The following is a 144,179-nucleotide window of genomic DNA, read 5'->3' as shown; positions in this document are numbered from 1 at the left end:
AGCGATCCGTGCTATAAAAATGCATTGATTACTGTATAAATGTGACAGGCAGTGAAGGGGTTAACAATAGGTGGTGATCGAGGGGTTAACTGTGTTGCTAGGGAGTGATTCTAACTGTAGGGGGCGGGGACTCACTAGGGGAGGAGACCGATCTGTGTTCCGCTGTACTGGGAACACATCATCGGTCTCCTCTCCTCTGACAGGACCGTGGATCTGTGTGTTTACACACACAGATCCATGGTCCTGCTGTGTTACCGTTAATCGCGGGTGCCCCGCGGACATCGCGGCCGCCGGGCACGCGCACCGGGTGCCTAGTGACACGGCGGGCGCGTGCGATCGCCGGCGGCGGCGCGCGCGCGCCCCCTGGTGGCCTAGGAAAGCGAGGACGTCATATGACGTCCGCCCGCAACGAGAGCTGCGCCGCCTGGCCGTCAATTGACGGCCGGCGGTCGGCAAGCAGTTAAAAAGTGTTGCAGTTGGGCTTTAATTTGTTGTTCAAGTCCAACTAAATCTGCTAGTACATCTAACACTACCTTTTGTTCAGGATGACAATGCTGCTATCCTAGGGTGTCTCTGTTGCTCCTCCATCCAGAATGTAGACACTTTAAGACAGGAAAGTGTGTTACTGGCTAGATCAGGGATCTCCAAACTTTCTAAACAAAGGTCCATTTTACTGTCCTTTAGACTTTAGGGGGGCCAGACTGTGGCCAGTGGGAGTAGAACTAGTCGTGGCGTCAGTGGAAGTAAACAATGCATCTTTGTTATCAGGGGAAGAAATAGTGTCCCGTCTTTGGTGTCAGTGGGAGGAATGATGCCTCATCCTTGGTATCAATGGGAGGAATAAGACCCCTGTCATTGATGTCAATGGAAGGAATAGTGCTCCATCATTAGTATCAGTGGGAGGAAAAGTGCCCCAGTGTTGGCATCATTGGTGACAGTGGGTGGAATAGTACAAAACAGATTACAGCGCACACATACAAAAATTACATTTATCCTGCAAGGCTAGTTAAGAACACCTGAACATATTCAAAAATACGGGGGTTTGGTCACACTATATGGTCAAATAGTGCTAAGCCCACTTACTGCGACAAAGTACCCTGAATTAGTGGGTCCTACCCTAGTAATAGAATGAAAGTACCTGTGTCTCAACCATGGGAGATAAACTCCTCTGTGGGAGAACTGAAGGGATTCCTCCTATGCAATGGTGGCCACTAATAAGAGATTATGAAGAGGGGGAGGGGTGCTCCAGCCAGGGCCGGACTGGCCTACCGGGATACCGGGAAATATCCCGGTAGGCTGGCTGTACAAAGTACCGCTGGGGCCGCTCACAGTGCCTGTGTCAGCATCAGCAATCTAAAGAGCAGCAGCGGTGGCCGCCGCTGCTGCACTATGCCATGGCTGCCTGTGTCACTCACTGTCTCCTCCGGCGCGCCGCCCACCACACTCATCATGCCTCGCTCTGTCTGTGTGCCTGTGGGGGAGGAGCAGGAGAACGCCGTGCTGCTCCATTTTGCCTCGTCCCGTGCGGTGCTACAGCACAACAAGAATTAAGGTATTAAAAATCAATCTCTCTCTCTCTCTCTCTCTCTCTCTCTCTCTCTCTCTCTCTCTCTCTCTCGTTTTGTTCAAGTGCCAGATTATCTTTGAAAAGCTGTATACCATCAAACGCTAACACTGTGCCCTGCCCATCAAACACAGCCACTGTACCCATAAATTGCCACCACTGTGCCCATTAAACGCTGCCACTGTACCATCAAACGCAGCCACTGTACCCATCAATTGCAGCCACTGTGCCCATCAAACGCAGCCACTGTAGCATCAAACGCAGCCACTGTGCCCATTAAACGCTGCCACTGTACCATCAAACGCAGCCACTGTACCATCAAACGCAGCCACTGTACCCATAAATTGCCACCACTGTGCCCATTAAACGCTGCCACTGTACCATCAAACGCAGCCACTGTACCATCAAACGCAGCCACTGTACCCATAGATTGCCAACACTGTGCCCTGCCCATCAAACGCAGCCACTGTGCCCATTAAACGCAGCCACTGTACCCATCAATTGCAGCCACTGTACCATCAAACGCAGCCACTGTACCCATAAATTGCCACCACTGTGCCCATTAAACGCTGCCACTGTACCATCAAACGCAGCCACTGTACCATCAAACGCAGCCACTGTACCCATCAATTGCAACCACTGTGCCCATCAAACGCAGCCACTGTACCATCAAACGCAGCCACTGTACCCATAAATTGCCACCACTGTGCCCATTAAACGCTGCCACTGTACCATCAAACGCAGCCACTGTACCATCAAACGCAGCCACTGTACCCATCAATTGCAGCCACTGTGCCCATCAAACGCATCCACTGTACCATCAAACGCAGCCACTGTACCCATCAATTGCAGCCACTGTGCCCATCAAACGCAGCCACTGTACCATCAAACGCAGCCACTGTACCCATAAATTGCCACCACTGTGCCCATTAAACGCTGCCACTGTACCATCAAACGCAGCCACTGTACCATCAAACGCAGCCACTGTACCCATCAATTGCAGCCACTGTGCCCATCAAACGCATCCACTGTACCATCAAACGCAGCCACTGTACCCATAAATTGCCACCACTGTGCCCATTAAACACAGCCACTGTACCATCAAACGCAGCCACTGTACCATCAAACGCAGCCACTGTACCCATAAATTGCCACCACTGTGCCCATTAAACGCTGCCACTGTACCATCAAACGCAGCCACTGTACCATCAAATGCAGCCACTGTACCCATCAATTGCAGCCACTGTGCCCATTAAACGCTGCCACTGTACCATCAAACGCAGCCACTGTACCATCAAACGCAGCCACTGTACCCATAAATTGCCACCACTGTGCCCATTAAACACAGCCACTGTGCCCATCAAACGCAGCCACTGTACCATCAAACGCAGCCACTGTACCCATAAATTGCCACCATTGTGCCCATTAAACGCTGCCACTGTGCCCATCAACTGCAGCCACTGTACCATCAAACGCAGCCACTGTACCATCAAACGCAGCCACTGTACCCATAAATTGCCACCACTGTGCCCATTAAACACAGTCACTGTGCCCATCAAACGCTGCCACTGTACCCATAAATTGCTGCCACTGTGCCCCATCAAACGCAGCCACTGTACCCATTAATTGCAGCCACTGTGCCCATTAAACGCTGCCACTGTACCATCAAACGCAGCCACTGTACCATCAAACGCAGCCACTGTACCATCAAACGCAGCCACTGCACCTAAATTGCCACCACTGTGCCCATTAAATGCTGCCACTGTGCCCATCAAACGCAGCCACTGTACCATCAAACGCAGCCACTGTACCCATAAATTGCCACCACTGTGCCCATTAAACACAGCCATTGTGCCCATCAAACGTAGCCACTGTACCCATAAATTGCCGCCACTGTGCCCATCAAACGCAGCCACTGTGCCCATCAAACGCAGCCACTGTAACCATCAATTGCCGCCAGTTTGCCCCATCAATTGCCACCAGTTTGCCCAATAAATCCTGCCAGTGTCCCCCCCGCCCGGCACTTACCTGTCTCGGGTCAGTGCGTTGCTCCACGCTCCCTCCGATAGGCATCCAATCACAGCGCCTGTCGCTTCAGCCAATCAGGTGACAGGTAACCAGACCCAGTGCACCTGATTGGCTGAGAGGCGGGTCAGTGTTAGGGAAGCGATTTATTTGATTTCCTAACACAGCATTGTGTAAGCAGTGAACGCACAGCAGTGTGCCCGCTGTTTACCAATTTGGAAGCCTATTAGAGCTGATGGCTCTAATCAGGCACTTCTAAAAACACCCCCGCCGCTGTAATTCACATGCCTGATGCCCAACAAGGGTGCCGGACACCTGAATAGGGGGCGGCAGCAGCGACAATAGATAGATTCATGCAATGCATGAATCTGTCTATTGAAGATTGATGGGTGCAATGGACGCACCGCCACTGCCCAGTTGTATTTCCCCTGGGTGGGGAAATCCCACCATGTTTTACATTATACATTCCTATACACTGTGTGCCCTATAAAAAGGAGGTGGGCATTAAGGGACAGAGTGGTGTGCAGGCAATTTGTTTTATTTTTTGTGTGCATTACTGGGCACTTTCACCCCCTTCCTTCCCAGGCCAATTTTCAGCTTTCAGCGCTGTCACACTTTCAATGACAATTGCGCGGTCATACAACGCTGTTCACACAAATAGAGCTTTCTTTTGGTGGTATTTATTCACGACTCAGTTTTTTATTTTTTGCGATATAAGCGGAAAAAAAGAGCGGAAATTTGGAAAAAAAAACAATATTTTCTTCTTTCTATTTTAAAAGAAATCCAATAAAATCTAATTTTGTCATGAATGTAAGCCAAAATGTATTCTGCTACATGTCTTTGGTAAAAAAATCATGTTAAGTGTATAATAGTTGGTTTGTGTGATCACAGACATATGTACACAGATGATCATGCACAGATGTGCACAGGTGATCACGGACATGTGTGCAGATGATCATTGGGACATATGATTTTACTGTTACATATGTGGGAGACAGGTTTTTTTACTGTGTGGGGACATGTGTGTGGGGACAGTGTTTTGGGGACTTTGTGTGTTTACGTTGTTTTGGGACATGTGTGGGGACAGTAGGCTGGTGATCAATGTGTAAAAAGCTGTAAAAAACAGCTCATACTCACTGATCACTGGCCGGCTGCAGAGATCCGCTCTCCTCTCTGACAACTTCCGTGTGAGGAGAGGAGAGCCAATTGCCTAGAAAACGGCTCTCTATTTACATCACATGATGGCTGTGATTCCACACAGCCGTCATGTGATCAGGAGGGCCAATCACAGAGCCCTATGTGCTTTTATATGTGTCTTATCTATATATAATGCACTCTTTAAATGTGCTTTAAAATGCATGGTTTTCCATTTTATGAACAAGAAAATAATGACGTTATGCTGTTGGGCTGGTATAATAATGCTATGGGGCTGGTATGACATTTTTTCCAGGGCTGGTTTTCATTCCCAGTCCGGCCCTGGCTCCAGCCCAAGAGACCTGGTCAGGGTCCATACAATATACAAAAACATACTTGGGGGGCACACCCTAAAATGCTTTATATTCAAGATGGTGCTGCTATAAGACCAAAAAACAGTACAAAACAGATTACAGCGCGCACATACAAAAATGACATTTATCCTGCAAGGCTAGTTAAAAACACCTGAACATATTCAAAAATACGGAGGTTTGGTCACACTATATGGTCATATAGTGCTAAGCCCACTTACTGCGACAAAGTACCCCGAATTAGTGTGTCCTACCCTAGTAATAGAATGAAAGTACCTGTGTCTCAACCATGGGAGATAAACTACTCTATGTGGGAGAAACGAAGGGATTCCTCCTATGCAATGGTGGCCACTAATAAGAGATAATGAAAAGGGGGAAGGGTTAAAAACACCTGAACATAATCAAAAGCACTATATGACCATGTAGTGTGACCAAACCCCAGTATTTTTGAATATGTTCAGGTGTTTTAACTAGCCTTGCAGGATAAATGTAATTTTTGTGTGTGTGCGCTGTAATCTGTTTTGTACTGTTTTTGTTCTTATAGCAGCACCATCTTGAATGTAAAGCATTTTAGGGTGTGCCCCCCAAGTATGTTTTTGTATATTGTATGGACCCTGACCAGGTCTCTTGGGCGGGAGCATCCCTCCCCCCCAAGTATGTTTTTGTAGTGGGTGGAATAGATCCCCATCGTTGATGTCAGTTTGAGGAATAGTTCCCGATCATTAGTGTCAATGGGAGAAATAGTGCCCTGTTATTGATGTCACCTCCAGGAATTAGGCCACATTGTTGGTTTCAGTGGAAGGAATATGAATATGAATGATACTATTAGAATCAATGTATTTCTATTTTTTTATTTAGTATGTCCTAGTAATTAAAAACTGAAACAGGTTTATTTCTCCTTAAAGTAGAGGCATGAGCTATAAGTTTCGACCAAGGTAACTGACCTCCGCATGCAGAGGAGAAAATATTATACTTTTGAGGAGGAATTACATTATGTTCCCCCATGATGCCAGCTTGAAAAATTACAAAGCCTTCAAGGTTTGTCACCCCAAATGACTATGGCATTGGTAGGTGCTGAGAGCAACTTGATCAGGCTTGCTCTGCCACTCTTCACCTGGGAGGTCTTCAAAATGTTGCCTGGAACTTTGGGTCTGGACAGCCAACACAAACAAAAGCATGCCAAGATGATTGGGCAGCACCAGAAGTCCCATGAATACAGTGCTATTTTATTTTTGTTAAACCTTTTGCCTAGCAACTGCAATCACTGTTCATTGCAGTAAGAAGAAGAGATAAAACTAGGGAAATAATTATCTCTTTATATTCCCAGTATGACTAGCTATCATTATTAAAGGAAAAATATAATGTGTTTCTGTGTATGCAGTAGTTGCAGAAATACTCTACATATAATATCCTCTATGGTTTAAATGGTTGATCTGGCAACCCTGCAGGAATAATTGATTTTTACTAAAGTGAACAGCTATATTAGAACTACCAGTGACTACTGAATTTTTACTAAATGAATATCAAAAATAAAAGGCGACATCTAGACTGATTATGTAAACCAGTTGCAGCTAGAGGCGAAAACACGCAAGGCCAGAGAAAGCACAAGATTTTTATTCTCCGAAAAAACGAGATGTGGCTGTAAAGCAATTCCTTTAATAATTAAGCAGGCTAGCCAGGGCCAGATGTCAGATCTTATATAAAAAGCCTGCGCAAAGACTGCATATGCAGCACTTAAAACAAAAATGCTCTCATATTAAAACATTGGATTTCTAAAATCATAAAAACTTTATCATAGTTATGAAAAAGCAAATTTTCTAACACTAAAGAATTAGACCCATCTTCATACAGTAATGAAACAAAGATTTCTGTGCCACGTGCCAGTTATTGTGTTTATTTTACCCTGCTACAAGTCACTAAGGTCACGGAGTCACATACCAGAGTCACCCTTTGACACAGGGCAACATTTACTGAATTTAAATGAGTTATTTTCACGTTTCCCCTCCCCTTTCCTGTAAATATAGACAAGGGCAGAGTGAGGGACAGAATGGATAATGTACTAAGGAGAGTAGGGTGTCCACATACTGTGCTCAATAATTTGGCCTGCAGCAAGCACTCAACAAAGGGCACTGCTGTCATCTAAAAATTTGTGTACATGTCTTTGGCTGGCTGTAGTAACCAGTGTACCGTTGTGACTCCTCCAACAGTTAATTACCTATGGCTGCTTCAGCACCTTGATATATTGTATGCACAAGATATAACTGACTATTTAAATTAGAGTTCATTTGACAGCTTTAAACTTCCCCATTTTGTTTGTCTGTTTACTTATGTTGTAGGTGCAATTGGCAATAGGAGTAGCAATGCTCACGCCCATGCAAAATTTATTGATGGGAAAATTGAGGAAAGGCAGTGAACATTTCATGTCATAGCTTCTGTTATTTTCTTGAATAAAAATGATGTACAGTTGACAGGACTGCTGTGGTGATAAAGAAGGAGGTGGAATGGGAGGACTAAAGGAGAAGTATAGCCATACTTTTTGACTGCGTGACGTTGAAGTCGACCAAAGCACAACTTCGACACGACTTGCATGCGACTTCTTTAACAGACGTCAATGAAAATCTTACCAAAGTCATACCAAAAGTAGTGCAGGAACCTTTTTTTAAGTTGGAGCGACTCAAGTCTCACTGATTAGAATGGTTCCATCGTACAGAATGGGGTCCGACTTCTGATGCGACAAGTTCTCAAAAGTTGGATCAGTGTGAACCGGGATAAAATCAAACACATATTAATTACACAGGATCGGTAGCTGATTAAGGTCACTCAGTGCCTTTTTAAATTAGCCTCAGAGCCTGTGTAATTCATATGTGTACAGATTTAAAGGGATGAGGTGCCAACCCTAGGTGGAATGGTTCTACCAGTAAGCAGAGTGGGAAGGCCCATCTGATCAAACCAAGCCCTGAGAAGAGTGTAGCCTTGGAAGGTTGTAAATAGTTACCTCTAGGCTGTTGTTTACAACATCATGTCACACGCAAGCGCAACCTACATATGACGCCACGATGGAAAGTCTGCCCTCAGCTGGGTGTAACTTATGGCTATCCAAGTCAATAGACATCCAGATTATGGGACGCAATGTGCAAGTGGCTAGTGGCGCTAACTCCCCCACACAGGGGAGATTCCCCCCATAGGGTTAGCAGAGAAGACGCCCTGGGCATCTGTATGATCACCTATCTCCATTTCAATGTACTTAAGGGATTTTCATCAGGGATTTTCATCTGCCCTGCTGGAGGGTGTCTTCTAGGGGAGCTAATCAGGGAGATGGCTGCCTGAATGGAGCTTTTTTTAAAGAATCTTCAGTACTGAGGAGTGTCTCAGGAAGGCTGTGTGGAAGCTGCTACTGGACACTGCAAGCAGGATTCTCTTCCAGTTGATCCAATTGAGGTACTTGTGGCTGCAATTAAGCAGTCACATTGATTAGTACTGCTAAGCATGCAATTTATTTATTTTTTAATAAGGATTTTCTCTTTATTTTATTGATGGCCACAGATAACATTCCTCCACTATTTTATTGCAAATTTGCTTTTATTACTAGTGACATTCAGGAAGTTTATAATACCAGTTTTTTCACACAGGACCATACACACTGGGGGAATGTGCATGTATTGAGGAGATATGCTGAATGTTTTGTTTTTTTGTTCATTCGCGCATTTTTGCTATCACTAAGCTGTTGCTGTTTCCAGAGCAGAGCACAGTGTGTCTTAAAGCAGTAATAAACCCTCCAAAAAAGTGCAACATATCCTGCTGAATGTTGATATTATTGTTAAAACATAATTGATGAAAAAAAAATCTATTTCAAACCTTTATTCTCATTACCTTGAACTGGCAGATCGATCTTAGCACATCACAAATTTTCTGACCATCAGAGCCCAGGGGGTGGGGATCTGAGCTTTTAAATATTTTAATTCACGTCCTGCCTCTCTGAGCTACCTGTGCATGTCGGTGCACAGTGTGGCATGATACAACAGTGTGGTCCTGGGCGGTAGGGGGAGGAAATACACTGAGGTTGCTCTGTAGGTCATACTGTAGGTACCTGGTTACTGGCTAGTAACAGGAGCCACTACAGATATAGAAGTCAACTGTAAAGAAAACAACAGCATCTTGGCTTGAGGAAATAGAGTGGACACATAATGGATATGGACACATAGTGGACACATAATGAACTTCTATTGACAATTGAACTGCATTTCCCAGAGGGAGATTGCCAGGAGGAGGGAAAGAACTTTATTTTCTCAGGCTGTAAAGGACAGGACGGCTTCCTCTTGCCACAAGGAAGCACAGAGAGTGCACATAGTGGTCCAGTGTGCACCACAACTGCTGCATACCAGCAGCCTGAGCAGGATCCAAAGTACTGAGTCCAACAGCCAGAGTCACCTGGGTGCAGAGCAGATGCATTCTCATCAAAGTAAAGTGCAGTCCTGGCATTCCACATGGCTCTGTGGGTCCCTTCACTGTTCTGGATAGCTGGAAAGGATTGAGAAGCTGGTTCAATCCTTTCCAGCTATACAGAACAGCGGTGGGACCCACAGAGCCATGTGGAATGCCAGGACTGCACTTTACTTTGACGAGCATGCATCTTCTATCATCTTGTAAGTGTTTTTAATCTTATCCTATTAAAGTCATCATTTTAATACTACACTCAGGTCTGTTTTTTCCTTACATGTCTTGCAGAGTTCTGGACAAACTCTGAAGGATGGCTGCCTTTCTTTTTAACCCTTAATACCCCTTTCTATGGATACATCACCATCCAGCTATTACTGCCACAGACTATACCCCTAAGGTTTACTCCATCTGGAGCTCCAGATAAACACTGACTATACTACTGGGTGCAAAGCAGAGGGTGGGCTAATCACTGTGTGTTGTTGGTGAGCTACAATATCGCTGGCACTGGTTAGCTGCTGCTGTGAGGATTTACTCTCTGCTGCTAGAGAGACTGAGCACTTTAGGAACTGAGCATATAGCCATCTAGTAGCCTTATTGCTGCCTGCAGGCTTTATTGTGACTATTCTCATGTTCCTCAACACTAGCCGGCTGAAGAGTTAGACTGTCCCTTTACAGCTGCTACACAAAGATCTTCACTTATTGCTTATGGTAGGAGTTACCTCTTACCTCTTAATCTGTTGGCATACGGTTGGTGGCACAGGAGAGGAGTTATGTACTTTTATTATTATTATTATTATTATTATACAGTATTTATATAGCGCCAACAGTTTACGTAGCGCTTTACAACTTGAGGGTAGACAGTACAAATACAATACAATTTGATACAGTAGGAATCAGAGGGCCCTGCTCCTTAGAGCTTACAATCTAAGAGGGAAGGTCAAGAGATACAAGAGGTAATAACTGTGGGTGATGTGCTGATTGAGAAGATAAATGTACAGTTGTTAGGTGGGGGCCAGATAGGCTTCTCTGAAGAGATGAGTTTTCAGGGATCGTCTGAAAGTGGATAAAGTAGGAGAAAATCGGACGGATTGGGGTAGAGCATTCCAGAGGATGGGGGAGGCTCTGGAGAAGTCCTGGAGGCGAGCATGGGATGAGGTGACAAGGGAGTTTGAGAGCAGGAGGTCTTGGGAGGAGCGAAGAGAACGATTAGGTTGGTATTTTGTGACTAGGTTAGAGATGTAGCTAGGGGCCAGGTTGTGGATGGCTTTGTAAGTTATAGTTAGTATCTTGAATTTAATTCGGTGACTGAGTGGCAGCCAATGGAGGGATTGGCAGAGGGGTGTAGCAGACGCTGAGCGGTTTGTGTGGTGGATGAGCCTGGCCGCAGCGTTCATGATGGACTGAAGTGGGGATAGCCTATTTAGAGGTAAACCAATGAGGAGGGAGTTGCAGTAGTCAAGGCGGGAGATGACCAGGGAGTGGATTAGAAGCTTTTATTAGTAGACCTGTGCAGAATGGAAAAATGTGTTTCGTTTAGTTTCATCAAGTTATGAATTTTGTTTATTAATTTTCTAACCAATTCCAAATTTTCAGAATGATTCGAATTTGGATCAGTTGAAAAACGATAGACCGGTTAGAATTCTGTGTGAAGAAAAGCTGGTTGTTAAGGAACGGGCTGGGAAGCCGGTCGCTGGCTCCTTAACAACCAGTGACTCATTAGCTGTCAGCGGGCTTCCCTGCTGACAGCTAAATGTAAACAGAATTGCTGGCAAATAAAAATTCAGAAAAAAAACAGCTTGGGGTCCCCCCCAACCCATATCAGGCCCTTATATGAGCATGCAGTCTGACATGCCAGGAAAGGGGGGGGACAAGCGAGCGCCACCCCCTCCTGAACCATACCAGGCTACATGCCCTCAATATGGGGGGTGCTTTAGGGCAGGAGGGCTCTTCCCCCCAAAGCACCTTGTCCCTATGTTGATGGGGGACAAGGGCCTCTTCCCCACAACCCTGGCCCGGTGCTTGTGGGGGTGACTTATCTGAATCTGGAAGCCCCCTTTAACAAGGGAGCCCCCAGATCCTGGCCCTTCATGTGAATACATAGTACCCCTACTCAGTCACCAAAAAAAAGGTCAAAGTTATTAAAAACATAAAAACACTGGCCCGAACAAGACACAGGGATGCAGCCGAATGACAGGTAAACATAGAGGTGGGGATTACCTGGTGTCATAACTGGGTGACCCCACCCCTATGCCTACCTCTCATTGGGCAAGTGTCATTTTGGTGTGGGATCACCGGGTAACCCCACCCCCATGTTTATCTGTCTTTTGGGAATAACCCTTGCCCAATGAGAGGCAGGCAAGGGGACAGGGTCACCCGGTTACATCACTGGGTAACCACACCCCTATATTCACCTGTCATTCGGCTGTGTCACTGGATGGGTTTGGAGAGGGGCATTTTTTTCTGTTCGTGTCGGAGTTTGTATATTTTTTTGAAATATGGGACTTGGCAAAAACTGGTGTTGTGTTTTTATTAACCCTTTGAGCACTTTTTGGTTAATGAGTTGGGGTGCTCATTCACATGGGGGGGGGGCAGGATCTGGGGGGCCCCTTGTTAAAGGTGCTTCCATATTCCAATAATCCCTCCGCCCGCAGACCCCCACAACCACCGGGCCAGGGTTGTGGGGTTAAGACCCTTATTCCCATCAGCATGGGGACAAGTTGCTTTGGGGGAGGGAAGCACCTATGCCCCAAAACATTCTCCCATGTTGAGGGCATGTGGTTCAGTATGGTTCAGGGGAGTGAATGCTTGGACAAGGGTCTGGTATAGATTTTGGGGGGACCCCATGCCATTTTTTTTAATCCATACCAGACCTGAAGGGCCTGGTATGGATAGGGAAAAGACCCCCATGCTGTTTTATTTTTCTGAATTTTTATATGCCAGTAAATCTGTTTACATTCAGCTGTCAGCGGGGAAGGCCTCTGACAGCTGATAAGTCATCGATTGTTAAGGACATGGCAGCCAGCTTTCCAGCCCTCTCCTTAACAACCAGCTATTCTTCACACAGAATTCGAATCAGTCGATCATTTTTTGACCGATACAAATTCGAATCGTTCTAAAAGTTTGGAATTTGTTAGAAAACAAATAAACGAAATGAAACAAAATGAATTTCAATGAAATTCGTTACTATTGTGCATCCGAATCTCTGAATAACCAAAAATACGTCCAAATTTAAATCTGGACCAAATTTAATTGCACGTGTCTATTTATGAGCTTCTCTCTCTTGACAGGGTGAAGTCCTTCCAATTTTTTCAAGAACACTGCCATTTACTGGCTTCCAAATTCTTTCAATACATCCACGTTCATTATTATGTCTGTAGCTTACTTCGATGCCATGAGGGGCCACCCAAATGTTTAACCTAGTTTGAGAATTGCTGCCGCCATTTGAAGGTCTGGGTTTCAGACCTGTGCACTTCCTTAACTGATTTGATAGGCTCTGGTCTTCTCGACTATATGGCAAAATGAGCAGCTGATTTAAAGGGGTTGTAAACCCTCATGGTTTTTCACCTTAATGCATCCTATGAGCCAGAGTCACCTGAGTGCAGAGCAAATGCATGCTCGTCAAAGTAAAGTGCAGTCCTGGCATTCCACATGGCTCTGTGGGTCCCCCCACTGTTCTGGATAGCTGGAAAGGATTGAGAAGCTGGCTCAATCCTTTCCAGCTATACAGAACAGCGGTGGGACCCACAGAGCCATGTGGAATGCCAGGACTGCACTTTACTTTGACGAGCATGCATCATCTATCATCTTGTAAGTGTTTTTAATCTTATCCTATTAAAGTCATCATTTTAATACTACACTCAGGTCGGCGTCTCCCCCTCCCTGTTTTTTTCCTTACATGTCTTGCAGAGATCTGGACACACTCTGAAGGATGGCTGCCTTTCTTTTGCTGTGACCAATCTTTAGTTAACTATTCAACAAAAGGCAGTGTGCAACTTCAGGAATCACCAAGTGTCAGGATTAAAACCCCTTGTGACAATCGTGGGGTTATATTAAAGTGGATGTAAACCCATCAAAACTCAATGAAGTCTATGATGGGCAAATCTTAATACTAAACCCTGGCAATTTTCAAGGCCAACAGGAAAGCTATTGTCAAAAAATGACAATGAAAAACACCATTACTGAAAAAATGGCATGCTTAGGGGATGCCCTTAAGCTTTTCAGATGCCCCCCCTTGCATCTGGATTGTTCAACCAGTTTCAGGACCTACAGGGGCCTCTCGCTTAACTTTGTAGTGACGATGTGCCAAAGTACTACCTTGTCCTGCTGATATCCACTACAGTTTCTTGATGGTTCTCTGGCAGGCCCAAGGCCTGGATAGGAGAAATTCCCACTTCAAAGCTGAGACCTCATAAACGAAGGTGGTTCAGGTACTAATAACAGATGGTCGCTTACACAGCTGGAGCCATGAGACACAGGTGCCCAGGTGTTCTATGAGTTACACCAAGAAACCTAAGTGAACACCATTCCAAAGAGCCCCGGTACTCCATGACCCCCATTCCTATCCTGAAACCAGTTGCTAATGTTTTTTCTTTAAGGTAGACTGTAAGTAGGCTTAAACTATATTCAGCTATATCTCTTTAGGTCATGTCAAACATGCAGTGCACTCCACCATCTGCATGTTTTCTCCTTTCCAACTACTGATGTTGGGAGGTATGTTTTGGAGAGTCTTTTTAGCAAAAACATGTACTGTATCTAAGCAACATCATTTTAGGTAAACTGGGAACTTTATTATTTCTTTTTACAATTTAATATAAAAGAAAAAGGCAATCTGTGGAATAAAGTAAATCCTTTCTTGTGCCCAGGAGCTAAGCTGTATACAAGGCTCATCAAGCCTATTTATTATTCATCATAGCATGAGTTAGCGCTTCTGCAGTGTGCTGCACACATCTTTTTTCCAGTTAATAAGTAGATGTAAATCATTCATAATTACAGATATTGGTTGTATTATGTGCTTTAAAGTGGGTCAAGGACTCTTACAGCTCTCAGTTTTCTGATCAGGTAGATGTTTTTGTGCCTTTGTTGTGTAGTTGTCTTGTTCAGTGGAATAACAAGATGTGAACCTGGCTGTGTACAATGAAGGGGACTGCTTGGAAAACAACCTCACATGCCGAGGTGTACGTTTCCTCCAGTACATTACAATTCCCTGCAGGTTTCTCCGGCACTGAATAGGTTAAGGTAATTGCTGCAGGCATGGTTAGTTCAATAAACGGAAAGCATCTCTAGGGGAGGCTGTCATAACCCAGTGAAGCACAGCATACAAATTGTTCAAGGCAGCCAATCACAAGCACATTGGATAAGGCTGGAGTTTATCCCAGCACTCTGCCAACCATAAAGCAGACATGACATCAACCAGTGCTGGTTGTTTTGGCTGGTTGGTAAACACTTGCTAAGGATACATACTGCCATGCACCTGTTTCACTGATATCCTGTTTATCCAAAACTTACGGTTCATAGTAAACATTTTGGAGTAAATGTATATGCTGGCAATACATCATGACCTGCAAAAATCAAGTATGACCGATCCAGGTATCAATTGTAGTGATCAGCCTTTATTGAAGTTAGCTAGAGCAAGATAGTTGGAGATAATTCTCCAAGAGTGATAGCTGATAAGCAAGAAAAGGGAGTGAACCTTTAACTGCATGTGTGCTGAACTCGGAGAGAAGATTGCAGTGAATGCCTTGTTTCAACTATAGATGGCATCTATAACCAACCTCATAAGTAGATGTAATCTCAATGACATTTAGTTTCCTAAAACAGAGTGGATCGTAAACAACTGCCATATTATTCAGATTAAATACTTGCTTTCACCTTTTTCATCCTTCGTTAGAGCTTAATGCTGCTGATTTCCTGCAGCCTGTTTGAAGCCATTTCTTGTCAATATGTATGCACTTCAGCGATGGCTGCATGTCATTTCTCAGGGCAGGTTTCCTCAGGATGACAACAATGTACTAGGGTTGCCACCTCATCCCTTTAAACCTGGACACATATTAATTACACAGGTTCTGTGGCTGATGAAGATTGTGATTAAACTCACTTGGTGCCTTACCTGCAATAAATTAGCCTCAGAACCTGTGTAATTCATATGTGTCCAGGTTTAAAGAGATGAGGTGGCAACCCTATAATGTACAAGCCCTGTGAAATGTGTGTTAATACCGCCAATTTCTTTGCAGGTTGACAACACATTAGCACAATTGGGAGACAAGTAGAGCATATTTTCACCCTATAATAGGAAGTTTTTGAACATGTGTGTCAATTTCACAGTACATGTAGCTACAGAGGTCAGTGAGGGCTTGTTTTAAAGAATATGTAAACCCAACATTTCATATTCCTGATATGTCTGGTGTACCATGTACTTGTAATAAAAAGTATCCTGTTTTTTTTGTATTGCTTTGTTTGTGTGAAATCCCTGGTGTACCTGCCAGTCCCTCTGCCTTCCTATTAAAAACTGACCACACTAAACACACCATGGTCAGTTCTCTATCTATGCTGGGAACTCCTCCAATTATCAGACTTGTCCTGATGACCCCCAACCCGAACAACCATTCAGCCACTCACAGGGCTGTCTTTAATACTGATTAGACACTGGGAAACATTTTCTTGTGATTTTTTTGCCAGGGGTTACAGCATATCATTATGGCTCACTGATTGGGGGGGTGGGGGGATTGGATGGGATCAGTGGTAGTGCTTAGGGTGGATGTGATCACTGGTAGTGCTTGGGGTGGATGTGATCAGTGACACTAACTTGCTGTCACCTGATAGTCAGTGTCCACTCAGTTCCCCCTGTATGCATGCTAAGGGGGGGATAGATAGAGGGGTGTGCGAGACAGAGAGAGAGAGAGGTGACAAAGAGAGGAGGATGAGAGAGAAAGTGGGCAATAGAGAGGGGTGAGAGGGGGTGAGAGAGAGGGGGGTGTGAGAGAGAGAGGGGTGTGAGAGAGGGAGGTTGTTAGAGAGAGAGAGAGAGAGAGAGAGAGAGAGAGAGAGAGAGAGAGAGAAACAGAGAGAGGGGTGTGAGAGTGAGGGGGCATGAGAGAGAGGGGGTAGGTGAAAGAGAGAGGGGGTGGGTTAAAAAGAAAGAGGGCATGAGAGAGAGAGAGTGAGGTGTGTGAGAGAAAGGGGGTGAGAGAGAGGGAGTGAGAGAGGGGGGTGAGAGAGGGAGGGAGGGTGAGACAGAGGGGGATGCGAAAGAGAGAAGGGGGTGAGAGAGAGAGGAGTGAGGGGGTGAGTGAAAGAGGGGTGTGAGAGAGAGAGGGGTGTGAGAGAGGGAGGTTGTGAGAGAGGGAGGTTGTGAGAGAGAGAGGGGTGTGAGAGTGAGGGGGTATGAGAGAGAGGGGATAGGTGAAAGAGGGAGGGGGTGGGTTAAAGAGAGAGAGGGGGTCAGAGAGAGAGAAGGAGGTGAGAGAGAGAGAGTGAGGTGTGAGAGAAGGTGAAAGAGAGGGGTGAGAGAGAGAGTGGGTAAGAGAGAGGGGTGAGAGAGAGAGAGTGGGTAAGAGAGAGGGGTGAAAGAGAGGTGGGTGAGAGAGGGAGGGGGGGATGAGAGAGGGACTCCTAGCACTGTCTGCATTCCCTCCTGTGCCTCCCATCCCAGTTCCTGTCTGCGGATAGGTGTGTGTAATGCCTGGTACCTTCCTTAGGTTCATGATGGCCAGCAAAGGCCAGGGCTTGTTCTTCTTCTGGGTGAGGATGGGGGTGCTCTGCTGATAGATATACAGACTGTCCAAGGTGAGTGAGTGAGGGGTGAGAGAGAGAAAGGGGTGTGGGGGGTGAGAGAGAGAGCGGATGAGAGAAAGAGAGAGGGGTGAGTGAGAGGGGGTGAGAGAGAGAGGGGGAGAGGTGTGTGTAATGCCTGGTACCTTCAAACAGTTCATAATGGCCAGCAGCGGGCAGGGCCCATTTTCCTTCAGGGCGAGGATGGGGGTGCTCTGCTGATAGACAGACTGTCCTGGGTAGCGGTTCCTGGCTGCCTGCTCTCCCTCCTGTCCTTGTCCTCTGGGCCCCTGATCAACCTGTCCTCCGGGCAGCTGTCGCTGCCGGGAACAGAGAGGAGGTTGGAGAAATTCAGGCTCTGGGAGGCGCTGCCATGTCAGGGATGCTGCTGCTCATCTCTTTAACCTGGACTCCTGGGTTCTAGCCGCCCTCGCTGCTTGCCTTCTAACTGCTCTCACCACCACTGGACTGGAACTCCCCATGACAAGGGGCTCAAGGCTGCCCCTTTTTGCCCTGCGTTAAAGACACAGCTCAGTGTGCTGCAGCTTCTCCTCTCCTTCTCTTATGCAGCTGAGAACATAGGGAATGTGATCACTTATAAAAAAGGGAAAAAGGGTATTTATAATTTTTTTTAAATCTATACACAGATGTTTTGCCTTTTATTTCTATTTTAAACTAAATGGATTGTTTACAATACCTTTAAGGAAGAAATTTAATTTAAAAAATGTTTAAATAATCTTCTTTTATTCCTCTAGTAGACCAGGTGCATGGAGCATCTGGTCTTATTCAAATCTGCTTAAACCCATTTCACGCTGGAGGCATTTTTCAGTCGCTAAAGGGCTAAAAATAGCGCCTGTAAAGCGCCTGCAAAATGCCTCTCCTGCAGCCCCATTGTGATAGCCTGAGTGCTTTCACACTGGAGCGGTGCACTTGCAGGACCTTAGAAAAATTTCTACAAGCAGCATTTTGGAACGGTTTAGGAGCAGTGTATACACGGTGAAATGAAATGAATGCCTGCAAAGCGATTCATCACCGGCGCTTTTCGAGTGCATTTAACTCTTTCTTCGGCCGCTAGCGGGGGTTACATGTGCCCCGCTAGTAACTGAAAAGTGGCACTAAAATGACCGTAAGGCTACTTTCACACTGGGGCGTTGGGGCGTCGGCGGTAAAGCGCCGCTATTTTTAGCGGTGCTTTACAGTCTTTTTTGCGGCACTTTTCGGCCACTAGCAGGTTAAGAGCGCCCACAAAGCGCCGCTGCCCATTGAGCTCCTCAAAGATGCGGCTTGCAGGACTTTTTTGGCATCCTGCCAGCGCACCGCTCCAGTGCGCCGCTTTACTGCTGACGCAGCCGCGCTGTGAGTGTGAAAGGGGTCTTAGTCTCTGGCAGCAGGAGTCATTCACAAAGATCCCACAGCCTGCGGAGCTGTGTGTCTATCAGTGGTGGCTTTTACACATACACAGCTCTGGCTGATGGATCACACAGTGCTGCAGTGCTGATGATCTATTACTAATATGAATGAACCATCAGCGCCACCCGCCCATATATAATAGAAACAGATCACTCAGAACTGGAGCTCTGTGTGCTCTCTCTGTGGCTGCTTTACAGAGCATCACAGATACTTTATGCAGAGCCGCAGTGCTAAGTGATCTGACACTATTATGAAAGAACAATCAGCACTGCCTGTTCTTTCATATTAGTAAGAGATCACTCAGAGCTGTGGATGTGGGTGATCTATTTGGAGCTGCATTTACACACACAGCCGCAGCTCTGAATGATTTTTTTTACTAATATGAGTAAGCAGCACTGATCTTTCATAATACTGACTGGGGAGGGGATGGGGGCTGTGTTGGCTGTACCTCCCCTCATGCCCAAAATGATGGCTTCGAAAAGAGTGTGGAGCTATAACCAGCTTAAAGATAGAGTTACATACATCTTTAATGCTCTTTTACTATTTGTTTAAAAAGTAGCAAAAAAATCCAATAGTTTTTTCCCATAAGCCAGAGATGTCTTCTGGTACCTAAAAATATCATTGCATTTCTGTGTATGTGTATTGATAACCATGATACCTGGAGTTTACATTTATATAGGATTAAGGCTGTACCGTAGACAAGTATAAAGTCAATACATCATTAAAACTGAAAATTTATTATCAAATACTTACCGTAATTTTTATTTCCTGATGGACTCCATGACAGCCTACGTGTGGGTTAACCCCGCCTCCTCTCCAATGCTATAGGACCCCACTCCCATAAATTTGAGCTCACCGCTAGAGACTGCGTTCTGTAATTAGCCAACTCTTGACCAATGGGTGGGACCTCCGTCTGCCATGGAGTCCATCAGGAAAGGACTTTGATAATAAATTTTCCGTTTTCCTGACAGACTCCATGGCAGTCTACATGTGGGAAATAACTAGCCAGTCCACATGGGTGGGTATGCTGATTAAAGAAAATGTAATTTAACCCGTCACCGACAGGATTCTTAAACCAAAGTTCAAAGAAGATAGAGAAGCAGGCTCTATGCAATAATGTGACATAAAGGTATTAATGGAGGCCCATGAGGCCACTTTGCAGATGACATCTGGAGCCACATGCTGGGCTGCTGCCCACGAAGCCGCCATACCCCTGGTGGAATGTACTGTCACCACCTCTGGAGGAGCCAAGCCCTTAGCCCTATAAGCCTGCTGAATGGACTGGACGATCCAGGCCGCAAGCATTCTGGTTGAAGCTCTCTTCCCTTTGTTATTGCCAGAATGCAAGATAAACAGGTAGTCAGAGCGTCTAAAGGACAGGTATTCCCTCAGTAATTCACCTACATCCAGAGGATGAGCTTCAGTGGACCCCGGGGGCTCTAAATGTAGGTAGGACAATTTCTCGGTTTTCATGGAACAATGAAGTCACTTTTGGGTTTGAGCCGAGCATAGGGATAAGAACCACCCGGTCTGGGAAGAAAGTCGGAAATGGTTCTTCATGACCCAAGGACCCAATCTCAGAAACTCTTTTGGCCAAAGTGATGGCAGCTAGGAAGGCAACTTTTGCAGAAAGGTCCTTGACAGAAAGCAGAGTGGATCCTAAGGTACTGGAGTCAGACAGTGAGTCAAGAACAGGGGGAAGATCCCATTTGGGGAATCTTGGTCTTCTTTTGGGCCTAAGTCTTATCGGCCCATGGAAGAATTGCCGGATTAGAGGATGAGCGGCCCATGACGTTTCGGAGAAGGCCAACAAGGCCGAGACTTGGACCATTAGGGAGCTGATGGACAGAGACAGATCTAGGCTGGATTGGAAGAAACTCAGGATATCCTGAACTCCTGAATCTCTGAACGATCTGCCCGTAGAGGATGAGAATCCAATGAACTTGGCCCATATTCTCTCATAAACCTTATTGGTGCTCGCCTTTCTCGAGCTCATGAGGGTGGAAATCACTCTTGAAGCGCACCCGAGAGATTCCAGCCTTTCCCTCTCAAGAACCGGACCATTAGTCTCAATAATGCCAGACAAGGGTACAGGTCTGCCCCCTGCGAGAGAAGGCCCAGCCTGGGAAGGAGAGGCACTGGGTCCCAGAAGCTGAGCTGGATCAGGAGGGGAAACCATGGCCTGTTTGGACAGTAAGGTGCTATCACAACCACTTTGACCGCTTCCGCTTGGAGTCTCCGAAGAAGCTTGATAGGGAGCGGGGAAAAGTCGCATGCCCTGTTGAAGTTCCACTGATCTGACAGAGCATCCACTCCGAAGACCTGGCTGCAATAGCCCTGAGTGTAATACTTCTTGATGTTGAAGTTGCAAGGGGATGCAAATAGATCCACTTGGGGATTGACTCCCAAGGACAGAATCCATTCGAACGTCTGCACATGACACTCGTTGTTGTCTAACTGTGTGTGAGACAGGAAGTCCGCTTGGACGTTCTGAACTCCGGGGACGAAGACCACTGAAATATTAGCCAGGTTTTTCTGAGCCCAGGACATGATGGGCTCGACTTCCTGGAGCAGGGTGGGGCTCCGGGTGCCCCCTTGCCTCTTCACATAGGAGACCACTGTGGTGTTGTCCATTTTCAGTAGAACCGACTCCCCTTTGAAGATATGAGTGAAAGATTGAAGGACACACCAGGCTGCCCGTAGTTCCAGGACGTTTGAGCCCAGTTTGTGAAGAGGGGCATCCCACTTGCCTTGAGCAAGATCTGACCTGCAAAGGGCTCCCCAACCAGCACCGCTGGCATCAGTCGTGACCGTGACCCATGAGACCGGGGCAATGGAGTGACAGGTGAGCAGATTTCTGTGCTGGAGCCACCAGAAGTGGCTGTTCCTCATCACTAAGGATATGTGAATGGACTAGTTGACGTCCCCTGAATTCCATTGTTGAAGGAACCCTGTTTGAAAAGGGCGTATCCTCCACAGAGACCATGGGGGGTCGTAGAGACCATCATGCCGATAATTCTTAGGCACTGTGAGGCCTTTAGGCTTGAGGAACTCAGAGCATGTGAGATTCTCCCTTGGATGATTGGAATCTTCTCCAGTGGGAGAGAGATGGTGCTTTCCACAGTGTCGAACTGGGCCCCTAAGTATACCTGGTGCTGGGCTGGTTCCAGATGGCTTTTCCTAAGTTTAGGAGCCACCCGAATTTGGACAGTGTGGAGATAACCTGCTCCCTGTGGATCAACAGCCGCTCCTTGTCCCGGGACAGTAACAGGAGGTCGTCGAGATAGTGGTACAAGCGTATACCTTTTATTCTGATGAGGGTCACCACGGCCAGAAGAACTTTCGAAAAGACTTGGGGTGAGGTTGTCAGCCCGAAAGGGAGGCAGATGAACTGTAGATGTTCTTGCCCGACTCTGAACTGGAGGTATTTGTGGAATACTTTTGCCACAGGCACATGAAAATAGGCATCTTTCAAATCGATTGAGATTAGCCAATCGCCTGACTGCACTGCTTGTTGGATGGTAGACAAAGTCTCCATTTTGAATCTTTTGAATATTTTAAACTTGTTTAGGTAAGTTAGGTCTATCACGGGGCCCCATGATATCTTTCAATTCAGAAAGGAGCGGAAAATTGGAACGTTCCTTTCCCAGGTGTTTAAAGAACTTCCTCTGCTTAGCCAGAGGAGTGGAAGGATCTTCCCACTTAAGGGCCTCCTTGACTACCTTAATTAGTGGGGAAACCAGAGTGAAGTCGAAGGCACAGACAAATTCATCTCCCTCCAATTCACTGTCTGAAGAGCCGGGGGAGGCATTGTAAGACTGGAATGGGCCCGGATCCTCCTGGGCCTTGTCAGCCAGGGAGCCAGATAGAGTGGTGGACTGGCTCCGCGTGCGGGTTATACCCCACTACTTTAGGGATTGCTGCACCACACGCTTAACAAGAGACTCCATCTGTTGGTTTTCCGTCTCTTTCTCCCCAACCGTCAGGGCATAACATGGATCACACAGTGATTCGCCCTCTGGGACTCGCGTCCCACATCCCCAGCAGGCTCTGCGATCAGAGCGGCTGTCATGGTGGTGGGTGAGGTGTCTGGAGGAGGAATGGGAACATCTCATGTTGATGGGTTCTAGACGGAGAGTCATGTCTGGACCTAGATGAGGAAGGTTGACGTTGTGGCCTAGGAAGGTCCCTGTTGTCTTGGACAATAAACTGGTGATCCTACCTGGAAGGGCTAAAAAGGAGAAGGGCAGAAAACACATCACATTAGGGGATATGTTCATACCAACGTGGACCTGGCCCCCTCCCCTCTCACACACTCCACGTACCTAGAGCGTGAGGGCTGGCTGCACAGAGGCGGTGACTTGTCCATGGCAACCTGGCGGATGATAAGTGACGATCCTGCAGCCTTGTAGGAACACATGCACATCCTGGAGAAGGAGAATAAATAGCATGCAGCTTGCCCTTTAAGAGCCATCTCCGCCCCCCCCCCTCACCCTGCACCATCACCCCAGGCTGGAGCTCACCTGAACCTGGGAAACCTGGTGCATGGAGGAGCTATCGCAAGGTGCCCACAGTGATCCCCAGTATGACAGGAGCTCACAGGGAATTAAATATCCCCGCCGTAATGACGTCACCTCCATGATATCGCGCCTGTGCGGCCACCAAGACCCCGGCCGTAACGCGCATGTGTGAAACAAAGCCTCGGTTTCGTCCAAAGTATGCGCATGCGCAGAAGCACGCCGGAGCCGGGACCTGAAAGAGGGAGCCATGTCCTGGAACGCACCTGCGTTCCAGGTGCTATAAAGGGGTGAGAAGGGGAGACACACACACAGGAATACAACAAAAACTTGCTGCCATAGAAGAATCTTCAGACTTGCCAGCCGATCCGCGCCTGGGCATAAAGAGGCTGTCCCCACCACCGGACACAGAGACCTGGAGCCACACACCCGCCCATGGCTGGGCCCTGGGCTATCTTGACACCGTTAGAAGGTATGCCCAGCATTAACCTCGATCGATTGGACGTCCGTAAACGTAAGTGTACTGTTTGTAGGTCCGATGAGGAGGACAAAAAAGGAACGCAGTCTATAGCGGTGAGCTCAATTTTATGGGAGTGGGGTCCTATAGAATTGGAGAGGAGGCGGGGTTAACCCACACGTAGGCTGCCATGGAGTCTGTCAGGAAATTTATTTTTTTTGTCTTACATGCCAACAGTTTAGGGACCTGAATTTGACTTGGTAGCAGTACAGCAGAGCTCAGAGCGGGGAGAGGGGGGCTCGGGTTATGTAGTATACCCTAACATATCATACATTGGGGTTGATTTACTGAAGGAAAAAAGACAGAGCTTAGTAAATGAGGTAACGCTTCACTTTGCAAAGAATACCCAATCAGGAGTCAGCAGTGAGCAGTCAGCAGAGCTTCGGCACATTTACTAAGCTCAGGAGCAACTGCACAGCCTTTTTGCCTAGGAGTTTTTTTTTTATTCAACCCACTGGGTTGAATGTAAAAAAACTGTCAGCTCCAGTGAACTCCCCTGATAAGCTGTTGTGTTCTGATAGAGGGATGCATTTCCCCCGCCAGAACATTCTGATAAGCGCTTGTAGGTGGGGGTAGAGTGTAGCATTTTCACAGAGGGAATTGCACGTACTGACTTTCTAAACCAGGCAAAGTTTATTATCAGAGAGACGGTAGTAAAAAGAGTTTTTACAGCAGTAATGCAAGTAGTTTCACTTCAAGCATGGAGGCACAGATACTCAGCACCAGTCACTTCTGATGTAAGCGGTAATTGTATTCGTCAGCACTATAGGCACTTTCCACTGACTAACACAGTATAAACCCAAGCACATAATGTATATCGGTAGAGGCTGCTATTCACACACATTACCCGGTACAACGGTATCATAGTTGCCAACATTGCAAAAAAAAATGCGGGACACTTTTTTGCATGTAGGCGGAGCCTTGCTATAATTAGGGGGCGTGGCATTCTTTTGTAGGCAGGGCATACCGTAATAGAACAATGCGGCGTGCAAAAAAATGAGCGTGGTTTGTGCGGAATAGTGGGCGTGTCTTAAATGGGCATGGCTCAGAAGGGGTGTGTTATGAGATGATGGAGTCACAGCAGGCCCAGATCCTACACAACAGTAGAAATATGTGTATTCCAGAAAGTTTAACAATCAGCAGATAAAGATACTCCAAACACCTGGTGTTGGCGCTTCAATCATCCCGACACCATGGTTGTTATGGTGTCAGGATGATTGAAGTGCATTATTTCTATTATTACATTGTAATATAGAATGAAATTACTTAACTCACCATAATGCTGAATCAGTGGAAGCCCTCAGCGTGTCACCTGCCACATCGCCTGCCACCAGATGCCATCAGGTGTCCCCAGCGGAGTCCCCCCTTACATCAGGCATTGCCAGCAGAGTCCCCCCTTACATCAGATATTGCCAGCGAAGTCCTCCCTTACATCAGACATTGCCAGCGGAGTCCTCCCTTACATCAGACATTGCCAGCGGAGTCCCCCCTTACATCAGACATTGCCAGCGGAGTCCCCCCTTACATCAGACATTGCCAGCGGAGTCCCCCCTTACATCAGACATTGCCAGCGGAGTCCCCCCTTACATCAGACATTGCTAGCGGAGTCCCCCCTTACATCAGACATTGCCAGCAGAGTCCCCCCTTACATTAGGCATTGCAGCGGAGTCCCCCCTTACATCAGACATTGCAGCGGAGTCCCCCCTTACATCAGACATTGCCAGCCGAGTCCTCCCTTACATCAGACATTGCCAGCGGAGTCCCCCCTTACATCAGACATTGCCAGCGGAGTCCCCCCTTACATCAGACATTGCCAGTGGAGTCCTCCCTTACATCAGACATTGCCAGCGGTGTCCCCCCTTACATCAGACATTGCCAGCGGAGTCCTCCCTTACATCAGACATTGCCAGCGGAGTCCCCCCTTACAACAGACATTGCCAGCGGAGTCCCCCCTTACATCAGACATTGCCAGCGGAGTCCTCCCTTACATCAGACATTGCCAGCGGAGTCCCCCCTTACATCAGACATTGGCAGCGGAATCCTCCCTTACATCAGACATTGCCAGCGGAGTCCCCCCTTACATCAGACATTGCCAGCGGGGTCCCCCCTTACATTAGGCATTGCAGCGGAGTCCCCCCTTACATCAGACATTGCAGCAGAGTCCCCCCTTACATCAGGCATTGCAGCGGAGTCCCCCCTTAAATCAGTCATTGCCAGCAGAGTTCTGTCCTTACACCAGGCATCCCCCAAAAGAGTCCCCATTTCCTTACATCCCCAGCAGTGGAGCCTCTCTCCGCCGCCATTACTAAATATAATGGGACAAAATAGTTGGGTGGCTGCCAATAGCAATTGAGCTGCGGCGCCACCCACCCCCACCCCTTCCCACATCAGATTACAGACAGACGGCAGCAGGGCGGGAGGTGGGCGGTGCCATAGCTCAAATTCTATTGGCAGCCACCCGGCCACTGCTAAACAGCAATTTGGTCTTCAGGAAAATGGACATTGTCTCCGTCGGCCACAGACCTCTAGTGGCGGTGGCAGCGGCGAAAAAAAAAAAATCAGTAAAATAAAAATTTCCCGGGACATTTCCCAGGAATGGCTAAATCCGGGAAAAGGGTCTAAATCCAGGGAATGTCCAGGAAATTCGTGACAGTTGGTAAGTATGCGGTATTCCTTCACCAGGTGGATATAGGTATCTGATGCACTTGTCCCTCCCTCACAGCGAGGACACCGGATTTATTATCCGCAATGGGAAGTCTTTCATCCAACCATGATTGCTGATACAGGACTCTGAAGGAACACTGAGCTATCCCTCACAGGCCGGAACACTCTCCCTATCTTCTCCTAACTCTCCCTGACAAGCGGGTTCTCTCACCCTGTCTATGCACACACTTGAACTGAACTAAACGTGGCTGGGCTTTCTTATATAAAGTATCCACCCAAAATTGGCCGACCAAATCTCCCGGGATTTGCTTGTCCTATCAGGACACCAGGCTTCTCCAAAATGGTGCTGGAGACAATTATAGAGGCCAAACAGCTCTGAACACATGTACACATAAACATATCAAATAGGCTGGAAAGTGAGAATAAACACTTGCTAACCCACTACCTCTTGCAGCCAACTAGGCTGCCCAGTCATTGGCTGAGAGCACTGATCGGGAGCCGGTCGACTGCTGGTTTTCCAGCATGCTCATCCGATAGAAGCTGACCAAACGGCTGGCATACACACAGGTCAAATGTCAGCCGGCATAAGGCTTAAGTGTTGATGGGGGAATCCCTCCCACGGTGCCATTGTGCTCTTCCAGCAGGGAGTACAGGGAGCCTTCCCCGCTGGCAGAACACAATGATTAGTGTGGCTGACTAGAGCTGACAGCACTAATCATTCGGGAAAAATCCAACAGGCTGTTTGTACAGAAGTCGATTGATAGAACAACTTCTGCATAACCAAAGTGCCCATACTAGCTGAATTTTGTTCAATGTAGGGCCAGCTTAATACTAGAAGGAGGAACAAAACAATATAATTCACATTGGAAGTCTGAAATGGTTGCAGTGTGTGGATGTGTACACCTTTGTAAATACAAATAATATTATCATCTGTGATTGCATGCATTATCATTATATTTTTCTAGTAATAATAACACAGCTCATATGTGTAAAATATGATGAGGAGACCATGAATCATTACACCATTCTTTCTGTTCATAATAATCCGTGGGTATTCTTTGAAATTGTTTGTTTCTTTCACACTAATTATGCATTAGGATTAAGGAACTGCAGGGGCATTGCAAAAAAAAAAAAAATGGATTTTGTGCATTAGCCAGGCTTGAGCTTGCTAAAATTCTAGAAACACTTCAATGTATCCCTTAGGAGTGTTCTGCAGAGACTGCAGAGAAGAAGCAAGCCATGTGATGTGCTAGTGCAACTGTAATGAGCAGCAAGCCTCTAAACTCACATCACACCACATTTTATTCCAGCAGATCTGAGCTGGTTACTTCACATCTGACAGAACAATGCCCTACTAAATGACTGCAGTAAAATGTGCAGTATAGACAGCAGGGTCCATTGTACATTGTGAAATACATGGACGGCCCCTGATGATATAGCAGCACACAATCATTTGCCATTCTTGTGATTTGGCTGCTGATGAGATTGCAGTGTAATGTAGATATTGCTGTCTTGGATAATGTTTAATATTTGGAATTTGGAAGTGACATTAAAGACTGCCTTTTTGTTCTTAAAGCTGAACTTCAGGCAAACAGTATATACATTTTGAAAAACATACCTAAGCTGTTTTATCTGCCAAAGGATTTGTAATTCTGTCCAAAGGATTGGTAATTCTGTTACTTTTGTGATTTTTACACCTGTCAGACATTACAGCCTTGAGGGTGACACCACTTACTGTATTCGAGTTTATGCATACAGAGATGCCACCTCTGCAGCCTGCTGATGGGACAATGGAAGGACAGCAACATGATGAAAATTCATCATTTCTGTGTACTCTGTTTTCATCTCCTGTCAGCATGTCGCCTGTCAGCACACATGTAAATGAGCCCTATTGGTTACTGGTGCAGCCCCTCCCTTCCAAACCCTGATTGTTGCTATGCAAGGGACGATAGAATTCTGATATTAGGAGTGATGTAGGTGTTTTTGCTAGTTTGATGTAAAAATACATGAACATTCATTTATTTTTGAAGGAATGCATAAGTGAGTTAAATCATGCATAGAATAAAGTTCCCCTAATTAAATATAATTTAAAAAAACACCCTAAACTCTGTGTAGAAGGCATCTTCTGATGCCTTTAGTAACATTACTTACTCCTTTTGTCTCCTCTGATCTCTGCAAAGATATTTTGTAAGTAATATCTATACTCTGTCATGGTATTTGCACTCAGCCAGGCATGTCCACCCCTCCCATGAAAGTAGATTATTATTATTATTATTATCCAGAATTTATTTAGCGCCAAAGGTTTACGCAGTGCTTTACATTATGAAGGGGGACAGTGCAATTACAATGCAGTTCAATACAGAAGGGATAGGAGGGCCCTGCTTATGGAGCTTAAAATCTAAAGGGAGGACAGGGATGCCAACCTCCTGCAGCATTTTTACTGACAAAACATGGGAAATTTACTGGAGGAGCACATTTTTTACTGACAACCTGCGAAATTACAGAACTCCTATTGAAAACTTACACAGTGAATATTTGAACAGTATAAACATGATATGGAAACACTGACAATGCCTATAACAAACTAATTTGCTTGATTTACACTTAAAAAGTCAACATGGCATTAGATTATCAGCCCCTGATATTTACTGGCAGTTGTAAAAAAAATCCAGATTTGTACAAACTGTCAGTAAATTTACTGCTGTTTGGCAACCCTGAGGGAGAAGTGGTACAAAAAGTAATAGCTCCAGGGGATGATCTGATGGAGGTGACTCAAGTACAGTTTTTAGGTGGAGGTGGGGTAGGCTTCCCTTGTTAAATGAGTTTTCAAGAATTGCCTAAAGGCGGACATGAATGAATGAATCAATGAATGATTTGTAAAGCAATGCAAATGCGAACTGAATCGCCTCAAGGCGCTAATGCGTTTTGTGCTGTCATCCTCTTAGAAGAGGAAGGTCTTGACATGTTAGAAGCTGACCTGACATACAGGGTAGGGAGTTCCAGAGGATGAGAGAGGTTCTGGAAACGTCCTGTAAGTGAGCATGGGAGGAGGTAACAATGGCGCTAGAGAGCAAGATGTCTTGGGAGGACGATTTGGGTGATATCTGCAGATGTATTTGCTCATGGCATGTTGTGGATGATTTAGTACATTGCCAATCCCCTCATCCCCCCACATCTTTTTTTAATCAGTGTTTACATACTTTAAATGTTATTGTCTTCAGTCTGATTGTATAACATCATGAGTCCTCCTCTACCGGTGGTGAGCACCACATAATGAGGTAGCACTGTTCTCTACATCATTCTCCTCTGTGTTTATGGCAACCTGATGATGTGCCTCCAGGGAAGAAACCTTGAAGACCTGGACTCACAGGTAGTGGGATGAATGACATTGGGCATTATTCAACTCACCGCATAATAATGGCTCTGCAGGGCACAACGCTGGAGAAGAGGTGAATATAGAAGCATGAGCTGCTTTTTTAAACAGCAGCTGGGAAATCTACAATGTATTTTTTTAAATTAGTCATTCTGAGTTGGGAATTTCACTGGAATAGCACTGGAATTTCCATAGGGGCTGCAGTGTGGTTGGAGAGATGTGCTGATTACACTAGATTTTTAATTTTGCCTATGTTCTTCCTATTGATACTGACCAGGTAGAATAGTTGCCTATCTAAATAATATGGTAAAGTAAACCATTTGAGAGTTTCTCTAGCTGCCAAATGCCACTGCTGTATACAATACTAAATATGTGTAGACCTCTTTTGGAGAGATATTGCGCTAAACCTGTAGGTAAATAAGAGAGCCAGGACCTTTGCTAGGTGGAAGAGTGGGTTTCATAATAAGTTTGACATTGCCTTTATTAAAGGTTTGTTTCCTAGGAAATTAACCAGTAATCTAATCAAAATAATTAACCACTTCCCGCCCGCCATATAGCAAAATGAAGACACTGCATCTCTGATCGAGGTAAAAAGCATATGACGTAGGCTCTTTACCACGTGATCAGCTGTGCCCAATCACAGTTGATCGCAGTGTAAACAGGAAAAGCTATGTATCGGCTTCTCTACTTCCACTGATAGGCGCGTGTAGAGGAGAGCCAATCAACTCCTCTCCTGACAGATGGGGGGCTGCGCTGATTATCAGTGCAGCCCCCCCGAGGGTGTCCACCAGGGATGCCCACCCATGGCCACCAGGGATGCCCACCCATGACCACCAAGTAAGCCCACTAGAGTCCACCAGGGATGCCAATCAGTGCCTATTAGGGATGGCACTCTGTGCCCATCCGTGATACCCGCCAGTGTCTCCTGGTCAGTGCTGCCTATCAGTGCCATCTATCATTGCCGCCCATCAGTGCCCTCCAGTGCCTCCTATAAGTGCCCTCCAGTGCCACATATGAGTGCCCATCAGTGCCATCTATGAGTGTTCATCAGTGCCACCTATCAATTCCCAATCAGTGCCGCCTATGAGTGCCCATCAGTCCTGCCTATGAGTGCCCATCAGTCCCGCCTATGAGTGCCCATCAGTGCCACCTATTAGTGGCCATCAGTGCTGTATATCAGTGCCTCCTATCAGTGCCGCTTATCAGTGCCGCCTATCAATGCTGCATATAACTGCCTCATCATCAGTGCCAATCAGTACTGCCTCATCAGTGCCCGTCCGTGCAGCCTCATTAGTGCCCATCAGTGAAGGAGAAAACTTACTTATTTTCAAAGTTTTGTTACAGAAACAAAGAAAAACTTGTTTTTTTCAAAATTTTTAGTTTTTTTAATTTGTAGCGCAAAAAATAAAAATCCCAGTGGTGATCAAATACCACTAATGCCACGTACACACGAGTAGAATTTCCGTCGAAAAAATCTTGGATGGTATTTCCGATGGAATTCCGCTCAAGCTTGGCTTGCATACACACGGTCACACAAAATTTCGCTAAACTTTCGACCGTCAAGAACGCGGTGACGTACAACACTACGACGACCCGAAAAAATGAAGTTCAATGCTTCCGAGCATGTGTCGAATTGTTTCTGAGCATGCGTAGGAATTTTGCGCATCGGAATTGGTACAGAGGATCGGAATATCCGATCAGATCTTTTTCCGACCGAAAAATTGAGAATATGCTCTCAATATTTTGCTGGCTGGAAATCCACCAGCAAAAGTCCGATAGAGCATACACACGGTCGCATTTTCGGACCAAAAGCTCTCATCGGACTTTTGCTGGCAGAATTTCCACTCGTGTGTACGGGGCATTAAAGAAAGCTCTGTTAGTGGGAAAAAATGATAAAAATGTTGTATAGGTACAGCATCGCATGACCGCGCAATTGTCATTCAAAATGTGATAGCCCTGAAAGCTGAAATTTGGTCTCAGCAGGAAGGTGTATAAGTGACATGTATTGAAGTGGTTAAGAGAAGAGGAACTACAGTAGCCAGCATATAACATTAACATTATAATATTGATGCACACCAGTATAGAAGCAATACGCATTTTATATAGAAAACTTTTATCAATAGTGCATACATTTAACGTAAAAACAGGCATTATAAGCAAAGGGTCCACCAAGAGTCCTGGTGAAATAATGCACATCTATCTGGGTATATATAGTGTAGTTTTTAAGAGACACCTCTAGATGAATGTTGCCCCAAAGTCAAGTTGCAGGGGCCCCTTTGGATGATCGTGACGCAGGATTCGTCTTGGTATCAGAGACCTGAAGACAAGATCTACTGTAATGGGGAGACCCTCCAGTCTTTTTCCAGCCAGCTTGGAATGCAGTTTCTCGCACGACAGAAACATTGTTGTGGCACTGGAATTTAGAGTCAGGCTACCTACTCTGCTCTTAAGTCCCTAGTGATTTCTAATCTGCCATGCAATCATACCTCTAACTACTAAATGTGACCACTGTATGCCAAACGCGGTTCTAGCCTAAGTTGTCTTTTTTAGGCCTAAGTTAAAACTAGCTATAATATCCCAGACCAGGGGAAGGGGGCAGGGTTAACTAAAATAACAGGAACTGCATATAAACTCTATTGTAAAAAACAGGTTCACCTATACTAATAAACTTGAAGGTGGCCACTACACAAATACAATAGCAGACCTAGCTATCTGGCATTGTATATGTGAGATAATAATAATAGCACAGAGATAAATCTGTCACAATGATTGATATACACATTCAAAAAGCTATGGGCAGCTGAAAGTAAACTATTAGACTATATGGACATATGTTATATAAACGTTAGAACATAGAACTTCTCTAATAGTCTCTGCTTCTGGTGTGATTGAAAATACAGCAGCAGTAGCATCCCCTGTGTGTATAAAGTCATGTGGCTAATTTCTCTGTCTCTCTCTCTCTCTCTCTACTTCCTCCTTCTGGGGTTTGTGACCCAGACACACAGAGACAGGAGGTGATGCACATAAATAATCTGTGTGAACATTAAGCAGCAGAGCCACTTACAAACAGTAGAAGGGAATAGATCCCTACATATGTTTTATTATAGAGCTATCATAATGAAAAATGATGCATAGGGAAAAGAATATCTGTACTGAGAAAGTATTATATTTCCTAGTCTTTAAATGGTGAGATGTAGATACCCTGATTTAAATAAAACATGTTTAAATCAAAATAAAGACACCCTATAAAAAAATGAATTTATTCAGGAAATACAAGGTATATACAAAGTATATAGGATAGCAAGGTTTATCTCTTGAACTCATTGCTGAAAAATATTGTCCTGAACAGGGTCATATCTTGACTGACTAGAGTCAGTACAGTCTCTGACACATAGCCCCTGATTCGGAGTCTATGTATTTTCAGCTGAATAAGCCTGTTAAATAATGAAATAAGCTTTTAGAGACTCACAGGATCCAAAATTCATGATCAGAATATGTATTTATACCCCTTTGTTAGCATCAACGTTGTGGTAGGAAAAGGGAATCATTTAAAGAAAGCATGTCTCATGCTGGAAAGTTAAAATGGTTCTAAAGCCTCAAAGTTTGTTTTTTTCACCTTAATAAATTCTATGCATTAAAGTAAAAAAACCTTTTCTGCTGCAGGATCCCTCCAGCCTCCCCCTTATTCTTACCTGAGCCCAATTTGATCCAGCAACATGCATAAGAGCTGCGGCTCTTGTCGGTGTATCCCTTTTCATTGGGCAGATTGATAGCAATGGGTGCCATTGGCTCTCGCTCCTGTCAATCAACTCCAGTGATGAGGGAGCAGGGGAGTCCCGCTGTCTGTGTCAATGCAAGCAGCAACAGGCTCGGTAGCGAGCACACACGAGTGCCCCCATGGGAAGCGGCTTCCCATGGGGGCACTGAAGAGATAGGAGGAGCCAGGAGCGCTGGCAGGGTAGAGGTGTGTACTAGGCATTGACTCCCACTGCTGTCAATCAAATCCAGTGACATGAGAGCGGGGGACGGGGCAGAGTCCTGCTCTCTGTGTAAATGGACCCAGCAGCGGGATTTGGGAGCGTGCCCGCACAGGCGCCCCAATGGAAAGCGAATCTCCGTGGGGGCACTCGATTAAGGGGAGGAGCCAGGAGCACCAGTGGGGCACCCCAGAAGAAGAGGATCGGGGCTGCTCTGTGAAAAACCCTTGCACAGAGCAGGTAAGTATGACATGTTTGTTATTTATATTTTAAAAAATGTGAACCTTTACAACCCATTTAACATATGGGTAAGAGCAAACACTATTCTACGTGCAGAAATCTAATTAGGAAAGGAAGCCAAAGTGCACTTTCAGTAGGGATTAATGTTATTTCAGATTATTTTTTAATGCATATATTGTTGATTATACAGAAACTTTACTGGTCACAATTTATTGCACCAGAAAATGATGTAAGCAGGCTAATAAGACTATAATAAAACATACAATATGTTCTTAATATAAAAGCAAATTTGAATAACTTCCAGTTGTACTGTATACAGGTTGATCACTATTGTGCTTTATCCGGATTAAAGCTCTCAAACTAACAAAATCAATCATCCCAATTATTTCTACAACTTCTTGCTACAAGTCCTGAGTCCAGTGTATTTGACCTACTAGAACAGTAGTAATTTTGGGGGGGCAAACAAGTTTATTTCTGTAGTACGAACATATTCTATTCTATTTATATGGATTTTTAGACCATTCTTTTCACAAAAATGTACAACCTTTTGATTGTCATGTTTATTCAAACACATTAACCACTTGCCTACTGGGCACTTTCACACCCTTTCTGCCCAGGTCAATTTTCAGTTTTCAGCGCTGTCACACTTTGAATGACAATTGCACGGTCATGCAACACTGTACCCATATAAAATGTATATCATTTTTTTTCACACAAACAGAGCTTTATTTTGGTGGTATTTAGTCACCACTGGGTTTTTATTTTTTTGCTTAACAAATGAAAAAAAAAAAACATTTTGGAATAAAACAAAACTTTATTTTAGTTTCTGTTATAAAATGTTGCAAATAAGTAATTTTTCTTCTTCACTGGTGTATGCTGATGAGGCTGCACTGATGGGCGCTGATGAGGCGGCACTAATGAGGAGGCATTATTGAGGCTGTACTGATATATGGCAATGATAGGCAACACTGATGGCCACTGATGGGGCTGGCCCGATAATCAGGGCATTGATTATCTGAATACATGTTCCCTGTGACACTGGTTGGTTACCTACTCTGCTTTTCTCACGCTGTGACAGTGCATGAGGAAAGTACTACCGATAACTGGCAAGTCTGTTTACATTGTGATCAGCTGTGATTGGACACAGCTGATCACATGGTAAAAGGCCGCTTTACCCCGATCTGTGGTCCTCTGTTTCAGAAGGACACAGCGATCACGGATGTGTGCCCCTAGGGGTGCTGTGGGGGGGGCGTGGTTCTGGGAGGACCCCCTTCATGAACAACAGTGCCCCACCGTAGCCGCCTTTCAGCTATAGCGAAGTAATGAAGTGGTCAAACAGACAGTTTATAGTTACTCTTAGAGTTACTAATTTAGGCAGATAGTGCCTTGACCAGATTGTAAAGCAGAATCTTAGGACTAGAAGGGAGTAAAACTACAGGATGTACAAGGTAGTGGAAGAAACAAAAGCATGCAGAAGGGGAACAAGGTATTTGACCTCAGGCAGAAAATCTATAGTGGCTGAGGAGAAGCAAAGTGCTGGAGAAAACATGGGTGGCCTGAAAGATGGTGACAGGGTCACTGTAACATTCATCTGAGACCTTAAAAAAGAACTCCAGCTTTTTCTCCCCAAAACAGCAGATGCATTGTTCATGTAAATGAATTACAAACCCTGCAGTCAGTTTGTGTGTAACTTACCTCCTTTAGCCGTATACAGCAGGTTTCTGTGTCTCTGATGTCACTCCTCCCCCTGGCTGAATTTCAAAGTTCTTTGACGTCCTGTTTCCTTCCTTTTCCAGTCCTGATACTACATGTCCAATGATCTTTTGAGCCTATGTAGTTTCATAGAGGGCTATGGGAGTCACTTGTACCAGTTCTGGGAGTTGATGTGGGTGGGTGCTAGGATTACTGTAGGTGTTTCTGGGCCTTCATGTGGGTGGTGAAAGGTGTATATGTGTCATATCTCCTGTGTCATTCTTATCTGCAGCATGCCAAAGAATGGCTTACTGCAAGACTACAGAGGAAGGGCTATTGTGATCCATTCAATCCTGCCCAGCAGCAGCACAGCTGGCTTTCAGAACAGGCTGTGTATGATGGGGTTTTCTTCTTGAAAAAAGCTTTAATCTGTGAGGACTTGCAAGGTTTAGACTCTTCCTGTAGGTGTGACTGGGCGGGATTGAATGCTAATTAGGTTGTATTCAATCCCACCCACCATCAAAGCTGTGAAGGAAGTTACATCATTTGCAGACTACAAAGGGGAGTGTTACAGACTCTTGCTGCTGCAGAAAGTGGCAGTGGAAGGGACAGAGTCTATCAGCACGATATACAGAGTGTCACATGATTCAAAGCCACAACTAAACCCAGAATATCAGGGGATCTGCAGACAGCAGAGCAACTTGGTACAGAGGTAAATTCTGGGAATGATCATTCCATTGAGTTCTAAGAAAAAGAAAGTTGGAGTTCAGCTTAAATGAAAAGGGTGCAGATGTGCTGGGATGGCCAAAAAGTTAGAAGGGTTTTTAAACTAGACAACAGGGGGGAAGGTCTAGAGGTAGGAATAGTCAGCGCGGAACATAGTCCAGAGGGTAGTATTGGGGGCATTTAGTGGTAGGTTGACTAAATCACATAAACCCAAGGTAAGTATAGTAACAAGTCCTACTTTCAATATCAGAACACCCAATAAAAGGAGAGTATGCAACCGGTCTAAACTACATGGCATGTTCACGAATGCCAGGAGCCTGGCGGACAAGATGGGTGAACTAGAGATACTGTTGTACGAGATTTGGATTTTGTGGGTATTTCAGAGACTTGGTTCAACAGCTCTCATGATTGGCTGGCAACCATTCAAGGGTATACCCTTTATCGCAGGATTAGAGAGGGTAAAAAAGGGTGATTGGTATGCCTGTATATCATGAATAATGTACAAATTAATGTAAAAGAGATGACATCACTAAGGGAGCTAGGGAGGAGGTGGAATCCTTATGGGTAGAGCTCCAAAGGGATGAAGCTAAAGGGAAAATAATACTGGGAGTATGCTATAGGCCCCCTAACCTGAGGGAAGAGGGGGAGGCGGACCTCCTATCATAATTTGGATTAGCAGCAAGGATGGGAAGTGTTATCATAATGGGGAATTTTAATTATCCAGACATAGACTGGGCGGAGAGAACCACGCATTCGTCTAAGGCTCGCCAGTTCCTAAATGTCTTGCAGGACAATTTCTTGGATCAGATTGTAGATGCCCAAACAGAAATAAAGCATTACTAGATCTACTGATTACCAACAATACAGACCTGATCACGGATGTGGAAAAAAGAGGAAATTTAAGAAGCAACGATCACAGGTCAATTGGCTTCAGTATAAATCACACAAATAGGAAACAAAGGTAAAGACACTGAATGTCAAAAGAGTCAACTTCCCTAAACTACGAACCTTGCTAGAAGATATAAATTGGGATAAAATCTTACAAACAAAGAACACGGAGGAGAGATGGGTTCGCTTTAAGAGCATATTAAATAAAGGCATTAGCCAGTGCATCTCATTGGGTAATACATTTAAAAGAGCGAACAAAAGTACTGGCTGGCTTAACGCCAATGTAAAAATGCATATGAAAGGCCTTCAATAAATACAAGGTTGAGGGATCATCATCAGCATTCAAACTTTATAAAGAATGCAACAAAAAATGTAAGGGTGCAATTAGGGTGGCTAAGATAGAACATGAAAGACACATAGTGGAGGAGAGCCAAAAAAAAAAAAAAATCACAAGAAATTCTTTAAGTATGTAATCAGTAAAAAAGGGAGGACAGACCATATTGGCCCCATAAAGAACGAGGAAGAACATCTGGTTATAAAGGATGGGGCGATGGCAAAGGTATTGAATTTATTCTTCTCCTCCTCAGTCTTCACGAGGGAATCGAGGGGCTTCAGTTACCAAAACTGCAGTGTTTATCTTCGTGCCACATCACAGGAAGCACCCTCATGGCTAACAGAGGACAGAATTAGAATTAGACTTGGGAAACTTAACATTAATAAATCACCGGGACCGGATGGCTTGCACCCGAGGACACTTAGGGAACTCAGTCAAGTAATTGTAAAAAGAAAAACCGCGCTTGATAAATAGTGTGATAACAGTTATTGATTAAAAAGAAAAGAAAAGAAAAAAGAGTCCAAAGAGCAGCAGCTTATTGCGAGATACACAAAAACAGAATATGGAGAAGAGAAGCTGCGCTGTTTAAAGGTTCAGTCCACTAATAGCTTGTAGGTGTCAGGATGTTAGATTAGCGACAGTTCAAACGAATCCAAACAAACTCCCAAGTGAGCCTGTTGAGCGAATAGGTGCCACCACCTTATACAAAACTTGCTTACCAGATGGTAAGCAAAACCAAGCAGATGGCTATAGCCCAGCCAAGGCCTACTTGTGTGAGAAAATTGTCTGGACATGTGTTGGTTAGATTGGTTTCCTGTATTCTCCAAACACCCTGATGCTGTGGGACTCCGATGGACCTCAGTATCATCAGAAAATTTTCTGACGACAGAATTCAACGTCAGAAGTCACATCTGACGTTGAATTCTGTTGTCAGAAAATTATAAACTATAATAATTATAAACTATAATAAAGTTAAGAAAATTATAAACTATAATAAACTTGTAGGTGTCAACAATAGAAGCCAATCAGGTGTGCTGAAGAGAAATATGCTGGCAGTAGAAAAGAAAAAATGAGAAGAGGGATGAGCTACTTCTCCTTCATTGTCCAGGTAGAAAGATGGCTTAGTTTTATGACCTAGCGGCAGTAGAGGAAAGGCTGTGCAAATGTTAGAAATACATGGAGAGAAATACAAATATTTGTATATTTTATGGGGTTATTAGCTGATGTTCTGAAGTTCTGCTCTAAAGAGAAGAGAGACACTTGAATACTTTTTTTTTATTTACTTTGCTTTTTATTTTATTTATAAACCTTACATGGTTCATAGGAATTCAACATTTCCAGGAGGGTCAAATCCTTCTGATATTGCATGCACTGGATATAAGAAAGGGGGAAATGTATAACCAATACACTGGGACTTTAAATGAGGTGCATAAGGGGAGATGCACCCCTATCCCTAATCTAGATAAAAAATAAAAGGTTTGGGACTTCAAATGAGGCAATTAATAACACAATTGCAAAAGTAATTGACACGTTTATTAACATGGGCAATGAAGACCGATAACAACAATTGGGTACATAGAGAATAAAATCCTGAACATGCAGAACACAGCAAATTAGCAAGATGAAATATAAATACATAAAAAATAGGACCATATAGGACAGTATATACCATGTCAAAAAACACATATGCAACATAGGTAGGTATGGTAGGGTAACCATAGTAGATGGAAATGAAATATGGTAGTGCCGTGTATAAGGTGGAGGCTGCATCCTGTAAAGCTCGACGCGTTTCGTCGATAAAAATCGACTCATCAAGAGCGGATGCTGCATAGTCTATAAAGAAAATATATATATATATATGATAAAAGTGAAAAAGGTATCTGTAATGGTCTAGATGGAAAAACATGTTGTAAAAAATATAGGAAAATTAATAGTCTACTTCAAAAGACTTACATCCCATTATAGGTTCAACCAGAGTGGTACTGGTGTGGGAGGGTGACCATATGTGCATCTTCTGGGAGCTGAGGTATTGGGATCTGCAGGAACACCGGGCCACACACGAGAATCCCCAGCAAACACTAAAGGTCATTGTGATATAATAAAAATTGTGACAATAATTGGCTACAATGGGGCCTGTGAAGTAAGTAGAAAAATTATTATTATATGTGGCCAATCAGGTGACACTGCTAATAGAGGTATAGGCAAACCAATATCCAATGGGGGTAAATGAAAACCCAGAGAGTAGGGTGATTAGACATAATAAAATATATTGAATATGGTATGGTGAAGTAAAGAGTGGAACATGTGCATTGAAGACATGCAAGGTGATGACAGTGAAAACCTAAATAAATTGGAAATGGAAAGGAGAAAGTGGAGAACAGGGTGGGTGTGCAACCATATCTCAAGGTTAGCTTGTAATAGAAGATCCAAGAGTAGGGTGCAATGTGACCAAGCAGTGCAACCCGATCACCTAGATGTTTTAAATGGGGATGCCCGGATGGGCCCGCTAATATACCAACAGATCCCCACGCTGGTGTGACGGGGAGAGGGAGGCATCTGCCCCCCCCCCCACAATCATCAGCCAAGATGGAAAAACTGCAACCACTGAGCGGCGCCCAATGAGGATGTCACATGTGCGGTAAGGGCGTGGTGTTGATGCGTAGGAGGCTATCCGCCCGTCCAATCCCCCACGCCCAGAGAGAGGACGCCGGAGGGATGGGGGGCCGTGCCTGGGCATCGCAGCTCCCAGAAGATAAACCAAGGGGCATGCAGTGAAGCTGATGGTGGGGGCCATATACAGATAGTTTGCTGGAATAAAAGTTATTTGTCTCAACTACCACTTTATGCACTCACATACCGCCATAGATTCTGCTCTGTCCAGATAGTATAGCCACTTGCTGAATCAGCAGAATCCACAGCTTAACTCTCCAATAAGACACAGAAGTTAAATCTAAATTTACTTCACAAAATAAATTATAGAGAATGTCTTTCCAGTCCTTTGAAGTGAATGAAGACACTTACCTTCCTAAGCCCTGTGTCTGTGAGTTACAGTAGCTATACACCACTACAGTATATGAACAACACAATATAAACCTTGGTTTAACACATAGTTATGTGGGGAACAACAAAAGTCCTGTCATCATGCTGCCCTCATACCTCCTGACAGACTCTGTCTAGAGCTGTTTGGGCTACATTATTAAAAAAAAAAAACATTTATTGCAGCAAACTATCTGCAGCAGCAGGAGACAGTGGAAAACTTTGACAGGAGCTGCAACCCCTACCACATATGAGACAACTCTCGAGTCTAACTGAAGTTGTGTGCTCTTGCTTGTAGACCCAGTTCTGCATTGGTCTGAAAGCTTCTACATATATTTGTGAATATTGTTAATAACTTCTTTGAACAGGAATGCTTGTGTTTTCTAGTTAATCACACTTCTAGCAAAAATAGTTTTGAAAAACGTCTTTAATCTTGCATTGAGAATGTCAGAATCTGTGTGTAATATGTTTCTAAGATGTGGAGAATACTATTATGTTATTGTGTTTGATATGTACTGTTTGTAATTTTCACAGTAAAGTATTCAAGGAAAATAATGTCAGTGTTCACATGACATTTAACTTTCTGTCCCATTAAGCACTTGTATTAGATGTAAATGGTACATTTGTTCTGAAAAGGTATACTATGAATTTGAGGAGGTGTCACAAAAGTAACATGAATAGAGACATAAATGAGTGGCTGTAGGAGGTTAAGTATACTGCTACAAAGTCACATTACATGGCGCCTTTTACATCAATTTGCTTCAAATTGTGTATTTTTCTCTCTCTTTAAAAATCAAATACATAAATGTGCACAGTTATTCAGATGTTTAAAATGTCTTTAGTTGTTAATGTTACCAACCAATCATATTTATCCTGGTCATCTCACAATTACATTTTACATTAAGGTGTATGTAAATCCTAACAATAAATTTTTCTTCTTTTGCTGTATTTTGGTCTGTTAAATATATTATTAAAAGTATTTTGCTATATGTATTGAAAAGATGCAAAACATGCCCAGGTAGTACCCTGAAAAATTTACTTTCGGTCTGGAATTCCTCTGAGAAATAGTAGTGCACTTCCTGGTGCCTAGGCACTTCTATGGCTACAGCATCATAGCTGTACATCTGTAATTTATTTATTTATTTCAGGTACTTATATAGCGCCGTCAATTTGCGCAGCACTTTACATATACATAGTACATTCACATCAGTCCCTACCCTCAAGGAGCTTACAATCTAAGGTCCCTAACTCACATTCATACATACTAGGGACAATTTAGACAAGATCCAATTAGCCTACCAGCATGTCTTTGGAGTGTGGGAGGAAACTGGATTACCCGGAGGAAACCCACGCAGACACAGGGAGAACATGCAAACTCCAGGCAGGTAGTGTCGTGGTTGAGATTCGAACCAGCGACCCTTCTTACTGCTAGGCGAAAGTGCTATCCACTACACCACTGTGCCGCCCTGTAAGATCCAAAGGACTGCTGTCATTGACTGCTAGTCTCACACATAGGCAAATCACCCACAAGAAGACTTAGGCACATGCCTTGGGCATGGTGGGTGTTTAAGGGCTCAGGTTTTAGAACTCAGTGACTAGCTAAATGTTCACATCACTATGAGTATGCATTTCTGAGACAGGGAACAATAGTTGTTGGAGGAGGAATAAGGAAGTCAGGTTCAACTCTTTCTCTGATGATCACATATGCAGTGCGAAGTTTGCTGGTACATAGCCAGAGAAGGGAAAGGAGTGGAAGTTGGGCAGCTTAGTAAAAATGCAGATGTGGAGCACAGAAAAGAGAGGGACAGGAACAATGCTGGGTAGAGTTAAGAGCCTTGCCAGGTTCGGGTTCAAGGTGTGAAAATAGCTATAATTAACAGTTCCTGTTTGGCATTTAGTAAAGATGTTTTCTCCGAACAAGGGAATGCAAGGTCAAATGCCGTATACACACGAGCAGAATGTCCGACAGAAAAAGTCCGACGGGAGCTTTTCATCGTATATTCCGATCGTGTGTATGCCCCATCAGACTTTTTATGTCAAAAATTCTGACGGACCTAGAAAGAGAACATGTTCTAAATTTTTCTGACAGAACCAATTCCTATCGGGAAACCCGCTCGTCTGTATGCTGTTCCAATGTACCAAAAACGACGCATGCTCTGAAGCAAGTATGAGACGGAAGCTATTGGCTACTGGCTATTGAACTTCCATTTTCTAGTCCCATCCTACGTGTTGTATGTCACCGCGTTCTGGATGGTCAGAATTTGGTGTGATCGTGTGTATGCAAGACAGCTTGAGTGGAATTCCGTTGGAACTCCGTCAGAAAAACCTTCAGAGTTTATTCCGACGGGAAAACTGGTCGTGTGTACAGGGCATCAGTGTTCACAGAAATCTCTCCCCCCACCCACCTTATGTTCCAGCAATGTACATTTTCAATTTACAATAGATACATTCCAAGGAATAATCTAAACTTCTTGCGCCATTAAAATGGTGCATGAAACTGTCAGAAGTGGCATGCCCCATATTAACTAAGCAGATAGACCTGTTTCAGGTCTATTTGTGCCAACCACACCAGTTTCAATTTCAAAGCGAAATAGAAACTAGCAGAGATGATACAAAACAAAAACCACCTGCGCATGAGTGTGGTATGGTAATAAAGCTCCAGAACCTGTGACACTTTGATTCTTGACTTGGGGTATGAATGCACCACACCTTGCTGCCCTCTCAGGACTGGGGGTGTCCTAATAGTACACTACAAAACACAAGAAAGAGAGGGCACACCAGCCTAGTGCATTATCTAAGTGACATTTATTAAAAAGGAACTAAATGTATTTACTCACAAACAAAAAATGTCAAAGGCACCTCAAAACGTAGCAATGTTGCAGTTCACTCCACATGCTCTTAGCCTCTTGGAGAACCATGCCTGGATCCAACTGGCTGATGCGTTTTGAGGGTAAACCCTGTTTTTCAGAGCCAAACATTTGGCACTGAAGAAGAGGGTTTACCCTTGAAACGCATCAGCCAGTTGCATCTAGGTGTTGTCCTCCAAGGGACTAGGAGCATGTGGAGGAGACTGCAACATTGCTACATTTTAATGTGTCTTTGACAGTTTTTGTTTGTGAGTAGATACATTTACTTCCTCTTTCAATAAATTTCAGTGGGGTAATGTGCTAGGCTGGTGCGCCCTCCCTTTCTTGTGTTTTGTAGAAAGTAACGCAGGTCTTCCCCTATTTAATAGAGGGAAATCAACAGTTTTCCATATAGAAAACTGCCACAGATTCTCGCCAGGTGTGATCTTGTACTACAGGATGAGAACTGTCAGCAGACAGCTCCCATCTCCCTCTCTTCCCATGCAGTGATCACAGTACATGAGCAGAACTTTCAGGGTTAACAACCTTTCTTCTCCCTCCCACTCTGAGCATAGTGGGTGGGCTGAGTTGGCAGAGAGCTCTTATGTCAGGGACAACAAAGGGAGATACAAAGTGAACATAACAAGTGCTGTAGCACCACACTGCTACTAGATGACAGTAGACCACACAACATAATGACATTCAGTGCAATTCAGAAAATAACATTGTAGTTGGGACACAAAAGTTGTCCCTGTATATTTTTTTGGTTATATTACCTGTCCAGTTCCTTATACAATTTCTTGTTTTTTTTTTTTGTTTTTTTTTTTATATTTATGAAGGTTGTAACGACTTGCCAAAGTACTACCAACCAGGGTAAATTTAGTGCTCCCAGATCTCATCTCATTTCGGCAGGCAACAACATATGGTGGAGCCCCCTAATGCTTCCTTCCTTGGACTTCAAAAAGGCATTCAATTCTCCCAACTGAAATTACCTGCAGTTTGCACTATGTTTGGCCTGGATCAGGGTTCTACATGACTCCCGGCAGGCCCACATTAGATATTTTGGTTTTTGACCTGACAAGTTGTCTGTTCGCAGATCAGTTGCCCGCTATCCCACTTCTGCTTGTTCTTGCAATAGAATCCCTGGCACAGACTATCCATCAACACAGGGACATGCATGGGATCGAAGTGGCAGGCCCCCTCCATAAAATGTGCTTATTTGCCAAAGATGCCCCTCTTAATTTAGCCAACCCCCTGATCTTTCTCAATTATTTTGCATCCTCCTGGACCCCTTCCTCCTTGCCCTATCTAGGTATTAATCTCTCTTGCTCATATCTTTGTCACACTCTCCATCAAGCCAACTATCTCAAACTGTTCACCTGTCTAAATTCTTTATTGACTTCCTGGGAAATACACAACATATCCTTGTTAGGTAGGATGACAGCAGTGAATATAACATTGTTACCCAAATTTCTCTATCATGTCCGAATATTGCCTTTGCCTATTTAGCTCTACCAACGTTAAGTAATGCAGAAGCAAATCCTAAAATGTGTGTGGAATGGTATCTTCCCTCAAATGGCTAAATCAATCCACAAAGACCCAAACTCCAAGGAGGCCTAGACTTCCCCCTTCTTCATATTGAACAACATTTCTTGCAATCATAAAACTGCGAGAAAACGGTCCTATCTTCCCATATGCCCTTTGAAGTAGCCTACTTAAACAAGACAGGAGGCCAGGGCCTCATTACCCTGGTATATTCCAGTCTTCTTACGTTTTCAAATGGGAGAGAGACTTAAATGGAAATACAGTGGAAGTGGATTGGAACTGGATGTTCCTGGAAGTTTTGTCCAGGTAATGGTGATGGAGACAAGTTAGAAGCTACTTCGCTGGAACCTAGTATCTTCGAGAATCTCCCATGTAATCCCGACTCATTCCCTCTTATGTTTCAGAGATTGCCAAACAGAGGGCTCATTTGGTGGGAATGCCCGAAAGTGAAAAGGTTAGTATGTGGCTTGTGCATGGCTAGCTCAAGAAATCTACAACCCTTCCCACTCTGTGCCAGACACCCTCTGAGGCTCCATGCACACTGAAGCTCATAAATGGCCATTTTTGGGAGTTTGGGTTTTTTTTTTAATAGCCCATAAACTCCCCTCTACGTTAACCTATGTGTCCATGCACACATAGACGTTTTTTGGACGTTTATCAGCAGTGGAGTTTATGGGCTTTTCTGAATGGCCAAAAATCGCGTTCAGGAGCTGTTTTTATATAAGATGTCTATATTTGCATTCTCATGAAAACAAAAAGGCTTAGTCATAGCAGATTTGTTTATGTATGAAATTGATTGAATCTGATAATGATCTAACAGAAAAAAAATAATTACAAATGTACAGTATATATCAATGACATTATTCACAGAACCAGCTAATAAATCACAGAGATTCCAAAAAGGTTTTTTTTCAATATATTTCATTTACAATAATCATATAAAAATATTTTCAGTGTAAACTGAAAACTACTATCATATTATTCAAAGTTTTACATAAGCCTTTTTTTGTTGCCACACCAACATAATCAATATAATAATAACTAGCCTGGAAATGTGACTTGTAAAGTAAGATATAGTATGAAATACATAGAACTCCTTTTCACCAAAACAGTCATGAAATCTTATCTAAAAGACATTTTAACAAAAGAGGCTTATTTTGAAGATGTACAGTTTTTTTAATGACAAAAGCTCAGGATATCACTAGGTAGTGTTTGTCAAAGTATGAAGGTTAGCAATTCCAGAGTGCTAAATGCTTGACTCTACAGATAAGAAACCTCTAAGCTTGTTATGTTTTTGTATAGCATGTACTGTATAGAGTGAATACCTTGAAAGACATTTATCAAGAAACCCAACAACATTAGAAAATTTTATTCCGATCAACTTCAAAGTATAAGAGTAAGAAATTTCATAATGCTAAATGCTTCACAGTACAGAAAAAGCACAAATAAAGCTTATTATATGTTATGCATGTTGTATTTGTGGTGAATACCATGAGGGGCATTTAACAACAACATTAAACAATTAGATTCAGATCTTTTGCATATCAGGCTACCTTCTTATTTGGCAGAGTTCTTGCAAATTCCCCGCATTAAAGCTGAATTGCAGTCAGAGAAGAAGCGTTTTGGTGCCCCCCCCCCGTATTGTAAAGGGTAATATGATTGTTTGGTCTTGGGGGACATAACAGAGAGGACAGAGAGGAACACTTAGTTTATCCCTAGCTTCTTTGGGGTTCCTCCCCACCTTTTTTGTATTCGTAACTGGTTTCACAAAACCACTCCTCTTCTCCAATCGTGGGGTTGCCCCTTGCTGGATATTATCATGTAGGACCAATTAAATGGAAAAGAACATTGGTTGATGGGGCAGTAATAAGGCAAGTCTCTATTATATCCCCCTACCAAACTGTATTAATTTTCACCCAATACAGTCTTGCAAACCAAAGTCTGAATTCTCCAGATTGCCATTAATGAATTCCAGAGATAAATTTGTCTATAGCTAGCTAAAGCCTAAAGTAAACTGTGGACTAATTACACTACCTGAGTTGACCCCAGGTCAAGAGCTGGTACCTACTCCCATTTTCTGATTATCTTCATAGTTTCTGAGTATCCTAAAAAACAAGCATTATATAATACAAATATTTATCACATTCAATAGAGTACATGGGGGAGGGGAGTCAAGCCAGATATCAACCATTGAAATTGAGCCCAATATTGGCATAAAAGAGTGCCCAGGTTCTGGGAATACTCTATGCAGTAGAAAGACCTTTGGGACATGCAAGCAGGCACCTGGATGTGGGAAATCCTGGACCTTCGGCCATTGAATAATGTAAGTTAACCGACAGGCTTAGTTTAGGATGTCATTAGCAGTGGGGCAAAGGCTGGTGGATCTCTCAGCTACAAGGTAAGCCAACTAACCATGATAGGCACAAATGGCAGTCTGCTTAAACTGCTTCAACATTTTTTAAACCTTTATTGTATAAGGATACTGTTTAACACATTGTATGTTTATGCCTTCTTGAATTTAAATGGGATAATAAAGTGCAAACTTAAAAAGGTACAACAATATTTACAAAATTTATACATTTACATTGTTTAGCATTCAAATAATAATGCATTGTTCAGTCAAGTCCACATTTTACCCCAGCATCCTCTGAATGATCACAGTTGTGGACATTCCATCGGATGTAAGAGCATTGAAGTAAGGAACTTTCATTGCCATGACATTTAACATTGTCAAGGAGGATAACACCAGTTCCCTGTCCATACCATGCTTCTCCCCAGGCTTTAAAAGGTGCTCCACAGCCCAAGGATCGACACACCACCTTTGCAGCTTTCATGTCCCATGCATCATCACAAACCGTTCCCCACTGCAATAGGAAAAATATTTCCACACGACCTTCACACCGGTGGCTTCCATTCACTAAACGGATAGACCCTGGCAAAATAAAACTTTTTATTCATAATTTTACTCTGGAATATCCATTTTTAAATTATATTAGGTTATTACTACAAAATGACCACATATTGTCTTTCATAAACCGTTTCAGAAGTCATTGATGTCAAATCGCAAAAACTGCTGTGACTTTTTAATTACAAGCTGTTAAATGTGCAGAAAAGTAAAAATATATATACAGCTTTTAACGCCTGCTAGCGGCCGAAGAAAGGGCTAAAACTGCCTTGTTGATTTACAGGCACTTCGGAAGCGCTGCCCGATTATTCAAATGAGCAGGGCCCCTACACCGCCCCATTGATGCTGCTTGCAGGACTTTTTTCCATGTCCTGCAAGCGCACCGCCCCAGTGTGAAAGCACTCGGGGTTTCACACTGGGGAGGCATGAGAGGCAGTTTTTAGGTGCTTTACAGGCGCTATGTTTAGCGCTAAAACTCCTGAAAACTGCCACAGTGTGAAAGGGGTCTAAAGAATGGACTCCAATCCAAACTTTTCTTAGTTTTGGACAAAGTGATGAAGGGTTAGAACCACTGCCAGATTTTTTGCAGAAAGTAACAAAAGAGAAGAACTCTCCCCAAAAGTGGAAATTCTACTTTTGACATCTGCTCCCATTAAAAAAAGGAGAGTGAATCTCCCTGATAGAGACACAGATAGTAATAAAAGAATCTGACAGAAATTCTTTTCCCTTTCCCATGCTAACCAAAAATAAAACAAAATTGTTTTGACTGTAGTTTAATACATTTTCTGATTTATACGAGGGGAGGCCAATAGGTTCTTAACCTCACCATGATCTAGATGTGCTAGGGATCTAAAATTTTGCAGGTGAATATCTTAGTAATATACAGTATCTCACAAAAGTGAGTACACCCCTCACATTTTTGTACATATTTTATTATATATTTTCATGTGACAATATTGAAGGAATGACACTTTGCTACAATGTAAAGTAGTGAGTGTACAGCTTGTATAACAGTGTATATTTGCTGTCCCCTCAAAATAACTCAACACACAGCTATCAATGTCTAAACCACTGGCAACAAAAGTGAGTACACCCCTAAGTGAAAATATTCACATTGGGCGCAACTAGCCATTTTGCCTTTCCGGTGTCATGTAACTTGTTAGTGTTACAAGGTCTCAGATGTGAATGGGCAGCAGGTGCGTTCAATTTGGTGTTATCGCTCTCACTCTCTCATACTGGTCACTGGAAGTTCAACATGGCACCTCATGGCAAAAAACTCTCTGAGGATCTGAAAAAAAGAAGAATTGTTGCTCTTTATAAAGATGGCCTAGGCTATAAGAAGATTGCCAAGACCCTGAAACTGAGCTGCAGCATGGTGGCCAAGACCATACAGCGGTTTAACAAGACAGGTTCCACTCAGGACAGGCCTTGCCATGGTCGACCAAAGAAGTTGAGTGCATATGCTCAGCATCATATCCAGAGGTTGTCTTTGGGAAACAGATGTATAGGTGCTGCCAGCATTGCTGAAGAGGTTGAAGGGGTGGGGGGTCAGCCTGTGAGTGCTCAGACCATAAGCTGCACACTGCATCAAATTGGTCTACATGGCTGTCATCCCAGAAGGAAGCCTCTTCTAAAGATGATGCACAAGAAAGCCTGCAAACAGTTTGCTGAAGGCAAGCAGACTAAGGACATGGATTACTGGAACCATGTCCTTTGGTCTGATGAAACCAAGATAAACTTATTTGGTTCAGATGGTGTCAAGCATGTGTGGCGGCAACCAGGTGAGGAGTACAAAGACAAGTGTGTCTTACCTACCGTCAAGCATGGTGGTGGGAGTGTTATGGTCTGGGGCTGCATGAGTGCTGCAGGCAATGGGGAGCTACAGTTCATTGAGGGAACCATGAATGCCAACATGTACTGTGACATACTGGAGCAGAGCATGATTTCCTCCCTTCGGAGAATGGGCCGCAGGGTAGTATTCCAACATGATACCGACCCCAAACACACCTCCAAGGCAACCACTTCCTTGCTAAAGAAGCTAGGGGTGAAGGTGATGGACTGGCCAAGCATGTCACCAGATCCAAACCCTATTGGGCATCTGTGGGGCATCCTCAAATGAAAGGGGGAGGAGCGCAAGGTCTCTAACATCCACCAGCTCCGTGATGTCATCATGGAGGAGTGGAAGAGGGCTCCAGTGGCACCTGTGAAGCTCTGGTGAACTCCATGCCCAAGAGGGTTAAGGCAGTGCTGGAAAATAATGGTGGCCACACTAAATATTGACACTTTTTGCCCAATTTGGACATTTTCACTTAGGGGTGTACTCACTTTTGTTGCCAGTGGTTTAGACATTAATGGCTGTATGTTGAGTTATTTTGAAGGGAAAGCAAATTACCACTGTTATACAAGCTGTACACTCACTACTTTACATTGTAGAAAAGTGCCATTTCTTCAGTGTTGTCACATGAAAAGATATAATAAAACATTTACAAAAATGTGAGGGGTGTACTCACTTTTGTGAGATACTGCACATGCCAATTTTTGTTTTTGTAGGTCGTGATGAATTATAGTTACAGCCAAGAGAAATGGAGTAGGTGTCATACCGGACAAAGTTGAATACCGAGCCGTGATTAGGTTCCTCCGTCTTCAAGGGAAATCTGCCCAAATAATCCATGAAGAGATGTCAAATGTGTATGGAGAGGATTGTCCATCATGTGAGACTGTCAAACGATGGAAGAGAGAATTCAAGTGTGGTCGCACAAATATACAGGATGACCCAAGGGAGGGTCATCCGTCAACTGCCACAGAACCAAGTGTGGTGGAGAAAGTTGAGCAGCTAGTGCTCGAAGATAGACCTGTGACTATTAATTTCTTAGCTAGGGAGGTGAACATTAGTAGGGGGTCAGTTTACAACATATTACATAACATCTTACAAATAAGCAAAGAGGCTGCACGTTGGGTTCTCAAGTTACTGACACCTTTCCAAAAACAGCAACGAGTAGAATGTGCACAAAGCATTTTGGACCTGTACCAACTGTCACTTTTGTTCGCGATTGTGGCTCTAAATCTCTGCCTCATCCACCTTTCTCACCTGACCCGGCACCTTTGGACTTTCCAAATTTGAAGAGACATTTATGGGGAAGATGTTTCCCCAATGATGAGGCAGTCATTACTGAAGTTGATAGCTGGTTTTCCTCCAAATCTGCACACTTCTATTCAGATGGTATCAAAGGTCTGTTCCACCGATGTGAGAAATGTGTAACCAAAGGAGGTGGATATGTAAAGAAGGAAGAGTCAGTGGACAACATTTCAGATCCCTAGCACATCTGGATCTTAGTGAGGGTGAGAACTTATTGGCCTCCCCTCGTATGATATGAATGTGCATGATCTTTTATTAATTTAGGTTTAGAAGCATACATAGAAAAACCCTAACATACAGTATGTCTGCAATGTGACAGAATTGCTGTAACCATTTCTCATACTTTGATGCACCTTATGAACTTGAACAATTTTACATTTCCACTTTAAGCTGTTTATTTGAGAATTGCTTTGTTATTACTTAAGATAACAAAATAATACATACATTGCTTTAAGGGACAAATCTTATTTTCCTAATTTTGACCGGTGTTAGCTTTAAAGTAAGTAGTGTTACTGTAAATAAAAGTATATATTTTATACTATAACTTATCCAATTTAAAATTACACTAAATTCATGTTTGTTGTACAAAACATGGCAAAGTTATATACAAATGAAAAATGTGCTTTTTCCATATGTTTGTTATGTGATACTAAAAAAAAAAAAAAAAAAAAAAAAAAAAAAAGTAATGGAAAATGAAAAAGTTTAAATAATAAGAATAAAGAAAAAAGCTAGCAAAGAGAAGAAAGGGAGGAAGGTGGTAATCAGCTGATTAAGGTTAACTAGAGGAATTTTGTTTTACTTATAAGGTTTCTTTAATCATTTCCTCAGGCAGATCAAAAGGTCACACCTTTCATCTACATATGAACAAATTAGTAAATACAATGTAACAATGCAATTGTTACACTGTAATACTCAATGACACTTGCAGACTATCTGCAAGTGTCATTTTACACATGTGCAATTGAGTTTTGACAGACTCTCTCTTGACTACTCCTATGTAATGCATAAAAATTGTCAGCTGTCATTTTGACAGCTGGTAAGCACACTAAGGCCCCTTTCACACTGGGGCGGTTTGCAGGCGTTATTGCGCTAAAAATACCACCTGCAAACCACCCCTAAACAGCCTCCGCTGTTTATTCAGTGTGAAAGCCCGGGGGCTTTCACACTGAAGCGGTGCGCTGGCAGGACAGTAAAAAAAGTCCTGTTAGCCGCATCTTTGGAGCGGTGAAGGAGCGGTGTGTTCACCGCTCCTTCACCGCTCCTGCCCATTGAAATCAATGGGACAGCGCGGCTATACCACGGCAATACAGCGGCTATAGCCACGCTGTACGAGCGGTTTTAAACCTTTTTCGGCCGCCAGCGGGGGTTAAAACTGCACCGCTAGTGGCCGAATACCGCCGCAAAAACGACGGTAAAACAGCGCTAAAAATAGCGCTGTTTTACCGCCGATGCCCCCACCGCCCCAGTGTGAAAGGGGCCTAATAGTAGTGAGAGAGCAGTGGGAGAGTAGCACAGTGTAGGAGATACTTTGTTAAAGTTTTTTAGGACATATCTCCTATGCCTAAGGTCACCATGTGGTGAAAGACTGGTGTAGCTTTACTTACTGACCTACCATTAGCTAATATAATTCTTTGCATCTTGTCTTCTTGTGGGCAGGACCAAATTTAAATGTATAAACTATCATTTACTTAACCACTTAAGGACCAGCCTCGTTTTGGATTTTAGGTGTTTACATGTTTAAAACAGGTTTTTTTGCTAGAAAATTACTTAGAACCCCCAAACATTATATATGGTTTTTTTTTAACACCCTAGAGAATAAAATGGCGGTCGTTGCAATACTTTTTTTTGCACCAGTCTGATAAGCGCACTTTTTTTGGAAAAAATTCACTTTTTTTAATAAAAAAATAAGACAACAGTAAAGTTAGCCCATTTTTTTTTATATTGTGAAATATAATGTTACGCCAAGTAAATTGATACCCAACATGTCACGCTTCAAAATTGCGCCTGCTCGTGGAATGGCGTCAAACTTTTACCCTCAAAAATCTCCATAGGCGACGTTTAAAAAATTCTACAGCTTGCATGTTTTGCGTTACAGAGGAGGTCTAGGGCTAGAATTATTGCTCTTGCGCTACCGGTCATGGCAATACCTCACATGTTTGGTTTGACCACCGTTTTAATTTGTGGGAGCTACTCGCGTATGCGTTCGCTTCTGTGCAAGAGCTCGTCGGGACGGGGGGTTTTTCAAAAAAATTTTTTTAATTTTTATTATTTAGTTTACATTATTTTTTTTTTTTACACTGTTTAAAAAAAAAAAATTGTGTCACTTTTATTCCTATTACAAGGAATGTAAACATCCCTTGTAATAGAAAAAAGCATGACAGGACCTCTTAAATATGAGATCTGGGGTCAAAAAGACCTCAGATCTCATATTTACACTAAAATGCAATAAAAAAAAAAGTCATTTAAAAAAATGACATTTAAAAAAATATGCCTTTAAGAGGCGTGGGCAGAAGTGACGTTTTGACGTCGCTTCCGCCCAGCAGTGTCATGGAGACAAATGGGCGCCATCTTAGCCTCACTTGTCTCCAGGCACAGGACGGAGACGGATACGATCACCTCTGCCGCTACCGACGGCTCCAGTAAGCGGTAGAGGGCACCGGATCGTGGCGGGAGGGGGGCCCTCTCCCGCCACCGATAAAAGTGATCTCGCAGCGAATCCGCCGCAGGGACCACTTTTATCAGAAAGCCAGCCGCCGCACGAAAACGGGGATACCGGTAGCTAGCTGCTGCCATAACAACGGTATCCCCCTTCAAAGTTTGGATGTACATCGTCGTGCGGCGGTCCAGAAGTGGTTAAGTGGGGTACCTGAGAAAATCGGAAGAATTATGTATGAGGATCGATCTTTCGATTTACGCACAGTGTGTACACAACTTTCGACATCCTATTCAGACTCTCCAAACAAAAATTTCCAAGGGGCCAAACACAAAAATCTCTCGTACGTGAACAGAACTAACGCTTTTCATTTAATGTGTACTGTTTTCGTATAGATTTCGTACAAGAAAAAACAGATACAAAAGACTGCACATTGTCAGAAACGGTAAACAACAATTCAAAACAACAAGTCAAACAAAAAAAGAAAACCTTTGGCATTTGAGAATTTCCGTACAATTAGTAATATCCTCAGTTTCGACCTGCTGTGAAACATCTAGGAAAACTGGACGATCGTTTGTCCAATTTTCTTGTAGTGTTTACTGGGCTCTAGTCTAAAATTCAGCAACACTGCCAGAAGAGCTGTGCTGTATAATTTCAAGTCTAATAAGTTAAGATTGTTGGTATGTTACCTGAGTGCTGACATGTACACTTTGTGTGGTGCAGTAATGTGCACTAAAAAAGGGTTTCTCCATGCATTACAATAACACACTAAATACTGTGGTAGTTTTGAATGCAATGCACACATGTGAACCATCTTTTATATTGTGGCACCCTGGAAAAAATTACTTGCACCTTACGATGGGGAGTATTGGCAATCTGTTCAAAAAGAATAGGCTGCCTTACCGCAATGAACATTAACGTGTGACAAAAAGCAAAATTCCCCTTGGAAATGGACTTTAAAGGCACTTAAACTCATGTAGTGAACGTTAATTCAAATAGAAAAATAATTTATTGTACACATAATTAAAAATGGTAACATGGAATATACATAGCAATGAGCGACTGAAAATACACCAACTATGACATAATTGATGGTACAGAAGAGCTATCCTTTATTCAATGCGTTTCAGGGTCTGTTTTATCTCCTTCCCCAGGGGTAGGGAGGATATCAATTCTAGTCACTTCAGTTGTGCATAAGCACACATTCTATGTGGATTAAAAGCAAAATACGCTGCCCCAGGGAACTGCTGCCTCCTTCATCTCCATTGAGCGTCAGGTGTGTTGCATTGTAGTTTAGAGTAAAACCAAAAAAACGCTAGATGGAAAATGGACCTGCTCCTGATAAGTGGTATTGCCGGGGTACACCCAATCCAACGATGGTGTATTTTCAGTCACACGTTGCTATGTACATTCCATGTTATCATTTTTAATTATGTGTACAATATATTATTTTTCTATTTGTATTTACGTTCACTATATGAGTTCAAGTGCCTTTAACCTCCCTAGCGGTATTCCCAAGTGTGGCTCGGGGTGAATTTTCATTACCAAAAGTGGTAACCCCGAGCCACACATCGCATCGCAGGATCCATGTACAGCTTACTTACCTTGTCCCCTGGATACTGTGATGTCTCCCCGCAGTGTGGGCTGTGTCCTCCGCTCAAACTTTCACAGTGCTTAGCTCTGTTCCCTGCAAGCGTCGCGACGTATGGGAACGGAGCCCGGCGCCAAATTCAAAAAGTGAAAAACACACAACACATACAGTAAACTGTAATCTTACAGATTACATTACTGTATCAAATAATTTCACATCCCTTTTGTCCCCAGTGCTTTGTCCAATGCCCTGCATGCACTTTTATATTATAAATACTGTTCTTTCTGCCTGGAAACTGGAGATTGTCCATAGCAACCAAAAAGTGTCCCTTTACGTCAAAAGTGCTTTCAGACCAGCTAGAAAACAACGATAATAAATTAGAATCACTTGCAGAATTGAGCGATAGTGATTTGTGGGGATATTAGTCATCAAACACTGAAAGTGACGACAGCGACAATTCTGCAACTGAGAAAATGTCAGTGTTTTTGATTTGATTGCATTATTGAATAAATGTTATTATTATTATATTATTATTTGTTATAATTATTTATAGTTTATTATATTATAATTTATGATTTCACGTTTCAAACTTTTTTTCAAACTTTATCATACTAGACTCTTGTTTGGACAGATTTAAGTGATTTATTCCTAAGAATTACAGGCCTACAATATAAAAACGCCAAATTTCCATGCAAAACAATTGTACCGCATTCAGCATCAAAAATCTGACATAATCATACTGCTAGGGAGGTTCAAGTCTATTTCCAAGGGGAATTTTGCTTTTTGTTTCTAGTCTAGGATGTGGCACTATATGAAGTAATCACTGATACCCTCTATTAACATGTGACAGAACACCCATCAATGCAGCGGATCTCACAGGTCTAAATCTAGCCTGGAGGGTTTTAGGGCCATACATTACTAACAGTACATTCAGGATCACAATATCCTTTGAAAGGTTTGGAAGTACTAGAAGAGCCCATGTTTTCACTTTGAAAGTAAAACAAACTGGGATTTTACACCAAAAAAATTATACTCTATTTATTGTAGAGGTGGAGCCTGAAGGGCAGAATAACCCCTGACCTCCTATGGGTCATACTGCAACAGCGAGATCTTCCTAAATTCCAGCAGTCAGGACCACTCTTCACTCGCATTGGTTTTCAGCAAGAATGTAACCTTCTCAATGATTATGCCCATCGGTTGGAGGATTTTGGTGGGGACCATGTTCTGTTTTTGGTACAATAAAGTTGCATTGAGATGCTGGAGATCCTGGTGTATGTATTTTAAGTAAAAACAAAACAGAGATTGCCCTACCATAATGTCAGACTCTGTCCCTGTCAGCATGGAAATCTAGAGCTTTCTGGTCAACCTTTGTGCGTGCCAGCTTTTCCTAGTGCATTTTCCATAATTAAAAATGAATAACATACATCAGAATGAGTCAGATTCAAATAGAACAGCCACAGTGGCTGTGCAGGCCCAGAAAATCAAACACAAAGAACTCTTCAATACAGTCTCAAAGAAATATAAGAAATTGTCATGTGATGTAACTCTTCAGCATCTACCAGCAATGGAATCAGCAGATTTTATAAACACTTTAATAGTAGATCCCGGCACATTATATAATAATGTCATAAAGTTTTATACTAAGCACTGGTGTAAGTGTTCCTTTTTTTAGAGACGTGGATCAATAACTTCAGTATGACTATGCACTACTGAATGCAAGATCTGGAAGCACATACCATCTTTAGGGGGTGTTACAGATTCAGTTGTCACATCAAAGCTGCTCCCTTTTGAAAACAGTTCAGATTCCTTTAAACCTATGAAATAAATATGTATTTATACAACTAATATTATTGAGAATATGCGAAAAACAGTGTTATCCCCTTTAATGTTAATCATGATGTCCATTTAGAATAGCCTTTTTTTGTTTTCTGTACATTTTTGAAATATTTGTAAAATACTGTAAATAGTAGCAAATAAAACAAACAACAAAAGTATATTATTTTTGTTTCTGTATTCAAAAAGGGGGAAATTAAGGCATGTCAGTTTTGCTTTAAATAAAATCTTGCAACCAGGAATGCTAAAGTGAAAACAAAATGCCAGTTTTTATGAACAGTGCCTTGTTTGCATAGGTGTGCCCGCCCTTGTATAAGTTTTTACACCCTTTATAAACAAGGCTGTAGCTCTGTTCAGATTTAAAAAGAAACCAGAATCTTTAGTTACATACATGTTAAATGCATCAGTTAATATAAGAAAAAAAGTAAAAATGTTAATGTTTGTATGTACAGGTTGTTTGTGTATCCTGTATACAATATACAGTATATATTAGAAAATATGGTACAACAAACTAAATATAAAAGTGAACGTTTTTGCCTGATGTGTGGGTATCAAAACACACGTGAACGCTTGTCATAACGCATCAACAGACATCAATGCATGTCAACTTGCTTTAATGCACACTGATGTAAATTGACTCGACATGCATTATGATGTGAATTGACATGCAATGTAGAGTGCAACGCAATTCGTTTTAAATGCACAGCAATGCACGTCGATGCTTGTATACTTGTGTGAGTCTGACATACCGCATCTCTGATCTGGGTAAAGAGCCTAGGACGTAGGCTCTTTATCATGTGATCAGCTGTTTCCAATCACAGCTCATCACACGGTAACCTTGAAGTGCCGTTTATCAGCTGTTCCTCTATTCGTGCTGACAGGCATGAGTAGAGGTGAGCCGATCGGCTGTTCTACTGACGGGGGGGGAATCTGCATTGATAATCAGCGCATTGATTATCAGTGCAGACCCATTGAGGATGCCCACTGGAGACCACAGGGATGCCCACTGGAAACCACCAGGGATGCCCATGGCAGACCACCAGGAGTGCCCACTAGAGTCCACCAGGGATGCCAATCAGTGCCCATCAGTGATGCCTGCCAGTGCCTCCTGATCAGGGCTGCCTATCAGTGCCATCTATTAGTGCCACCCATTAGTGCCACCTATAAGTGCCTACCAGTGCCACCTATAAGTGCTCATCAGTGCCACCTATGAGTGCCCATCAGTGCCACCTATGAGTGCCCATCAGTGCCACCTATGAGTGTCCATCAGTGCTGCATATCAGCACTGATGCAGTGCCGCCTATTAGTGCCCATCAGTGCTGCATAAAAGTGCCTCATCATCAATGCCCATCAGTGCCACCTTATCAGTGCCAATCAGTACTGCCTCAGTGCTCCTCAGTGAGGGAGAAAACTTACTTATTTACAAAGTTTTGTAACAGAAACTAAGAAAACCTTTTTTTTTTCCAAAATGTTCAGTCTTTTTTTATTTGTAGTGCAAAAAAACAAAAACCCAGTGGTGATCAAATACCACAAAAAGAAAGCTCTATGTGTGGGAAAAAATTATAAAAATTTAATTTGGGTACAGTGTTCATTCAAAATGCGACAGCGCTGAAAGCTGAAAATTGGACTTGGCAGTAAGGGGGTGAAAGTGCCCTGTACTGAAGTGGTTAAAGGGACACTAAAGGTTTCTGTTTTTTCACCTTAATGCATCCTATGCATTAAGGTGAAAAAACACCTGTACGCGTCCGCCGCCCCGTTTTACTTACCTGAACCCTCAAACTTGTCCCACGGGGACACGCTCTCTCTCTGCAGGGGGTTCTCGGCTCTTGATTGGATAGATTGATAGCAGCGCAGCCATTGGCTCCCGCTGCTGTCAATCAAATCCAATTACGTGGCCGCCGGGGGGGGCAGGGCCGAGTCCTGCATTCGGCATCTATGGATGCCAAATGCTGGACTCGGGAGCGTTTTACCACAAGGTACCAGGTAACCCCCCGGGAAAGCGCTTCTCCCAAGGGTTTATTTGATGCGGGGAGGAGCCGAGAGAGCTGCCGAGGGACCCCAGAAGATGAGGTTCAGGGCCATTCTGTGCAAAACAAGCTGCACAGTGGAGGTAAGTATAATATGTTTGTTATTTTAAAATAAAAAAAAAAACGAACCTTGAGTGTCCCTTTAAGGACTTGTCAAAAAACTCTAGAGGAGATCTACTGAAACTGGTGCACTCAGAAGAATCTGGTGCAGCTGTGCATAGTAACCAATCAGCATCTAACTTCAGCTTGTTCAATTAAGCTTTGACAATAAAACCTAGAAGCTGATTAGTTACTATGCAGAGCTGTACCAGATTCGGTGTGCTCCAATTTTAGTAAATCTGCCTCTCTGTCTTTATTTACACTTTCTTTTGGAAATGAGTACTCATTCACAATGGAGAGGGGGGCAATATCTGTGGACCACCTGATTATTAAAGGGGGTTTCCAAAGTGAGATAAGTTCCCAGACCCCCACAACCACCAGGCAAGGTTGTAGTCAGGCTTGTGGGGAGGAAGCCCCTGACCTCATTAAAATAGGGATGTGGAGCTCTGCTCACCCCGACCTTTCCTGGTCTGCCAAGCTACATGCTCAGATAAGGGTCTTGTATGGTATTTTTGCAGGGGAAACCTCACTTCTTTTCTTGATTTTTGCATGGGTTTCCCCCTTGGATTTGGTATAGAATTTAGGAGAACCTCATGTTCTTTTTTTTTTTTTTTTTTTTGCACAGGGTCCCCCTTAAAATTCACACTAAACCCAAAGGCCTGGTATGAATTATGGGGAACCCGCACGTTGTAGAATGAATGGAGCCAGTGACATCAATGGTTGTTAAGGACTTGACGGTGCCAGCTTTCATTAATATAATACCTAATAATCCTTTGGAGGCACTTTCTGATATAGGGTGACAACACTCTGTATCTATTTCCTAATTGCTTTTCTATGTTGTTACCCTGTCACATGGGAAACAGAGGGAGACTATAAGTGTCTGTGTATGCAAATTGTGTGGGCATGTTCTGCAGTTGCCACCATCAGGAAGCCACCCATGAGTACTGATATGTCGTCACTGATAGAAAACATGCATATATGTACACAGGTAGTAGCTGTCTTCAGAGACCGAGAGCACCGAGAAGCAAGAAGGAAAAGTTGGAAAATTAAACACAATGCTTTCAGTAAACTAAATGTCATCCATTTGGGGTTTATACTTTAAAAAGGGAAATAGTTTGTACCAGCATGACCTGAGCAACCATGGGGTTAGCACTGCAGATGTCACTCTGCCAACTTAAGACTTCATGTACACTTGGACATCTTTTACTGTGGTTGCGGGAATGATTTTGCCACGATTTTGCCGCATTTCGTGCTCTCCCGCTGCCGGCAGTCAAAATGTTCCTATCCTGAACGTGATTGTTCCGCGTTCAGGAGAGGGAGGTTGAAGCTCCCCTAACCCAAACAGCTCCTTAACTCTGCTAGTACATTAACACATAGGCTTTTATGGAGTTGAGTTTAGGAGCTTTGGCAAAAAAGCTTTTAAATTCATGTTTAGGAGCTGCTGGTGTACATTAAGCCTAAATCAGTATTAAATCCAAAAGCAAACATTTATTATATTGCAGCTTACCAATTCTTAGATGAGATGATTGCATTAGTTTTAATTTTTAGGCTTTCTTCCTTTTATTTTGACCTGGTGATCCTGCCAGTAAGTCTGTTTTTTTTCAACCGAACAAGCTTTCCTGAAAATGTATCAGGAGTGCTGAGACAAACCATTTACCTCTGATGGGGTGCTTATAATGATCAGCTTTTATTTATGTATAAACTTTAGTTTAAAAGGAAAACAACTTACTATAACTGCTTGTATAACTGCAGTGTGAGCTGGAGTTTTATTTAAATTTGTTAGTGTATCTAAATCTGTACATCTAGCATTCCCCTTCCTGAGATTAATAATGCTGCTGTCTGCTGTGCTCCTTTATCCAGTGTTAGGGCACTAATAAAGGAGATGTGTTATTGCCAGATCACCAGATGAAAACAGTGGGGGAAAAATGCCTAAAAAGAAAACGAATGCAGTCACCATATCTAAGGATTGGTAAGCTACAATATATTACATTTTTTGGTTTAATACCTCTTTAAAAGGTTTACGTAAATGGGGGGGGGGGGGGGAATATGAGGAATAGAATATGAGGATATTATTTGGGGGAACAATAGTGTTCAGAACATGAGCTTAAATGCATTCTGTACGCACGGCACGTTCTGAAATCTGGTGCTCCCTCAAGATTATTGTGATTGAAAGAACAATTCAGAATTACTCTTAGCCCCCATTCACACCAGGGCAATTTGTCGCACCCCATTGTTGGCAATGGAACCGTTCAAATTGCTGCAACTCACATTGCAGCGACTTTGAAAAAGGTTCCTATACTACTTTTTGACGATTTCATTGCGACTTGCATAGATTTTTGTTGTATGAAGTTGCAATGAAATCGACACTGCAAATCGCACTGGTGAGCAGCTTTAAAATCCGGTGTGAACGGGGGACTTAAGAAGACACTGTCACCTTACCCATGCAGAACAAAGTGTCTTTTAAATAGGCTTCTTCTCCTGACTCAATTATACTTTGGCAGTGCTCCTCTGCTGCTCCTTCCTCAGGTGGAGACAATACCAAGTGCTTTCAGGTATGGAGGATCTCTAGACCTCCTTCTCTGTGACAGTGCTTGGATCTAGTAGGCAATCGCTGTGCCCAGGCATTGTCACATGACCAGGGGAGTAATATCACTGCTTTTCCTAGTGTCCAAACTAAGTTGACGCTAGATATTTTAGTATGGGCTAAGTATAGGTAGGTTGGGGGGGGCTGTGCAAAGACCCTGCATCAGCAAGGTAATAGTGGGGTTGATTTCCTAATACCAGAAAGTGCAAAATGTTGTCAATACTTATCAGGAGACCTTAAAGCAGAAGTTCCACTTTTGGGTGGAACTCTACTTTAGGTCCATATTTCATTTGTGTTTAAAATGAAATCACATTTTTCCCCTTACCAGTTAAGATTAGGGATGAGCCTGATGTTCGAGTTGAACGCAAGTTCGACTCGAACATTGGGTGTTCGTCTGTTCGCCGAATAGCGAACAATTTGGGGTGTTCGCAGCAAATTCAAAAGCCACGGAACACCATTTAAAGTCTATAGGAGAAATCAAAAGTGCTAATTTTAAAGGCTTATATGCATGATATTGTCATAAAAAGTGTTTGGGGACCTAGGTCCTGCCCCAGGGGACATGTATCAATGCAAAAAAAAGTGTCACTGCAGTGACATCTGCAGTGCTAACCCCATGGTTGCTCAGGTCATGCTGGTACAAACTATCTCCCTTTTAAAAGTATAAACCCAAAATGGATGACATTTAGCTTACTGAAAGCATTGTGTTTAATTTTCCAACTTTTCCTTCTTGCTTTTCGGTGCTCTCGGTCTCTGAAGACAGCTACTACCTGTGTACATATATGCATGTTCTCCAGCAGTGACGACATATCAGTACTCATGGGTGGCTTCCTGATGGTGGTCCCCCCAAAAATCCATACCAGACCCTTATCCGAGCATGCAACCTGGCAGGCCGCAGGAAAAGAGGGGAGATGAGAGAGCGACATGCCCTCAAGAGAGAGCCACATGCCCTCAACATGGGGAGGGTGCTTTGGGGTAGCCCCCCAAAGCACCTTGTCCCCATGTTGATGGGGATAATGGCAATTTTTTTTTATTTTGGCACGGGGTTCCCCTTAAAATCCATACCAGACCTGAAGGGCCTGGTAAGGAATTTGGGGGGACCCCCACGCAATTTTTTTTTTTACATTTTGGTTCAGGGTTTCCCTTAATATTCATACCAGACCCAAAGGGCCTGGTAATGGACTGGGGGGGATCCCATGCCATTTTTTTCAATGACTTTTATCTGCATTGCTGGGACCTGACAATTCATTATAGCCGTGAATACTTTTAAATTACTTTCCTTTAGAAATGTCATTTTGTGCAGGGACTGTTCTAAACACAGGAAAAATGTGCCACTTTCCAGGCATACTATAGACACCCCCCAGGTATGAAATTTTAAGGAATATTTCACTTTTATTGTTTCACTTTAAGCATTATTAAAATCACTGCTCCTGAAAACAAACGGCCGTCTTTAAAACATTTTTTTGCATTGATACATGTCCCCTGGGGCAGGACCCAGGTCCCCAAACACTTTTTATGACAATAACTTGCATATTAACCCTTAAAATTAGCACTTTTGATTTTTCACGTTTGTGTCCCATAGACTTTAACGGTATTCGCATGTTCGAACAAATGTTTTGCCTGTTCGCATGTTCTGCTGCGAACCAAACCAGGTGGTGTTTGGCTCATCCCTAGTTAAGATATTCTTGTGTGTGTTTCACAAATATATTTACCTTGACATATAACTCCAGCATCTTCATGATGTCCACAATTATGCTGGCCCCAGCCTAAGTGAAAGCAGTCCACAATATCTTTCTCTGTTCCAACACAGTCTACGTTGTCTAGGAGTATAGATCCACTGCCATAGCCAAAATAACTAAGGGTTGTAGCTACAATGGCTGGACCACAGCCCATCTGCTTGCAAACCACCTGTGCATTATTGTAATCCCAGTCATCATCACACACAGTGCCCCAAGTGTTTCGGTACAGAACTTCCACTCTTCCTTGGCAACTGCTGTTTCCATTTACCAGTCTTATACTGCCACCTGGTGGGAAAATATTAACATTACTTGTGCAGGTGAATTACATACTGTGCATTGGCAGGTCCATACTTACATTTTCTTTTAAAAGAAAAAAAAAATACTTCTAATATGTAATATTAAATATATTACCCTTTCCCTTTTAGCCAGACACGTGTTGTGCATGAATATTGATCTCTACTTTTCTGAAATGCCACTGTATTTTAATAATTATTTTATCTCATTATTTAGATTTTTCTTTATTTTATAACAGTTTCTGTATTAGCTATTAGACATTTTCATATCATTACAGAAGCAACATAGGGGGCATACAGAAGTATACATTTCCAAATGAAGACAACTTACTTTTGTATCATACATGCTAAGACAAAAAGGCTGGTTGCTTTGTTAAAAGAGATCAATAAGTCAAAGAACACAAGTTTTCATGCAGTGGTCATGGCTATTTGGCAGAAAACCTGACATGAAAGAAGCATGTATGCTACCATTTCTGAAAATGCTATTTATCTTGCTGTCTCTGCTTTAGAGCCTACTGAAGTCCCAGCACCATGCAGCAGCATGTGAAGTCAAAATTCCTGATTTGCATACTTGGATCAGTAACTCAGAAAGTATTGAAGTCAGAATTTTAGAATGATGGCCAAGGAACTAGCATTTTCAAAAATGAGATCAGTGGCAGTCCCAGTAATCTTTTTATCTTTCAAATCTTACAGTTACTATGTTATCTTTGCATTGTGCCATTCACCAACTTGACTTCCTATGTAACTTTTTGAGAAAGAACTACTTGTCCTCTAAGGCCAAAGGATTTAAAATTCAGGATGACCGGTCTTGTGGCTTACACACCTAGATTGCACTGCACAGCCAGGTAGTTGACACAATTATCTTCTGGTTCATCAACACAGCTTACTATGTTCCCTTGCTGTTTCTGGCTTGTCTGAAATGAGCAGTGAGCATATTCAGTAAGCAGTGATGTTAAACCAGGAATAGCAGACTAAAATTTACAAATTGCAAATCATTTGACGCTTTGTAGAGGGTATTCTTCGTATATTTGTATGGGGAATCCACAAAATTTGTAAAGACAATATAATGTTGGTGTACCTACTCCATTAGCAGGTTTTCCATCAGAATATATAAAGAATGTACTGCATAGAAATCTAGGGAATAACATATCCTTATGAGGTTAACAGACAGCAGATAAAACTCATAGGGGGGTCAAACTTTGCCTCACTCCACTCAAACAATAAAAAAATATTTTAAAAAAGCTTTACAATTGCCTAATATACAATGCTTAACGCATTATGGGGACATCTTTCATATAAGGCTTTTTCACATGCAAAAATCAATGTTTGCTTCCCAAATGTTGGTTTTATAATGTCATAGGATCAGTGGTAGAGCAAGACAACATTGATTACAGTCCTGGGATTTGTAATCGGGTCGATATTTGTTAAGAGGAAAGGGAACAGATGGTAGATTTTACTTTACTTAAAGCAACTTACTCTTTCTTCCAGGATGGAAAAATGCAGTTGTAAATAAATCTGTCTCAGGAGAAGGTTGACCTTCACCCCATGTAGCTATAAATGAAAAAGAAAACGCAAATGATAAACTGAGTGCTGTTCATTGAAGAAATAGGATAACAAGTAGAAAATGGTTCGTGTTTTACCTGTCGCTGAGTCGGTAATTGACTCTGCAGTATCTTGAGCTACAGGAGTGAAGTTTGGGGGTGTTGTTGAAACTCCATGCCCTGGATAAAAATAGAAATAGTACATGACGTGCTGATGTAGGTTGCAGTCTAGTAGCTAAAGGACTTCTCCATTTTAATGAAAGTCAACATGGTACAGCAGCTATGATTTAAAGCCATCAAATGGCAGCCTTTCCCCACTCACCATCTCCAACGGCTAGTTTACACTTGCTTCAAAACAAGACTTCGGACACGCTTTGTTAAAGCTCTCTGAATGCCAGTCAAAGCTCCTGTCACTAAATAAAATGGTTAGCTTACAATCCTGTTTACACCTTGCTTTTGCTTTGGCTTCGCTTCACAAATTTTACCCCATGTAGCTTTAGTGGGGCTTCAAAGCGTCTTCAAAACCTCCATAGAACTCTATGGTAAAGCTCGCTTGAAGCACCTGCAGCTTTTGAGAGGCTTTAATTCATCTTTAGCTTCCCTTTGTTTTGGAGAAATTGCAGACATGAGATATTGACATACACACATACAAGGTATCTGCCAAGCTTCAAAAGAGCATCACCAAAGTATCACTAAAGCTTCACCGAAGCATAGTCAAAGCTTCAATGAAGCACCACCGAAGCATCACAAACTCATCATAAAAGCATGTTGAAGCGGTAGGTGCTTTAATGTGTGTTGAAGCCAAAGCAAGTGTAAATGAGCCCAAAGTCAAATGTAGATTCTCTATTGGCTATTACATTATAGGATACTGAAGGCGGCGTGTGCCAGAGCACCAAATCCTACATTTGATCTGATGCCAGTGTGCACAGTGTGCTTGCATTTGGAAGCTCCATAAGATAATTAAAATGTTTGATTTACCAAAAAATCTGCAGTAACCTCATGCTTATTTGCACTCTATCGTAGTGTAAATTATAATGGGAGTTCCACTTAAAAAAAAAAAAACAACAAAAAAACTCCTTTAATTTAAGGCACACTGACATGGACTGAGGCAACACAGCTCTAGATAGAACAAAGGTTTTGTGGTAAACATCTAAGTGCCTTTTAATGACACTCACGATTCAGTGTTGTTACTCATTGAAATAACTAAGCATAATATAAAATATTAAAAAGTGAATGTTTTGTACAAAGTCAACCTTCTATAAGCATTATGAGGATGGGGATATCCACTTCCGATAAAAGCTAATTATCTTAGTGCACTTGTGTATTACATCAGGCAAATAACTTCCACTTTTGAGAGACTGCACAATCTTAATCACTTCACTGTTAGAAGAAATGCCCTCTGGTGACGTGTGATGTGCCCATCTCTATCTTACTCTTCGATGTGATTCTTCAGTACCAGTTAGATCATTGCATACATGATGGAAAGAGAATGAAATGAAGTTGACATTGTGTACTAATTGCAGCACATCATGGTTGCTTCCAGAAATAGCATATCAGAAATCGCTAGCATGTGAGCAGTACTGTAGTTTACCAGCACAGATGATTCCAGCATCTTCATGATGGCCACAGTTGTGGATGCCCCAGCCGAGACTGTAGCAAGCTGATAGATAGGTCTCTGAGCCATCACAGTTCACATTATCCAGTAATATTAAACCAGTTCCATATCCAAAATAAGCATTGCTTTTATAGTCCAGGGCTTGACCACAGTTAATCTGTCTACAGACAACTATTGCATCCTTCATTCCCCAGTCATCATCGCACACTGTTCCCCAATTTCCCTTATAAAAGACTTCCACTCTTCCTTGACAGGGGTCATCTCCACTGACCAATCTGATACTGCCATCCCCTAAAATGAATACAAAAAGAGTTATAGTTAATAAAAGCATACATGGTTACAAAAACTGACACAGCTCTAAAACACTTTCCAACTTCTCAGTAGTGGGCACAGTTCACCTTAAAACTTAACTCCACTTTTTAAAAAAGGTTTTAAAAAATAGGTTCACCAGCAATGTATAAAATAAAAAAGTAGCTTTTGCTGCAATACTTGCCTCCTCCCTGGTCCCGGTCTGTGACTGAACATCAGTCCTCTTCTGAAATTAATGATGCCCAGCTTCATCTAACCCACTTCCTATGAACCAAGGCTGTGAAGGACACACTCCATGGAGGCACTTCATTATACTGGCCTGGGTTTACAGTACTCCTGGACAAAACATTGCTCATACAATATTACATGGGCGACATGCTGCCCAGGAGTAAGTATTATTATTATACAGGATTTATATAGCACCAACAGTTTGTGCAACATTTTACAATAAGGGGGGCAGTACAATAACAACACAGTTCAATATAGAAAGAATAGTAAGGTCTTGCTTGTGGAGCTTACAATCTAAAGGGAGGGGGCGGTGGTAGAAAAGTTGATAGCTGCAGGGGATGATCTGACGGAGGTTACGCATGTACAGTTTTTTAGCTGGAGGTGGGGTAGGCTTCCCCGAATAAATGAGTTTTCAAGGATTGCCTAAAGGCAGACAGGGTATGAGCTGGCTTGACAAACTGGGGTATGGAATTCCAGAGGATGGGAAAGGTTCTGGAAAAGCCCTGGAGGTGAGCATGGGAGGTGGGGGAGCAAGATGTCTTGGGAGGAGCAGAGAGGATGATTAGGCGATATATGCAGATAAGGTTGGTGATGTAGCTGGGAGGAGTGTTGTGGATGGCTTTGTACATTTTGGTTAGTATTTTAAATTTCATACCTTGGGCTAGTGGAAGCCAGTGAAGGGATTGGCAGAGAGGAGCAGCAGTCACGGATTGGTTAGTAAGGTGTAGAAGTCTAGCAGCATTCATAATAGACTGAAGGGGTGATGTGAAAGACCTGTGTAAGAGTAGGCCAGTGAGGACAGAGTTGCAGTAGTGAAGGCGGGATATAACCAAGGACTGAATAAGTTGTTTTAAGTCGTTAGTCAGGAAGGGGCAAATTCTGGAAATGTTGTGTAGGTTAAGGCGGCAAGAAATAGCCCATTACAGCCACTGGAGGAGAAGGAGGAGGGCCTATGATATCTAGGAAAATGACAACAATCCAAAATGATAATCCAAATGATTGGTCAAGGTAATATACATTCGACATATAATTTGTAATATACATGAAACACATGACTCATACCTCTTTGTTTATACATTTTAAGAGGCAATATAACCTCACAAGTATCCAAAGTATAGGAGGGCAAAGGGAGAGAAAGATTCAGGTAAGAGCCAGTATTGTAGAGGAGAGGACTAGCATGTTTAAGAATTTAAGGGACACCTTCATCTAAAATCAGTTTGTCTAAAAAATTTACCCTAAATTTTCTTGCTACTGTTGCCTTAAAGTGTTTTCATAGCCAAAACTTTAACTAGGGAGGAATTAGAACCTGTGTCAGGTGGTTTTTACTGCTGTCTCTGTGTCAGCGAAGGAGGTTTACCTCTGTGTTTGTCCTGGTGATCATTGTCGTCAAAAAGGAAAGTGATGGGAAATCCAACATTTTACAGATGTCACCAAAACTGGAAGAGTATAAATATACCAATAGGGAGACTTGTTCCGGTGACAATTGTCTAGGAGGGTAATTTCCCCCATTTTCTAGAGTTTTCTCCTAATTTCTATGCTTTCTTTAAGACAGGAAGAAAAAGCAAAGTAGGAAAGTGGAAACGACATAAACAGAAAAAATAAAATAATAATGGTTTTAAACCTTCCATACCCTATCCAAAAGTAGAAAAAATGTTTTTGGCTATACATACACTTTAAGATCATCTCCTGATTGTGTGTGTGTTTTTATGTGTGCATAGGACCACAAGATTACACAAAGGCATTTTAAAAACTAACTAAACAGTATGCATTCAGCTGTTCGTGAGCAGCTAAATTATGTCAACAGGATTTAGCATTTTTAAGGCAATGCACTGTTTGCCATAAGCCATCTCTAAAGCCCTGTACACGCGGACTTTCCGATGGGAAATGTTGGATGTCAGGCTGTTGGCGGACAATCCGATAGTGTGTATGCTCCATTGGACAATTGTTGTTGGACTTTCCGCCAACAAATGTTGGCTAGCATGTTTTCAAATTTTCCGCCAACAAATGTGTGTTGTCGGACTTTCTGATCATGTGTACACAAGTCCGTCGGACAAAAGTCCAAAGTACAAACGCGCATGCTCGGAAGCAGAAGCGGTCAAGCTTGTAAACTAGCGTTTGTAATGGAGAATTAACATTCGTGACGTGGCAAATTATGAAATCTCCATGTGCACATTCTCTTCTTTAATGGAATAATAATGAAGCTGCTTTGCTGGAAACGAATTTTCAAAGGCTTTTTTTTTCTAGTGATATCAAGAATATTATTATGGTTTTTCTTTTTTTTATTTGTGTAAGTTACCACAACACCATTATCCCGTAGTTTATAGGATCAAAGATACAACTATGTTGTTGTCCCTTGTCAATTTACATTGTATTTTTTAAAATGTAACTGCCTACTCCCAAACTGTTATTTGAAGTAAAACACATAGCCAAGTATTATTCTCCACAATTTTTTTATTGTGCATTAAAAAAAAATTAGACATGCTATCTGTCAAATAGAATTTAACCAAAAAGTGCATTCTATGCATCCAAAAATATAGAAAATATACCAAATCAAATCATTATTCAACCAAAAAAATAATGTCAAAGCAATAACTCCAAGGCCAATAATAACACGTTATCTCTTCTGATTCCGCAACATGTCTGGTTGACGAACGGCCGTTCACAAACGAACTGAAAAGCACGAAATGAAAAGCGCGAACTGAAAAGCGCTAAATGAAAAACGCGAAAAGAAAAGTGCGAATCAACACTCACCAAACTTCTACTAACACAAAATTAGCAGAAGGAGCCCAAAGGGTGGCACTAAAGAGCTGAAAAACCATGCAGTACGTCTAGTACGTCACTACGTTCGTAATTGTTGGCTAACAACTATACGAACAATACGAACGTAGTGACGTACTACGTTGTTTTTCAGCTCTTTAGCGCCACCCTTTGGGCTCCTTCTGCTAATTTTATGTTAGTAGAAGTTTGGTAAGTGTTGATTCGCACTTTTCATTTCGCACTTTTCTTTTCGCGTTTTTCAGTTCGTTTCTGAACGGCCGTTCGTCAACCAGCCATGTTGCAGAATCGGAGGAGATAACTTGTTATTTATTATTGGCCTTGGAGTTATTGCTTTGACATTATTTTTTTGGTTAAGTAATGATTTGATTTGGTATATTTTCTATATTTTTAGATACATAGAATGCACTTTTTGGTTAAGTTCTGGCACTCTGGTTCTATCATTGACAGATAGCATTTCTAATTTTATTTGTTTTCTTTTTTTAATGCACAATAAAAAAATTGTGTAGAATAATACTTGGCTATGTGTTTTACTTCAAATGATAGTTTGGGAGTAGGCAGTTACATTTAAAAAAATACAATGTAAAATTGACAAGGGACCCCAACATAGTTGTATCTTTGATCTTAAAAACTACGGGATAATGGTGTTGTGGTAACTTGCCAAAATAATAATAAAAAAAGCATAATAATATTATTCTTGATATCACTAAAAAAAGCCTTTGAAAATTTGTTTGCAATAACTCCATCAGTATCACCAGCAAAGCAGCTTCATTATTATCCCAGTAAAGAAGAAGAGAATGAGCGCTGTATTTGGAGATTTCATAATTTGCCACGTCACGAATGTTAATTCTCCGTTACGAATGCTAGATTACAAGACCGACTGCTTCTGGCTCGTCCTTGCTTCCGAGCATGCGTGATTGTACTTTGGACTTTTGTCCGACGGACTTGTGTACACACACTCGGAAAATCCGACAGACATTTTTCTGTGGAAAATTTTAAAACCTGCGATCCAACATTTGTCCGAGGAAAATCCGACAATAATTGTCCGATGGAGCAAACATGCGGTCGGATTTTCCGCCAACAGCCTGTCATCACACATTTCCAGTCAGAAAATCCGATCGTGTGTACGAGGCTTTATTCCAAAATGGATTAAACTCATTATTTTCCTCAAAATTCTACAAACAATATCTCATAATGACAAAGTGAAAGAAGTTTGTTTGAAATCTTTGCAAATTTATTTAAAATGAAAAACTAAAAAATCCCATGTACATTGCCATGACACTCAAAATTGAGCTCAGGTGCATCCTGTTTCCACTGACCATTCTTGAGATGTTTCTACAACTTGATTGAAGTCCACCTGTGGTAAATTTAGTTGATTGGAAATGATATGGAAAGGCACACACCCATCTATATAAAGGTTCCACAGTTAACAGTGCATGTCAGAGCACAAACCAAGCCATGAAGTCCAAGGAATTGTCTGTAGACCTCCGAGACAGGATTGTATCAAGGCACAGATCTGGGGAAGGGTACAGAAGAATGTCTGCAGCATTGAAGGTCCCAATGAGCACAGTGGCCTCCATCATCTGTAAATGGAAGAAGTTTGGACCCACCAGGACTCTTCCTAGAGCGGGCTGCCCGGCCAAACTAATCAATCGGGGGAGAAGGGCCTTAGTCAGGGAGGTGACCAAGAACCCGATGGTCAGTCTGACAGAGCTCCAGCGTTTCTCTATGGAGAGAGGAGAACCTTTCAGAAGAACAAACATCCCTGCAGAACTCCACCAATCAGGCCTGTATGGTAGAGTGGCCAGACGGAAGCCACTCCTCAGTAAAAGGCACATGACAGCCTGCCTGGAGCTTGCCAAAAGGCACCAGAAGGACTCTCAGACCATGAGAAACAAAATGCTCTGGTCTTATGAAACAAAGATTGAACTCTTTGGCCTGAATAGCAAGCGTCATGCACGAAGGAAACCAGGCACCGCTCATCACCTGGCCAATACTATCCCTACAGTGAAGTATAGTTTTGGCAACATCATGCTGTGGGGATATTTTTCAGCGGCAGGAACTGGGAGACTAGTCAGGATCGAGGGAAAGATGAATGCAGCAATGTACAGAGACATCCTTGATGAAAACCTGCTCCAGAGAGCTCTGGACCCCAGACTGGGGCGAAGGTTCACCTTCCAACAGGACAATGACCCTAAGCACACAGCCAAGATAACAAAGGAGTGGCTACAGGACAACTCTGTGAATGTCCTCGAGTGGCTCAGCCAGAGCCCAGACTTTAACCCGATTGGACCTCTCTGGAGAGTTATGAAAATGGCTGTGCACCAATGCTCCACATCCAATCTGATGAAGCTTGAGAGGTCCTGCAAAGAAGAATGGGAGAAACTGCCCAAAAATTGGTGTGCCAAGCTTGTAGCATCATACTCAAAAAGACTTGAGGCTGTAATTGGTGCCAGAGGTGCTTCAACAAAGTATTGAGCAAAGGCTGTGAATACTTATGTACATGTGATTTTTTTCGTTTTTTATTTTTAATAAATGTACAAAGATTTCAAACAAACTTCTTTCACATTGTCATTATGGGGTATTGTTTGTAGAATGTTGAGGAAAATAATTAATTTAATCAATTTCCAAATAAGGCTGTAACATAACAAAATGGAAAAAAGTGGAAGCGCTGTGAATACTTTACGGATGCACTGTAAGCAGATTTTTAGATGTTTACATTGCAGTAATGTGTGTTAAAACATTACTGCAACATGGGCAAAGCATATAGTGTGGTGTATTGCAGTGCTGTTCATTTGGAATGGCACCCAAATATACTGCAAAAATAGGAATAGATAGCCTGGCCACTGCACACCTCACCCAGCCTGAGTGGTAAGCAGGTAAAAGCAGCCTGAGCTTGATTCATCCAGGGGCGAAACATGTTGGAGTTGTGGTCTGGATGAATCGAGCTGAGGCTGCATGTACCTGCTAACCTCTCGGGTCGAGTGAGGCGTGTGGTGGCCGGGCTATTTTTGCAATATTCTTTGAGTCTGGGTGGAGCTTTCCTCAGCCTGCACCCTCACTAGCCAGCGACATCCATCTCATTGGACCTTGACAGCCTGAGTGGGGACCCTTAAGCATGTATCATGGGTCACCCTAATACACTGTTACATTACTAGGTAATGCACCCACTCTGCAGCGTGTCACAACACACATGTCGTGTGTTGTGTTGCGTTAAAAAAAAAAAAAAAAAAAAACTGGGACAGGCACTTTTTGTGAGTTAGAGTTGTGAGGAAAATCAGTTAAAAATATAAATGTCTGCAAACGTATTCTTTTTTTCATGCATTTCAGCATCATCCAGGAACAACGTTTTATAACAGTAAATCATGGATGACCATGCTGATCGGGAATTCAGAGATGCAGCTTAGTATGGATGATCAATTCAAATTATGTAAATTAAAGTGAAGAGCAGTTTAAGAATTTTCAGCAAAAAGCTTTCAAAAAAAGCAGGGATCTTTTAAGTGCAGTCACAGGATATCAAAAAATGATTGGAAAAAGAACACATTTTGTTAGTAAATTCTCAAAAAATTTCTTTACTTTCTGATTCTTTCATCCCCTTTAATATAATAGTAGCATCATTCTCTTAATATAATAGTAATATCCAATACATTTACAAAGCGTAACATGCATTTGATATGAATGTCCAGCCAAAACATTATTTTTAGTTCTGGATGCGAAGAAGGATTAGAACCCTATTCATTTTATACTGCTATCAAGGGATTGATTAGAGAGGTTTACCCTCCCTTACTGCCTTTCAGGATGACAATGTTTCACTAGATAGGAGGTGATGAAAAATGTAACAGGTACACAGCCAGCAATTAAAATGTGAAAATCTGACAGTAGACTTCAACTACTTTAATTAAAAAAAAAAAAAAAATACATTTTATTTCGATCAGAGTTACTCTTGGAGATTTTCCCTCACTTACTGTCTAGGGACAGTAAAAAAGGGGCAGTAAAAAAGAAAAATCACTGTAACACATCTATAAAAAAAAGGAAAAAAAGTTTTGTGTGCACATACACTCTATTCCTTCCTACTCCATAAGGAAGCATACTTCCAGCAAGTTTCCTGTGTCTGGAGGGTATTATTAAAGTCCTGCTATTTGCAGCACCCTCCGGGGAACGTTTTGATCTGCAGTAGTGAGCTGCAACTGCTATGGAGGGGCTGAAACATTTGATAAATAAAAAAAATTGACAGAGATTTGACAAAGAAGGTAGGAGCTTTGAAAATCATTATCTGATTGGACAGAGAGCCCCCCTGGTCCCTCCCCTTCCTCTCACACGGGCTGCCGAAGTGGCCGCATCATCTCCCTTGGCCTGTCGCAATATTGTCTCAATCCTGCGAGCAGCCATCTTCCTGCTGGGCTCCTGCTTTACTACACACCACACTGAAGTGTACCTTCCCCGCAGGACACCAACAGCTGGTTCCAGCGATTCTGCTGGCTGGTATGTGACCCTTGAGCCTGTTTCCATGACAAGTGCTGGTCCCTCCATTTAGTGTTTAAGGCTGGAGGAGACTTGGGCTTTTACCTTTTAAGTTAGACTATATCGTTCACACACGACTGTTTTTATCTGGACTTTTTATCTATGGCCACATAATAAATGTTACTTCATGGTTTATATGGAAGCAAGTTTTATTTGTTTATTCATCATCCTCCAATTTATCTAATTGGTTCTCACAGATACCCTGACTTTACCAGTGCGCAGCATATACTGTAGCCTTTGATCAATAACCGCTCTGATCAGGGCCCTGCTGCATGGCTGAAAATGGACAGCCAGATGAGTGAGTTTACCACATTAGTACCGAATCAGGCCCACACTACAGTGGAGTATTTAGGTTTTGTGCTGCCCTAGGCCTGAATAAACTTATGCCCCCCACCTAATTTAAATATGACCCACCCCTTCCTGTTTAAGACCCATCCTCTCATTTGTAAATTACACCCCTTCCTCTTTAGGCTTCACCTTTTCCTCTTAGAGCTCCACCTCTTTCTCTCTGTATCTTACAAGATAGGAATAATCTTACTAATCCAGTGACATGTTATAGCACATATGATATAGGTGAGCAGGTCCAAAATATTACTACATCATATACAATTAAAAGTCTTAATTGTATATGATGCAATTCAATATGCTCACTCAAGGATGTTTAAAGAAATGAAAGCTATATAATGAAATGATGCATGCCGCGGAGGAGTGTAGGGGGAACATTAAGCTGCTAAAACCTGCCAGTGCCACACTTACTAGTATTGGCAGCCGCCAGTTGTATTAAGTGTGGACGCTGGTCTGTCCGAACATCCTCACTAGCCGTTATTATCATAATGGCAGGCAGCAGTGCCGCTTTATAGGGGGGCCTGACCGATTTGGACCCTGCCCCCCGGCCCAGTCTGCCCCATAAGACTGGCACTACTCTAAAGGTGTAGCACAAGTTGGCAGGTACTCTTTTCTTGTGGGTGGGGGCCTTTTTTGCCACCCCTCTGCAAAGTGCCGCCCTAGGCCTGGGCCTTGCCGGCCTAGGCCAATACAGAGTGTTGCCATACTATATAATACAGATGAGTGAGTAATATAACTTACTTAGACCATTCTGCAAAGATGTTGATGACGTCTTTGTGGACTGTCCCTTGTTACTTGGCGTTGGCAATATTTCTATAAAAAAAAAAAATAAACAGTGCCATAATATCAGTTACTAAACTATGTATGCCAAATTCAAGAAAAGCAATATTTTATGTGTCTTAAAGAGGAACTGCAGTCTGCTCACATAATTTGTAATAAAAACATCTTTGCCATTCTGAAGCTTCCCTCCAACCACTTTGCATATTATTTTATATATACTGTGATTCTGTACTTGCCAAATATACTGCAGAAATCTCCCTCCACTGAGTCTGGCTGCATTCATTTTAACTGTGGGCAACTGAAGCTGCTGCCTGTTCACTTCCTGGATTAACTCAGACACACAGAGGCACACCTCCAGCTCTTCAGCTCTCATTGACCCTCTTATGACTCATCCCCCCTCCCTTCCTGGCAAACTCTCACCGAAGTTCCGCTTTAATGTAGAATCCCCAGCAGATTTGAAAATCAGTGTTCTCTGACCATTTTCTAAAGTGCCCCAAACACACATACTGTATAACACACACTATAGGGTTAATTTACTAAAACTGGAGAGTGCAAAATCTGGTCCAGCTGTGCTCTGTAGCCAATCAGCTTCTCACTTCAGCTTGTTCAATTAAGCTTTCACAAAAAAAACTCTGGAAGCTGATGTCAGAAACCATAAAATCAGACGAGGACAGAAGTACAGGTAAATCACACTTTAATAATAAAAGTAAAAAGAACAAACATAGTCAAAACATAGCCAGAATTCAGTAACTGGAAGGGATAGTCAGCCAAGCCAGAAGTCAGGGATCAAAGTAGTGGAACAGCAAGTAGGATCTGGAGCCAGAAGGGATGTCAGCAAAGCCAGTCTTTAAGCAGGAATGCAGGAGATAGTTTATTGTGATATGACCAAGACGAAGGCAGAGCTCCTCTGGACTGGATGGCTTAGGTAGGCAGGACTGATGAGCAGGATTATCAACAGCTGAGTAACTGTGGAGTGAGATGGGAGCTGGCAATTAGCTGACAGCTGAGCGGCGAGCGACAGTACCCCCTCCTCAACGACCCACCAGGTTTGAGGGGAAAACGTCTATGGAAATCACGGAGGAGGACAGGGGCATGTACGTCCGAGGATGAGACCCAACAGTGTTCCTCCGGACCGTACCCTTTCCAATGCACTAGGTACTGTATGCGCCCGCAGAACCTACGGGAGTCAACAATGGACTGTACTTCATACTCATCATGGTTCTCAACCTGTACAGGGTGAGGACGTGGCACCCAGGTGGTAAAGCAGCTGCAGACCAAAGGTTTTAATAAGGAGACATGAAATACATTACATGAAATACATTAAAAATATGCATATCAGAAGGAAGGTCTAATGCGTAAGCCACTTGGTTAATCCTGCGAAGAATACGGAAAGACCCAATAAACCGAGGTGCGAACTTCAGTGAGGGAACACGAAGTCGGAGGTTGCGAGATGGCAGCCAGACCCTGTCCCCAACCTGGTAGGAAGGCACAGGCAGGCGTCTGCGGTCAGCATGGAGTCTGTATCTATCATTAGCATGATGCAAAGCCTCCTGTACTTGTGCCCAAGTGGAGCGAAGACCACGGAGATGCTCCTCTAACGCAGGAATACTCTGCGGAACAACCAAGTCAGGCAACATGGAAGGTTGGAAACCATAATTTGCCATAAATGGGGATGATCGGGAATCAGAATTCAAGGCACTGTTGTGAGCAAACTCTGCCCATGGTAATAGGCCTGACCAGTTGTTATGATTTTCAGAAATATAGCAACATAGAAATTGTTCCAAGGACTGATTGGCTCGTTCTGTGGCCCCATTAGACTGCGGGTGATACACAGAGGAGAAAGCAAGCTAAATTCCTAACTGTGCACAAAAGGCACCGGGACACAAACTGACTAAGCCTGTCTGAGACAATCACATTGGGTAGCCCATGTAAGCGAAAGATCTCCCGAGCAAAAATGGAAGCCAGTTAGAAGTGGGCAACTTCTTAAGTGGAATACAATGACACATCTTTGAGAACCGATCAACCACCATAAGGATAACAGTGTTGCCTTGGGATTTGGGTAACTTGTTGTGGAATCTCATATTAGCCAATGTATTTCATATTATATATATTGATTTGCATATATTTTATTGATAATTATTATTATTATTATTATTCATATTATTATATAGTAGTGGTTTTATCAATATTATTATTCAATAAGTAAAGCAACAATTATTAATCTTTTAATAATGTATATTGTGTTTTCCATAGATTTAGAAAGTCTTCATTTATAAGTGTTGAACTTTAAATGACCTCTGCTTTATGACAAGTACTTGTAAACAGGTGTTCTCGAAAATGTATTAAGATAGTCTACTGGATGAAAGTTCATTAGAATAGATTCAAGTTATGTAGAATGGTCTCAGACAGATAAGAAAACAGGTGGTTAAAATAATTAGGTGGAATACAGGAAAGTTATGTACAGAACATTAATTAAGTTTGACAGGGTCAAACAAAGGTCTGCTTGTGCCCTCATTAAAACTGTTAAAATACATGCATATAGTGAAACATATAAAACATCTGGTGGGGTTATTGAAAGTTAATTGTCTCAAAGTTGTAAATCTGCAAATCCTTAAAGCTAGTTAAATCTTATCAAGATAAGGAGAGTTTGATAACACAGCTGGGTGCCAGACTGTCTCTATACAGGTGTTTTTAATTGGACAAAACAGTTATAAATCACTTTAATGAACATATAGGAATTTTGGGAATAATTAAGTTTGTCTGGTTGTAGAACAGGTGTCAGATTTATGGTTGGTTACTTTGATGTAGATCTTAGCGACCAATCATAGGTAAGAAAGATAGTTGAGATAAGACTTGTGAAATGGTATATAAATGCAAGCTCTGCAATTGTTAGACAGACAAGTCAGATAGGAGCTCATAAGGCTGAACTCTATGTATGCTGCCCTATTGCACGGGTCATAGAGGTCAGAACCAATGGGCAAGTATCTGTCCTAACTTGTCCCCTTGGACAAGTCAGATGGGAGCTCATAAGGCTGAACTCTGTGTATGCTGCCCTATTGCACGGGTCATAGAGGTCAGAACCAATGGGCAAGTATCTGTCCACAACTTGTCTCCTCGTACGAGTCAGAGAAGACTTCTTGACTTGTTCCAGAGTGTGGTCTCAGGTGAATTTCCCTCACAAACTTGGTTGAGCTGGAACCCAGAACTCTGTGAGGAGACCAGACCACCGGCCAATTGGCTGGTCCCTATCAGGTGAGAGGTTCCCAAGAATTGGCAGTAAAGACCCATTCTGGTTCAAGGTAAGAACAATTCACAATTGTATCAATTGGGGTAGAGGATAAGAATATTTATATCTAATATGCATGCATTGTAAGAAACTGTATAAATTAGACCTGTATATTGTAATATTTTGAACATAAACCTGTATGTTATCAGCTGTTAATAAACCTGCATTGCTGAAGTTCTGCCTGGTTCGATACTTTACTATTCTACTTCATTTGGTGGCCCGTACAGGGACAGCATAACCTCAACTCCGATCTTGCCTAACTCCATGCTGGTGAGGCACTGAGCTCAACACAATTTTGCGCAATTTATATCAGGTTAGCAGACACCTATTATTAGTTCTGCATTGTGTTGTGCCGTGTTTTGCTAGCGCTAGGAGGGGCGGGTGGTTGTTGTTGGGGTATCGCTGTCCACCAGGCAGATCTTTGTGATGGCAGGTTGGGTTTTCTCAACTGTGGGTGCCTTAAAGTACATTGTACAGGATGAGATACCCTGGGTAGAAAATGTATTTATTTATTTATTAATTTTTTTTTTTTTCTCTTTTCTCTTTCTTTTCTTTCAATTCTTTATTTTCTGAAGGGGTACCCCTGTAGAGGATTAATTACTCTCTATGTAAACCTAGGCGTAACATGCATGTTGTTTACCTGGACTGCAAAAATTAGTCAGGATGAAGTTTTGGGGACTTAAAGACCCCTGGAGAACTTGCGTAACATGCATGTTGTTTACCTGGACTGCAAAAATTAGTCAGGATGAAGTTTTGGGGACTTAAAGACCCCTGGAGAACTTGCGTAACATGCATGTTGATTCCCTGGACTGAGAATTTAAGTCTGGATGAGGTTTTGGGGACTTAAAGACCCCTGGAGAACTTGCGTAACATGCATGTTGTTTACCTTGACTGCAAAATTTTGTCTGGATGAGGTTTTGGGGACTTAAAGACCCCTGGAGAACTTGCGTAACATGCATGTTGGTTTCCTGGATTGGTAATCAATCAGGAGAAGGCTTTGGGGTTATCAGATCCCTGGAAAGCCTAAGTTAAAAAACTGAAACAGTACTGATATGTAGCTACTAGTAGGAAAAGTACCTTTGTGGTGTAAAATAATACTCATGAGTTTAGAAGGTTGATGTCAGGAAAGGTAAGTCCTGACAGGTAAATAAGGTGAAGGTTTTGGAGCTCCATTTGTTAACAAAGTTAAAAGGTATGTATCGTCTTTGTGCTATAAGTGTATGTGTTTATATGTATCTGTTATAAGGGTCTGAGTTAAGATCAGGTTGAGACATTCCTGATCGCCGTGGCAAGCAGGGCTTGGCGGTTTTTCGTGTCTTGAGACAAGCGTTTTGGTAAGGAGACGTATGCGCGTACGGTGCCTATTGGCTTTACTCTGAGCACTGCTGTCCATAAGTAATTACTAACTAAGCTGTCAGTTTTAATATTCTGTGAATATTTGTATATTTATATATAGTCAGGAATTTGTGTTCATATGTATGCATACTTTGCTAGGTGGAGTGACTGTGTATTGCTATATAGAAAACAGAAGATAATGACATTTTGTTAATGAATGTTCACAAATGTAAGTTAATTTATTTGTAATGTTTGTAGAATGTTAGGGAATATTGTATGTGTGAGGGAGACTGATCATCTCCCAAATTAGGTTAGAATAAGTCTGTAGTGGTTGTAAAAACGTTGGTGTGAAAGGACCCTATGTGTTAGTTCTATGAGTGAATTGTAAGAAGTATGTAACTGATGCTGAATTCTGCATAGTGAATGATGAATGTGGAAATGGTATGTATCTTCCATACAAATACAATTGGAACTTTCTGTGTCATATCTTTGATTTCGTGACACTTGTTATTAGTATTTGATAGAAGGATTTATATTTATATGAGTTAAATGTGTGTGTGTGTTTTTTTTTGTATGAGGTGTAAAATGAATCCCTATGTGATTGATTGTATGTGTCTTTCGTTAAGAGGCTAGGGATTGATACATCTATGGTGACTGATTGACTTTAGCGTCAAAGTTCTAAATGTTATTGGCAGTGAGTGAGTGTGTGTGTGTGGAAGGCACGATTCATTTTTTATTTTTTTATTTTTTTATTTTTTTTATATTCTTTTGAATATGTACCTCAGCTAGATAGCACCATTAATGAGCTGAGGGAGTTAGAAGTTATTTAAACTGTAGAAAAAAGAAAGTTGTTTGTTTTAAGTAATTTACGACACAAAGTTCTCCCATATTTTTTTGTATCCAGCATACTGCTTTTGGAAGGAAAATATCTGTAGATAAATTCAATGTTGCTAATGTAAATAATGTCATGCTTAAAAACATTTTACAGTTGTAGGTTTTACATGTTAAGCAAGATAATGTATTTCTTTCAGTATGAGTGTAGGAGAGCAGAAAAGTATAGTCACCATTTTAGAAATAGCTGTCTGCACGTACGTGCAACAACTACATTAAATCACTTTTTGTGACAGCTCATCTCAGTGCTCTGTACTGAGATAAAGGGGCACGTTTAGGTGCCTTTAGACAGAAACTGGATGAGCTGACCAGAAAATAAATAAAATCTCAGAATACGTTCTTATTCTCAAACATTTGTTGATTTTTTATTAGAATATAAACTGTAGATTATAATAGGTATTTTGTCTTTTATATTATGGACTGTAGTAGTGAAAGGTGCATTTTGTTTTTAGCATATCACTCTTGTAAGTAGGGTGCTTATTCTCCCTTGTAGCTTTTGTTGTTTATTTTGTCATGTCCCTATCTTATTGTACAGTATTATGTATACTGTCATCTTTATATATTTGCCTACTTAGTAGTAATCACAAAGATAGTAATGGGATTTATTTATTTGGTAAAAGGGAACTCCAAATTTATTTTTGTTTCTTATTTTCTAAAAAGAATAGTGAAGAGTGATGCATGGTCACAGTGCTACCATCTTATTATATGTGCTATATGTAGCACATACAGGGGGGTGAATTAGATAATTAGAGTCTTAATTTTTAATCTTAGCTTGTAAGCTCTGGTGAGCAAGGTCCCTTATTGGTATTGGCTAGAACTTATTTTGTCCTACCTGATTACAATATTTAGTAATTATCAGGTTGATTATTAGTGTGCCTAAATAATTTTTTTTGTTTCTTTATTCCAGGAGCAGCCAGCACGTTTTCATATGTAAAGTTATACTTTGTAAAATTTCACTCCTTTTGATTTTTTATTATTCAAGTTCCTAGTTATGCTACTACAGGTGGCAAAGTCAGTTTTTTGATTAGGGTCACTCTGCATTAATATGATCTAATTAACAATAAAATTTGTATATAATTATTCTTAAGGAAGGGACAGTAATGCACATTTTCTTAACCTCTTTAGATTTAACAGACTGTGCAAGTGACCATGTAATTTTATTTTGATTTCTTTTTAATTATGAACAATCACAATGTAGTTTCACAAAATGTAGTTCTTCAAAGTCTATTTTGTGTGCCTGTATATAGACTTTATTGCAATGAAAGAACAAAGCTGTAGATATAGATATACTTTAATAAATGTCTGCTCCTTTTTAAAGTAAATCACAGTTTTTCATATGGTCATGCAAATGTATGAGACAACAGCTAAGTGTCTGATGTGGGAAATTTTTCCCAGGCTTGGAGTGTATACAGCACTGATATCAGATAATTGTACCCATTTTTTATGAAAAATCCGTTCCATCTTGCTCTATGCTTGGCATAGACAATAGAACCTTGTGTCCACACTCATATTCATTGGTGGATAGGTTGTATGGGCTGTTCTAGACCAAATTAAATACAATTTGCTGGGCCATATGAAACTTTGGATAGATTTGTCACTAAGTTTAGGAGTTCTAGAGGCAAATGATAGTAGCTTAGACTTCATGCTGTACAGTGGGAGATAAAATGTTCATGTGTTTAAAATAATTAACCAAATTGGTGTAGTTTTGTTTCTAAACAGATCCTTGTTTTAGATGTGATCTCTTGTTCCAATCAAAGCCACTAAAGGAATGTCTGTCAGTAACCCTTGATGACTGCAAGTACATTAAAGATCATAAAAGGAAGTGGAAGAATTCACAATTCAAGTGCCAGTTTAAATCCACATTTGTGACAGTGACATTTTCCATTTCTATCGTAGTCAAAGTCTGACTGAGATTACCAAGAGTGTTATTCACATAAGTGCAAGTGGAATACATACAAGAGACTGTTGCAGACAAAGACATTGGAAGTATTTCAGTAATGGACAATGCTAATTAATTATATGTGATACTTTGTATGTAGAGACTTACTGTTGTTTTGTTTGTTATATATGTTATAAGTATTATTATTGTGAACACCTTAAGGTGGAACTTTGGTCAGAAAATTAATTCCTGCTGGGTTACTTGAGGCTGACCCCTTTTGCAGGTGTAGCTATGAAGCACAGTAAAAAATAAGTGCCTATACTGTTTACAATCCACTGTTCTACCCTGCTCTACACAGGCTCAGTTGTGCTCTATTTTTTTTTTTTTTGCACTGCTTAAAATCTAGAGGACAGTCTGCTGACAGCCTGAAATTCTACTGCTGCTCAAAGGTTATGGGTTTCAGTAAAATGGTAGCATAATAATTAATGTGGAATGTATTTTTCTTGCTAATGAACCTTGTTTTATCACATTTTTGTGAGTAGAGTTCCACTTTGAGTAAATGTTCAATCATTATAAACAAATAGTTTTATCATTTTTTGCTTAAAAAAAAAAAAAAAGAAAAAGTGGAGAGGTGTAATGTAATGAGTATGACATTATCGCTAAAGACTGTATGCTATTGATGCTTTATAGGATATGTTATGATATTTGTCATGATATTGTTTTATAATTCATGTTTTAAGACATAGGAGAGGTAGGCTACTGACTTAGACAGTATAGCAGTGACTGACAGAAGAGACCCATGCTGACTGTTATTGTATAACATTCTGCAGTATAGTATGTGCAGAAATGGACAAAAAGTGAAATGGTTTTGGGTTTAGCAAACTTTGTGGGAAAGACTACAAAATTAAAACTAATGAAATTTCTGGACTGACTATATTGACAGTATGACATGACCAGGGTAATAGTGACTGATAGTTGGAGTCAAGGTTAAGAAATGATAAAAATTTTACAATTATTGTATGGGAAATAGTATAGGTTGGGAAATGTAAAAAGAATAGTCTATATAAAATACTTTGTAGTGAAAACATGTACTTCAAGGGATTTATAATAATAAATATTATTAATATTGTAAGAGTATTGTATTATGATAAAACTATATAGATACATGTATATTATTTTAGCGGATGTTGTAGAAGTAAAAGGAACACACTAAATTAAGTTATTAGATAAGATGAGAGTGTAGGAGCCATTGCTTTGTAGGTTGCCCTGAAATGCTTGCCAGAGGCCTATTGTATCCTGACACTGACTTTATTTTTATAACTATATTTTTGAAGTGTATTTTATATCCAGACAAATATCGGGTGATCGCAGAAGACATGATGCAACTTGTTACAAATGGTAATTGCTACAAAGGAAGGATTTCATGCAATAAAGAAGGAACTGAAACATCTGAGACTTGTACCCTTGCAGAACAGGTATGCACTGAACTTGTGTCTTACAGCATCCAAAGCAGCTTGTGCTATGATACTGGACCAGCAACTGATGATGAAGAAGGAGATCTCTCCAAAAAACATCAAGTACTTGGCTAAGCTGAAAAGACCTATGCAGGAAAAGGCAGAGCCTTATGGGACTGAGTCTGCTGAATGCTCCTTGGGACCACATACTTGGCTTTCATTCACTAACTAAACGGATTGTTCCTCTTCCCTGTTATCCTTGATGTGATGTTGCTGAGTAACTGTTGCCTGTTGCAAGTAGTTTGTGGCAAGAATGATCACGATGCCACTGAGACTGACAACTATGTTTTCCATGCCACATATGGAGAAGGACTTTGCAGCTACAGAAGAAGATGCAGTGTGTTTTTGATTGGACTGATTTATTTATTTTTTATTTTTTGGACTGATTTATTTTTATTTTTTTTTTTGGACAATTTATGTGATCAGTGTTGGGTGCATGGGGTCTCTGAGGAGCATGGTGGGTGATCTGTACTGTAATTGCTGTGAGGCTTATGCCTCAACAGGGGGGAAATGTTGTGGAATCTCATATTAGCCAATGTATTTTATATTATATATATTGATTTGCATATATTTTATTGATAATTATTATTATTATTATTATTCATATTATTATATAGTAGTGGTTTTATCAATATTATTATTCAATAAGTAAAGCAACAATTATTAATCTTTTAATAATGTATACTGTGTTTTCCATAGATTTAGAAAGTCTTCATTTATAAGTGTTGAACTTTAAATGACCTCTGCTTTATGACAAGTACTTGTAAACAGGTGTTCTCGAAAATGTATTAAGATAGTCTACTGGATGAAAGTTCATTAGAATAGATTCAAGTTATGTAGAATGGTCTCAGACAGATAAGAAAACAGGTGGTTAAAATAATTAGGTGGAATACAGGAAAGTTATGTACAGAACATTAATTAAGTTTGACAGGGTCAAACAAAGGTCTGCTTGTGCCCTCATTAAAACTGTTAAAATACATGCATATAGTGAAACATATAAAACATCTGGTGGGGTTATTGAAAGTTAATTGTCTCAAAGTTGTAAATCTGCAAATCCTTAAAGCTAGTTAAATCTTATCAAGATAAGGAGAGTTTGATAACACAGCTGGGTGCCAGACTGTCTCTATACAGGTGTTTTTAATTGGACAAAAACAGTTATAAATCACTTTAATGAACATATAGGAATTTTGGGAATAATTAAGTTTGTCTGGTTGTAGAACAGGTGTCAGATTTATGGTTGGTTACTTTGATGTAGATCTTAGCGACCAATCATAGGTAAGAAAGATAGTTGAGATAAGACTTGTGAAATGGTATATAAATGCAAGCTCTGCAATTGTTAGACAGACAAGTCAGATAGGAGCTCATAAGGCTGAACTCTATGTATGCTGCCCTATTGCACGGGTCATAGAGGTCAGAACCAATGGGCAAGTATCTGTCCTAACTTGTCCCCTCGGACAAGTCAGATGGGAGCTCATAAGGCTGAACTCTGTGTATGCTGCCCTATTGCACGGGTCATAGAGGTCAGAACCAATGGGCAAGTATCTGTCCACAACTTGTCTCCTCGTACGAGTCAGAGAAGACTTCTTGACTTGTTCCAGAGTGTGGTCTCAGGTGAATTTCCCTCACAAACTTGGTTGAGCTGGAACCCAGAACTCTGTGAGGAGACCAGACCACCGGCCAATTGGCTGGTCCCTATCAGGTGAGAGGTTCCCAAGAATTGGCAGTAAAGACCCATTCTGGTTCAAGGTAAGAACAATTCACAATTGTATCATTTGGGGTAGAGGATAAGAATATTTATATCTAATATGCATGCATTGTAAGAAACTGTATAAATTAGACCTGTATATTGTAATATTTTGAACATAAACCTGTATGTTATCAGCTGTTAATAAACCTGCATTGCTGAAGTTCTGCCTGGTTCGATACTTTACTATTCTACTTCAAACTCCACAATGAAATTCATAGACAGGTGGGTCCAGGGCCTCTCTCCATTGGGTATGGGTTGTAGAAGGCCCACTGGAAGGGGTCGTTGAGTCTTACTCTGAGCACACACGGAACAGGCAGCTACGAAGGCAGTTATATCAGCACACAGACTAGGCCACCAGAATTGTTGGGAAATGGCCCAAATGAGTTGATTCTTCCCAGAGTGGCCAGCTGCCCTGGGAGAATGGTAAGTCTGGAGCACTACAGTACGGAGACTCTCTGGGACAAAGCGGACACAAGGTTTCTCAGGAGGAGCATGGACCTGAGCAGCAAAAGTGAGACTGGTGAGAACCGTAGCCAGAATACGATCAGGAAGAATCTGACTCCAACTTGGAAGTGGAGGAAAATTGTTGCGACAAGGTGCCAGCCCTTACATTCTTAGTACCGGGTAAGAAGGAGACAATGTAATTGAAACTAGACAAGAAAAGAGCCCATCGCACCCTTCTGGGAGAGAGGCGTTTAGCCTCAGACAAGAATGTGAGATTCTTATGGTCAGTAAGAATGAGAACTGGCACAGTGATACCTTCCAGGAGATGCCTCCATTCTTTCAGGGCTAAAATGTTCGCCAACAGCTCTCTGTCACCAATCTCATAATTGCACTCCACAGGTGACAATTTCTTGGAAAAGTAGCCACAAGGATGCATAGCGCTCTCAGAGGTAGGACGTTGAGACAGAAGGGCGCCAACACCAGCCTCAGAAGCATCAACCTCAAGGATAAAAGGTAACGTAGAATCAGGATGTGCCAACACAGGAGCAGAAACAAACCTCTGCTGCCAGAGTACAGAATTCAATTGCGTAGTCGGCAACAGTTCTCGTACTCTGTTCGATGGACATGAGGCACTTGGCAGCAGAAGCAGAGCATGCAGGAACATCAAATACCCTTTTAAACAAAGCCACAAACTCAGGGTAACTCAAGACAACAGGTTTTTGCATCTCCCATAGAGGGTTTGCCCAGGCCAAGGCTCTCTCAGAAAGCAAAGATATCATGAAACCTACTTTGCTTCTGCCCGTGGGAAACGCCTGGGGCAGCATATCAAAGTATATCTCAACCTGGTTGAGAAACCCTCTGCATTGGACTGGATTGCCCCCAAATCGCTGGGGAAGTGGAGCGGAACCAGACATACCTCTAAAAGAGGTAATACTCGAGGCGGGTGCCTGTACAGAGACTGGAACAGCAGCAGGGTCGGCCTGCAAGATAGGTTGTATCGGGGTAGCCACAGTGGGAGATTCAAGGTGAGCCATGCAACTCAGGAGCGTTTGTACAAAGTAGTGGAACAGCAAGCAGGATCTGGAGCCAGAAGGGATGTCAGCAAAGCCAGTCTTTAAACAGGAATGCAGGAGATTCTTGTGATGTGACCAAGGTGAAGGCAGAGCTCCTCTGGACTGGAGGGCTTAAGTAGGCAGGACAGACAAGCAGGATCATCAACAGTTGAGTAACTGTGGAGAGAGATGGGAGTTGGCAATTAACCGACAGCTGAGCGGCCAGCTCAGAGAAGTAAGGGCTGAAAACCCAGCCCTGACAGCTGATTGGTTTTTATGCAGAGCTGCACCAGATTTTGCACTCTCCAGCAGGGCTGGACTGGCCTACCGGGATAGCAGGAAATTTCCTGGTATGCCGCCTGGCTTGGGGCTGCTTTGAGCTGTGGCTGCGACCAGGGCCGATCTGCAGGCCGAGTGTGGGGCTGCTCCAGAGGGGGGAGCGCTGCCGGATCACACAGAGCGGGGATCTCCCACTGTGACACAGCATGGATTTAAATGAATTACCTGGCGGCCGCTGTCATACGAAGTCCCACCTCCTGGACGGCTCCTATGACAGACAGCACAGTGGTCCAATGCCAGGACGTGTGACTTCTATCAAAGGAGCTGGTCCAGGAGGCGGGACTTCGTATGACAGCGGCTGGCAGGTAATTAATTCAAATCCATGCTGCGTCACAGCAGGAGATCCCCATACACTGATCAGGCTGCATTGATGGACACTGACAAGGCTGCATTGATGGGCACTGATGAGGCTGCATTGATGGGCACTGACAAGGCTGAGCTGGTGGGCACTGGTGAGGCTGAGCTGATGGGCACTGGTGAGGCTGAGCTGATGGGCACTGGTGAGGCTGAGCTGATGGGCACTGGGGAGGCTGCATTGATGGGCACTGATGAGGCTGCATTGATGGGCACTGACGAGGCTGAGCTAATGGGCACTGGTGAGGTTGAGCTGATGGGCACTGGTGAGGCTGCATTGATGGGCACTGATCAGGCTGCATTGATGGGCACTGGTGAGGATGCATTGATGGGCACTGGTGAGGATGCATTGATGGGCACTGGTGAGGCTGCATTGATGGGCACTGATGGGGGTTCTTTATAACATAGACTCTCAAATGGACACAGAGAGGACATCTGTTAGAGAGACCCACCTCCAGGATCCATTAGACCCCATTGTAGTCTCTAATGGGGCCTTGAGGGGGTTCTTTCTAACAGACTCTCTAACAGAGGCAGTCTCTCTGTCCATTGGAGAGACCCCCCTCCAAGTCCCATTAGAGTACTTTGCTTCTCTTCCTGTATTTTTTTTTATTTTTAGAAGATCGTGGCAGGATCCCAGACTAACAAAGACTCCTTAGGGGATGGGAGGGGTTAGTAAGATGACCACGCCCATGTGGGGGGCGCCAGAAATATTTCTGCACCCAAGCATCTGTGACCCTGGGATCGGCCCTGGCTGGGACCGCCCAGCCCCAGTGTTGCCAACCACCCATTTCAATTTCAGCCTATTTTAGGGCTGCCCGTCACGGGCAGCGGCGCCCATATAAAACGTGGCTGCGGGCCAACATGTCAACTGCGCATGTGTCGTTCCAAAGCTAGTTGGACTCGGGAAAGCCCGTACATGCTCTGCCATTTTCGGGCAGACTCACATGCGCAGTGACGTAATGGCACCATGCGGCGCTATTTTTAAATTTAAGGCACTCGTCTCGGTGGTGGTGCGCACCTCTCCACATCATGGCTGGGTAAGACCAGACCCCTCTGCAGCCTCTGACCATCTCCTATTACTCTCCTGTACCATGTCTGCACAGCCTATGACCACCTTCTGTTACTCTCCTGTACCATGTCTGAACAGCCTATGACCACCCCCTATATCATGTCCGCACAGCCTATGATCACCTCTTGTAGCATGTCCGCACAACCTATAACCACATCCTGTACCATGTCCGCACAGCCTATGACCACCTCCTGTATCATGTCTGCACAGCCTCTGACATCACCTGTACCATGTCCGCACAGCCTCTGTTACGTTATGCTGTTGGGCTTGTATAATAATGCTTTGGGGCAGAGATTTTTCTGGCTTGAGTTATATGCAGATGTCAGGGAGTACTATGAATCGTGCCCCGAGTGCCAAATGGCGGCACCGTCGCCCCATTTTTGTAGTCCCCTTGTCCCTCTACCAATAATCGAGGTCCCTTTTTGAGAGGATTGGCATGGACCTGGTATGGTCATGTAACCACCCTACGGAAGGATTTGGGAACCAGTAGCTGTTCTACCTCATCCTTTCCACGTTTTACCACCTGATACAGTAAATTGTTTTTAAGGGCCATGTAGGGGAAAGACATCCCCCCCCAGTTAGGATCCACTGGTTCCCCATCCACCATCTTAGCGTTTTCTCTGGCTCTCGTGAGAGTGACATCTTACAGTTGCTTGGTACAGAAATCCTCTCTCCTGACCTCTAAGTCGGGTACCACATTCTGGCTAATCTCCTTGTCAGGGCCAGAGATGTTCTTCTGTTCGTTACCCTCGGGCATAACAGGGAAAGGAAGAGGATCTCCAGCTTCCTTGATCACCCCCAACAGCGTCCCCTTCCCTTTGACAAAAGGGTCTGGTGAGAGTTCCCGTGCTTTCCCAGCTGGGGGAGCTCTATCAACCAGCCTCCCCTTACTCTCCCATAAACTCCAAAAAATGGGGAAAATCTCTCCCCACTATAGCTTCATGAAGCAGTGAAGGTACCACCCCCACTAAATGTGTTACACTGCCCCATGGGGTATCAACCTGAGTGTCCCCATGGATGCAAATGACCCCGATAGTACTGGGGTGTAGTTTTGTGGGGTTTACACAATAATTTCTGACTAGAGTCACCACACTACCAGAGTCTAGCAGGGCTGTGAGTGGCTTTCCATCCACTGAAATAACACACATTTGTTTTTCAGTGCGACTCTGACATGATGCAGTACATGCGACCTGTGCAAACAAAGATATGCGTCTTTTCATATAAGCATAATCGCATTGCATAAGTCCATCTCTTATAGGACAGTTTGCAGCAATATGCCCTAATGCATGGCAACAAAAACACTGTATGTGCTCTACCTCCAGTCCTCTTAACAGTCCCAAAGACCTTCCTGGCTTCTTTGGCCAGTCTCCAGGTCTAGGACCCACAGTCTCATTAGCTGTCTCATTAACAGTCTTATCTAACTTCCCCATTTTCTTGAACCCCGGAACAGTCTTACCAGAACCGCTGGGCAATCTTGCACCCCTAGACACACCGAAGTGGGGCACAGACTGGTTCACCAAGTCCTCAGTTGCAATGTACCTCTCCACTAGGTCCACCAATTGGGACGGTCAAGGTCAAGGTCGATCAAGGTCTTGGCTGAAACCACTTCCTGGTGAGGTAGAATAGGTCGAACATTTAAGAATGGGGTGGCTTGTTGCTGGAGTAGGTCCACTGATGCACGCACTGGGCCCATACTGCCATGGTGACGCCCAAGCGTGTGAGTATCTCTCTCTTCAGAGTCTCATAGTTCTGGGCCTTATCTGGTTCCAGATCAAAATAGGGCTTTTGATGTTCTCCTGTCAGAAATGGGGCCAACAGACCTGCCCACTGTTCTTTTGGCCATCCTTCGAGGAGAGCGACCCTCTCTAAAGTCGCAAGGTATGCCTCATCTTTGGCAGGTATCATCTTCTGTAGGTGGTGCGAGGCACATACCAATTTTGGTTCCACTGGCACAGGAGGTGCGAACCCCTTTTTTAATTCCACCAGAGCCACTGCGAACTGCCGGTTCATCTCCTGCTGGGCCGCCTGTTGTTCTGCTGCATCCTCTGTGACTTGGCGGTTCATCTTCTTCTGGGCGACTTGGCGGTTGGTTTCCCGCTGAGCTGCATTGGCCTGTAGCAGGGCCTTTAACATTTCCTCCATCTTTAGAAATTTCCTGCTGAGTCCACCACGTGTCGGAGATTAGCTCGTGGGGATCACCTTTTCTGGAAAATAAGGTCAGCGTGCACGCAATTTCTTTAAAATCTGGCGGGTTGCCAGGTTTATTTAGCAGAGGTTTGCACAATAATGAAAACAAACAAAAATAGTAAAGCAAATCCTTGCCATCCCACGCTAAACTATACAGCAGACTTCCTCTCTATACAGTGTGGAGCTGGTCCCCGACCGCCACAAAACATGTGGTAAAGCAAACCTTCTTTTTGAATCCAAACAGAGCTATCTCTCTCAGATTTCCTTCTGAGTTTCCATCCTGTGCTCTCTTCCAGCTCATTTAAAGTCCACCTGAGTGTGGACTCAAGTGGACCACAACATCTGGACCGAAACCAAGCCTGCCACAGAGGCTGGAAAAACCTGAGCCAGATTCTGGTTCAGTCTCTTACAACAGAACACATGCGAGGTGAAGTATATCGATTATCCATTACCTCACCTCGCATACTGTCACAATATACATAGGCACTTTGGTCAATAGTTTAATTCTAAGGCCCCTATCACACGATCGGACCGTTCAGGTTCGCCTGTCAGTTTTGATGGTGGACCTGAATGGGCGCTCCATGTTAGCCTATGGAGCGACGGATGTCTGTGGAGACATGTCCGCTGACATCCGACCCCGTCCAATCCGCTAAAAGCAGACTGATGGCCCTACGTCCAGATCCGTCGCTGGCGGATCGGATTGGGTAAGATCTGATGAAAACGGACATGCTGTCCGTTTTCATCCGATCCCTCCATAGGCAGCAGCGGCGCCTGACAAGCCCCTCCCCGCTCAGTGAGTAGAGAGGGACCTGTTATCCGCTGGCTCAGCGGAGATCAACGGAGAGATCTCCCGCTGAGCCGGCAGACCGAGGCGGGCTCCGTGGAAGCGGAGTCCACCTCGTGTGAATGAGGGCTAGTAAGCTGATGCAGAATGTCAGCTGCAGTTTTCGTGTCCATGCTCTATACCCCTGCTGACTGGCGGTGGCAGACAGCATTAGGTGTCTTTCTTGGATTTGAGAGAATGCTAGAGCTGATAGACAAGGAGCTACAAATCACATATGGTAGCAAATGATGTAAATAGCATTAAAGTAGATCACTCATTTTCCTCAAGCAGCTTCCTCAAGAGATATATCCTACTCAACTAGAAACTCTGGCTTGTGTAAATTGGGTGTCTCATCCCTAGACAGGGTGGCAAATGTTGTTTCATATGTGTAGTTCCCACTGGTGGCCCATTTAAGCTCCTTGGCAGGGCATCACCTCCACCTGCAGGCTGTTGCCCCCTTCCCGGCAGCCTGGACTAAGCTGTAGGGGGAGAGCACTGTGACAAAGGGTAGAGAAGGGTGTAGCCCAAGAAAAGTTGGGGCAGTGCCCCCTTGTGCTGCTAGAACTGAGCGTGCTAGAAGGCTAGAGACAGGCTGAACAGCTGGATTGCTAGACTGTGTAGAGTATCCTGTGCTGCTAGTAAAATGTAGTGGATTTTGCTTCTGAGAGCCACATGGCCTCTGTGCTGTGTCTAGGGTGAGTGTGCCAAAGAGCCCCAAGGCCATATAATGTTGAATTGTGTTTCTTCTACAGCATGCTAACAGCTTTTGTGCCCACCAGAGACTGTGTTGCTGAACAGGACTGTGAGCTGTGCTACTGATCCAATGCTGCTGTGTAGAACCATGTGCTGCTGAGACTGAGTTACTGTACTTGGAGAAAAGAGCAGACAGACTGCACTGCATTAGGGAGGATGTATCCCAATACAACAGTGATGAGAGGCCTATTGAACACCTTACAGAGTTCATTTGTCTGTTATTATTTTTGCACCAAAAAAGGACATTTGCCAAAAGCAAATTGTGCTGTGCCCATATACCTTGGGATTACAAATACTCCTAGCTGTAAGTGAGTGTTCCTAAAGACCCCAACGCTGGCAGACTTGTTAGCCCACTGGCCAGAGGTTAGGAAGGGCATTTTCTACTGTAGGTAGGCTGTATTGCTGTAGGTACAGTTCATTTTTCTAACTTGTCCTTGTACTGCTTTACAGTATCGGTGTAGATACTATTGTGAAAACTGTGTTAGCGCTATTCCCTTACACTATCCTAGTGTGGGTTCCAGACTATTTGATGACATTTAATGGATTTTGTGGACAACATTGTCCTATTTTTACTGGTAGGTAAAGTGTGCTATTTTTCTACAGTATGTGAGATTTTTATTATACTGAACAAGTGGTATCAATACATTTTTCTATTATCGGGGAATACCCATAAGTGGTACCCATATAACATATTCTTCTTTTGTCTTTTATAGAGTATATTTGTGAGGCTACCCACCCTAATTTAAGAAGGGAGATTTCCATTTAAAATATTAGACTGCTGGTTCCACATTTTTATTGTAATAATATATATTTTTTTCTTTTACTCTGTAAGCAGATTGAAAAGGCAGGGTCTGCTTTTTCATGTTATATTTCATTTTTGAGACATGTCATGCAGTAGCAAATTTAGATATATTTATCCTTATTCCAAAGGTTTTAGGAGACAAAAGGGACATTTTGAAAAAAAAAACATTTTTAAAAATTTTCCCAGCTAAGCTTTTAAATACTTTTAGTGCAGCACCAGATATTAATTACAAGGTATAATCAAAATCTTCTGGCTGGAAGGATGCTTAATAAGTATGATTTTTGCATAATGCAGTGAAATAATATAACTCATCTAGAAAAACTATTTTTCCCTTTCATGTCATATTGTACACACGGGTAATAAATAACTATTTGCATTAATTGTTAGTGCAATAGTAAAAAAAGATCCAGTCGTGTTTGTTTAGACAGGAATTAGTAGAAGAGCGCCCATTCCACAGGCTTGCAAACACAAAAATGCTAAATGGCATTTCACATGCTTGTTTGAGTTATTGTCAAGGCCATAGGCCAGTCAGCCTAACATCAATAGTGGGTACATTATTGGAGGGGATGATTAGGAATTATATCCAAAGCTTTACTGAGGAGAAGAATATCATTAGTAGTAATCAGCAGGGATTTATGGGAGGACGTTCCTACCAGACCAATCTGCTAACATTCTACGAGGAAGTAAGCAGCCATCTAGATAGAGGGAGGCCTGTGGATGTGGTGTATCTGGACTTTGCAAAAGCATTTGATACAGTCCCCCATAAACACTAAATTTACAAGCTGAGGTCAGCAGGCTTGAACCCTAGGGTTTGTGCTTGGGTAAAAAAAACTGGTTACAGGGACAGGTCCAAAGGGTAGTGATAAATAACATGTACTAAGACTGGTCTGGAGTGGTGAGTGGAGTACCCCATGGTTCTGTCTTGGGACCAATTCTATTCAACATATTCATAAATGATATAGATTGTGGGATAACTAGTTCAGTATCAGTCTTTGCGGATGCCACAAAGATAAGCTGAGTAATAAACTCGCATCAGGACATAGAAATTTTGCAGAACGACCTGAACATAATGAAAGAGTGGGTAGACAAATGGCAAATGAGGCTTAATGTGGAGAAATGTAAAGTAATGCACTTGGGGCAAAAAACATTAATGAAAAATATTCACTAGGTGGAGAACAGCTGGGAGAATCAAGGATGGAGAAGGATCTAGGGGTGCTAATAGATGACAAATTGAGCAACAGCATGCAGTGCCAAGCTGCAGCTACCAAAGCAGGCAGAATATTAGCATGCATAAAAAAGGGGATATACTCCAGTGACAAAACTATAATTCTGCCACTTTATAAAGCTCTGGTCAGACCTCATCTGGAGTTTTCCGTACAGTTCTGGTTACCAGTCCTCCAAAGGGATGTGCTGGAACTAGAGAGAGTCCAAAGAAGAGCAACAAAACTAATAAGGGGATTGGAGGAACTCTATTACGAGGAACGGCTGCAAACACTAAATGTATTCTCGCTGGAGAAAATACGCTTGAGAGAGGACATGATAGCGATCTACAAATATCTTAATGAGGATCCCAGCATAGGAAATAAACTATTCAGTCCTAGGGAGTGTAAAAGGACACGGGGCCACACAATGAGACTGGAGGAGAAGCGGTTTAACCTTAAACTGCGTAGGGGGTTCTTCACTGTTAGGGCAATAAGGATGTGGAACTCTCTCCCACAATTAGTGGTGGATGCGGGGGAGTATGGATATCTTTAAAAGACTCTTAGATATACATCCTAAATGACACACAATACAGGGATATGGGAAATCATTATAGACACTGATACATGCACCTACACAGGTTGAACTGGATGGACTATTGTCTTTTTTCAGCCTTACCTACTATGTAACTATGTAACTAAGTAACTATGCAATAAGCGCAGATATTATACAGAAATCTTTCTCAGCCAGGGTTTCATGAAAACCTAGGGTTTTGCTAGGTTGTTAGGATTTTTTTTGAGAAATTTCTGACTCTCAGATAAATAATCACTGACACTAATTATCTTTTTAATTATCTGTAAGTGAGGCATTTTTATTATTGACTACTGTGTGCATTAAGTCTAGGTCTAGGTTCACACTAGTGCTGCTGCATAACCACGTTTTATGCACTCACATAGAATTCTGTGGGGCCAAAAATGTACTATGCTGCACCTAAAGGAGCATTCGCACCTTTTCAAAAAACATACTGCTACTGCACCATGTTGCATTGATGTGAAAGGACACCATAGATAATAATGTTATTTCCATTGCCATGCCTGATGCAGTGTGGTGGCAAATGCAGGAAAAAAAAATCTCACTGTGAACAAGACCTTATTTTTTGGCCATTATTATTATTAATTTCAATTTATTATTATTACTAAAAGTAATTTTGTTGTATATAGTGTGCCACATTCCTAATTCTTATATTTATTCTTATATATTGCTGCTTAGTGTTCACATTAATGTAATGTAAGCTAAATACTAAATATAAGCAGAGGTTTCCTGAGACCTTAAAGTTATTTGAAAGGTTCCTCCATGTTACAGAGTATCCATTATGTTTAGCTGATCAGGCCAAGGGGGCCTAATTCAGTCACCTCCTCTATGCAGCAATAGATCACTTACTATATTATTCAGTAGCTCTAGTTTCAGTAACCACTAGATCATTACTGCAGAGATCTACTGCTGCAGGGGCAGGTAGGGTATGGCTCAGCTGTGGCCTGTTCTAAGATGGCTGCTGGGGCTCCCAGGAAATCCAGAGACTATTTCACAGGATTTTCAGTGTGAAAAAAATGTGTTTGCATATTGATAAAGAACACTTTTATGGAGTGGTTTATAACAGGATTAGAAGCCACCATGGTGAGAGAATCGCTAAACCCTAGGTCTCATTAATCACTAGTAGAGTTGGGTGAGCAGTTGCGGCCAAGCAAATGTTTGGCCTGAACATTGCCTGTTCGCCCCGTATGAGACTGCCCAGTGCATTCTAAGCCCTGATTGGGCAAAGCTTTGCCCAATCAGGGCACAGTGAATAGCTGGTTGTTAAGGAGCGGGCCGGGAAGACGGCTCAGGCGTCCTTAACAACAGATGAGTCATCAGCTGTCAAAGGGCTTCCCCGCTGACAGCTGGTTGAAAAAAAAATATTGCCACCAATAAAAAAATGTTTTTTAAAAAAAGTGTGGGGTCCCCCTAATCCATACCAGGCCCTTTGGGGACCCTTATCCAAGAATGCAGCCTGGCAGGCCAGAAAAGGGGGGGACAAGCAAACGTCCCCCTCCTAAACCATACCAGGCCACATGCCCTCAAACATGGGGGGGTGCTTTGGGGCAGGGGGTCCCCCATCCCAAAGCACCTTGTCCCTATGTTAATGGAGACAAGGGCATCTTCCCCACAACCCTGGGCTGTGGTTGTGGGGGTCTGTAGGCAGAAGGCTTATCAGAATCTGGGAGCCCCCTTTAACAAAGGGGCCCCCAGATCCTACCCCCCATGTGAATGAGTAGGGGTACTTTGCACCCCTACTCATTCACCAAAAAAAGTGTCAAAAAGAAATAAAGATACACACACTTTTTGACAAGGCTAACTGCCAACTACTTGCGCTGCCGTTTGCCAGTTCTTATATAGGTAAGGGGCGGGCCACCTGGCGATGTCACCCGGTGGCAGTTCCCCCTTGTGACATCATCGACCGAGCATGCACCGGTCGGTGACATCACATGGGGGCTTTGACACCAGGTGGCTTCACCCCTTACCTATATAAGAACTGTCAAACAGCAGTGCAGGTAGTCGGCGGTTAGCCTTCGTTGTGGGCGGAGCATTTTTTTCTTCATGTCAGGCAGTGGCGGCGGGCGGCGTGATTGACGATGGTTCTACATTGGGGGAAATGATTTTTTTCTATTTTTAATAAAGGAATTGTCAAAAACTCTGTGTGTTTTTATTTATTTTTTACACTTTTTTGGGTACTATGTACCCCATACTCATTCACATAGGGGGTTGGATCTGGGATCTGGGATCCCCCTTGTTAAATGGGGCTTCAAGACTCCGAAAAGCCCCCTGCCCACAGACCCCCACAATCACAGCCCAGGGTTGTCAGGAAGAGGCCCCTGCCCCAAAACACCCCCCCAGGTTGAGGGCATGTGGCCTGGTATGGTTCATGAGGGGGTGCGCTCGCACGTTTTCCCCCCTTTCCTGACCTGCCAAGCTGCATGCTCGGATAAGGGTCTGGTATTAATTGTGATTTTTATTTTATTTTGTCATGGGGTTCCCCTTAAAAAAAATCCAGACCCATAGGACCTGGTATGGATTGGGGGGGACCCCCATGTTGTTGTTTTTTTACATTTGTGTATATCCGGCAATGGTATTGTATTTCCGGCAATTTAAATGTAATTTTTTTCCTTTAAAAATGTCAGTTTTGTTGCAGCAGGTTCTCTACATGGTACAGATGCGCTACTTTACAGGCAGACTAAGGATTTTTTAATTCTTATTGTTTCACTTTAAGCATCACTAAAATCACTGCTCCTGTAAGAACAATCTTTTTTTTTAAAAATATTTGTACTGATACATGTCCCCCAGAGCAGTACCCAGTCCCCCATACCCTTTTTATGGCCAATAATTTGCATATAAGCCTTCAAAACGGAGACGTTTGATTTTTCAAGTTCAGATCTCAGCTCCAAACTTTTTACATGTTTGGGAGTTCTGGTGCAAATCGAAGAGGGGGGTGTTCGGACTAACTCTAATCACCAGCAGTACTAGTGCACAACCCCACTGACAACGGACAACTTAACTTGGCATTAGATCTTAAATATGTAAATGCAGTCCCATTATAAAAGAGTGCCAAGGGCTCAAGTGGTCTATCAATACAATTATATTGTAAACAGCATTATTATATTGTAAAAGCTACAGAGGCATCTGGCATAAAATGTTATTAAATTTATTTTTATTAATTGCTGCTTTATATTTTATTTTTATTGCTGCCTTTTGTACATTAAATATACTATTCAACAACAGAATGCCATTTGAACTTTTTTTTTATTCCTTAACTGGCAATTGCAACTTTTCTGTTAAAGAAAAAAAAAACTGGCAATGGCAAGATGTAGGTAACCACCTATTTCTATGGGGAACAAAATCAGTCCCAACATATGCTGTTCCCCCTAACACATTGGGACTGATTTTGTATATATATATATATATATATATATATATATATATATATATATAAAAATACCATAATAAAACATATATTATAACCTTTTATCCAATCATTTCTATGACAGACTGGAACCAAACCTTTTTACCATTACAGATGACAGCGACATCCTCATAGTGATAACAGTTATGAACTCCCCATCCAAGGCTTCTGCACTGGCTTAGTTCTGTTTCTCTTCCTTTGCAGTCCACATTATCTAGGTAAATTGGTCCTGTGCCTTGACCAAAAAGGAGCCGGTTTGGTTCAGATATAGCATGGCCACAACCCAGCTGTCGACAAACCACATTTGCATCTACAATGTCCCAATCGTCATCACACACTGTTCCCCAGGTTCCATTGTATAGAACTTCAACTCTTCCCTGGCAGCGGCTTGCTCCATTCATCAATCGTATTTCTGCAGGAAAAATAAATCAATGAAAATGCTTGAATTTTGCATCACTATATAAATTAGTTTTTGTAGATTGTTTGTTTTTCAGAAGCCTTGCCCAACCTTTTGCATTATGTTATTCCTGTAATACACTCAAAAGTAAAGCACAAAGAAATATTCCACTGTGAATCTAATCTGTACTTCTATACTTTTAAAATAACATCAGCTTTAAACTGCATAACCTTTACACTGAAATTAAATAACATAAAGATGTCAAATGAGCCTCTGGCTAAAATGAATGCTCACACTATGGATCTGTTTGCTATTTACGAATGAGAATCAGACAAACATCATTCAGGCAACTTTTATTATCTCAAACAGCATACCATGATCCTATTACATAGAACTGCAAAGCTAAAAGATTGGCAACCAATCATGGCTTGATAGGAATGGATTCAGGGTGTTTTGGCCTAGTTCTAATAACGCTCTGTCGGGCCAGTGCTGATATTGCAAATTTACAAACACATTTTTGTAGTGACAGTATGAGGGATAATGCAAGTATGGACATGGTAAATTGCACAACTCCAGTCTAAATGATATCTTCTGATAAAATGAAAATCTTTAAATATTTGACCACTTTCTTTTTTGGTTAATATTGCAGTCAAATATAATAATAATGCAGTTAAAGTGTTACTAAACCCAGGAGCCTGGATTCACTATATCTGGTCTCCCACAGTACACAGAACATGGAAATGCAATTATTTCAGTAAATATAAACTACTAAATAACTTTTCTCATCAGCAGTATATAGCAGACTTGTAACTTCTATCAGTGTCTAGTTAAAGCTTGTAGGAGGAGTTTTCATGCTACTCTGACTGTCCTATGAGGCTGCAGGACCCCTGACCCTATGTCTGGACAGTGTTGATTGGCCCTGTGCCAATCATATGCACCCTCCCAAGAGAAAAAACCTCTCTAGCAATACACACTAAACTGAGCATGTGCAGAGTGATTCCAAAGGCTCTGTTCTATCAGGAGATGGTTAGGGGACAGTGAAAGAAGGGAAGGATCAGAGAAGACAGGAGCAAACAGCCCTTTTACACAATGTGGAGGATTAACTCTTTGAGTTCCACAGCAAGTATAACAAGCATGCTTTACTGCGCATACAGACTGATTTTACTGTTGTGGGTTTAGTAACACTTTAACTTAAAGTGATTGTAAAATCTTGTTTTTTTCCCTATAAAAATAACAAACATGTTATACTTATCTGCTCTGTTGCAGTGGATTTGCTAAGAGCAGCCCCGATCCTTCTCTTCTTGGTTCCCTCCTCTGTGCTCCTGGCGCCTCCCTCCTGTTGAGTGCTTGCTGTGTCCATTCAGACACAAAGCTCCGACTCGGCTCCGCCCCCTCTCTCCCCTGATTGGCTAGCTGACTTTGTTTGACAGCAGCAGCCTCCAATGGTGCCGTTGCTATGTCTCCGCTAATCAGGAGGGATAATCTTGCATATAATGCATTAACCACATGCCGACCGGGCCATAGCCGAAAGACAGCTACAGCGCGGTCGGCTTATTCTGGGTGGGCGTCCATGGAGAACATCCGTGACCGCTGGGTCCAGAGGACCTGGCACATCACGGATCACGGTAAACGGCCGCTGATCGTGGCCGTTTACCATGTGATCGCTCCGTCAAATGACAGAGCGATCACATGTAAACAAACCAGCGTTATGTCATGACGCTGGTTCCTCCTTCCCCTCTGTGCACCGATCGGTACAGTGTGAGAGGAGAGGGGGAGGGATTGGATGGCAGCAGCGCTGTGGGCTGCATGTGTAGTGCCCACAGCGTTGCTCAGTGACAAATGCCATCCATCCATCCATGATCAGCCATCCCTCCAATGCCCTGCAATACACTGCAATACTCTGCAATACCCAGCACTACCCTGCAATACTCTGCAATATCCCACAATAATCTGCAATACCCCACAATACTCTGGAATACCCCGCAATACTCTGCAATACCCCACAATACTCTGCAATACCCCACAATACTCTGCAATACCCTGCACTACCCCGCACTACCCTGCAATACACTGCAATACCCCGCAATACCCTGCACTACCCCACACTACCCTGCAATACTCTGCAATACCCTGCAATACCCTGCAATACCCCACACTACCCTGCAATACCCCACACTACCCTGCAATTCTCTGCAATACCCCGCAATACTCTGCAATACCCCACAATACTCTGCAATACCACACAATACTCTGCAATACCCCGCAATACCCTGCACTACCCCACACTACCCTGCAATACTCTGCAATACCCCACACTACTCTGCACTACCCTGCAATACTCTGCACTACTCTGCATTACCCCACAATACTCTGCCATACCCCACAATACTCTGCAATACCCCGCAATACTCTGCTATACCCCGTACTACTCTGCAATACCCCGCACTACTCTGCAATACTCTGCACTACTCCACACTACTCCACAATACTCTGCAATACTCCACAGTAGTCCGCAATACTCTGCAATACCCCGCAATACTCTGCAATACACAGCCATACCCAGTCATACCCAGTCATACTCAGCGATACCCTGCAATACCCAGCCATACTTAGCCATACCCAGCCATGCGCGGTCATACTCGGCCATGCTCGGCCATGCTCAGCCATACTCGGTTGTACTCGTCCTCTGTATGTGGCCAGGCTGTGGAAGTCTCACACATGTGGTATCACCGTACTCAGGAGGAGTAGGAGAATCTATTTTGGGGTGTCATTTTTGGTATGTACATGCTATGTGTTAGAAATATTGTATAAATGGACAACTTTATGTTAATAAAAAAAATGTTTTAACCACTTCCCGCCCGCCCGCCGTCATATGACGTCCTTGACTTTGTGCGGGGATATCTGAATGATGGGTGCAGCTACAGGCATCATTCAGATATCAGCTTTTTCAGCCGGCGATTCCCTACACCATAAGAATGATCATAGGGACTGTTCCTCTGCTTGATCGTTCTTATGGGAGGCGAGAGGGGGCAATTTTGTGAAAAAAAAAAAAAAGAAAAAAAAAATCTTGATTTCGCAAAGAATTGTGGGAAAAAATGACAACTTCAAAAAACTCACCATGCATCTTTCTAAATACCTTGGAATGTCTTCTTTCCAAAAAGGGGTCATTTGGGGGGTATTTGTACTTTTCTGGTATATTAGGGTCTCAAGAAATTAGATAGATTGTCAGTAATTCAGGTGTGATCAATTTTCAGATATTGGCACCATAGCTTTTGGACTCTATAACTTTCACAAAGACCAAATAATATACACCAATTTGTACTTATTTTTACCAAAGATATGTAGCGGTATAAATTGTGGCCAAAATTTACGAAGAAAAATTATTAATTTGCTAAATTTTATAACAGAAACAAAGAAAATTTCATTTTTTTACTGAATTTTCAGTCTTTTTTCTTTTATAGCGCAAAAAATAAAAAAAAACAGTGGTGATTAAATACCACCAAAAGAAAGCTCTATTTGTGCGAAAAAAAGGACAAAAATTTCATATGGGTACAGTGTTGCATGACTGAGTAATTGTCATTCAAAATGTGAGAGCACCAAAAGCTGAAAATTGGTCTGGTTAGGAAGGAGGTTTAAGTGTCCAGTTGTCAAGTGGTTAAGATAAAAAACCTTCTGACTTTACAACCACTTTAAGGAGGCATATCTTACTTTTTGTAAAAGTATCTAAAGTATTATCGCTCTTTAAGACAACACAGGAAGTTTTCAGAGGTCACTGCACAGCTCTGAATTTCTGACAAGATCAATAGGTTGTTTTGCACTTATCAATACATAAAAGAATGATATATAAAAAGACCAAAGGGAGCAAATAGGAAAAGTTTATTGTTAGGGTTTACATACACTTTAAACATGCAAATCTGTCCATGGGCATTTCACTGTAAGGGCATTCAGACCAAATAAAAAATATGATTTTGCTTTTAATATAGCAGTTTATCACTTTTTAGAAATAACTTTGGAGCTATGTTATACAATCATTCAAAGCACGTTTAGATGTTCTTGACTGATGTAACAGAGCTGTGAAGTTGTGGAATTAGCTGTGGGATGTCTCTTTATAAAGGTCTACAGGTGCAAAGTTGTGTGATAAATAAGGATGTGGGCTCGTATAATGTGGCTATAGCCCTTGGGTCTATCCTTGTGAATCCCAAGGAATCATTCTGATAGGCAGCATGGTACCTTGCAGATTTATTTAAATGTGTATTGCTGAGCAGCAAAAAAGAAGAATATTCTCGTTTTCAAACATTATAGGATGTACTAGCTCTTTGGGCCATTGCAGTGGTAGAGATCTCCAGATCTAGTATAATTTTTTACTTTCAAAATATCAAAGACCTCTATTAACACCTAAACATGTACCTCTGTATAAGACAGAGCATGTGTTAATATAGAGATAAATCTAATAAAGTGTTACTAAACCCAGGACCCTGCATTCAATATATCTTGTCTCCCACATCACACAGAACATGGAAATGAAATAGTTTTAGTAAATATAAACTGCTGAATACCTTTCCTCATCAGCAGTTAGTGCAGTCTTGTGACTTCTATCAGTGTCTGGTTATAGCTTGTAGGAGGAGTTTTCATTCAACCATGATTGTCCTATGAGGATGCAGGACCCCTGACCCTCTGTCTAGAGAATGCTAATTGGCCTTGTGCTGATCACATGCACCCCCCCAAGAAAAAGAAAAACTCGTGAAGAGGGGAGGACACTCAGAGAAATGTGGATAAGAGGGCTGCGCACCCCATAAGATGCATAAGACAAAAGAAAAACGAAAACCCCCCCTAATTGGCTGCTTTAGTGCAGCCAATGATATGTAATTTGAAAAAGCAATGGGATGGTCACATTTAATTTTATTGGTACAAAGGTTATAAAAAATAATAACTTCGGACAATAGAAGTCAAGACATGAACTGTAGTAAAAAAGTTATTAAAAAGCCGTCAACAGTATACAGTACAGTATATCCAAGCAACAAGATCAAGATTTATTATTGATGTTCTGACGTGTTTCGACACCAATGGGTCTTCTTCAGAGGACAGATGGTTAGCAGCTGCAAAAATGTAAGTGTGTATCACAATCTTTTACAACAACACAAACAAAAAATATATAAGTACATTAAATTTGTGAGCATCTTCATGCATTACATAGTTACCAATCGAGTTGCTTCCAATGATTTTAGATAGCCGTGGTGTGGGGGAGTTGTCCCCTCCTTTTTCTCCTCTGCTTTACAGACGGTGAGCCAACCCACCGGAGAGCGAGCATTGAGTCAACTCGCCTTGCAAGGAATCACACAAAAACTACCCTCAGAACAACCAGGGGAAGGGGGGGGGTGTGTGTGTGCACCGCACCTACAGTAAAGTAACAGTCATACACAATTAAGAGCAATAACATAGAAGGGAATTTGCTTGTTTCCAACATATTGGAGAAAAAAGAAAAAAATGGCCGATTACAATAGCTGTAAATCAAACCGATGGGGAAAAAAAAAAATGTAAATTAAACCAATGGAGGGAATAGGAGAGGAAAACGTGGAGCGTGGGGAAAAGCGTGGAAGAAGTGATGAAAGGAAAAAAAGAGGGGGGGGGAGGAAAAGATTGTGTGAGGAAAAGGGGAGGGAGGAGAGGGGGAGTGGGGGCGGTAGGTGTAAGGTGCAGATTGTAGGAGAGGTAATGGGGAGGAAGGTAGGACAAGAGTGGGATAACAGGCAATCTGCAATCAGGTATGTGCCATCCACCAACAAAGATGTGTGCAAGGAAAATACTGGTACTAGTATTGCAGGGTTAGGATAAGATGCCAGAGTGTGGAGTGAAAGATATCAACCCGCCATAGGGCTGGAGGGAAAAGGAGGAAAAAGCTGGGGGAAAGTGAAGGGAAGGTGTGATGGGAGTAGAAGGATGATAGTGATGGAAGGGAACCGTGAATATATACGAATGTGAGTGACAAAACCAAGTGAACAAACCAACAGCAAGCAAAACGTGATGGGTATGGGTGCTATGGAAAAATTATGTGATGAAGGCAATACTAATACCTTTAATAGAAGGCGACTGGTCAAATGGAGATGCCAGCAACTCTGAAGGGTTATGAGTATATTGGCATTGCTGGGTAAATGAATAAAGAAAATGGGTAAAAGGTAATCAAACATTATAAAGAGCAGTCCAAGAAAACATAAGTTTCTTACCAGACAGTCTGTAGTAATGGCATACAGGCGTTCAGCGGGAATTGGAGGTTGCAGTGAGCCTCCCCCGCCGCCCGGTTTCTTTATCTAGATACTAACTGATTCTAAGTACTCACAGGTGCGGATACCCACCCCCTCCTCCAATTACTCCCCCAATTGAAGAGGAGGGTGGCGCCTAAGGGCGCCAGCTGTGTGACCCCCCCCCCGGCGTTCCGGAGAAATCATCTTCCCGGGTTTTTTTTTTTTTTTTTCCCCTCGCTCCCTGCACATGTATGGACCTTAATCCCCATCGGTTTGATTTACAGCTATTGTAATCGGCCATTTTTTTCTTTTTTCTCCAATATGTTGGAAACAAGCAAATTCCCTTCTATGTTATTGCTCTTAATTGAGTATGACTGTTACTTTACTGCAGGTGCGGTGCACACACACCCCCTTCCCCCGGTTGTTCTGAGGGTAGTTTTTGTGTGATTCCTCGCTCTCCGGGGGGTTGGCTCACCGTCTGTAAAGCAGAGGAGAAAAAGGAGGGGACAACTCCCCCACACCACGGCTATCTACAATCATTGGAAGCAACTCGATTGGTAACTATGTAATGCATGAAGATGCTCACAAATTTAATGTACTTATATATTTTTTGTTTGTGTTGTTTTAAAAGATTGTGATACACACTTACATTTTTGCAGCTGCTAACCATCTGTCCTCTGAAGAAGACCCATTGGGGTCGAAACGCGTCAGCACATCAATAATAAATCTTGATCTTGTTGCTTTGGATATACTGTACTGTATACTGTTGACGGCTTTTTAATAACTTTTTGTACTACAGTTCATGCCTTGACTTCTAATGTCAGAAGTTATTATCTTTTATAACCTTTGTACCAATAAAATTAAATGTGACCATCCCATTGCTTTTTCGAATTACATATCATTGGCTGCACTAAAGCCCCGCTTAGGGGGGTTTTTCGTTTTTCTTTTGTCTTATGAAAAATAAAAACTCTTTAGCAATACACACCAAACTGAGCATGTGCAGCTTGTCCCCTAGCCTCTTCTGTACTATCAGGAGATATATTGGGGACAGTGGAAGGGGAGGATAAAAAAAGGCAGGATCAACCAGCCTTTTTACACAATGCAGAGGATTAACCCCTTAGGTTCCACAGTGTGTATAACAAGCATGCTTTACTGCATATAGAGACTGATTTTACTGTTGTGGGTTTAGTAACACGTTAATGTTTGTAAATTACAGGTAGTTTTACTACATTATAGCTGAGTCTAGTCAGCACTTCTGTTCATGTTTAGTAGTAAAATATTATCTAGAAAACATTAGTAGTAATATAATCTCACCCGCCTCTTCTCTTCTCATCACAGATATCGTTTCTACAAACAAAATAAGGGTGTGTTAGTAATAGTATAACATACTGATAAACGAAAAAGTTTTCTTTCTGAAATCATTTCTAACCCTATATTTTAAACTGCACTCCTTTATTTGTCCTTACAGTATCTATAAAATCATACTACAGATAGAAAAAAAGGTCTACAAACGAAATATGTTTAATGCAGTTTGATAGTTTGAGTAAATGAAAAATACACATAGGGGGTTATTTACCAAAGGCAAATCCACTTTGCACTATAAGTGCACTTGGAAGTGCAGTCACTGTAAATCTGAGGGGGACATGCAAGGAAAATAAAAAACAGCATTTTTGCTTGTACGTGATTGGATGATAAAATCAGTAGAGCTTCCCCTCATTTCAGAGCTTCCCCTCAGATCTACAGCGACTGCACTTTCAAGTGCAAAGTGGATTTGCCTTTCGTAAATAACCCCCATAGTCTCTGTTTTCTTTTCTGCTTGGCTCCCACTGTGTTGTGTGTTGATGCACCTTACTCCTTGCACACAGAAAGAGTAACTCCATAGCAGCTGACATAGGTGAGTAGATCAATGCACAAAAAGCAGTCCTAGATTTTTAACCAGGTTTGATTTTTTAAGAGTTAGAAGTAGGAAAATGCAATACAGCAGGAGTGTTTTTTTTTTTATTTTATAAATCCTTTGTAGACCACCAGGGGCCCCTTTTCCTTAGGCTCCATAGCATCTACATAGGCTCTCACAATTATAGCCTGGAACACACACAACAACTTCAAGGAAAGCTGCAGATGTTCTTGAAATCATGAGACAAATGTCATGGGGTACTTGGCAAAATGTTTTTGTAAATTTTTTTTTTCTCAAAAGTTTTACTGAAGTAAACAATAATATACAATCCAACAGTTTAGGTTCCAGAAAAAGTATTGACAAGCATAATCCGACATGTTATCTCATTCCACTAGCATGAATGAAAATGCGTATACAGTACAATGTTTTTCTGCTTTCCCCGTTCCTCCCCACCTCTCCCTCCCCCCTTTAACTATCCTCCAACTTCTTTAGGCATATGCAGTGTACTAGCCCAGAAAGCCACAATTCTATATTGTGATCAGAGCTAGCTTCCATGCTAGAGAAATAGTCTGTCCAAGACCAAATCCACTGGGCTAAGGCCGGGAGTATCTAACCATGAGGACCATAAAGTGTTGAACTTTTCTGGGTGACCCCTGTGCTGGAAATTGTACTTCTCCAAGCGCAGGGTGTCCCTCGTTTGAGTTGTCCATTCTCTTAAAGTAGGAGGCTGCGTTCCTTTTCAGTGTCTAAGGATAAGCTTGTGTGCCTGAAAGAGTGCTCTGGCTATGGCTTGTTTACGGATTTCCTCAATGGAGAGGTCATCTAGAATTCCCAATATACAGGGTTTAGGATCCATCGGGACATTGACCTGAAATATCCTAATAATGGTAGTGACAACTCCTGACTAACATAGATGTAGCTTGGGGCAGCGCCACAATCGATATATAAGGTCACCATGGTCTTTAGAACACCTAGAACACTCCGAGTTTTCTCTTAGACCCATCCTACACAGCCTTGCGGGGGTAAAGTGTAATGTACAATGTGCAGCTGGGACAGACGTTGTGCCACATTAAGAGAACACAGTTGAAACACCTGTAGGGCTTCCCCCCACTGATCGTCCTCAAACGTGCCCACTTCACTCTGTGCTATTCTGGTTGGGAAGCCCTTCAAGTGCGTGGACATAAGCATGGCATAACACTGGGAAATAAATCCCTTAAAGTGAGAAACCTCTGTCATATAATGAAAGATGGGGGCCGGGGATAGGACCCACAGGGACCCCTCTAAATGTGCCTGGACGGCATGATGTAACTGTAAGTATGGGAAATACATTGATTGAGGGAGGTTGAATTTAGTCTGCAAAGATGTAAAGGAGTGCAGTTTGCTGCTGGAGAAGATGTGTACCAGATTTGTAACCCCATACTGCCTCCATCTTGTACCACACGGCAAAGATTGCAGCTCCTTATAGTGCCCATTGTCCCAAATAGGACTATGACCCGTGAATCCTGTAATATCTTGCATTTGTCTGGCTTTATTCCACATCTTCTGCATCAACACATAGGTGGGAAAAAGCTTGCTGGATTTAGCGTAGGCCAGCGCCTCCAAACCCGTGGCCACACTGTGCACCCCTGTGACATGGTGCAACAGAGCTGTGATCGGGACCACTCTCCACCCTTCATCAGCTGACTCCATGGGCAAAGCACGAGAGATGTGTTGCAGCTGAGCTGCCAAGTAATATAGCCAAGGGTTGGGCAAGGCCAAACCCCCACTCTCTTTAGGTTTTGCAGTTGCTCGAGCTTGACCCTCAGAGGTTTGTTAAGCCAAATAAAGGAGCGGAAAAATGAATTTATGATACGAAAAGTTGTTAGTGGGACAACCATGGTGGGTATTATCTAGGACATAGAGGAGCTGTGGCATAAAAAAAACATTTTTATGAGGTTCACTCTTCCCACCAGTGACATTTTGAGCTTTGACCATATTTTGGTTTTATCCCTTATACGACCCAGTAGTGGTGATAAGTTGAGGGTTCTGGTTGTGGGCTAACATGCACCCCCAGATATTTAAAAGAGGAGGTCACAGGAATATTTTGGAGTGCGCCACCCTTACCGCCAGCCGAAGAGTAACAATACAATTGAGGATTTGGTCCATTTGATTATCAAGCCTGAAAATACTCCAAATTTGGTAATGACCGCCATGGCTTCTCTCTGGGATTCAGACATGACCCCCAAAAGTAGCATGGTGTCATCGGCATAGAGTATGAGTTTTTCATGAATCTTGCCATATTTAAAGCCACAAATTAAGGGGTTGGAACAGATCAATGCAGCCAGTGGCTCAATGGCAATGGCAAACAGAAGCGGGAATAAAGGGCAACCCTGTCGTGTGCCTCTATGTAAAGGAAAAGGCATGGAGACACGTCCTACCTCTCTAATGGCCGCCTGTGGGGAGCTGTATAATAATTTCACCCATGATAGGAAGGTGGGACCAAACCCAAACTTATGCATGGTGACCCACAAGTATTGTCATTCTATGCTGTTGAATGCCTTATGGGCGTCCAATAACAGCAGGGCCCTATTCCCCATATTATCTGCTTGGGGCTGTATATTGAGGAAAAGCCTATGCAAATTATTTGTAGTAGACCTCTCAGGTATAAATCCAGATTGGTCCGGATGGATAATTGAAGATATGGCCTTATTTAGTCTCATGGCTAGAACTTTGGCCAGAATCTTAATATCCACCTGTAAAAGGGATATGGGCCTGTATGAGCTCGGATCTAACGGATCATTTCTGGGTTTAAGTAGTAGAACAATGTTAGCTTTAGTCATGGAGGCAGGAAGAGTCTGACACTCCCTGGCTGCACTGAACACTTTGAGAAGGTAGAGTAGTATTACCTCCCTGTACTGCTTAAACACCTCCACTGGGAACCCATCATCCCTGGGAGCCTAATGCCCCGTACACACGGTCGGATTTTCCGACGGAAAATGTGTGATAGGACCTTGTTGTGGGAAATTCCGACCGTGTGTAGGCTCCATCACACATTTTCCATCGGATTTTCCGACACACAAAGTTTGAGAGCAGGATATAAAATTTTCCGACAACAAAATCCGTTGTCGGAAATTCCGATCGTGTGTACACAAATCCGACGCACAAAGTGCCACGCATGCTCAGAATAAATAAAGAGATGAAAGCTATTGGCCACTGCCCCGTTTATAGTCCCGACGTACGTGTTTTACGTCACCGCGTTTAGAACGATCTGATTTTTCGACAACTTTGTGTGACCGTGTGTATGCAGGACAAGTTTGAGCTAACATCCGTCGGAAAAAAACCTAGGATTTTGTTGTCGGAATGTGCGAATAAAGTCCGACCGTGTGTACGGGGCATTAGAGTTAGGAAAAGAGTTAACTGCACTTTGCAACTCTTCTTCAGTTATGGGGGAATCCAATAGCTGCCTCTGGAAGGCTGACAGACAGGGTACCTCAATCTCTTGCAGGTAATCCTGCAAGTCTTCTGATGTGTAATCCTGCCTAGAACGATACAAATCTGAGTAAAACTCTACCAGTTCCTGCATAATAACAGTCAGGTCATTCACCAACCTTCCCATATGATTATGTAAAGCCCCAATAGCTGGAGAAGTCTGGTTCGATTGCAGAATTTTGGCTACCAGTCTCCTCCCCTTCCTCATAAAAGGCCAGCCTACTGAAGAAGCGCTTCTTATCTGCCGAGGATGGTGTCAAGCAGTCTACTGGCATCTCTAGTAACATCAGATAAGTTGGCAACAAACTCCACCTGCAATCGACGAACCAGCTATGCAGCCTGTTCCCTCTGTGCCTGAGTATTGTGTTTAATGGCATTGACTTCAGTCATGAATAAGCCTCTCAGGAATGCCTTAAAAGGCATCCCACGTGACTAGGGGATCAGAGTGTTCCCTATTGTTCTGCCAGTATGTAGAAATCTCGTCAGTAATCCTGCTGTGAGAGGGGAAGAGGTTTAGCCAAAAAGCGTTAAGCTTCCATGGAAGCTTGGGAGTGTCAAGGTAGGCCCTACTGTTTGATAAACCACCAGGGGGGAGTGATCAGATATACCTCTTACTAAGTATTGTAAGTACTGTACTAAAAGAGAGGCAGCAGGGGTACAGATGGACAAATCAATTCTGGACAGGGACAAATAGGACTTAGGGAAGCATAAGAATTGCTTCTGGAGTGGACTGCGGCACCGCCATGAGTCTATCCCACCTGATTCTTCTAAAAATGTCAGTAATGTAGAGTGAGGGTGTTTAGCTCCCACCACTGGAGAAGGATGTTTGTCGAGCACAGGATCTAGATAGTCATTAAAATCACCAACTAGTATTAGGGGGATGTGAGGGCTGCCCAGCTGGTACATCAAGAGAGTTCTTAGCACCAAGGAGTTGAAAGGAGGCAGTATATATACTGCTGCAAAAATACATTTAACTTGAAATATTCTACATAACAGAATCACATATCTCCCCTCAGGTTCAATCAGTTTGTCAAATAGCTGAAAATCCAAGGATCGGTGTATCAGAACACTCACCCCCCTGGAGTAGGAGGTATGAATAGAGTGATATGCCGAGCCCACCCAAGAGAATTGCAGGCATGACAGAGTCTCCGGTACCAAATTAGTCTCCTGCAGTGCATATACGGCAGGCAGGTGATTGGGGAGAGGAGTGGATACCATGGTATGCTTCAGGGGGTCTCAGATGGGATAGCCACCATTACAAAATAATGGAACAGTAATTGTAGGCTGGTTACGAGTAAAAAACATAAGAGTCATCTTATGCTCAGCCGAGCAAATATAGGATGAAGGCCTATGTAGGCCTCAAGGGTAGGGGAACAATGGGGGGACAGAGTACCTCCACAGGGGGTTAACATGGTGGTGTGACTTTGGACAAATAATGTTGGAACCATAATTGCACTTAAACTGAACTTGAACACACAATAACATAAAAAGAACTTTGTTTTATCCCCACAAGAAGATAGGGATGCTCCCAGAGTTTGGAAACCCTCCACTAGGATCCTGTAGGTGAGCGGAGCACCATCTAGGTAAGAAGCAACAGGCTTCACTTAAGGTAATAGCTTGGGGTCAGGTAAAATTCCCCAGCCGATCAATCATGAGAAAATCAAACCAAGAACCAGCAATCTTGCTCCTATTTTGTAATCCAAAGACAAACCAATCATGTAGAGAATTCTTGCTCACAGTGTAGACAGGATAACAAAGTCTCCCAGCTGGATTTTCAGAATTCTTGAGGACTTTGTAACAGGACAGTCATTGGCCCCTTGGACGATGGTAAACAGGCATCAAAGCCCAAAAGTGTGCATCAGTCTACCTCTGCCGCATCTCTTCTAGCTTGGCGAAGCATATGCTCATTTGCATCCAGCCAGTCGGAGGCCTCCGTGGCTGAATCAAAAAAGTGGGCTTGCCCTCTGGCCAAGATATGGAGCCTAGCAGGAAACACCATGGCATAAGTAGCCTGGCGCCGTTGGAGACTTTTCTTGACCTCTGTAAATTTTGCCCTGCGGCATTGTACTTCTGCCGAGAAGTCAGGGTACAAGGAGATCCGGGAGCCGTTAAACTGCATGTTGCGGCACTCTCTGGCCAGATGGAGCACAATCTCCTTATCTTTTTAATTGAGAAGTCTGGCCAATAAAGTGCGGGGTGAGCACCAGGCGGGAGAGGCCTTGGTGGAACCCTGTGAGCCCGCTCCACCGAATACAATGGAGTGAACGCCTTCTTTCCAAATGTATCCAAAAGCCATTGTTCCACAAATTCTGTGGGGTCCCTTCCCTCCTTTTTCTCGGGGAGCCCCACACTATCCGGACATTATTCTGCCACAGGCAGTTTTCAATATCATAAGTTTTAAGTTCAGTGGCTTTAGCAATGCGTGCTGAGAATTGCAGCTCCCTCATCAATGGTGGTAACTTATCCTCATTGTCACTTATGCGGCCTTCCGCTGCTGTAGTGCGTTTGCTTATTTTTTGCAGATCATGGCGAATCAGCCCCACTACCTCTTTTAAGCCTCCAAAGTGTTCCTTGAGCATATCAACTGATGCTGTGCACTTGTGAACAGCTTTGAGTATTTCAGCCAGTGTGGGTTGATCTGCATCATCTTTCCCCTCTCCCTCCTCTGTGTCAGTAACATGCAGGTCAGTGGAACCAGGGGGCCCTGCGTGAACTGTGCATCTTCCTGGGCAGCATCGAAGATAGATGTTGTGGTTTCTAATTCTTCCTCCATGGGCTGCTTGGCTGCCTCAGTTAGCTTCTAGGCGTAATACAGCATGTCCCATGGGGGATCTTTTCCCAGGGATTTAGGGGTTTTGGGAGGCTTTTCCAGCTCCTTTTTATGCATCTCCACGTAAACGCTGGGAGGAAGCCACCGCGGTGCCATGTTCGGGACCAGGCTGCAGGCCGTCTCCCTTCTGTTTGCAGGTCACCAAACCGCTGGATCGAATGCCCACAGTCTCCAGGGATGTCTGCTGTAGCTGTGGCAGGTGTGTGGACGAAAATCAGGTGGTTATACCAGCCGGGAGCAGGATTAATGAAGGATCTCACTCGGGAGCTCTGTGAAACATGTCTGTTCACATGCCGCTCTTGGCCACGCCCATTTGTAAATTTAATAATAGTGAAATGCAGTACAAGAGTACATGATAGAAGTTCTACTGTTGAATATAATGAATACAGTTATGAAAAAGGGCCTCAAAAGAATACAAGCTGCCAAAAAATGGAAAGACGACTCCGTTATTAGTGCTAGTATAATACAACCAGTCTACTGTTGCCAACTTGGTGGGCATGTTTACTTACAGTTATCCATTACCTTTGGTCCCCTATGAATAATTATATTTCAAAAGTATTAAAATAATACATACAATAGAATAAAAAAAATCATTTGGAAAGGAAAACTTCTCCTAGAACATGCAAATGAATGCATTTATAAGCTATAAATTAAAGAGGATTTCTAATTTTCCTATACATTTATCCAATCCCCTATTTAAAAACTTCAGTATTAAAAGACAACATTGGCAGTCCCTGTGAATCCGTTTTTTTATATGTTATGTTAAGCCTAAATGAGCCCTTTATCCCCATCCAAGAATGCATACATCAGAATATATCATGTGTAATAGGTTCTTTCCCCCAACAGTGCAGAGGCAGCCAGGCCCACAGCAACAGTACATTCCTTCAGGTTCATTAAACAGTCTAGGGGTTTGTCTTTTTCTGTATTATAATGTTTTTAGGAACTGAGGAGGTAATGCTGGGTGATGTAGGATACTCCAAAAACGCTTGAGCGCAATTCTGCAGAGGGCAATCCTCTCTAAACAGTGGCGGCACACTCTTTTCACTCACAGTCTATCATCTATCATGAGATAGATTTTAGAACAGATATAACTAGCTGGAATAATATATAGGTTCACAGCTTGGGACCATGAAGTAGATTTAAGGTGTGGCACAGAAAGGAGGCTCTACTTACAGAATCCTGGAACAGAATCAGTCCATAGGTGCAGCCTCTTGTAAAGTAACTCAGCATCCAGTCCCAGGCCGCCAAGAGCAAGCAGCCCCCTCACCCTCTCAGTTCACTGATCCATTCCCTCAGGAGGCAGAAAAGATCATTTCCTCAGGTCTCCTGACTCAGACTTTAAAGTGGTTGTAAACTCTCCCCCACAACTTTATCCCATGTAAATCAGCATTAAAAAAACATAATGAACACTGCTTGTGGATATCTCCTTACTTGCTTAGTATTGTTGCAATCTGTTTTGTTCTTTAGAATGAAGTCACTGGCACATGCTCATATCTCCCCTGATTACCGGCACGCTCTGTGTGCTTGTCTGTCCATTAACATGACTCCCTGCTGCACAACACTCAAATCCCTGCTACACAACACTCAAATCACTGACACAGGGAAACACTAGATAATTGGCACAAGTAAATACTGTGGAATAAAAAAAGTCGGCTATGAGCAGGGAAGCAGGGTTGCCATAGAAACATTGGATCGAGAAGGAGTCGTGGTTAACAGTACAGGAAGGGCTCCATGCAAGGGCAGATATACACTCTACTGTGGACTCAGAAAACAATACCTAAGATGGTGCTGCCTTACCCCTGGAAACAAGATTTTTTTAAAGTTTCTTTAAAAAGTAAGTAATATGCGTTGGGCTGGATTACAGTGGCTATAGTTTGATAATTACTTAATATAATGGACTAAATTAAAAGAAGCATCAGAGTGGGAGAGTTTACTTCCTCTTTAATTAGGCAAACCTAATTTGCCTAACGCATTACCCCAGTTTTGAGGGACAGCGGACCGCTTTCACAGTAAATTTCCAAAGCAGCTGTTCAGCAGTTCAGCTGCGATTTCTACATATGGTTCAGATGTGAATTTGCAGAGCCGGCGACAACCGGCGTCATTAACAATAGCTGGTTGTTAACCACTTGCCCACTGGGCACTTAAATCCCCTTCCTAACCAGACCAATTTTCAGCTTTCATCGCTCTCACATTTTTAATGACAATTACTCAATCATGCAACACTGTACCCATATGAAATTTTTGTAATTTTTTTTCACACAAATAGAGCTTTCTTTTGGTGGTATTGAATCACCACTGGGTTTTTTATTTTTGCGATGTAAATGAAAAAAAAAACAAAAAAAAATTTTGAAAATTAGTAATTTCTCTTCGTAAATTTTGGCCAACATTTATACTGCTATATATCTTTGGTAAAAATAACCCAAATCAGTGTGTATTATTTAGTCTTTGTGAAGGTTATGGAGAATACAATCTATGGTGCCAATAATTGAAAATTGACCACACCTGATGTACTGATGGCCTATCTCAATTCTTGAGACACTAACAAGCCAGGAAAGTACAAATATCCCCCAAAAGACCCCTTTTTGGAAAGTAGACATTCCAAAGTATTTAGTAAGAGGCATGGTGAGTTTTTTGAAGTTGAAGTGTTTTCCCACAATTTTTTGCAAAATTAAATGTATTTTTTCTTTTCTTTTTTTTTTCACAAATTGTCATAATAACGGGTTATTTCTCTCACATAGCATATACATACTTGCAACTACACCCCAAAATACATTCTGCTACTCCTCCTGAGTATGGCAATACCACTTGTGTGAGACTTTTTCACAGCCTGGCAACATACAGAGGCCCATGCAGGAAGCACCATCAGGAGTTCTAGGGACATAAATTACACATTTGATTTCTTAACTACCTCTTACACTTTTAAAGGTGCTCAAAAAATGACCCATTTTTGAAAGTAAACACCCAAGTGTAAATTCTAGGAGGCATAATGAGTCTTTTGAACAAGTTTTTGGAAAACGTGGAAAAAAAAATGAAACCGCATTTTTTTTTACACAAATTTGTCCATTTATATGATATTTCTAACACATAGCACGTACATACCAAAAATTACACTCCAAAATACATTCTGCTACTCCTCCCGAGTATAATGATACCATATGTGTGAGACTTTTCCACAGCTTGGCCACATACAGAGGCCCAACATTCAGGGAGCACTGTCAGTTGTTCTAAGGGCATAAACTTTAAATCTAATTTTAACTACCTATGAGAATTTTGTGAGACACTGTAGTGGCACTGATGGGCACTGTAGTGGCATGGATGTGGCACAGATGAGCACTGATGTGGCATAAATGTGGCACAGATGAGAACTGATGTGGCATGGATGAGCACTGATGTGGCATGGATGTGGCACAAATAAGTACTGATGTGGCATGGATGTGGCACAGATGAGTACTGATGTGGCATGGATGTGACACAGATGAGCACTGATGTGGTATGGATATGGCACGGATGAGCATTGATGTGGCATGGATGTGGCATGAATGATCACTGATGTGGCATGGATGTGGCACGGATGAGCATTGATGTGGCATGGATGTGGCATGAATGATCACTGATGTGGCATGGATGTGGCACAGATGATCACTGATGTGCCACGGATGAGCACTGATGTGGCATGGATGTGGCATGGATGTGACATGGATGAGCACTGATGTGGCATGGATGTGGCATGAATGAGCACTGATGTTGCATGGATGTGGCACGGATGAGCACTGATGTGGCATGAATGTGGCACAAATGAGCACTGATGTGGGATAGATGTGGCACAGATGAGCACTGATGTGGAATGGATGTGGCACGGATGAGCACTGATGTGGCATCGATGTTGCATGGATGATCACTGATGTGGCATGGATAAGCACTAATGTGGCACAGATGATCACTGATGTGGCACAGATGAGCACTGATGTGGCACATATGAACACTGATGTGGCACGGATGAGCACTGATTTGGCATGGATGCGGCATGGATGATCACTGATGTGGCACAGATGAGGCATGAATGAGCATGAATGAGCCACGGATGGGGATGGATGAGGCATGGATGGGAATGGATGAGCCATGGTTGGGGATGGATGAGCATGAATGAACCATGGATGGGGATGGATGAGCCATGAATGGGGATGGATGAGCCATGGATGAGGATGGATGAGCCATGAATGAGGATGTATGAGCTATGAATGGGCACAGACCAGTGCTGTGGGCACTTCAGATCCAGCCCACAAGCTGTACCTACTCCCTCCTCTCCTTACACACTGTACCGGTCAGCGCGAGGAGAGGGGAGGAGCTGTACCGGACATGCTCTGCTTTGTTGACAACTGATCGCTCCATCATTGGACGGAGCGATTACGTTGTAAAGGGCCACTGTCTTTACCGCAATCTGTTATGCGCCGGGTCCCATGAACCCGGTGAGCATGGATAGTCCCATGTGCGTACCCCAGGGGGTGCACGGGAGCGTGATTTTGGGAGGACATCATATGATGCCCTCCCAGAGTTATCCAACCACACTGTAGCTATCATTCCGCTATGGCCCAGTTGGTAAGTGGTTAAGGAGCAGGCTGGGAAGCTAGCTCCTGTGTCCTTGACAACCGATGACTCTTCAGCTGTCAGCGGGATCCCTGCTGACAGCTGAATGTACACTAAAGAATTGCCAGGAATGAAAAATAAAGAAAAAAACAGTGTGGGTGCCCCCCCCCAAATCCATACCAGACCCTTAGGTCTAGTATGGATTTTGAGGGGAACCTCATGCCACCGAAGGACCTGGTATGGATTGGGGGCCCCACGCAGTTTTATTTTTCATTGTCTGCAATTCTTTGGTTTACAGTCATCTGTCAGCAGGGAATCATCGGTTGTTAAGGACGTGGCGGCCGGCTTCCCGGTCTGCTCCTTAACAACCAGCTCCAAAAATTTGCATCTGAACCGTATATGGAAATCGCAGCTGAACTGCTGAACAGCTGCTTTGGAAATTCACAGTGAAAACGGACGGGGAAGTCACACCGGACACGTGTGAACCTGAAGACTTCTGGAGCTCCATCCACCAGCCAATAAGGAGCGATGTTGCATCCACACACATCATCCCTCCTATCCACTGCATGAGGATCTCAAGCTAGAAAGTCCTACCGAAGATCTCAATCTGGGAAGGCCTGCTGCGTAGCTGACGGAGGGACAGACAGACGGATGATAGGTATAGTTCAAAGAATTTAAGGCTCTTAATATGTAATGCAATTTATATAGATAATTTTTATCGCTTGAATTATTTTTCCCATTATGGGTGTGAGTGGGGCCTTATGTCTAAGTTCTGCCCAAGGCCTCACAAAGCCTAGAGCAGCCTCTCTCCTGACTAACAGCATCCCAGGCACCAACTGGGCACGCCTCCCCAGGGGCTGGCTAGGCCCTGCCTAATATTCAGACTGGTCATTTGAATTCTTCCTAAACTCAAAAAACGTCTTTCTAGAGGCAGGGGGAAGCAAACATACTCCCAGCCTGTGAAGCCCTGAACAGACCAACCCAAACAATTACTGCTCCTCTGGCTACAGCAGGAGCCAAAAACTAAAGTTACCTAGCAGCCTAACTATAGAGCACTACACATGCTACAAACATAAAGGAAGAGAGCTGACCAGATTGGCTTCCAAGACACCAGATAAAAAATAAAGGTTCAGTGTTTGGAAAGTAAGTCATTTCTATGTTATTACAGCTTCATTTAGTTAAAAATATATATACTGTGTATATATGGTATAACAATATGGATATTTTTCCACTTTCATATTGCTTAAAAGCAAAATTATATAAGTAAGAATTCCCCTTTACAGAAAATAAGTTGGAGTTAGACAGAGGTATACTGTAAGCTTCCAAATAAAGAAAGCATATGACATACATGAGACAGATGGAAGGAATACAATCACAGGCAACTGTTGCACAATAGGCACATTGCTAAAAATACAGCAGAGGAGCAGGGCCATAATAAAGTGTCTAGTAATTTTCCCGGTGAATAAAACTAAATGAAAAAATGGAAAATGCTTTATTTTCTGTCAGTGGGAAGAAAAGAATTCAAGAGCAGATTGTATACTTCAACGATTGATGTTTGACATTTCATTAACCTTCTTCTCCAATGACAAATCATCTACCTCTCTGATCTTATCATAAATTGAAATCAGTTATCGCATTGCTCCCAAGGGTGAGAAAGAAAATGACATTTTTTATCTCCTTATACTTGTTTAAAACTAGTCACATTTGGATAGGTGCACAAGAGGTTTCGTTTCAACTATCAACATTGTTAATCGGAATATATTCCATGTCTTTTTTTGTCTATATCCAATGAAAAAGAAATATTTGTTTTACACCTTACTTATTTTTCCTACAGTTTTAAAGGGAATCTGTCGTGAAGGAAATGGTCTGCTGATCTTTTAAAAATGCTAGATGCTTCAATGTCATGTGGGCCCAATTAAGTTTTATGGTAATAATAATTCAAAGTAAAGGGTTAAGAGTCATGTGCCAGTCTCATATGAAATCAGCCTGAACACTTAAGCCTAGCACACACTAGTAGTTTTTTTTTTTTTCGTTCAGCCCAGCACAGCTGAACGAAAAAAACCTGAAAGCTCAGGAGGAGCCGCTGTACTAACTATCTAGTACTGTTAGTACAGTGATCTCCCCCACTGTTGTATTGTGTTCTGACAGGGGGACGGACGGTTTCTACTGAACCGGCAGATGCCACCCAACATTCGGCCCCTGTGTACTAGGCTTTCAAGTCATGACAATGTTTACAAGGTTTTTTTTTGCACGTTGCTTTACCTTTGTCCCACTCATGCATCGGTTATAAATGGGCTACCTCCAAGAACACTGGAGATTGCCCATTTATCGCTATGGCAGATGCTAGTACATTCATGGGCCAATGGGGAAGAGAAACACCATAAACGATGCACAAATTTCCAAGACTTTGAGCAGGTAATGGACATCAGCCAAGGGAATATGTGCGTTTGAAATCAACAAGCTGAAGTATATTTGTCATAAGGAGGGGGAGGCTAGTCTACTTTTTGGGAAAGTAAACCTATTTTTTAAGAAAAATATGCCCTTCAACTTTTTTTTACCATGCAAGGAAGTCCACAACTGTTACTTTATCTTTTGTATTGACTTTGAGCATACAATGTACAATGTAAAGTTTCCAGTTTCTTTTTCCCCACACCATGTCTGTTTTGTTGCTACAATCAGTGAGACCAAGCTTTTAAAATGACTCTGTGAGGCTGACAGTATTAACAAAAAAAATTGATTTAATATTCATTTTAACTATTCAATCACATGCAGATGAAATAAGCAAAGACCAGTCTAATGACTGGATAAAGTAGATGTTCACACATTTTATTGTGTGAACATTACCAATTCATTTGGTAAATCAGCTTCACAAACTTGGGGGGGGTGGGGGGCATTTACTAAAACTGGGGCACACAGAATCTGGTGCAACTGGGCATAGTAACCAATCAGCTTCTAACTTTAGCTTGTTCAATTAAGCTTTGACAATAAAACCTACAAGCTGATTGGTTACTATGCACAGCTGCAACAGATTCTGTGTGCAACAGCTTTAGTAAATCCCCCCCAGTGTTTGCAGGCATTAATAGCTACTTAGTTACAATATTAGTTTTTTCATTTAAATGCATTCTTTTATGTACCGATGAAAGCAGTGTCCTTTGATATGCACATAATGATAGTTAACAGAAAAACTAACAAGAAAAAATATGTTCCGATTTACTCCTTTTACCTTTAGTTAACCCTTATAAACTCTAAATAACTCTCAACTTCCACTCTTCCAATAAGTATTATTTAAGCTGATTTTTTGTTTATTTTTTTAAATAATTTAACCAATTTTACATATCTGTTTTTGTTTCTTTGTTTATGTAGTGTTGTATATTTAAAAAAAAAATCACCTTTTTTTAAAGCAGAAGTAAACCCATCCATAAAACAGTTTCATTTATGGCATGTGCCATAAATGTAACACTCCAATTGGTTGTGCTCGCCACCAAACTGTCAAACCATCCAATGGCTGGTGTCTTAACCAATCACATGTGCAGCATCATGGCAGTTGTAGATTAAACAGAGGCCAAGATGGCAGCTTCCTTACACTTTATTTTAAAAATAACCTCTCCATTGGATTGTATTAGAAGTGTAATTTTAGTGTAATTATAAATTAGAAAAATTTTATAAAATGCGCAATTTTCTGCTTAATAACACTAGTCATTTTAAACCTAACATTGGTGAAACTAGATATTTTTTTTTGTTTGTGCATTGCAGGGGAAAAAAAAAAAAATATATATATATATATATATATATTTATGTATATATATATATATATATATATATATGTATATATGTATATATATATATATATGTATATATATATATGTATATATATATATATATATATGTATATATATATATATATATGTATATATTATTTTTTTTTTTTATTTATTTTTTTTTTTTTTTGCAATATTGCCAAAGAAAGCCTTGTTTGGCCTAAACATAAACTATATACAGTGCCTTGAAAATGTATTCATACCCCTTGAAATTTTCCACATTTTCTCATGTTACAACCAAAAACGTAATGTATTTTACTTTATGTGATAGACCAACAAAAAGTGGCACATAACTATGAAGTGGAAGGAAAATTATGTGCAAAGCTGGTAGAGACATACCCAAAAAGACTTGCATCTGTAATTGCAGTGAAAGATGGTTCTACAAAGTATTGACTATTGGGGGCTGAACACAAATGCACGCCACGCTTTTCACATATTTACTTGTAAAAAAATTTGAAAACCATTTCTCATTTTCCTTTCACTTCACAATTATGTGCCACTTTGTGTTTATTACATAAAATCCCAATAAAATAAATTTACATTTTTGGTTGTAAACATACAAAATGTGAAAAATTCAAGGGATATGAATACTTTTTTAAGGTACTGTATGTATTGTGTTTGTAGCATACATATTGTCAAAGTTATTGAATAATCAACACATCCATAGCTGAGATGTAACAATAGACCTGGCCCATAATGGGTTTACAAGTTCAGGAGCTGAAGCAATTTGTTTTTTTTTTTTTTTATATCAAGGCACAGATTCCTACTTCGATACCACTTGTGGACATAGGAACCAAATGAAAGAGATATGGCACTAGAAATCGGAATAATAATAAAAAAAAAAAAAAAGAAACATATTTTTCAGCATAACGAAACCTGAAATCAAAATGGAGAAGTCAACTTGATGTGTTTGATGACATGCGAATAACATTGTCATCCACTGTACCTCAATTTCCTATTTATTCTGGTGATGATTTCGATGGGAATATTGTGTGCCGATGGGAATATGGGGTCATATTGGAAAATCCACTGGGGTTCTGTAATCGTAAAAAGGTTAAGAACCCCTGTACTAAAGATTACTTTAGCAGCAATTCCAGAAAATGATGAGACATTTGTTTATAAAAATCTGCCTACAAAATAAATCTATGACAGGTCTTTTAGTGATTGCATTAGGCAGCTCTTGTTCCTGTGCTTTTTCTAAACCATTTATGACTTTAACATTTGTCTTTTCATCTTCTCCTTGTCATCATTTTCCATTTTTGTCAGAGTGTTCAGATCCTCTGTTATACTGCTGTGACTTACGCTGCTAATGGCTTGTTATTTGGCAGTATAGAAATGTTGGGCTATTTTATTAGCATATTTATACATAACTATTATAATTATGCAGTCTCACTCAGATTTTTTGGCTTGCACTTAAAATGGGTAATGCACCAGCTTTTGTAGGTTTGCCCAAAATATACACATACTTCTAAGTAAACAATTCCCTATCCTCGCACTCTTTGTTAAATTCTTTATTTAGAAAACTCTGTCAAAACTTCAGCTATGCTTAAATAACTTTTAGAATGTCATGCTTATAGTTCTTGAAATATTCCTAAGAACGACTGTGAGGAAAGGTACGCTTGGGTGGTACAAAGTATCAGAAAGTATAGAAAGAAAATGGATCTTTGCCAGCGCCTGTGAATGCCGAACAATTATGTTTGCTGTGTCATCACATGGAAATTGCACATCCATCCCTCTTCCTGAACTGATCCTAGACTGCAAGATATAATGTCGTGCTGCTTGCCAGTAACAAATAATTTTGAACCTGTTTTGAACCTGATTTACTTGAATGTTAAATGTTTACTAAGCTTAGTAAATTATATAAAGCTGCGTATACATATGCAACATATGCTCCTGGAATTCTGTTTTCCATGATTCAAAAAAATGATGATTTTTACATGTAGGAGAGAAATGTCAGAATTGGCCTGGTAGGAAAGTGGTTAAAGCAGTTTTTCTTCTTTTTAGTAGGGGGCTGCTACTGTATATGTTGGTGCTTGCACAATTCCTACTTATTTTATGTTCAAATGACATGAAAAGAAAGGTAAGCCCTGTGATATTTGTCAGTGGGCTATGTGTTCTCAATGAGAGATTTCCTACTTTCTGCTCTGCTGAATATTGTAAAAGAAAGTGGGAACACAGATAGCTATACCCAAAACTACTAAAAAATGTCCTGAGTTCCACTTTTATGATTAATTAATAACTATGAACTTTTACAGAACATTTTACATTAATTCATGAGTGTTTCTATAGTATTTAAAAAAAATGTGAATATATACTATATTACCCAAAGTATTGAGACACCTGCCTTTACACGCACATGAACTTTAATGGCATCCCAGTCTTAGTCTGTAGGGTTCAGTGCTGATTTGGCCCACCCTTTGCAGCTATAGCAGCTTCAACTCTTCTGGGAGGACTGTCCACAAGGTTTAGCAATGTCTATGGGAATGTTTGACCATTCTTCCAGAAGCGCATTTTTGAGGTCAGGCACTGACATGAACGAGAAGGCCTGGATCACAGTCTCTGATCTAATTCATCCCAAAGGTATTCTATTGGGTTGAGGTCAGGACTCTGTGCAGGCCAGTCAATTCCTCTACCCCAAACTAGCTCATCCATGTCTTTATGGATCTTGCTTTGTGCACTGGTCCAAATCATTTGGTGGAGGGGCAATTATGGTGTGAGGTTGTTCTTCAGGGGTTGGGCTTGGCCCCTTAGTTCCAGTGAAGGGAACTCTTAAGGTGTCAGCATACCAAGACATTTTGGACAATTTCGTGATCCCAACTTTGTGGGAAGAGTTTGGGGATGACCCCTTCCATTCTGCATGAAATTGACCAAAATGTCTTGGTATGCTGACACCTTAAGAGGAACTAAGGCATTTAGTACAGTGGGACATCCGCTCTCTGTACTTTGGATATCACAATGAGGCTTGGTTTCGTCAGAGGAAGATAAAAATATGGCCAACCAAGGCTCAGATTGAGGCCTGGTTATCTGAGTATTATATGTAATGTATTAATCCAGATCGGGGCTTGGCCATCTGTGCGATGTATAAGGTGTGGTGACTCTGCATGCCTCCCGTGCCCCTGGATGACGTCAACCTATGACGAAATGTGTAGGGTAAAGCGAAGCGCTCACGTCACCAATCCCACATGTGTCCTAGAAGGATGGGTTCTGTCTGTGTGCCAGCCAACACACTAAACCTAAGGCGCATGTAATCAGCTGATGCTGTAAGTGCAATATTTTATATTCTAATAAATTTTAAAAGGATTTTACACTATGTGGAGCATTTTGTTTTTTTGGAGAAATCCTTACAAGTAACACGGTGCCAAGGGGTGATCCTGTGTAGGAGAGTAACCGGATCTGGAGAAAGGCCTTGGCTGGGCTAAAGCCACAAGTACAAACAGCTCCTTGTTATGAGGGCTCCACAGGAGCTGGTAAGCGAGTTTTCCAGCTGTTGGTGGGGGCACTGATGTTTAAGGTCACTATAGGGTGGTGGATGGTGGAGATCGACAACACTTGTGGACTGTTCATTATTTTTAATCAGAATTTATTACATTTGTTTGATTACAAAGGTTTACTGCTAACACTTTTTTACTCACAGGAGGTTTTCAGCTTACACTTTTTTACTTATGAGGTTATTAATTAGCAGTTTTTTTCTATTTTTTTTATTGCCACGGACACACTCCTAAACCTTGAGGACAACCTTCCTAGAAGAGTTGAAGCTGTTATAACTGCAAAGAGTGTGCCAACTCAATATTGAACCTTACGGACTATGACTGGGATGCCATTAAAGTTCATATGCGTGTAAAGGCAGGTGTCCCAATACTTTTGGTAATATAGTGTATCTGTTACTTTTGATCTCAGTATAATTTCAGAATAATCACAGACAGATTTATGACATAAAGGAAACTCTCACCTGATTGGTTGGCTAATAGTAGAACGGATGCAGATGGAACAAGATAGACTGTGAGCATCCAAAGTACTGGCCTCAGTAGTCGATTTTCCCACAAGTAAAAAGGACTCCCTTTCATTTCTGCTGTCAGACTATAACACCAGGAATCATACATCTCCCTCACTCTGGGAGATAACCCCAGACCTGAAGAGAACAGAAAATACATTTTCCTAAAAAGGTTTATATTTTAGAATTAAAAGAAAAATTCACTCAAGTTATGATTTATATTTGGGTAGAAAATAAATATACTTACCCATAATATCACTATTCCCCTCTGCTTATATTGCTTCTGACTAACACTGCATCAGACGTCAGAAGCCACCATAAGCACAAATGATGAGGACATTTGCAGTACAGCAGACCTTTAGATTAGACTGTAGAAAAAGATATATAATTGTATACGCATCTTAGAAATCAGTAATGGCCATTTTCTAGGCTAATTGGCAAGAAATAGTAAACAACTGATATAGGGGGCTGGACACTACCCTGGGGGAATGTAACAAAGCAACAAAAAAAAAAAAAAAATTAAAAAATCCATTGGGTGGGGTGCAGTGATTTAAAAACTGTGAAATGTGAAAATCCTTTTTTTTGGAAAATTATTTTTATTGAGTTTAATATAACATACAGTAGAAAAGTGACTTAGCACAACACCGAGCCACACATATGGCCAACGTGGCCAACAATTACAATAACATACAGACTGACTAACAGAAGTACTATCTAGACATTTACAACTGTCTTTTAACCCCCTCCCTCCCCCACCCCCAACTTAGGACTCGGTTCTCCACACTCCTCTCAGAGGCCTTGCATCCGGACATTAATGTATTGAACTGGTATTCAATACATATCTCCAGGAGTATTTGTGCAGTGTCCAATTACCTCCAGTGTTTAAACACAAACATCAATTATGGCTGAACTCCCCAACCATATAAGCAAACTAGAGTACAATGAACCTCAGATACCTTCCATCCCTGACTAGGTCATTAAGAGGATGTACACTTAATAATGTTTTAGGTCACTAGGACTCTTACTCCACCATGACATCTGAGTTATACCACGCCTGCCACACCTTATCAAATTTCTTCCCACATCCCCTTGACAGATATGTCGCTTTATAATATGGCATCATTGAATTTACCAACCCCTTCGAAAAGGGCAAGGATGGGGCCTTTGGTTTCTGCCAGTGTAGTAATATGGCTTTCCTACCATAAAACAGTAGGATATTGAGCAGAGTTCTATGAGCCCGAGATGGGACCACCTCTTCCACCAATCCCAGGAGACACACTCTAATTGTCTGAGGGACAAGGACCACCAGGACCTCTGCTATGCAGGAGGTAACCTCAGTCCAAAACTGTTGGATTCGAGAGCACCCCCAGCAAATATGGTCAGCAGCCGTCAGCAAAGAGGTATACCGCCAGCATTCCGCCGCAACATTCGGTTATATGGCAGCTAGTCTAGCCAGTGTATAATAAATTTTATGCAAAAATTTAAATTGGATCAGCCTGTCCCTTGCCGCTACCAAATGCTGAAAGGGGAGATCCCACATGTCATTCCACTCCTCACCCTGGATGTTAGAGACCTCTGCTTTCCACCTTTCCCTACATTTAACCACTGCCAATGGACGTTTTTTAAATAACTCCTTGTATGTAACTGATAGTGTTTTGGGAAGTTCGTCAGATGTGAGCAGGTTTTCTAAGTCTGAGGGAAAGGACTCAATGGCACATCTTTAAACTGGGCCTGGAAGGCGCGACGCAGCTGGAGAAATCTGAAGTAGTGCGAATTGGGAAGGTCATGTCTACTTTTGAGCTGGTCAAAGGTCAGTATTTCCCCCTCTCTAGTGATGTCTTTAAGAAGTTTAATCCCCCTAGATACCCATGCCATGGGGTCTTCGAAAGAATAGAAGTGAGGCAATTTGGGATTCATCCACAAGGGGATTGTGGGAGAAAAGCCTAAATGATTAGGGCAGGCCAGTCCAACCGTCTCTTCCCATGCCTTGATGGTGGCTTTCATAGACATCGTAAGGGGAAGATCCGACTTAGAACCTCTATGAATGGCCAATCTTAAAGACTCATACGATCCCAGGTGTGCTGCCTCTAATAACGTGGCTGAGTCCCCAGCATCAGAAATCAGCCATCGGTGAACAAACACCATCTGGCTCGCTATGTAGTATTTCCTCCAATCTGGCAAGGCTAAACCTCCCTGACCCCAGGGTTCCCGAAGTACCTTCAGCCCTATTCTGGGTGACTTAGGGGACCAAAAAAACGAACTGGTGATGCTATTCAACTTTTTAAAAGAATGATTTAGGTATCCATAGGGGTGTGTGTCTTAGAAAATATAATATAACCTGGAGAATTATCATCTTAAGCAGGTTAATCCTCCCTAATAATGGAAGTTTTTGCCACACTTGGGCCTTCTGTTTAAAGAGAGTCAATAAGGGTGTCAGATTGAGGGGCACATAGTCAGCAGTATTTGCTGTGACTTTGACTCCTAAGTAATAGTAGACACCCATTGCAATGGCAGATTGGGGGCTGCCGCCTCCTTTGCACCTGAATCCAGGATAGATGATTTGTTCCAGTTAACTCTCAAACCCGAGAAAAAGTGAAGTTATTCATAATCTGTAAGCGACTCTGTCAGGTCTTGCAGGAACAGCAACAAATCATCGGCATAGAGCACCAGGCATTCATCAATGGTGCCTGCTCTGATCACCCCAACCTTTGGTGATGATCTTAGGGCAATTGCCAATGGCTCCATCATCAAATTGGAAGGGCGACAGAGGGCAACCCTGCCTGGTGCCTCTACCCACCGAAAAGAAAGAGGACGTATTGAGGCACAACTGTATTACCACCTTGAGGTTGTTATAGAGAAGTGAAACCCATGTTCTGAAGACTGGGCCGAAGCCCATTTTCTCCAGAACTGTGAGCATATATTGCCAGTCTATAGAATCAAAGGCCTTTTCAATATCAATAGAAACTATGATTCTAGTAGGGTAGTCAAGGTTAGATAACTGCATGTGCGTAAAGTCTTCGCAAGTTCGTGTCAGTAGACTTGCCAGGGATAAAGCCCGTCTGATCAATATCTATCAGAGAGGAAATAGCCCCAGCAAGTCTATTAGCCAACACTTTCGTTAGAATTTTCAGGTCCATATTTAGTAAGGCTACAGGCCTGTAGGAAGAGCATTCAAGGGGGTCCTTACCCGGTTTCAATAAGAGAATCATGTATGCCGACAAACTTGGGCGTACAAGATCATCCAACAGTGCAGTCAGGGCATTCTGATCATATTTTGGATGGGTGCATATAGATTGGGAAAAAATTCCCTAAATTCATCCATTATACCAGAAGGATCATTAGCCAGGTCTCCATTCCTACTTCTGATGACAGGAATATTCACAATCTGGTTATAGTCAGCCACCAACATAGCTAACAGTTTACCATTTTTATCACCCTCCGCAAAAAGAGAATTAGCTCTGTGAACAGCCTCCGTATGTGCCAAGCTATTGAAATGTAGGGAGAGCAGACGCCTGGCCTCTAGTAGGGCAGAGTAGGAGGAGTTCGATGTGTTATTAGCATTGCTCTCCGTACATTCCCTTTCCTTTTCCTTCAGCAAAAGAATCTCAGCATTCTGCTCCACCTGCACCATCTTGATAACAGATATACATTCCCCTCTGGCTACTGCCTTAAATGCGTCCCATACTATGAGAGGGTCTGCCAACTCATTGTTAGCCTCCCAGTATGTTGTGATCGAGTCCCACGCATGAGAGGACACACCATCATTCTGTAACCAACCAGGAGAGAGAGTTTCCAGCTCCGTGACCCCCTCCCAGCTGGAAATGCTAAGGAGAGGGAAAGCAGATTATGGTCTTATATGCCCCCCGCTAAATATTCAACCCCCTGCAGAAATGGCAGCAAGACTGGGTTGCCTAACTCCAGGTCTATGCTGGCCGATGAGTGATGAGACTGTAACAGATGCGAGTAGCATCTATCGGTGGGATTTTTATAACGCCATAGTTCTGTCAGCCCAGTTCCCGAGGACCGGGATAGAAGTTCCACAGACCCCATTCTACCTGGATTGGACGAGTTCAATGCATCCAAAGTGACATTGAAGTCCCCCATGAGCAGCAATGGGAGATGAGCATGAGGAGCCAGCTTAACTAACAAGTCATATAACAGTTGCACAGTAAACGGGGGAGGTAAGTAAACATTCACCAACAACAGCTTATAGTAGGAAATATCTAAGACCACTGCCACATAGCGTCCCCCTGGATCAGAGAACACCTGGTGGATAGTGCACAGGACAGCCTTACTGACTAGAATGCATACTCCCCTTGCAAAAGTGGAGTAAGTTGCATGAAATGCCCTTTGTATCCAGGGCCTTCGTGAAGGCAAGGACCCTGTTCCCATCCAGGTGTGTCTCCTGCAGGAGGACGACATTTGGCCTAGACTTCTTAAGATACTAAAACACTGTGGCTCATTTGAATTTGTTATTTATCCCCCGTACATTCCAAGATACTATTTTAATTTGGTTAGACATGACAACAGAGTCCAAAAACTGTGTTGCAGGAATCCAGGAGCCCAAGCAAAAACAGTATCACAACGTGAACTAAAATAGGAGGACACCACCACCCTATATAGGTGCCAAAATATCATGAGAGCTGGGAACTGAGCTTAAACTGAAGCAACACCCCCCGCCATTATACCAGAACCAAAAAAGAAAAGGAAAAAATAGAAAAAGAAAAAAAAAGAAAAACAAAGTCTGGTATGTAGCTTCAGTCCCAAACATAACTATCAAAAATTTCTTGGAAGTTCAATGTCGTTCAAATGTTCGACAGATCAAGTAGTTTTCCCTATGTGTACCAGAAGCCTCCACTTACAACAGGACTAGTAGCATTGCATAGCAAGAAACAACAGCATGTTGTAACATAAAGAAAAAAGAAGAGAGGGCAGTAGTACAGTGGTTCTCAACCTCTCTAGTGCCATGACCCCTTGATAAAATTTCCCAAGTTGTGGAGACCCCCAACCGTAAAATTATTTTCATAGCATGGCTTGTCAGCACCCAAGGCAAGGCAAGTAATTTGCGCCCCTAACCCATGGACATTTAGTGCTCCTGAGTCCCTTCCACTTGTACAGTATTAAAACCCCTTATGGTACATTTTAGAATGTACCATTCTTTCTCTTTGTTCTCCTTATTCTTTCTCCCCCTTTTTCTTTGTTCCTCCCCCTCTTTTCCTCTCCCTTCCATGTATTCTCTATTTTTATTCCTTCTCTTACTCCTTGGTGGGGGGGTGGGGGGAATGGGATGAGTGGCAATGTTGGCGGGGAGTTCTGATCAGCAAACTTAGGTGCTCTTGATCAAGGTCATCTGCTGATCTGAGAACTGTAGTGGGGACTTTTAATGGCAACTATAATCACAGGTAGTGTTACTCACTGTGTCTCCGATATTGTGTCTCGTAGCAGTGACACCTATGCCGAAATCAGGAGATAGGGTCTCCTCTAGACGGCAGGCGGCTGCAGGCTCCAGGGACAGCCCTGCTGGGTGGCCACAAAAAGGCTGGGAGAGCGGTGCGGGCTTCAGAAACAGCCAAGGATTTGGTGACCCCTGGAAAATCATCATTTGACCCCCGAGGGGGTCCTGACCCCCAGGTTGAGAACCACTGCAGTAGTAGGAGTCCTAATCATCTGGCGCCATCTATTGATGTTTAGCAGGTACAACGTGTAGATTCATACAGTGGATGTAAGTAAGGGAGATTCAAAACATATCTCCAATGGGACTCTCTTGAGGACCTGGATAAAGGCACAACAGGTGCAACAAGGTAGAAAGGCAATACTTATCAGAGCCCAGGCAAGCTTTATGGGATCCTGTCCAGCCATTCACAGGCAGCTAGTGAGTTGTCAAAAAATTCCACCACTCCATTGTGCTGTACTCGCAGTCTGCTGGGATATAGCATGCTGTATTGTATATCCTTAGCTCTCAATCTTTTCTGGATATCGTTGATTGAGCGTCTCCTTTTCTGGGTTTCTGCAGAGAAGTCAGGGAACAACATCACACGGGCATTTTCAAAGCGCAGCTCCTGGTGCTTCCTGGATTCTGCTAAAATCATGTCCCAGTCCCTGTAGTTCAGGAATCTGATCAAGAAAGGCCTGGGGAATCCTCCCAGGGGACGTCTGCCTGTGGGGACCCTGTGAGCCTGTTCAATCACATAAGTAGGGGGGGGGGGGTTTCTCCCAGTACTAAGAGCTGTTTGAAGAATTGTTCTGCAAATGTGGCCAGTTTAGCCCATGATGCCCCTTCAGGCAACCCCCACCACTCTCACATTGTTCCTTCACTGCCTGTCTTCTGCGTCATCAGCCCTGTTTTGCAGCAATTTCACCATTTCTTGCAACTCAGATAGTTGATTGCCTTGGGAATGAAAGGCATCCTCTACCTTAGAAATCCTGTCCTCAGGATGGCATCCTATGGGTTTTCCTGCTCCTGAGAGGCAGACAGGGAGACTCCAGGGTCCGGATTCAGCATAGCCACAGCTTGTGCCGTCCTCTTGGCCTGCTTCTTCGCACTCTTTCCTGTGTGAGAAGAAGGCAAGATGGCGGGGGCGGTGCCTACCTCCGGGCCACGTGTGGAGCATGTCTGGTGCTGACACCTCTGCGCCTGGTGCCCTGAATTTGATGCCCCTTTTCTCATGTCCCGGAGTACAGCGGCAGAACCCAGTACCTCTGGTTCTGGATAGCGGGCAGGAAATTTGCATAAGTGTTGAGCTCCAGTGAAATACGTCCTGCCTGGTTCACATCCCATCACGCCCCCCCAAAATGTGAAAATCCTTTAATTGCTTCAATACCAGGCACTTTTACCTCCTTCCTGCCCAGGGCAATTTTCAGCTTTCAGCATGGTCACAATTTGAATGACAATTGCGCAGTCATGCAACACTGTACCGTTATGACATTTTTATAATTTGTTTGGTGTTATTTAATTAATTTTTATTTTTTGCTAAATAAACAAAAAAAGACCGAAAAGTTTGAAAAAATACACATTTTCTTTGTTTCGGTTATAAAATTTTGCAAATAAATAATCTTTCTTCATAAATTTAGGTTGAAATGTATTCTGCTACATTTCCTACGTGAAAACCCAAATCAGTGTTTATTATTTAGTCTGTAGGACAGTTATAGAGTCCAACAACTATAGTATATACAGTATATCTGAAAATTGATCTCATTTCTTGAGGCCCAAAAATCCCAGAACAGTACAAATACCCTCAAATTACCCTTTTTTTTTAAGTAAACAGTCCAAGGTATTTAGTAAGAGGCATGGCGAGTTTTTGAAGTTGTATTTTTTGTCACAATTCGTGGGAAAATTAAGAAATTAAAAAAAAAACAAAACATTTTCACAATTTTTTTTTTTTTTTACATACTGTTACCAGTGCAGTACATCTTTTTTATTACATTTTATTTTCAAGTTTATTTTTAACACACAGGGACCAGAGCAATACAGTGTTACCATAGTAACACTGTACTACTCTGGGGAAGTGATCAGGACATTATGATTGCTTATACCAGTGAATTTTATGGGTATAAGCAACCATTTTTACTGAATTAAACTGAATTATTCAGTGTCTTTTGCTATGATTAGGTGTGATTGGCCAAAGCTAATCATATGGTACAAGGGGCGTGGTCAAGCTGGTGGCCTGAGAGGACGTGTGTGCCCAGAGCTCCGCTCCTACCTGTACAAATTATCCAGAAAAACGGGGATATAACTACCCCAACGCCTGTCATCTCCAGCTACATAGTCTCGGGAACTACCAGGCATGAGAAGGAGTAGGATCGGCTCCGGAAGGAAGGGTACCACCGCGACTAAGCCATCTCTGACACAGCAGAAGAGGGACTTTCCCGCCGGCGCTCACATGGCAACTCAAACCCCGCCGTCAGAGCCGGCTACGGTGGAGGAGGATCGATTCCAGGCTCTGATGCAGGCAATTAATGAATGCAAAACTACCCTGACAGAAAAAATAGATTTCTTACTAACGGACTTTGGCCTGATGCGTCGAGACATGGACAAGGTCCGGGACAGGCTGGGGGAAGCTGAGAGGTGCGTGGGGGAATCAGAGGAGATCACCAGAGATCACCACGACATGTTACACATCCTGCAGGTACGCATGAAAGCTCTTGAGTCTAGAGCAGAGGACAGCGAGAATAGGAGCAGGAGGAATAGCTTAAGGGTGGTGGGACTCCCAGAGGGGGTAGAGTGCCAGGACACTGTTGAATTCACTGAACATTTCCTCCGTGCCCTCCTCCCGGGGGCTGTGTTCTCCCCTCACTATGCGGTGGAGCGAGCACACAGGATGCCCCCTGTACGTGGACAGCCGGGAGCCCCCCCCCGCATGTTTATTTTTCGCCTACTTAATTTTCGGGACCGGGACCTGGTGCTCAGAGAGGCGAGGAAAGTGCCCAAACTCCGGTACGAGAATGCTAAGATTATGCTGTTCCCGGATTTTTCGATCGACATGCAGAGACTTTGTAGAACCTTTGATCATGTTAAGGCTCAGCTCCGCAATAAGGGATTAAAGTACAGCATGCTGTTTCCTGCCCGCTTAAGGGTGGTAGATGGAGAAACCACCCGCTACTTCACCTCCCCAGAGGAGGCATCTCATTGGCTTGACACCCTTCCTGGACCCCGGTAATGTTGCAATGTTGAAGTATAACTGATGCCTGCATGTTATCTTTCCTTACTGACCGGCACAGCTCCTGTTCACTGGATAATGAGATATGGGCTCTTGCTGTGGCTTGACATTGGAGACATTAGTACCTGTGACCCCTGCAATTTTCTCCTTTCCCTCCCCTCCTCTTCATGGTGTTTTGCCCTGTCCATAGGGGATGCCTGGATGTGCTGCAACCCCATCCTTCCCCCTCCCCCCTCCTCCTGTTGGAACGGAGGAAAGCAGGAACTTTACCCGGATGATCTCCCTCTCTGCCATAACAGGAATTTGGCCTCTCCCTGAGGTAGACTACAAAACCCTGAGATTCTGAGTGTCCTTGGGACCCTGTGATCCCCCTTTTATTTTTGGTAACAGGGATATACATTTTGTCCTCACCTCGCTGGAGTGAGGGGAATGGCCCAGAAGACCCTTTTGAGATGCCCTCTGGAAGGAGTAGAGTTGGTGTCGGACCCGGAAATTTTTCTTTTCCCCCTTTTCTTTTCTTTTTATGTCACCTTTGCAACGTTATACTTAATAAGTGTGTGCCCTTAGCTTATGCTAAGTGAACAATTACTATTCTCATTACTTCCCAAATATGCTGTTGACATTCGGGTTTAGGGACGGCGGCACAGAGTTTGAACTGTCTACAATACCCGGTCGCTGCACCTCATGGTCGCTATTTTCTTCTCTGTGTCCCCATAGGAGAATTTCCTCCTAAACAAACAGTTTTTGGTTATGGGATTGGGCACTCCGAGTTCCCCAACGGGTGTGCGGGGTGGGGGGTGGGGTTGGTGGGGGTTTTCTACAGTTATTGTTTTTTGGTTTCTTGTTTTTTACAGTGGTTCTCTTTGGTGGTCTGACTCGCTCCTGGACAAGTCCAGAGAGCAAACTATTACTGATAATATGGGAAAAAGGTACTTGATGGTTGTGCCGTGCCTCCCTCTGGGTCTGCTAGATTCCTTGCTGTTGGGTCTCCCTGAGGTTCATATCTCCCGGCTCTCCCTATGGCTCTAGTTAAATTGTTCTCCTGGAACGTCAGGGGACTCAGCGACAAAGTGAAACGCTCGCTGGTACATACATATGTCAAAAAATATTCACCCCATATATGTATATTGCAAGAGACTCACCTGGTGGGTGGTAAAGTATTGGGTCTAAAAAAACCATGGGTGGGACATTATTGCCATGCCACATACTCATGTTATGCCACAGGGGTGAGCATCTTAATACATAAATCTCTTACGTACGAGCTGCTGGAGGTTAAGGTGGACCCGGAGGGTAGGTACCTGCTACTGCATGTGGTTATTGATACCATTGAAATGGTTATCCTGGGAATATATATACCCCCACCGGCTACGGTCACTCTCTTAAAAAGCCTGACTCCTCTCCTATCAGCCTACTCCACAGATAATATTATTATCGCTGGGGATTTTAATATGACTCCAAAACCATCCCTAGATAGCATGTCCCAAGGAACCGGTGTTGACTCCCCATTGTCAATATGGGCATCTCTATATGGCCTGACGGACGTCTGGCGGTGGAGACATCCAACGGATAGGGTGTACACATGTCACTAAAACGTCATATCGTGCTATGTCCCGCATAGTATCTAATATACGTCAGTGGGGGCTTGCTTTCCCGGGTACGGGAGGTGGATGTGCTGCCTAGGGGAGTTTCAGACCACGCCCCAGTGATGTGCAGTTTCAGGACCCTAAAGCCCCCCTCTGAGAGATTGTGGCGTCTGTTCAGTTACTGGATCTCTGACCCCACAATTGAATTAGAAATACCTAAGTACATAGACGAATTCTGGTTGACAAATGAGGGCACTGCCTCTTTGGGTAACACCTGGGATGCATTTAAGGCCTAAGTTAGGGGGTGCTATAAGTCATCCATCTCCCGAGCTAGGAAAGACGCAGCCATCACCTTAGCAGGGGCTGAGACTAAAGCACAAACCCTGGAATCTCAATATATCCTCTCTCATAACCCGATCACATACCTTGACATGCAATCTGCATACCGAGAGGTGATGCTTCTCCAGGTGTCAAGGGCAAAAAAACAACAACTGGCACAAACGCAGCGCATCTTTGAGTAGGGGGAAAAAAATGGAAGGCTTCTAGCCTGGTTGCCAAGGAGCAGCAACTGGCTACCTCTATTGCCCGAATAAGGGATGCTGACGGGACCCTTATAAAGGACCCCACGGCTATTAATGCACGATTTGCTTCCTATTATGAGGAATTATACTCCTCTAAGGCCAGATATTCACTGGAAGAACTAACCTCCTTCCTTGACCGAATCACTTTCCCTACTCTTACGGATGATGCACGTGAACAATTAGATAACACTATAACCCTAGAAGAGGTACAGCAGGCTGTAGGGGATATGCAGGTAGGGAAGACTTCGGGGGTGGATGGTATTCCACAAAACAATAGTCAAGTCCCTAAAAGAACAGAAACTACCGGCCTCAATGGCAGACACAGTTATTGTAGTCATTCCGAAACCGGGCAAAGATCCTGAGCTGTGTGCTTCATACCGGCCTATTTCCCTGCTCAACGCGGATGTCAATATTCTTACAAAAATCTTGGCCAATCGATTGAATCTTGTCATACAAACCTTGGTACACGCAGAAGCGTATCTAGGGTATGGCAGCCATGGCAAGCGCCATGGGGGGGTTGGCAAAAAAGCCGCCCCCGCACACAAAAAAAGTCCCACCCGTCCTCTCGCGGCCGCCTCCCACACAATCTAGTACCCAGCGCCACGGCCGGCCTGCTGGAGCGCGGCGCCGGCACAGCACTTCATTAGTTAGTGAGGAGGAAAGCGACAGGCACCCCCATGATGGCCGATGAGTTGGCTCTGGCCAGAATGACCGCCCGTAGCCATAGGGTAACTGGCAGAGGCGGAGCCTAAAGCTCCACCTACCCTTCTCTGCACAACTGCTGTCTGCTTCATCTTCTTATCTCAGGGGTCTCCCGGGTCTGTGTGACGTGCCGTGACGTGGTCGGTGACGCCGGTGAGGGGAACCTGGAAGGAGGCTGGAGACCAGGAGGAGAGAGAGACGTCACTAGAGAGAAGAAAAATAATTGGAACCCCCCCAGGCAGCAGACAGTACAGACAGTACAGACAGTAATTGTCACCACGATCTTGATCATCATGTGCATGCAGCATTTGTACAGTGTACCAGTAACTTGTAACCAGTGCCAACTGCAAAGCAAGCAATCAAATATAGTGCTCAAACAATTTGGATTAAATAAATATGCTTAGCCATTGATATCATAAATAAAGTGAAATAAAGTGATTTGTGCAAGTAGTACCTGCTGTTGCACAAATCACTTTATTACACTTTATTTATGATATCAATGGCTAAGCATATTTATTTAATCCATATTGCACACTATATTTGATTGGCTGCTTGCTTCTGCTTGTGCCTGGCACACACACACAATCGCACATGATGATGACTTGGACCCTTTTCACACTGAGCGCCGCTTTACCATCGTTTCAGCGGCACTATTCGGCCGCTAGCGGGGGCGGTTTTAACCCCCCCCAGCGGTCGAAAAGAGGTTAAATCTGCCCGCAAAACGCCACTGCAGCAGTGCTTTGCCGGCGGTATGGTGGCGCTGCCCTATTGTTTTCAGTGGGCAGGAGCTGTGGAGGAGCGGTGTAGGAGTGGTGTATTCACCGCTCCTACAGCACTGCAAAGAAGCTGCTGGCAGGACTTATTGTGACGTCCTGCCAGCGCAGCGCCCCAGTGTGAAAGCACTCTGGCTTTCACACTGGGTTTGCAGCTGAGGCTTTTTTCAAGCGCTATGCAGGCGCTATTTTTAGCGCTGTAGCGCCTGAAAAACGCCTCCAGTGTGAAAGGGGTCTTAAAGTCATCATGTGTGATTCTGCGCGTGTGCCAAGCAGACAGGGCCGGCGCTACCACTAGGCAAACTAGGCAGCCTAGGGCACCCGGCCACTGGTGATCCTACTCCCTTTCTACCTCTGGCGCAGCATTTTTGGGTGCTGGTGTTACTGAATTTATGGGTGTTGATGTTACTGCATTTATGGGTGCTGGTGAGGCCACATTTGTGGGTGCTGATGTTACTGCATTTTTGGGTGCTGGTGAGGCCGCATTTATGGGTGCTGATGTTACTGCATTTATGGGTGCTGATGTTACTGCATTCATGGGTGCTGGTGAGGCCACATTTATGGGTGCTGATGTTACTGCATTTTTGGGTGCTGGTAAGGCCGCATTTTTAGGTGCTGATGTTAGTGCACTTTTGGATGCTGGAGAGGCCGCATTTATGGGTGCTGATGTTACTGCATTCATGGGTTCTGATGTTACTGCAATTTTTGGTACTGGTAAGGCTGCATTTATGGGTGCTAATGTTACTTCATTTTTGGGTGCTGGTAGGGCCGCATTTATGGGTGCTGATGTTACTGCATTTATGGGTGCTGGTGAGGCCGCAATTATGGGTGCTGATGTTACTGCATTTATGGGTGCTGATGTTACTGCATTTATGGGTGCTGATGTTACTGCATTCATGGATGCTGGTGAGGCCGCATTTATGGGTGCTGATGTTACTGCATTTTTGGGTGCTGGTAAGGCCGCATTTTTAGGTGCTGATGTTACTGCATTTTTAGGTGCTGATGTTACTGCATTTTTGGGTGCTGGTGAGGCCGCATTTATGGGTGCTGATGTTACTGCATTTTTGGGTGCTGGTAACGCCGCATTTATGGGTGGTGATGTTGTAGTTTTGTACTCACAATGTGTAGGTGCGTGAGTGCACCATCCTATCCAGAGTATGATGGGATTCATCTGACTCCCCAGATGAAGGCACGTGATCCATGTGCCGAACACGCGTAAAGGAGGGGCAGGACGGAGCTGTCAGCACGGAGGAGCAGAGGACTACACACCACACCGCACGCCATACAAGTTTTTACCTGTATATCATACTCTGGATAGGATGGTGCACTCACGCACCTACACATTGTGAGTACCCTCCTGAAGGGAATTGTTTATGATTTTTTAATAAATCCCTGGCGATATTACGCTATGCAGTTTCTTCTTTCTTATATATGTTACCATTGATGTTATCTGAGAGAGTTGGAGATCAGCATCAGCATACCCTATATGAGCCCAGGAGTGGCTCCAATGCGTGTTTAGACACTGTTTAATTACTGTGTCACACGTTCAGAGGTGAGCGCATACACGTTTGGGGGTCACAGGAGAGCACTGAAGCATGCTTTAATATGTACACCATTTAGGATGAGCATGATGAATACCAGTCTTTATGGACACTATATTTTTGCACTTTATGTTTGCTACCTATGAACTGGTTTGAATTGAGATGTGAACACCTTATTATTATACAACCAGCATCTGGACTTTTAACTTTTTTGCATGTTGCACTTTTGATTATTTTTTCACAGGCGGATTGCACTTATTATTGCTTTTAGCATTTATAATTGAATTTTTTTTTTGATTGTTGACACTTATAGATTTTGCAGTATTGATGTTTTTTATTTAGCACGTATTGTTTTTCATTTTTATTTACTTCTCAGCGCAGACACAATTATTTATTTATCTTTGGTATGCACACGATATGAAACGTGGTTAGTGTTTGCAGCTTATCTGTAATTGGAGCTCAGTCTAGAGGCATTAATCCATCTGTGGCTCACAAGATCTTTGCATAACTTTCAGCAATTCTACTACGCTCATCGCCAATGGTCCGTGGTATCTCCATAGGCCCAACAGAAGAAAAAATTTCATTATATGCGGATGACACCCTGCTGTATCTTAGCAACACGCCGACGTCATTGCGTGAGGTCCTCCTACTTATTGATATCTTTGGTACCTACTCGGGCATTCGGATTAACTGGGGGAAATCGGTCCTTGTTGCACAACACTCCGCATCAGATAAGCTACCAACTGATACCCCCCTACAGATAGTATTACAATTTAAATATCTGGGAGTTATCATACATAAAGACATCTCACAATTTATCCCCCTCAACCTCGCTCCGGCGATGTCTCTCCTGACTCAGAGATGCGCTGCATGGAAGACGCTGCCCCTTACGCCAGTGGGTAGGGTGAATCTGATCAAGATGTCAATGCTTCCCAAATTCATCTACCTCTTCCGACAAACACCGGTCCCAATTCCCCACGCTTTCTTTGATAAATTGGACAGTGTGCTTCTCGCCTTTATATGGAATGGTAGCGCCCCCAGAATAGCCAAAACTACTCTCCAATTGCCGGTTACTTTGGGGGGTCTGGCACTGCCGTGCTTTGTTAAGTACTACTGGGCTGCAGTGCTGGTAACGGTCAGGTGGTGGCTGGCAGAAGAACCAGCTAACCCTGCGGCTACGCTGCAGGTGACATTGCTTGGATCCTACCTGGAACTTAGGAACCTTATACACAGAGGCCCTAGATCTAGCCCACACATTACCCCGTCGATGCGCACCACACTTAGAGTTTGGGAGACGGTGAGAGCTAAGGTTGAACAACCCAATTGCTGGTCCCCGCGGACTCCTCTCTGGGGAAACCCAAGGTTACCACAGTTCAGATCCATTCCGGACCCTATGATCAGGGCTCGCTATGGCGTAAAGACACTGGCTGACATCACTTCTGTGTCTGGCCTCTGCACATTTGATGAACTTAAAAGAAACCATGGATTACCTAATCATACGTTTTTCCGTTACTTACAGCTTCGCCATGCATACAGAGCCCAGTTCCCCCTCCCCATTAACTTAAAAACGAATAGGATTGAACATGTATTGAGTCTGGAGGAAGACATTAAACCATTGTCGGTTCTCTACTCTGACTTTGCTGGGCTGGACACCTCTAAGGTGTCACAGCTGTTCTCCAGGTGGCAGACAGATGTACCGTCCCTCGCCGATGATGATTGGGAGGAGGGGCTTCAGCAATACCTCCTCCTCGTGGTCTCAGCGAGGGATAGGTTTATCCAACTCAAGTTTCTGCACCGAGCATATTATACCCCAGAACGCCTAGCAAAGATCTATCCTGATTACAGCCCACTCTGCCCTAAGTGTAGCACAGAAATCGGCTCATTTATACATGTGACTTGGTCCTGTCAGCGTATTCAGTCCTTCTGGGATGAAGTGCTTCCGGACATCAACTCAATTAGTAAGCTGCATGTCCCACGTGACCCAATACCTCTACTTTTGGGTATTGTAGATACACTTGAGACCACCCAATCAAAAAAACTATTTGTGTTCTACGCAGCCTTTTACACCAGGAAGGCAATACTACTGAAATGGAAAGATCCTGCTCCTCCATCAGTGCAACAATGGTGATCCCTGATAGATGCAGCTCTACCTCTGTATAAATTAACCTAGACAGGACGCAACTGCCCAAAAAAATTCGAAAAAATATGGGCGGCGTGGGTTAAAGATAGAAGTTGGAGTCTGGACTAGCCTTGGAGTCAGGTACTGAGCGACCAGAATCCGCTGGAAAATTGAACCAGGAGGAGGGTGGTTTGCCCCCCCCCCCCCGCTCTCATTTTTTTTTTACTTTCCATTAATAAATATATGTAAAATGAACTGAGTCTATAATCTCCCAATGGGAATTATATTTTCAAGTGTATTGATCTAGTTTTTTTCTTTTTTTGAACTGACAGACACCCTGGGCGAGGTAACCCTGTTCTAGACCATGTTATCAGGTTGTTTGCAATAATATTCCTACTGTATATGTGAATCACAGAGAATGTACCACTGTACTTGTTGTTTTATTGGTTTTTACTCAAGATAAATAAACTTTATCCTTAAAAAAAAAAAAAATCATATGGTACAGATGGGCTGTGATTAGAGGTCGACCGATATGGGTTTTTCTCTGGCCGATGCCAAAGCCGATATTTAGAAACTGAGGTGGCCGATGGCCGATATATGATGCCGATTTTTTAGGGCCGATATATTAGGCCGATTTTTTTTTTTTTCCCTTCATCTCATAAAATCTAACAGTTAGACCCCTTTCACACTGGGGCGTTTTTCAGGCGCTTTTGGGCTAAAAACAGCGCCTGTAAAACGGCTCCCCTGCAGTCTGTGTGAAAGCTCGAGTGCTTTCACACTGAGGCGATGCGTTGGCAGGATGTTAAAAAAAAGTCCTGCAAGCGGCATCTTTGGAGCGGTGTATACCGCTCCTCCACCACTCCTGCCCATTGAAATGAATGCGCACCGCTGCCGAAGCACCTGCAAAGCGTTTCGGCAGCAGCGCTTCAGGGGCGCATTTAACCCCTTCTTCGGCCGCTAGCTGGGTTATAAGCGCCCCGCTAGCAGCCGAATAGCGCCGCTAAAATGACGGTAAAGCGCCGCTAAAATTAACAGCATTTTACCGTCAACGCATGCCCGCTCCAGTGTGAAAGCAGCCTTAAGTAATAAGTGATACAGAAAATTTTTTATATTTAAACATTTATTAAACAAAACAAACCTCCAATCAGTTCACTTGTATGTAGAATTTAGATAAGAAAAAAATAACTATATCTTAAATATTAAATACACAAAAACAGGTAATCAAAACTTTTGGACGAAAAAAAATGGGCTAACTTTACTGCTTTTTTTTTTTTTTAATTTCATTAGTGTATTTTTTTT

General features: G+C 42.8%; 1 protein-coding gene across 1 annotated transcript; it reads right to left on the bottom strand.

The window, feature by feature from the left end:
• Positions 1-46,448: 46,448 nt before the first annotated feature.
• SSC4D (scavenger receptor cysteine rich family member with 4 domains) lies at positions 46,449-130,555 on the bottom strand. Its single transcript, XM_073613227.1, has 12 exons — positions 130,252-130,555; positions 126,883-127,062; positions 109,670-109,954; positions 107,654-107,686; positions 99,810-100,115; positions 75,996-76,067; positions 67,053-67,367; positions 65,561-65,641; positions 65,397-65,471; positions 63,601-63,912; positions 57,085-57,162; positions 46,449-47,995 (listed from the first exon to the last, which is right to left on the bottom strand). Exons 1-12 carry the CDS (start codon positions 130,553-130,555, stop codon positions 47,679-47,681), a joined length of 2,358 nt encoding a protein of 785 aa, XP_073469328.1. The 3' UTR covers positions 46,449-47,678.
• Between the last annotated feature and the right edge of the window lie 13,624 nt (positions 130,556-144,179).

The sequence above is a fragment of the Aquarana catesbeiana genome, linkage group LG02 (assembly GCF_042186555.1).
Source record: "Aquarana catesbeiana isolate 2022-GZ linkage group LG02, ASM4218655v1, whole genome shotgun sequence".
NCBI classification, from domain to species: Eukaryota; Metazoa; Chordata; class Amphibia; order Anura; family Ranidae; genus Aquarana; species Aquarana catesbeiana.
Note: the sequence above shows the minus strand (reverse complement) of the source record. Positions and strands in the feature narration are given on the sequence as shown.

Coding starts and splice junctions, on each gene's coding strand:
- SSC4D (XM_073613227.1), bottom strand. CDS start 130,555: ATGGTGCAGGTGGAGCAGAATGCTGAGATTCTTTTGCTGAAGGAAAAG. Junction 127,063..130,251: donor CCTGGCTAATGATCCTTCTG/GTATAATGGATG, acceptor TGTTCTCTTCAG/GTCTGGGGTTATCTCCCAGA. Junction 109,955..126,882: donor ACTATTAGCCAACCAATCAG/GTGAGAGTTTCC, acceptor ATTACTTGGCAG/CTCAGCTGCAACACATCTCT.